General features: G+C 43.4%; 1 protein-coding gene across 1 annotated transcript; it reads left to right on the forward strand.

Annotated features, from left to right (window-relative positions):
- Positions 1-22,756: 22,756 nt before the first annotated feature.
- Positions 22,757-112,439, forward strand: LOC124719050. The gene is made up of 6 exons (XM_047244721.1): positions 22,757-22,872; positions 102,515-102,595; positions 105,594-105,828; positions 107,557-107,790; positions 108,730-109,418; positions 110,434-112,439. The coding sequence occupies exons 1-6, from the start codon at positions 22,789-22,791 to the stop codon at positions 111,262-111,264; spliced, it is 2,154 nt and encodes a 717-aa protein (XP_047100677.1). The 5' UTR covers positions 22,757-22,788; the 3' UTR covers positions 111,265-112,439.
- Positions 112,440-144,179: the final 31,740 nt, after the last annotated feature.

The following is a 144,179-nucleotide window of genomic DNA, read 5'->3' on the forward strand; positions in this document are numbered from 1 at the left end:
TTGATATTCATACAAGTGGCTCTCTTTTCTCCAAAGGTCTCTTTAATTTTCCTGTAGGCAGTATCTATCTTACCCCTAGTGAGATAAGCCTCTACATCATTACATTTGTCCTCTAGCCATCCCTGCTTAGGCATTTTGCGCTTCCTTTCGATCTCATTTTTGAGACGTTTGTATTCCCTTTTGTCTGCTTTATTTACTGCGTTTTTATATTTTCTCCTTTCATCAATTAAATTCAATATTTCTTCTGTTACCCAAGGATTTCTACTAGCCCTCGTCTTTTCACCTACTTGATCCTCTGCTGCCTTCACTACTTCATCCCTCAGAGCTACCCATTCTTCTTTTACTGTATTTCTTTCCCCCATTCCTGTCAATTGTTCCCTTATGCTCTCCCTGAAAATCTGTACAACCTCTGGTTCTTTCAGTTTATCCAGGTCCCATCTCCTTAAATTCCCACCTTTTGCAGCGCATACGAGGTGTGGCTAGAAAAAAACCGTACTAGTACTAGTGAAACAATAAAACGAATGCAATAAGGCTGAAAGTCGCGTGGCCTGTCACGTGACTCTCGCTCCGCCTTCTGCTCGAGTTTCATCTGCCTCCTGCACTCAGTCTGCCCGTGGCGTCTGTTTTAAGTAGTTGACGTTTTGTCTGTGCGTCGGAAAATGTTGAGTGTACAGAAAGAACAGCGTGTTAACATCAAATTTTGTTTCAAACTAGGAGAATCTGCAAGTGAAACGTTTGTAATGTTACAACAAGTGTACGGCGATGATTGTTTATCGCGAACACAAGTGTTTGAGTGGTTTAAACGATTTAAAGTTGGCCGCGAAGACACCAATGATGACACTCGCACTGGCAGACCATTGTCAGCAGAAACTGATGCGAACATTGAAAAATCGGTACACTTGTTCGACAAGATCGCCGTTTAACAATCAGAGCAGTGTCTGGGTTAACAGCAGTTGACAAGGAAAGTGTTAGGCAGATTCTTCATGAAAGTTTCAACATGAACAAAGTGTGTTCAAAAATGGTTCCAAAGTGTCTCACAATTGAACAGAAGGAACGCCGAAGAATGATTTGTTCTGACATCCTGGAAAACATTGAAAGTGATCCCACCTTCTTACAAAATGTTATTACTTGCGATGAATCGTGGTTTTTTACTTACGATCCCGAAACTAAACGCCAATCGATGCATTGGAAAACTCCTGGTTCTCCACGACAAAAAAAAGCACGAATGTCAAAATCGAAATTCAAGACAATGATGATTGTTTTTTTTTTTTTTTTTTTTTTGACATCAAAGGGATTGTGCACATTGATTGGGTACCAGAGGGACAAACAGTGAATCAGCATTACTACATTAGCGTCCTGGCTACCCTACGTGAGCGAGTACGGAGAAAACGGAACGATTTGTGGAGAAAAAAGTCATGGATCCTTCACCAAGACAATGCCCCAGCTCACAGTGCGTTGTCACTGAAGACGTTTTTGGCAAAACACAACATTCCCATCTTAGATCATCCACCCTACTCACCTGATTTGGCCCCCTGTGACTTTTTTCTTTTCCCTAAAGTCAAGTCAGCTTTGAAAGGAACTAGATTTGAGACTGTTGAAGCAGTAAAAGAAAAAGCGACGGAAGTAATGTATGGACTTACCGAAAATGATCTGCAGCATTGCTATGAACAGTGGAAAATTCGTATGGAGCGGTGTAGAGACCGAGGAGGAGAGTGCATTGAAGGAGATAACATGAAATTGTAAATAATTGTAAATAAATGTTTTTTCCAGCATCAGTCCGGTCTTTTTCTAGCCGCACCTCGTATAGTTACAGGAAAAACAGTGGAAAGCAAAACTTGAGAAAATTGGCAACACTTACAGAAACAAATGACACTGTACACACAATGTCTTTACGGTAAGCAGCCATCCATCTTCTCATACATTGTTGAACTTTTTTCTTATATGCACGTTCCATGCTTAATTTGTAAATTGTGGACAAAGACAGCTCACTCCTGAAAGAGAGAGATAGCACTCTTTTACATATGTAACACCGAATATTAGAGATAATACTTCCACTAAATTAATAAGCAAGTCGCAGAAGGCGAAAAAGAAAATTTGGACATGGCAAGACGCGAACGTGTTACTTACTGCACGCTTATAGTCTCGGTACGACGATAAACTTAACGGAAGCTTTGGCCTTCTGATGTATAAGGAACTTTGACCTCATGAACGCTTTAACCGCCAATACGTCATTACCTGACTTTCGATTACAGCAAATCGTACCAAGATGACTGGAATACTCTCTTTCAAATACTGAAGGTGGCAGGGGTCAAATACAGGGAGCGAAAGACTATTTACAATTTGTACAGAAACCAGATGGCAGTTACAAGAGTGGAGGGGCACGAAAGGGAAGCAGTGGTTGGGGAGGGAGTGAGACAGGGTTGCAGCCTATCCCTACGTTATTCTATCTGTATATTGAGCAAGAGTAAAGGAAACAAAAGAAAAATTTGGAGTAGGAATTAAGATTCATAGAGAAGAAATAAAAATTTTGAGGTTTGTCGACGACAAGGACTTGGAAGAGCAGTTGAATGGAATGGACAGTGTCTTGACAGGAGGATATAAGATGAACATCAACAAAAGCAAAACGAGGATAATGGGTTGGAGTGGAATTAAATGAGGTGATGCTGAGCGAATTACATTAGGAAATGAGACACTTAGAGTAGTAGATGAGTTTTGCTATTTGGGAAACAAAGTAACTGATGACTGTCGAAGTAGGGAGGATATAAAATGCAGACTGACTGTGGAAAGAAAACCGTGTCGCAAGAAGAGAAATTTGTTAACATCGAGTATAGATTTAAGTGTCAGAAAGTATTTTTCTGGAAGTGAAACATGGAGGATAAATAGTTTAGGCAAGAAGAGAATGGAAGCTTTCGAAATGTGGTACCACAGCAGAATGCTGAAGAATAGGTGGGTAGATCAGGTAGCTAATGAGGAGGCACTGAACAGAATTGGGGAGAAGAGGAATTTGTAGCACAACTTGCTTAGAAGAATCGATCGGTTGTCAGGACACGTTCTGAGGCGTCAAGAGACCACCAATGTACTATTGGAGGGCAGCGTGAAGGGTAAAAATCGTAGAGGATGACCGAGGCATGAATACACTAAACAGATTCAGGAGGATGTAGGTTGCAATAGTTACTCGGAGATGAGACTTGCATAGGATAGAGTAGCGTGGAGAGCTGCATCTCTGGACTGACGACGACGACAACAACAACAACAACAACCAAGAACACATGCTTTTATAAGTAATCAATTTATAATTGCCTTAAAATAGGCAAGTTACGATACGAAAACCAGCAGTTACGGAATTCAGTATTGTGTCCATATCATGATATCTCCCCACGTGTAACGCTAACGAAGCAAACATAAACATAGCCAAATCCTTGCAGACAAACAAAAATTACGCGAAGCGAAATGTAGTGTGAGGAGGACTATGCGAGAGGCGTTCAATGAATTCGAAAATAAAGTCCTATGTACTGACTTGGCAGAAAATCCTAAGATATTTTGGTCTTATGTCAACATCAGATAAGGAGCACCAACAATGACGTTTGTCTATATACACTAACGGGTTTAAAAAAAAAAGGGGGGGGGCATTACTTGTTGAACGATCCTCGTATTTCGCTCGAAGCAGCGGTTTTCGAGTTATTTAAGAAAAACGTAAAAAAGTGACTTTTGAAAGTGCCCCCCTGCCCCCCCCCCCTCCCCCCCTCTCAAGGGCGTGAGTATTAGGACGTCGTTCAGGACGCTGCCGCACTACCACTGCACAAAGATCTGCAGCTACACGAATGTTTTCGCCAGTTTTCCTTCGTTGACTGGACTGTTGGGAAAGGAATCGGTTGCGCAAGGTTACATCGACTGCACTACAACTGGGAGCATCCCTCTCTGTCTCTCTCTGTGCGTGCGCGCGCGACAGCCGCCCCTCACCATGCCCGGTATCGATCAGAGCGTCCATTCAGAGCAGAGGGTGTGTCCGCCACCCCCTGGCTGTGCGGCCGGCTTGCGTTCGCAGCAGACGCGTGCCGCAGGTCTGGTGTCTCGCAAGACTTGGTACGCACGTGACGTCATCCTGGCGTACCACGCAGCTATCGGAGACCGGAGCAACTGCGATCGTCTTCCAACCTCAGTTGATCCATTGTGGGTATGGGACACCAACCGGTTAAATAGTTACCAAGTAAAATCGCCAAACGGCCGTATACGGCTTTTTGGCGATTTTCCTTAGTAAAAAGCTATCGACATCTACATCTACATCCATACTCCGCAAGCCACCTGACGGTGTGTGGCGGAGGGTACCTTGATTACCTCTATCGGTTCTCCTTTCTATTCCAGTTTCGTATTGTTCGTGGAAAGAAAGATTGTCGGTATGCCTCTGTGTGGGCTATAATCTCTCTGATTTTATCCTTATGGTCTCTTCGCGAGATGTACGTAAGAGCGAGCAATATACTGCGTGACTCCTCGGTGAAGGTATGTTCTCGAAACTTCAACAAACGACCGTACCGAGCTACTGAGCGTCTCTCCTGCAGAGTCTTCCACTGGAGTTTATCTATCATCTCCGTAACGCTTTCGCGATTACTAAATAATCCTGTAACGTAGCGCGCTGCTCGCCGTTGGATTTTCTCTATCTCCTCCATCAACCCTATCTGGTACGGATCGCCGACCAGAGTGGCCGAGCAGTTCTAGGCGCTACAGGCTGGAACCGCGTGACCGCTACGGTCGCAGGTTCGAATCCTGCCTCGGCCATGAATGTGTGTGTGATGTCCTTAGGTTAGTTAGGTTTAAGTAGCTCAAGTTCTAGGGGACTGATGACCTCAGAAGTTAAGTCCCATAGTGCTCAGAGCCATTTGAACCATTTTGGTACGGATCCCACACCGGTGAGCAGTATTCAAGCAGTGGGCGAACAAGTGTACTGTAACCTACTGTCCGCAGCTCGTGGTCGTGCGGTAGCGTTCTCGCTTCCCGCGCCCGGGTTCCCGGGTTCGATTCCCGGCGGGGTCAGGGATTTTCTCTGCCTCGTGATGACTTGGTGTTGTGTGCTGTCCTTAGGTTAGTTAGGTTTAAGTAGTTCTAAGTTCTAGGGGACTGATGACCATAGATGTTAAGTCCCATAGTGCTCGGAGCCATTTGAATTTTTTTGTAACCTACTTCCTTTGTTTTCGGATTGCATTTCCTTAGGATTCTTCCAATCAATCTCAGTCTGGCATCTGCTTTACCGACGATCGACTTTATATGATCATTCCATTTTAAATCACTCCTAATGCGTACTCCCAGATAATTTATGGAATTAACTGCTTCCAGTTGCTGACCTGCTATACTGTAGCTAAATGATAAGGGATCTACCTTTCTGTGTATTCGCAGCACATTACACTTGTCTACATTGAGATTCAATTGCCATTCCCTGCACCATGCGTCAATTCGTTGCAGATCCTCCTGCATTTCAGTACAATTTTCCATTGTTACAACCTCTCGATATACTACAGCATAATCCGCAAAAAGCGTCAGTGGACTTCCGATATTATCCACAAGGTCATTTACGTATATTGCGAATAGCAACGGTCCTACGACACTCCCCTGCGGCACACCTGAAATCACTCTTACTTCGGAACACTTCTCTCCATTGAGAATGACATGCTGCGTTCTATTATCTAGGAACTCTTCAATCTAATCACACAATTGGTCTGATAGTCCATATGCTCTTACTTGGTTCATTAAACGACTGTGGAGAACTGTATCAAACGCCTTGCGGAAGTCAAGAAACACGGCATCTACCTGGGTTGAAAATGGCTCTGAGAACTGTGGGACTTAACTGCTGTGGTCATCAGTCCCCTAGAACTTATAACTACTTAAACCTAACTAACCTAAGGACATCACACACATCCATGCCCGAGGCAGGATTCGAACCTGCGACCGTAGCGGTCGCGTGGTTCCAGACTGTAGCGGCTAGAACCGCTCGGCCACCCTGGCCCGGCCCATCTACCTGGGAACCCGTGTCTATGGCCCTCTGAGTCTCATGGACGAATAGCGCGAGCTGGGTTTCATACGACCGTCTTTTACGAAACCCATGCTGATTCCTACAGAGCAGATTTCTAGTCTCCAGAAAAGTCATTATACTCGAACATAATACGTGTTCCAAATTTCTACAACTGATCGACGTTAGAGATATAGGTCTATAGTTCTGCACATCTGTTCGACGTCCCTTCTTGAAAACGGGGATGACCTGTGCCCTTCTCCAATCTTTTGGAACGCTACACTCTTCTAGAGACCTACAGTACACCGGTGCAAGAAGGGGGGTAAGTTCCTTCGTGTACTCTGTGTAAAATCGAACTGGTATCCCATCAGGTCCAGTAGCCTTTCCTCTTTTGAGCGATTTTGTTTTTCTATCCCTCTGTCATCTATTTCGATATCTACCATTTTGTGATCTGTGCGACAATCTAGAGAAGGGACTGCAGTGCAGTCTGCCTTTGTGAAACAGCTTTGGAAAAAGACATTTAGTATTTCAGCCTTTATACTGTCATCCTCTGTTTCAGTACCATTTTGGTCACAGAGTGTCTGGACATTTTGTTTTGATCCACATAAGACCAAAATATCACAGCATCTTCTTCCGGTCGCTTAAATTTCGCTTCTGTAGCGCGACATCTTCGTGGTGTAGCTATTTTAATGGCCAGTAGTGTATTTTGTACAGCTGTGGATCGCCAACAATGTCTCTTCTTCAGTCTCAGAGGTAAGTGCAGCAAATGCATTCCTAGTTGTGAATACTGCCAGCCTCCAACTGTAGAATGGAATGACGACATTGACAATTGGTGCCGGAGCAGGACTAGAACCTGGATTTCCCACTTGTGGAGAGTGGTCGCCTTAACCATTTCGGCTACCCGTGCACGCTTCACAGCCAGCTCCAGATTTCCATATATCGCTGTCCACGTGTCATTAACCTGCACTCGCACGTTTACTGCAATTCCCGTACAGCGTAGAAATTTAATCGAAAGTCACCAAGCTGGTATCGGCGGATAAGTGCGATGTTACAGTGACTGCGACTGTAAAAAGTACGGTCCGATGTTCTTTCTCGCACGACTGTCAAACGTGCACGGATAACCGAATGGTTAAGGCGATTGTTCGCGAAAAGTGGGAAATCCGGTCTCGAGTCCCGGACTGGGACTAATTTTCTGTGTCGTCACTCTATTCCACTGTTGGAGGCTGCCCGCATTCGCAACTGCATATGCATTTCCTGAATTTCGCAATGGCTGTAGTCGCTGGTGTACCCATTCCTTCAGGCATGCTTGCAGGTACATTGCACTGTACTCCTCCCAAACACAGGCGCTGCACTATCGCATAGAAGTAAGTGTTTCGAAAATATCGGGGATCTATCGACAGTCACACCCCAATTTTGGGGGAAAACTCTCTCAGTGATTTCATGTCTTCAAAAAAATTAATGAGATGTCTGCATAATATAACAATCAAATCTTTTCACTTACAAGTTCTCAGATTTATCTCAGTGGGGGGTACCTTTATTGCAAAGAATAGCTGGCACAATAAAATCACAGATTAAAATAAACAAATTTGTACATATTTTCAAAATTTCTGATTTTTTTTTTACCATATGGCTAGGGCCCCCCGTCAGGCAGACCGTTCGCCGGGTGCTGGTCTTTCAATTTGACACCACTTTGGCGACCTGCAGTCAATGAGGATGATAGGATAATTCCCTCATTATAGATGACAACTGCCAGTGCTTTTCGACAATTTTCTACTCTGGACTGCAGCTCGTTGTCTGTGTCAAAATGTCTTCATAGCCAGTGGTTCATTTGGGCAGAGATGAACCTCAGCAGTAGCCAATTATCGGCTGTATTGTAGGTGGTCAAACACTTCCCATCGAAAACGCTGCATGAGCATCTTCATTACCCCTGCAGCGTGCAGCCGAGAATTGTCATGTAGAACGAACTGCAAGACAGTTATGCTATGTGGATTGCATAGCTTCAGGCGAAATCCTTCGCCAGGCCCCTCATACTTGGCGGGAGACGCTAATTTCTAGCCATCTTTACGTTCTCACTGTGAGGTCAGAACTGAGAAGAGCGACATGATGCGATCGGTGGGCGTACTAGACACAGTGCCCAACGCATGTGTGCAAAGCTTCATCAGATTTTCACTGTATTTTCCATTTTGCAACCGATTGTTCCTTACTTTCCAAATAACCCTCATGTATAGATCACTTTCAGTTAATCTACTTGATTTCGCTGAGATAGAATATACAATAATACCTGAGGTCAATTATATTCACACAGAAATAGTATTTGTTGGAAGAATGGTAAACTAAGAAAAAGCTAGTGTGAAACTAAAAATGTGGAACCTTAATTACCCACAAAATGCTCAAAGATTCACAAATTTCAGTATAGAACACAGTTAAATTAAATATTAATCTTCACAAAGAAGACCGATGTATCGAAGCAGACAATTGATAGTGGTTATTTGAATAACACAGAAATTACAGTGGCAAACAATGTTTCACTGTTTCCTGCATTTCATGAGACAATTCTCACTAGTTTTGGGTCGAGAAATACGAATATGACAACGAAAAAGTTTTCTTAGCTCCAGTTTCTGTGATACATATTAGGTGGAGGCATTTCATACTAACGGATTAAGAGAAAAAGATACATTTTAATTACATACGCTAACAACATTGAAAGTGTATTTCATTTTTTTAAAATGGTAGTTACATTTTAAGAGTTCTAAATTTCTGAAAGAATAACTCGTAGATGGCTGGGTCTGAAGAGAATCATGTGGTGGCTGCATGAGATCGTCGCCTTTCAGCTTGCCACTTGCAAACGGATAGTAAGTGAGAACTCAATGAGTTTTTTCACTTGGGGGGCAAAATAACTGATGACAGCTCAAGTAAAGATGACTGGACTAGCAAGGAACAAGGTGCTGAAACAGAGAAAATTGTTAATAACTATCGTTAATCTAAGCTGAAAATGGTTCAAATGGCTCTGAGCACTAAGGGACTTAACGTCTGAGGTCATCAGTCGCCTAGAACTTAGAACTACTTAAACCTAGCTAACCGAAGGACATCACACACATCCATGCCCGATAGGGTTGCCATAATCCAAGGACGAAAATCAAGGACAAAACTCAGTGATTATAAAGATGTGGTTGAAACCTGGAATCTTGTGAAAGTATGCCGGATGAAGTGGCCGTGCGGTTATAGGCGCTGCAGTCTGGAACCGCGAGACCGCTACGGTCGCAGGTTCGAATCCTGCCTCGGGCATGGATGTGTGTGATATCCTTAGGTTAGTTAGGTTTAAGTAGTTCTAAGTTCTAGGGGACTAATGACCTCAGAAGTTGAGTCCCATAGTGCTCAGAGCCATTTGAACCATTTCTTGTGAAAGTATGTTGGTTCCACTTTGAATAGCATTATGCAGTACAAGAACTGGGCAACCTACCCCTACTATGGACCTGTTTGGTTTGTTTTCAAGTTTCTTGAATACATTGTTTTCCCCTTTTCTTTCAACACCTCCAAAGTTAGTGTTTGTATTATCGCCAACAAAAGCACAAACTTTGTCACCAAGGTTGAATTCTAAAATTATTTTCTACACACACTCAAGACACTGTACTGTAGGTTTCATTGTCACACTCATTCAAATTACTTTGAACACCTTGTGTAATGTCAAAGTCGGATGGATGAAGGTCGCAGTAGTCGTACGGAGGGTAAGAGGCTCGAACGGAACAGAGCTATCTGTAGTCCGGAAGTCTCCAGCGAACCATTCCTCGGACAGGAATGGCGTTGCTTTGAAGCCGCCTTGTGATCGAGATAAACGTCAGGGGAATCGTAAAATGAAAATGACTGTTTACAGACATTTGTGCAGACAGCGACGTTTAACGTTTCTCGGTGTTTCCTCCTTCACGGGAGCAGGGACGGGGGAAGAACACAATGCCGCACACAGGGAGACGTTAGGGAAGGTGACCGCCAGCTGGTGCCGTGTGTGTGTGTGTGTGTGTGTGTGTGTGTGTGTGTGTGTGTGTGTATGGAGAGGGGGGTGGCGAGGGGAGGGGGGTGTATTACTCGGACTGTTGTGGCTCTCCGCAGCTGCCCTGGAGCGTAGTAGACCTCCCCACTCCTCTCCGCTCCCCCCTCCCCCCGCTCACCAATAGAAACGGCTCTTAACGGCCACCCTGGGACGTTACAAACAAGTGTTCCATTGCCGTTTCTCGAGGCCAAACCGTCTGAGTTTTTCTATACTGTACAGGGTGGTCATAAAGTATCCGATCCATTTCAAAAAATGATGGATGGATTTACATATCGCATCACTGTAAAACATTTGCGTGATAACGTTGGCCCCGTCTTTTTTTTTCAGGCAATCAGAAAAAATGCTTACGATATAAGAACGTGTGGTTGTTGCTTGTTTTCCGGCCGTTGTGGCCGAGCTGTTCTAGGCGCTTCACTCCCGAACCGCGCTGCTGCTACGGGCGGAGGTTCGAATCCTGCCTCGGGCATGGATGTGTGTGATGTCCTTAGGTTAGTCAGGCCGGTATTACACTATCAAATTTCTTTGTCCAATATCTTTTTCAAAGATATTTGATGGTGTAATAGGGAACTTTGTCAAATGTCGTCCAATATTTGATCAAATCTAGGGCCTCACTGTAGATTTGATCAAAGAAGTCGCTTGTCTTCCGTTCACTGCAATGTGACATGTTACCACATGGAGCGCTAGCATTGCTGCATTCTGTCGTCTGTAGTGTTTTTATAAACATTGCGGGTAAATACAATTCGTGTGTGCCGACAACTACAAAATTAATACACATGTATTAAGTTGATGAGGCGGTTTACAAGGTGAGGCACGCTGAAGACAAAAATAGATTACGAAGGTTGGAGACCTGACCTAACCTAACCTAACCGAACCCTCTCCTGTAGCAAGGAATCGGAGTGTTATAGTGAGCCTGTCTTCTGAAGATGTAGCAGTTCTTAAGTGAATATTGTGCTTTGTGATATGAGGATACACTTTATTGAGCACATACAGAAACGTATGCTAATCCATTCTTAAGTAACTGATGTACGACTTGACGTCCTCCACTACCAGCTCACGTAACAAGTTTTGTTGAATGCTTTTATCTTGTCGTCGTAAAACCCGCGGCTTCATCCAGATTTGTTTCCTTTTTTTCCTACGCTTCTCTTCCGCATATGCACACAGTGTAATTGTGGTACATGCAACTGCTGCGGTTAATAACAAGTTGTTGTTGTCAGCCATCTTGAACTTTGACGAAAAATATGATGACAGTGTAATACCCCTTCTAGCGCTACGTCAAAGATCTTTGTCAAATGTATTTGACGGAATATTTGATCACATCTTTGATCAAATCTTTGAAAAAGTAATTTGATGGTGTAATACCGGCCCTAGGCTTAAGCAGTTCTACGTCTAGGGGACTGATGACCACAGACGTTAAGTCCCATAGTGCTCAGAGCCATTTGACTTTGTTGCTAGTTTGTGGCTGCGTGTCCGCAGCTCGTGGTCGTGCGGTAGCGTTTTCGCTTCCCACGCCCGGGTTCCCGGGTTCGATTCCCGCCGGGGTAAGGGATTTTCTCTGCCTTGTGATGACTCTGTGTTGTGTGATGTCCTTAGGTTAGTAAGGTTTAAGTTTTTCTAAGTTCTAGGGGACTGATGACCATAGATGTTAGTCCCATAGTGCTCAGAGCCATTTGAACCATTTTTGTGGCTGCGTGATTTTTCTTATGTGAAGATACAACAGGAGTTCACTAGGAAACTTCAAAGACGAGCATCGACAAGACCATATATTCGCTTACTTGTCAGTGAGTTCTAAATAGCTGGAAACGTTGCCGATGAACCACGCACAGGGAAATCTCATACACCACCGAGAGATGATGTTCAGCGTGACTGCATCGACGCGTCGATTAAACAAGTCAGACGTGCCAAAATCAACGCTTATAAAAGTACTACTTCGAGTTTGTTCTACAGTATTACTTTTATTGTGTTAACCAGTTTCCGGCTCACAAGGCCATCCTCAGACATTTACTGAATATTCTCATCAAAGAAATTACAATGTTTGTAAACAACATTGCAAGAGAAGTTAGGTGTCTAGATTGAAGCAGAAAGATACAATAAGTAACATCTTTGACAGTGTGGTGGTAATGCAATGTAAAAAGTAAAAAATTGAACAGTAAATAAATACGAGGGTTGGAACTGAACTGTAAATGAATACGAGGGTTGGAACTCAAATAGTGGCAACTATTTATACACAACCGAAACAAAAGAGTTACATGTTTGCGCCTGTTTCTGTCCTTCAAAGTAGTCACCAGTGTTGTGTAGGACCCGTTCCCAGCGATGTGGGAGGCGTGGTATACCGTTAGCAGAGCCTGTTCTGTTGATGGTGCGAATGGAGCGGTCTACTGCCTGTCAGATCTCTGGAACAGTTCTGAAGCGAACGCCGCGAAGTGGTTCCTTCATCTTCGGAATCAAATCAAAGTCACGAGGACTAAAGTCCGGGGAGTATGGTGGATGGTGCAGTACTTCCCAGTCCCATCGACCGAACAGAGCAGCCACAGCTTGCGCTGATGCGCCCGCGCATTGTCGTGCAAAATGATGGGTGGGTTGCGCAGAAAGTGTCGCCGCTTTTTCCGCACAGCTGGTCGCAGGTGATGATCCAAAAATGAACAGTAATACTGTGCATTGACGGTCTGCCGTGGAGGAACGTAATGCTTTAGGATAATACCATCACAGTCGTATACCATAAGTTTAGACCGCTCCATTCGCACCATCAACAGAACAGGCTCTGCTAACGGTATACTACGCCTCCCACATCGCTGGCAACGGGTTCTACACAACGCTGGTGACTACTTTGAAGGACAGTAACAGGTGCAAACATATAACTCTTTTGTATCGATTGTGAATAAATAGTTGCCACTATTTAAGTTCCAACCCTTGTGCAAACGGAGTAGACAGCAAAAACTTTAACACAAAATAGAAACGGCATGCCTAATGACAGTTTCTTGACAAGGCTACAAGAACAGTCGGAAGATTCAGTTAACATGATTATAAAAGTTTTTATACTTTACACTAAAGAACAAAGTGTACGACAATCGAGTACTCTACACATTAGACTGCAAAGATTACGCAAGTCAGCGAGGTGATGCTTACGATTCGATAGGATCTGCACACAACCGACGCCTTATACTTCACAATTTGTTTACTGATTAGTAGTAGCAGTAGAGGGTTGTTTGGGCGCCCGACGGCAAGGTCGTCAGCGCCCGCTCAGTAACAGATTGGGACGGGCGTCAAGAAAACACTCAGAACCGAAAACACAGGTAACAAGCTTGGAAAAATATGTGTCTATCCACACTGAAGCGTGGTACGAAGCATCCCGTCAGCAGTAAAACATGGACAATACAGGAAGAAAGTGGCAGAGGGAACTAAAACAATATAGCAGATGGAAGCGTCCTGGGACCTCTGCTGTTTCTGATCTATATAAATGGCCTGGGTGACAATCTGAGCAGTTCTCGTAGGTTGCTCGCAGATGATGCTGTAATTTGCCGTCTAGTAAGGTCATCCGAAGACCAGTATCAGTTGCAAAGCGATTTAGAAAAGATTGCTGTATGGTGTGGCAGGTGGCAGTTGACGCTAAATAACGAAAAGTGTGAGGTGATCCACACGAGTTCCAAAAGAAATCCGTTGGAATTCGATTACTCGATAAATAGTACAATTCTCAAGGCTGTCAATTCAACTAAGTACCTGGGTGTTAAAATTACGAACAACTTCAGTTGGAAAGACCACACAGATAATATTGTGGGGAAGGCGAGCCAAAGGTTACGTTTCATTGGCAGGACACTTAGAAGATGCAATAAGTACACTAAAGAGACAGCTTACACTACACTCGTTCGTCCTCTGTTAGAATATTGCTGCGCGGTGTGGGATCCTTACCAGGTGGGATTGACGGAGGACATCGAAAGGGTGCAAAAAAGGGCAGTTCGTTTTGTATTATCAAGTAATAGGGGAGAGAGTGTGCCAGATATGATACGCGAGTTGGGATGGAAGTCATTATAGCAAAGACGTTTTTCGTCGCGGCGAGATCTATTTACGAAATTTCAGTCACCAACTTTCTCTTCCGAATGCGAAAAGATTTTGTTGAGCCCAACCTACATAGGTAGGAATGATCACCAAAATAAAATAAGAGGAATCAGAGCTCGAACAGAGAGGTTTAGGTGTTCGTTTTTCCCGCGCGCTGTTCGGGAGTGTAATGGTAGAGAGATAGTATGATTGTGGTTCGATGAACCCTCTGCCAAGTACTTAAATGTGAATTGCAGAGCAATCATGTAAATGTAGATGTAGATGTAGAGGTAGATGGAAGTGGCTGGCTGACCGCTAGGAAAGAAGGGTGGAACCAGCCACTCTGCAATACGCTAAAACCTCCAGCCTAAAAGTTTAGGCCAGAGTCCAGACACATCACAAAACTTTAAAACCCTAGACACACACGTCTCATCATTACCTACAACACAGGGCAGATCCCCATCAACTTGTGCTTCTGCCCTTGCATCACGGTATAAAATGCAGTCTGTTAAAATGTGCCGGACAGAGATGTGCACACCACAAGCATCACAAATCGGGGGATCCTCCCGCCGTAATAGAAAACTGTGTGTGAGAGGACAGTGCCCCAACCGAAGACGCGTGAGGGTCACTTCTTCCCGCCTGAGCAACCGGCAGGAGGAACGCCACGGCCGGGTTGTTGACTTCACCAACTGCAGTTTATTGGCCGTCACCGTCAGCCATTCTTCCTCCCACAAGTCCATGCACTTCTTGTGGAGTGCAGAAATGACACACTGCAAGAGAATAGGACACTGGACCACATCCTGCTCTCTGCAGGCCTCCTAGGCAGCCCTATCGGCCTGTTCATTGCCCCATATTCCTACATGACCAGGCACCCAGCAGAAGGATACCTCCTTACCCCGCCGTTGGAGCAAGTACAGTTGGTCATATATCAGCTGGACCATCTCCTCAGTGGGGTACAGATTCTGTAATGATTGTAAGGCACTAACAGAATCGTAGCAGGTGAGAGATCGATTGCCCCGAACACGATTCATCTGCTCCAGTGCCTCCAGGATCGCGTGGAGCTCCGCTGCGAAAACGGTATATTCATTATGGAGGCGAATCCGCGTAACATGATCAGGGAACACTACAGAACAGCCAAGGAAATTCTCCTGTTGAGCCATCAGTGTAAACGACGGCAAAACCGTGATGCACATCTAAAATGTTAAAAAACAGAGACTGGAATGTAAAATCTGGTGCACTGTTGTTGTTGTGGTCTTCAGTCCTGAGACTGGTTTGATGCAGCTCTCCATGCTACTCTATCCTGTGCAAGTTTCTTCATCTCCCAGTACCTACTGCAACCTACATCCTTCTGAATCTGCCTAGTGTATTCATCTCTTGGTCTCCCTCTACGATTTTTACCCTCCAATGCTAAAATTGTGATCCCTTGGTGCCTCAAAACATGTCCTACCAACCCATCCCTTCTTCTAGTCAAGTTGTGCCACAAACTTCTCTTCTCCCCAATCCTATTCAATACCTCCTCGTTAGTTACGTGATCTACCCACCTTATCTTCAGCATTCTTCTGTAGCACCACATTTCGAAAGCTTCTATTCTCTTCTTGTCCAAACTAGTTATCGTCCATGTTTCACTTCCATACATGGCTACACTCCATACAAATACTTTCAGAAACGACTTCCTGACAATTAAATCTATACTCGATGTTAACAAATTTCTCTTCTTCAGAAACGATTTCCTTGGCATTGCCAGTCTACATTTTATATTCTCTCCACTTCGACCATCATCAGTTATTTTACTCCCTAAATAGCAAAACTCCTTTACTACTTTAAGTGTCTCATTTCCTAATCTAACTCGCTCAGCATCACCCGATTTAATTTGACTACATTCCATTATCCTCGTTTTGCTTTTGTTGATGTTCATCTTATATCCTCCTTTCAAGACACTGTCCATTCCGTTCAACTGCTCTTCCAAGTCCTTTGCTGTCTCTGACAGAACTACAATGTCATCGGCGAACCTCAAAGTTTTTGCTTCTTCTCCATGAATTTTAATACCTACTCCGAATTTTTCTTTTAGTTCCTTTACTGCTTGCTCAATATACAGTTTGAATAACATCGGGGAGAGGCTACAACCCTGTCTCACTCCTTTCCCAACCACTGCTTCCCTTTCATGCCCCTCGACTCTTATAACTGCCATCTGGTTTCTGTACAAATTGTAAATAGCCTTTCGCTCCCTGTATTTTATACCTGCCACCTTCAGAATTTGAAAGAGAGCATTCCAGTCAACATTGTCAAAAGCTTTCTCTAAGTCTACAAATGCTAGAAACGTAGGTTTGCCTTTTCTTAATCTTTCTTCTAAGATAAGTCGTAAGGTTAGTATTGCCTCACGTGTTCCAACATATCTACGTAATCCAAACTGATCTTCCCCGAGGTCCGCTTCTACTAGTTTTTCCATTCGTCTGTAAAGAATTCGCGTTAGTATTTTGCAGCTGTGACTTATTAAACTGATAGTTCGGTAATTTTCACATCTGTCAACACCTGCTTTCTTTGGGATTGGAATTATTATATTCTTCTTGAAGTCTGAGGGTATTTCGCCTGTCTCATACATCTTGTTCACCAGATGGTAGAGTTTGTCAGGACTGGCTCTCCCAAGGCCATCAGTAGTTCTAATGGAATATTGTCTACTCCCGGGGCCTTGTTTCGACTCAGGTCTTTCAGTGCTCTGTCAAACTCTTCACGCAGTATCTTATCTCCCATTTCGTTTTCATCTACATCCTCTTCCATTTCCATAATATTGTCCTCAAATACATCGCCCTTGTATAAACCCTCTATATACTCCTTCCACCTTTCTGCCTTCCCTTCTTTGCTTAGAACTGGGTTGCCATCTGAGCTCGTGATATTCATACAAGTCGTTCTCTTCTCTCCAAAGGTCTCTTTAATTTTCCTGCAGGCAGTATCTATCTTACCCCTAGTGAGATAAGCCTCTACATCCTTACATTTGTCCTCTAGCCATCCCTGCTTAGCCATTTTGCACTTCCTGTCGATCTCATTTTTGAGACGTTTGTATTCCTTTTTGCCTGCTTCATTTACTGAATTTTTATATTTTCTCCTTTCATCAATTAAATTCAATATTTCTTCTGTTACCCAAGGATTTCTATTAGCCCTCGCCTTTTTACCTACTTGATCATCTGCTGCCTTCACTACTTCATCTCTCAGAGCTGCCCATTTTTCTTCTACTGTATGTCTTTCCCCCATTCCTGTCAATTGTTCCCTTATGCTCTCCCTGAAACTCTCTACAACCTCTGGTTCTTTCAGTTTATCCAGGTCCCATCTCTTTTTTAAAATTAGTCAAATCTAAAATAAGTCTGGGTCTCCGGAGGAGCCAAGGTGGAAATGTGCTCCAACCGCGACGGAAAACGTGAAGACCAGCCATATCCATCCCAGAGAGGCAATCCTGTGCGCGAATCCCATAGGGCCGCGTCGCTCGTTGCGAGGAAGCTGAGCAACGGTATGGTATGCAGGTGTGTATGGTGTGGTGGTTAGTGGTTAACGTCCCGTCGACAACGAGGTCATTAGAGACGGAGCGCAAGCTCGGGTTAGGGAAGGATTGGGAAGGAAATCGGCCGTGCCCTTTCAAAGAAACCATCCCGGCATTTGCCTGAAACGATTTAGGGAAATCACGGAAAACCTAAATCAGGATGGCCGGAGACGGGATTGAACCGTCGTCCTCCCGAATGCGAGTCCAGTGTGCTAACCACTGCGCCACCTCGCTCGGTCTGTGTATGGTGTGGACAAAGTTTTATACGCCTGGCGCACCGTAAGTAGCCGTCGCCGCATTTGTTTACTGATGAAGTCACAGTAAACATCTGCGGAAAATTTAACGAAACGCAACTGTCTCATACGGAGTCGCGAGCCATCTCACGCTACCACGGAATGCCAAAGAGCAATTTGTGGAACCACAGTTCCAGCAAGAAGGCGCTGCTGACACTGTTGTGCTGCATCAGGGAGGAACACCCTCTCGTTCTGACCTCACAGTGAACAAGTACCTAAACTGCTAGATCCGTCAGTAGGTGGGTAGCAAGCTGTGGCTGGAGCGCTCACCTGACATCTCACCCTTGAGTTCTCACGTGAGTGTACATAAAGTGAAGATCGTACAAAATAAAGGTAAGGGACCGTCAGGAAAAAGCGTCGGCTATTTCACAAGAGAGACTATGCTTCTGAACGTACACTACTGGCCATTAAAATTGCTACACCACGAAGATGACGTGCTACAGACGCGAAATGTAACCGACAGGAAGAAGACGCTGTGACACGAAAATGATTAGCTTTTCAGAGCATTCACACAAGGTTGGCGCCGGTGGCGACACCTACAACGTGCTGACATGAGGAAAGTTTCCAACCGATTTCTCATACACAAACAAAAGTTGTCCGACGTTGCCTGGTGAAACGTTGTAGTGATGCCTTGTGTAAGGAGGAGAAATGCCTACCATCACGTTTCCGACTATGATAAAGGTCGGATTGTAGCCTATCGCGATTGCTGTTAATCGTATCGCGACATTGCTGCTCGCGTTGGTCGAGATCCAATGACTGTTAGCAGAATATGGAATCGGTGGGTTCAGGTGGGTAATACGGAACGCCGTGCTGGATCCCAACGGCCTCGTATCACTAGCAGTCGAGATGACTGGCATCTTATCCGCACGGCTGTAACGGATCGTGCAGCCACGTCTCGATCCCTGAGTCAACAATGGGGACGTTTGCGAGACAACAACCATCTGCACGAACAGTTCGACAACGTCTGCAGCAGCATGGACTATCAGCACGGCTGCGGTTACCCTTGACACTGCGTCACAGACAGGAGCGCCTGCGATGGTGTAGTCAACGACGAACCTGGGTGCACGAATGGCAAAACGTCATTTTTTCGGATGAATCCAGGTTCTGTTTACAGCATCATGATGGTCGCATCCGTGTTTGGAGACATCGCCGTGAACGCACATTGGAAGCGTGTATTCGTCATCGCCATACTGGCGTATCACCCGGCGTGATGGTATGGGGTGCCATTGGTTACACGTCTCGGTCACCTCTTGTTCGCTCTGACGGCACTTTGAACAGTGGACGTTACATTTCAGAAGTGTTACGACCCGTGGCTCTACCATTCATTCGATCCCTGCGATACCCTACTTTTCAGCAGGATAATGCACAACCGCATGTTGCAGGTCCTGTACTGTCCGTTCTGGATACAGAAAATGTTCGACTGCTGCCCTGCCCAGCGCTTTCTCCAGATCTCTCACCAATTGAAAACGTCTGGTCACAATACGCCAGTCACTACTCTTGATGAACTGTGGTATCGTGTTGAAGCTGCATGGGCAGCTGTACCTGTACACGCCATCCAAGCTCTGTTTGACTCAATGCCTAGGCGTATCAAGGCCGTTATTAAGGCCAGAGGTGGTTGTTCTGGGTACTGATTTCTCAGGATCTATGCACCCAAATTGCGTGAAAATGAAATCACATGTCAGTTCTAGTATAATATATTTGTCCAATGAATACCCGTTTCTCATCTGCATTTCTTCTTGGTGTAGCAATTTTAATGGCCAGTAGTGTATTTAGAACCGCGAGTAATGCTTCGAAATGGTCGGAAGCAGTGTCGAAGTGCGATGAAAATACATACAAACATTGACAATAATCTTACGAGCGTATTATGTAAATGCGTCCATTATTTTTGAGAAATGGGCCGTGACTTTATGACCGCCCTGGATTATAGACTCAGAATCACCTTGACGGCGCCATACGGCACTGAGTAACGGGTGCCCGTCTCGCTTTTTAAAATCAGTTTATTTTCTGCGAGTGTCTTCACACACGTCTCGCCTCTTCAGGACTTACTCAGTACTCGCCTCTTCTACTTTCTACTTAAGCGTGGAAACTGAATTAGTCATGGAATCCCATACAGTGACAGACTGCACATCTGATGCAACGGAGTCACCATCGTAATTTTAACCAGGTGTTACATGCAAGATATTTTGTTCGATCCATCTGCGCAATATTCATAGATAAATGTTAAACTAACCCATTTGAACAGTTCGACAGCAAAATACCGGGTAGTTCAAGAGCGATAGTAAGCATTTTAGGAAGTGATAGTCTAGAATAACTTCGCTACGTGTCACATGTGTGTAATTTTTATTAACTACAGAGATACATGTCAGTAGAACTAAATTTACATTTTGCGTGTCAATACTCCTGTTGCTGTCATTTACCGATTCTTACGCTATATGATCAAAAGTAACCGGACACCCACGAAAAAATACGTTTTTCATATTAAGTCCAGTGTGCTGCCACCTACTGCCAGGTACTCCATATCAGCGACCTCAGTAGTCATTAGGCATCGTGAGAGAGCAGAATGGGGCGCTCCGCAGAACTCACAGACTTAGAACGTGGTCAGGTGACTGGGTGTCACTTGCGTCATACGGCTGTACGCGGGATTTCCACAGTCCTAAACATCCCTAGGTCCACTGTTTCCGATGTGATACTGAAGTGGAAACGTGAAGGGACACGTACAGGACAAAAGCGTACAGGCCGACCTAGTCTGTTGACTGACGGAGACCGCCGACAGTTTGAAGAGGGTCATAACGTGTAATAGGCAGACGTCTATCCAGGTCATCAAACGGGAATTTTAAACTGCATCAGGATCCACTGCAAGTACTATGACAGTTAGGCGGGAGGTGAGAAAACTTGGATTTCGTGGTCGAGCGGCTGCTCATAAGCCACACATCACGCCTGTAAATGCCAAACGACGCCTCGATTGTTGTAAGAAGCGTAAACATTGGACGATTGAACAGTGGAAAGCTGGCCGGTGTGGCCGAGTGGTTCTAGGCGCAACAGTCTGGAGCCGCGCGACCGCTACGGTCGCAGGTTCGAATCCTGCCTCGGGCATGGATGTGTGTGATGTCTTTAGGTTAGTTAGGTTTAAGTAGTTCTAAGTTCTAGGTGTCTGATGTCCTCAGAAGTTAAGTCCCATAGCGCCATTTGAACTGTTTGAAAATTCGGTGGTGTTATGATGTGGTTGTGTTTTTGATGGAGGGGCTTGCAACCCTTGTTGTTTTGCGTGGCATTATCACAAGACAAGCTATACTGATATTTTAAGCACCCTCTTGCTTCTCACTTTTCAGGGATGGAGACTGCATCTTTCAGCACGATCGAGCACCATAATGGACGGCCCTGTAATACACTGGCCTTCGCAGAGTCCTGAGCTGAATCCTTTATAACACCTTTAGGATGTTTTGAAACGCCGACTTCGTGCCAGGCCTCACCGTCCGATATGGATACCTCTCCTCAGTGCAGAATGCACTGCCATTCTCCAAGAAACCTTCCAGCACGTGATTGAACGTATGCCTGCGAGAGTGGAAACTGCTATCAAGGCTAAGGGTGGGCCAACATCATACCGATGGAGAGCGCCACGAACTTGTCATTTTCATGCAATTTTGTCATATGATGACATGATGGAGACCGTGGCTGTTGTTTGAAGACAAATGTTGATGGTGTTAGGACAGCAACCAGCCACAAATTTACTTTCAGTTCCTTTATTTATTCAAAGGAAACCGTTACCGGTTTCGAATCGTTGTGATTCATCCTCAGACGGTTTACACGCTTTCTTTATGACGTTTGGTGTGTTTTTATAGATTAATTGTCCTAAAATATAAATAAAACATAATTATAAACACGCCGCACACATATGGTTGCGTTACAGATTTTCGTTCCATGTGACTTACGTGAAGCGTCGGTTTCGAGTGTTTGTTTTCATAACATTCGTCCAACCGATGTAAATGCATTCCCACTGCATCTTCGTTGTTCCACACGTAAATAGTACTCACTCTACACTTTAGATTTCTCGCTGAGATCATTTCAACCACGCACCACATGTTTTGATACATATAAAGAGCTTACAAACATATGAGTATCACAGATGCTATGATATATCGTAACATTTGACGTGTGCAACAACGAAGATGCAGTGGGAATGCATTTACATCGGTTGGACGAATGTTATGAAAACAAACACACGAAACCGACGTTTCACGTAAGTCACATGGAACGAAAATCTGTAACGCAACCATCTGTGCGTGGCGTGTTTATAATTATGTTTTATTTATATTTTAGGACAATTAATCCATAAAACACACCAAATGTCATAAAGAAAGCGTGTAAACCGTCTGAGGATGAATCACAACGATTCGAAACCGGTAACGGTTTCCTTTGAATAATTAAAGGAACTGAAAGTAAATTTGTGGCTGGTTGCTGTCCTAACACCAACAACATTTGTCATTTTCAGCCAGGTGTCCGGAACCTTTGATCACACACTGTATCTAGGAAACTGTTAGCAACAGGGCATGCCCCCCTACGAGGTTTTTTGCTAGAAATGGGCGCTCCTGTCGTATGCACGAGCTTTACTCCCGAGACCTCTTGCATCAGCGTTGTGGGGGTCCGGTCCCGGCGTGACGTCACAAGTGCGACGTGGAAGGCGGGCTACGCACAATAATACACACACCCCGGTCCGTCGTTGCATCAGCCAGCCCGCACTCGCCCGTCCACCGGCCAATGGCGCGCTGCCACGTCACGGGGACGCGCTCGGGGGTGGCTGGGAGCGCGCGGGAGCGGCGGCAGTCTAGCCTCGACTGCGGCCGAGAGCAGACGTCGCGCCCGAGAGTGCAGCCAGGTGGCCAGTCTACGCCGTACTATGAGCGACCGGCGCGTGGCTCTCGCCATGGCCCTGCTGCACCTGCTTCTAGCCAGCGCGCCCCCGTCGGCGGACGCCTCGCTGGTCAGTACTCGCGCTGGCCAGTCTCCCTCTCACGGACAGCACGGCGTGAGGCGCCCGCCCCGGCTCGAACTAGCACGGCGTAGCCGCTCTCTCGCTGGCAAAGTCACGCCACCTAAACACGGGCGCCGTCACTTTCGAGCCGGGCACGCTGCCAGCGGCGTGTGTTTATTTCCGCGTGTGGGCAACCGGCAGGCGCGACCGCGCTCACACACTGAGAGCTGACCTTGAGAAACTGCGGCGGCTACCGCTTCGCCCCCTTGCCTCACGCTGTGTTGTCTATGGGATGCGAGCCGCGCCGCTACGATAATAATACGGTCCTTGTTTACTCATTTCCACTCTACACCTGACTTGCTCCACAGCGTTCAGTTTCTATTGTTATGTTATGTTAACCGGGGAACTAGAAACGACGGAGAGACTCCGTCCCCGCCGCAGCCGCAGTGGTCCACAACCCCACGACGACTGCCTCAGTCCACCCCTCCCCCGCCCCACACCGAACCTAGGGTTTCCTCCAGAAACCTGCTGATTTTCTTTCACCTAAAAATAAAACTGTCCTGTCTGTGAACTCTCTAATATCCAAAGTTATTAGACGAATTTCCATGAGGGTTTCACAGGTTACTTGAGCGTAGGTTGGGCCAATATACAGGCTTTATTTGATCAAAAGCGGATTGAGGGGAAAAATGTAATACAGAAATTAAATGAAACAACAAGTTCACTGTTACCAGTCACCGTTTTATTTATTTCCACGACGCGTTTCGAAGGTTTAAACCTCCATCATCGGGTGGATTTACATTAGTAAGTATTACATTTGTGTGTGTGTCGTAACACAACACTCCATCATCGGGTGTCGTAACACAAGACACACACACAAATGTAATACTTACTAATGTAAATCCACCCGATGATGGAGGTTTAAACCTTCGAAACGCGTCGTGGAAATAAATAAAACGGTGACTGGTAACAGTGAACTTGTTGTTTCATTTAATGTCAGTAACAGTCACGGTAAAGCCTAACCTAAAAATGTTCTTATTTAAAGGTAATATAAAATGCTCAGCTTAGTAGCTCGCATGTTACCTCATTCAGGGCATGGTACACCAAAGAATCCGTTGTATGAAATAACACGCACGTTTCTTTTGTGCGTAGTGGACCCCCCAGGGAAAGTCTCACACCAGACGAGTGTAACCCATATGTTTGCGTGGTAGAGTAATGGTGGTGTACGCGTACCTGGAGAACTTGTTTGCGCAGCAATCGCCGACATAGTGTAGCTGAGGCGGAATAAGGGGAACCAGCCCGCATTCGCCGAGGCAGATCGAAGACCGCCTAAAAATCATCCACAGACTGGCCGGCTCTCCGGACCTCAACACAAATCCGCCGGGCGGATTCGTGCCGGGGACCAGGCGCTCCTTCCCGCCGCGAAAGCCGTGCTTTAGACCGCACGGTCAACCGGGCGGGCAGTTTTATTGTTGCTCCACATGGGTACAATCCGACGTACCTTTTAAAATCAAATGGTTCTGAGCACTATGGGACTTAACATGTAAGGTCATCAGTCCCCTAGAACTTAGAACTACTTAAACCTAACTAACCTAAGGACATCACACACATCCATGCCCGAGGCAGGATTCGAACCTGCGACCGTAGCAGTCTCGAGGTTCCGGACTGTAGCGCCTACGGGTTCGATTCCCGGCAGGGTCAGGGATTTTCTCTGCCTCGTGATGGCTGGGTGTTGTGTGCTGTCCTTAGGTTAGTTAGGTTTAAGTAGTTCTAAGTTCTAGGGGACTTATGACCACAGCAGTTGAGTCCCATAGTGCTCAGAGCCATTTGAACCATTTTTGTAGCGCCTAGAACCGCTCGGCCACCCCGGCCCGCTACGTTTTAAACAAATCTCTCTTTGTCTCTCCTTGCAGACATTCAACATTTCCTAAACGCGCATCTAATATGAAGCAGAAGCTAGATGACTCAGCAAAGCGTCGCAAAAGTTGAGAGAGTTCTGTCGGAATTCGTTAAAAAGTGGATGGCTTTCCTCCAGAGAGCTGCTGATTTTCTTTCACCTAAAAATAAAACTATGAAACTGTCCTGTCTGTGAACTGTCCAATGTCCAAAATTATTAGACGAATTTCCATGAGGGTTTCACAGGTTACTTGAGCGTAGGTTGGGCCAACATACAGGCTTTATTTCATCAAAAGCGGATTGAGGGGAAAAATGCAATACAAAATGCTCAACTTAGTAGCTCGCATGTTACCTCAGTCATGGCATGGTACCCCAAAGAACTATTAGATGGCGCTGTTAGTTTCCTTTACATCAGTGACAGAAGTGTTTTCCGAAGTTTATGCTTGCGATTACAAACTGACATTGAATTTATTTTGCTAGGGTATAGAAATTTATTGAATTCGCTTCCTGTGTTACAAGCTAGACGAAATTGCTTTGCTTGTTCGAATGGTTTCATTTATATTTGGCTTCCTTGTTAGGAAAAACGAATTTATTGAAAAAGTGGTGCTATAAGTGTTTCGTTTTTACCCACTGTGGTATGGAATCCTAGAAATCTGTGGTATGCTATGGCCCTTCTTTAACTTCCGTCGCGAAGCACGTCCGTATAGCTAGTTTCCGAAATAATTATCTAAAGCGCAAGTTACTACGAAAGGTTTAGAAAATTTCACCAGTTATTACCTACAATGTTGCTATTTAGTACATACTTCTTTCAGAATCTTTTGTATGAAATAACACGTACGTTTCTTTTGTGGGTAGTTATACAAAAGCGCACTACGACATGTCCCCCCGTCGGAGGTTCGAGTCCCCTCCGGGCGTGGGTGTGTGTGTTGTCCTTAGCGTAAGTTAGATTAAGTCGTGCGTAAGCCTAGGGACCGATGACCTCAGCAGTTTGGTCCCATAGTCCTTACCACATATTTCCACTACGACTGGGGCGCGTACAAAATAGTGGATATAATCGTTGCTTCGACCGAAACGTGCAGGAAGTAATGAAACAGGATGACATGACTGCGTTCTACGCAGCATCGAGGCTGCCTCAAACCGAAATCAGATCAAAGGGCTAATACAGCCAGTACTAGATTAGAAACGTCTTAACTCTACAGTCATAAGTAACCATTGAAATCTCGGACGAGGAACTCAGAACGTTCCTCCTATTATTCTGTGCACTTATCGTAATTACCGTTTCGCACACCTGCTGTCACCAATGCTTGCATAGCTTAAACTACTGTTGAGGAAAAGTCGTTTATACGAACCAGATACGCCGCGGCAGCATTCGAAAGATCGAAGGCCAGAACAATAAGTAGAGGAAATTGTCGGAATAATGGGGTCTTATTCGCTAAGAAATTAATTCCTAAAAGCAGTGAACGCGATTTCAGATAACCTGCGTCTTCATGTGCTGTCTTCTTGCATGTTTACATTCATCGCTTGGAATAGTAAGTCTATTCGACAGGCGTCAGTATGTCACCAGCGTTTCCACCACGTGGGCGAGTGTTTATACGTGCGTATTTCAGCACAAGACGGAAAGTGTTCACGACTATAAGACTTCGCGGAACAGATTTTCTGAAGCTATCAAACCAGCTACTCATCTGTTTACCAAGCATACTACCTGTATACTGATGCGAATACCTCACCTATATTTAATAGTCTCTTGCGTTTTTCTATGGTTACCTCACCGGTTTTCCTTACCTCTCATACCATGAAGACATACGAATTCTTGATATTTCGTGTTAGTCTCTACTATGCCAGTTTGATAATGGTATTGCCTCAATGTGTATTGTCCTTTCTCTCTACATAATAGCGACTATTATGTGTAAGGTCTGCTTTGATACTAATTACGCAGATATTGTCTGCCTTGGGTTATTGCGTCTGCTCGGTTTTCGCCCAGAGAAGTCAAGGTTTTTTACCTATGGTAATCTCGGCTTCAACGTATTAGAGAAAGGTTTTGAGGGGGAGCATAATACGCATGTGATTTTGCGCGCCGGCAGCTGTGACCGAGCGATTCTAGGCGCTTCAGTCCGGAACCGCTCTGCTGCTACGGTCGCAGGTTCGAATCCTGCCTCGGGCATGGATGTGTGTGATGTCCTTAGGTTAGTTAGGTTTAAGTAGTTCTACGTCTGGGGGACTGATGACCTTAAATATTAAGTCCCATAGTGCTTAGAGCCATTTGCACAATTTGATTTCACACATTTCCTTTGTCCTCTCAAAAAATTAGTGTTATTTGTTTGTTGTCAATGTATGTCTACTGTAGGCTCAAGTGAATATTGGAAAAGAATTTCTTTGTAAGGAGTAAAACGGCAAACAAATAGCTATCTCGATTAAGACAGCCACGTGCCATTCTGCAGAGGTAATATAATTGTCCTAACTGCATCTCACTTCCCTGACTGCTGACAGAGCAGTCACCATGACTGTTTCCATATATTTATTAGGACAGCTTCATGAAAGTTCGTAGAGTTTGTAACTACTTAGCGTGCTCTTCGGTAGCTCTGGCGGAAACTTGATATGACCTAAATCAGTATCTTCTCCTCACGCTGTACATTTAAATTCAGATATGCAGTGCTGTCGCACATACTTGATGACTGGCGTTACGACATGGCTACCATGGTACCTTGTTGACTGAATATGAAGGGCTTATTTCAATAGTGGTACAAGTCCATTTTTGTTCATTCTGAGATTCCTAAAGTTAAATGAGCGCTGAAAAATCTGCAGTTGAGATACCAGAAATATGGCTTCTTGCTAGAGATGAACCTTTCTTTCTGTTTGTTTGGATCATTAATTTCAGAAGCGTTATAGACAGAAAAGTGGAGGTAATGGACTTGTACCACTATTGAAATAAGCCCTTCATATATCACAAGATGCCAGACACCTTCTGTCAATATCAGTTAATACGTAAAACTTCGAACCTAAGCGAATGTATTCATTCAAACACCTGGCTGCTAGTTTAGCACTTTCACTGGCTGATATGACCACGCGACACACAGATTCAATCACACCCACACTTAGAAAACAAACACTACAATAAATCATATGAGAGATAAAATACGCTGCTGTAGTGATATTTACTGTCAATTAAGAGTAAGGTGTGAAAACTAGATTTATAGGAGAATTTCTCAAACATGTTTTCCGGAATGGTTACACAGAGAATAAGTGAACAGAATAGTTTTACTTACATGTGTTGGCAGATCAATGTAGCAAAAGTTGCGATCAATCGTAATAACGAAGTATTAGTGTGTGTCGCATATGGCGATCTAAATCCTAACAGTAGTTAGATTAATCGTAATACTAATACATAAACATAGTGAGAGTTAGTGGCATCTCTAAGTAATCTCAACTTGAACAGCTGGCAACCATACGAAAGTTGTCCGTTACTCTTCGAAACAAGACCTAGGACAGCCGCTTTGGCCGAGCGGTTCTAGGCGCTTCAGTCCGGAACCGAGCTGTTGCTACGGTCACAGGTTCGAATCCTGCCTCGGGCATGGATGTGTGTGATGATGCCCTTAGGTTAGTTAGGTTTAAGTAGTTCTAAGTCTAGGTGACTGATGACCTCAGATGTTAAGGCCGGTATTACACTATCAAATTTCTTTGTCCAATATCTTTGTCAAAGATATTTGATAGTGTAATAGGGGCTTTGTCAAATGTCGTCCAATATTTGATCAAATCTAGGGCCTCGCTGTATATTTGATCAAAGAAACCGCTTGTCTTCTGTTCACTGCAATGTGACATGTTACCACATGGAGCGCTAGCATCGCTGCAGCGTTCTGTCGTCTGTAGTGTTTTTATAACCATTGCCGGTAAATACAATTTGTGTGTGCCGACAACTACAAAATTAATAGAGATGTCTGAAGATGATGAGGCGCTTTACAACGTGAGGCACCCTGAATACAAAAATAGATTAAGAAGATTGGAGACCTAACCTAACATAACATAACCCTCTCCTGCAGCGAGGAATCGGAGTGTTAACAGTGAGCCTGTCTTCTGAAGATGTAGCAGTTCTTAAGTGAATATTGTGCTTTGTGATATGAGGACACACTTCACTGAGCACATACAGAAATGTATGCTCGTCCATTCTTAAGTAATTGATGTATGACTTGACTTGACGTCTTCCACTGTAAGCTCACGTAACAAGTTTTGTTGAATGCTTTTATCGTGTCGTCATAAAACCCACGGCTTCACCCAGATTAGATTAGTTTTTCGTTCCACAGATCCGTGCTGAGGAGATCCTCGTGGATGTGGAACATGTCAATTTTTTTTAAAAGCTGAAATAACAATACTAATAGTATGAATAAATACAATACATCATTTGTTTCTATTAAAACTTTCGCCAATGGAGTAGAAGGAGTTGGCCAGTAGTAAGTCTTTCAGGCTCCTTTTAAACTGATCTTTATTTCTAACTAAATTTTTTATGTTTCCTGGCAAATTATTGAAGATGAGTGTTCCTGAGTAGTGGACCCCTTTTTGAACTAAAGTAAGTGCTTTTAAGTCCTTGTGCTGATCATTTTTGTTCCTGGTATTGTATGTATGAACTGAGTTGTTTGTTGGAAAAAGAGATATATTATTGACGACAAATTTCATTAAGAAGTAAATATACTGAGAGGCAGTAGTTAGTATACCCAGTTCTTTGAAGAGGTTTCTGCAGGAGGTCCGTGAATTTACTCCACAAATAATACATATTACACGCTTTTGGACCTTGAAAACTTTTGTTTGACTTCAAGATTTACCCCAAAATATTATCCCATATGACATTATGGAATGAAAGTACGCAAGCTTTTTCATTTTTATGTTGCCTATGTCTGCTAACACTCGAATTGCAAATACAGATTTGTTAAGGCCTTTCTGCTGTTCTGTGGTGTGCTCCTCCCAACTGAATTTATTATCAAGTTGTAATCCCAGGACTTTTAAGACTGTCAACCTCGTATGTATGGTTCCATTTTTTCCCCCCACTTCTTTTCCGCATGTGCACACAATGCAATTGGAGTACGTAGAACTGCTGCGATTAATAACAAGTTGTTGTCAGCCATCTTGAACTTTGACGAAAAATTTGATGACAGTGTAATACCCCTTGTAGCGCTACGTCAAAGATCTTTTTGCCAGCCGAAGTGGCCGTGCGGTTAAAGGCGCTGCAGCCTGGAACCGCAAGACCGCTACGATCGCAGGTTCGAATCCTGCCTCGGGCATGGATGTTTGTGATGTCCTTAGGTTAGTTAGGTTTAACTAGTTCTAAGTTCTAGGGGACTAATGACCTCAGCAGTTGAGTCCCATAGTGCTTAGAGCCATTCGAACCATTCAAAGATCTTTGTCAAATATATTGGACGGAATATTGGATCACATCTTTGATCAAATCTTTGACAAAGAAATTTGATTGTGTAATACCGGCCTAAAGTCCCATAGTGCTTACGAGCCATTTGAACAAGACCCACCTTTAATTCTGTTTATCTGAGGCAGTTGCTATAATCTCATCTGTAGCTCACACAAATCGTTTTTCAAAAATAATTCTCGTAACATCGAGGTGTGGCAGAAAAGAAAGAAGATATTACTCGCTCTGTAAACTCTGAGGTAATAGACAACTCGGATTATATCATCCGATGGTTCTCACTGTGAGGGAAAATTTGGCCCTACGGAACTTGATGTGTAAATAAATAAATTAACAACGCAACTGACCTTCGGATTAACATATAACACTGTTGCTTACTTCTTAAAAGAATTACTTTCACTGTCTATATATTCGTCTCAGTACACCTTTTATTAGGATAACGATTCTTTTGTTACGTAATACAAAGATGGAGTCAGGTTTGAAGTCAGAGATTATTTATTCTCTCTCGTGATCAGACGCTCTGCTGTTTAGATACCGCTGATCTGCTGTAAGATGGCGGTGACAATCTTAATAATTATTAAAACAATGACCAAACTTGATGAAAAGATTTATGGCTACCTCGTCACGTCTATTAACGGCAGAACACACAAAAAGACATAAACTTTAACATTTTTGAGCTGGATATGTGAATGTATCCCACCGTTTTAGCAACTGATACACAGATCACGAATGCTCTTTAACAATGCCAGCATCTTAATTGCCTATTAAATATATAGCCGTCCGTTTGTTATTACACTCAAAACAAAAGGGTGGGAGCTTAGCTTCCACCCTTCTAAACGCAGTTTTGTGCGAAGTAGGTGCACGTTCAGTGTACAGAATGACTTCAGTCAAATTTCCACTCGTCAGTAACGCCAAACAACAAAGACCTCGCAGGTTCGAATCCTACCTCGGACATGGATGTGTGTGATGTCCTTAGGTTAGTTAGGTTTAAGTAGTTCTAAGTTCTAGGGGACTGATGACCTCAGATGGTAAGTCCCATAGTGCTCAGAGCCATTTGAACCATTTTGAACAACAAAGACCACACAATCTCTAGCGTCTATCACGAGAATTTGGCTAGTATTGTCCAAACTGTTCCGTATTTGCACACTACTAAAAAAATGGCTCGGAGCACTATGGGACTTAACTACTGTGGTCATCAGTCCCCTAGAACTCAGAACTACCTAAACCTAACTAACCTAAGGACATCACACACATCCATGCCCGAGGCAGGATTCGAACCTGCGACCGTAGCAGTCGCGCGGTTCCGGACTGCGCGCCTAGAACCGCTAGACCAACGCGGCCGGCTGCACACTACTAAAACACAAACTAACAAACTGTTCTCAAGAATTTTCCATAGTCACAACTCACGTATCTCCGTCCCTTCCTAGAACTACCCCTCGTCAGTTGTGTCATTTTCATTCGTCAAACTTTTAGAGAGATGTCGTTTTCTCTGCTAGTCCTAGACTTCCAGACATCACAGGTACATTGCGAACAATATTACGACTGAAAAATATAACATCTGTTTACATAACAAGTTCTCGTTAATTGTTAGTAAACGTGAATCGCAGCCGGCCAGTGTGACCGAGCGGTTCTAGGCGCTTCAGTCTGTGAATCGCAGCCGGCCAGTGTGACCGAGCGGTTCTAGGCGCTTCAGTCTGGAACCGCGCGACCGCTACAGTCGCAGGTTCGAATCCTGCCTCGAGCATGGATGTATGTGATGTCCTTAGGTTATTTAGTTTTAAGTAGTTCTAAGTCTACGGGACTGATGACCTTCGATGTTAAGTCCCATAATGCTTATGTAGGCTGTACGATAGCTAATCATAGAATAATCCGACATTGTTTACAAATAAAAACAAAAGTCGATGAAACAATTATTGTAAAACAATATTTTTGCAGGGAAACAGTTAACTCGACTGAAGAACTGAAATTGGGTTGTTTCTGACGTTAATCGCTACATAGGAAAAAAGCAGAACCGATAAGGCGTACAGTCTATAAATATTAACTGATGTGTTTGTGTATGTACCGGCCTAGGCAGGGTAATAAAAGAAGTATCCAGTGTTTGGAGAGGTCGTAAAATGGATCGAAACAGGACAGACATGTCCAGTAAACTTTGATTCGAATACGCTTATGTTAAGAGCGATGAGCATTCGTACATCTTCGGAAATTTGAAACCACCTGGAGGATGCAGTATATCTACATCTACATGGATACTCTGCAAATCACATTTAAGTGCCTGGCAGAGGGTTCATCAAACCACCTTCACAATTCTCTATTAATCCAATCTCGTATAGCGCGCGGAAAAAATGAACACCTGTATCTTTCCGTTCGAACTCTTGATTTCCCTTATTTTACTGTGGTGATAAACATCTTCAGAAACCCTTTCCTTGCCATTGCCAGTCTACATTTCATATCCTCTCTATTTCGACCATCATCAGTTATTTTGCTCCCAAAATAGCAAAACTCCTTTACTACTTTAAGTGTCCCATTTCCTAATCTAATTGCCTCAGCATTACCCGATTTAACTCGACTACATTCCATTATCCTCGTTTTGGTTTTGTTGATGTTCATCTTATATCCTCCTTTCAAGACACTGTCCATTGAGTTCAATTGCTCTTCCAAGTCCTTTGCTATCTCTGACAGAATTACAATGTCATCGGCGAACCTTAAAGTTTTTATTTCTTCTCCATGGATTTTAATACCTACTCCGAATTTTTCTTTTGTTTCCTTTACTGCTTGCTCAATGTACAAATTGAATAGCATCGGGAAGAGGCTACAACCCTCACTCCCTTCCGAACCACTGCTTCCCTTTCATGTCGCCGGCCGGTGTGGCCGTGCGGTTCTAAGCGCTTCAGTCTGGAACCACGTGACCGCTACGGTCGCAGGTTCGAATCCTGCCAAGGGCATGGATGTGTGTGATGTCCTTAGGTTAGTTAGGTTTAAGTGGTTCTAAGTTCTGGGGGACTGATCACCACAGATGTTATGTCCCATAGTGCTCAGAGCTATTTCAACCCTTTCATGTCCCTCGACTCTTATAACTGCCATCTGGTTTCTATAGCCGGCCTTGGTGGCCGAGCGGTTCTTGGCGCTACAGTCTGTACAAATTGTAAATAGCCTTTCGCTCCCTGTATTTTACCCCTGCCACCTTCAGAATTTGAAAGAGAGTATTCCAGTCAACATTATGTGACATATACTAACAAGGGAACCTCCCCATCGCACCCCCCTCAGATTTAGTTATAATTTGGCACAGTGGATAGGCCTTGAAAGACTGAACACAGATCGATCGAGAAAACAGGAAGAAGTTGTGTGGAACTATGAAAAAATAATCAAAATATACAAACTGAGTAGTCCATTTGCAAGATAGGCAATATCAAGGCAAATGTGGACAGAGGAGCGTCGTGGTCCCGTTGTTTGCGTGAGCAGCTGCGGAGCGAGAGGTCCTTGGTTCAAGCCTTCCCTCGAGTGAGAATTTTAATTTTTTATTTCCGGTTTACATGACAAACTCTTATGTTTTCATCACTTTTTTGGGAGTGACTATCACATCCACAAGAAAACCTAAATCGGGCAAGGTAGAAGAATCTTTTTACCTATTCGCGAAGTGTATAAGTTAGGTGGATCGACAACATATTCCTGTCATGTGACGCACATGCCGTCACCAGTGTCGTATAGAATATACCAGACGTGTTTTCCTGTGAAGGAATCGGTTGACCTATGACCTTGCGATCAAATGTTTTCGGTTCCCATTGAAGAGGCACGTCCTTTCGTCTACTAATCGCACAGTACCGCGGTGCGGTCGCAAAACACAGACACTAAACATATTACAGTGAATAGAGGCGTCAATGAACGAACGGACAGATCATAACTTTGCGAAAATAAAGAAAGTAAAATTTTCGCTCGAGGGAAGACTTGAACCCAGTACCTGCCGCTCCGCAGCTACTCACGCTACCCACGGGACCACGGCGCTCCTGAGTTTTCACTTTCCTTGATGTTGCCTATCTTGAGCATGGGCTATTCAGTTTGTATATTTTGCTTATTTTTTTATAGTTCCACACAACTTCTTCCTGTTTTCTCGATTGATCTGTGTTCAGTTTTTGAAGGCCTATCCACTGTGCCATCTTATAACTAAATGTGAGGGGGGTGCGATGGGGAGGTTCCCTTGTAAGTTAAAAAAAATTATAACTAGACGAATACTTTTTGGACTCACTGTAAATGTAGAACACTCCACCGTTTACCAATGACGTCACGCGCCGCTGCGTTGCGTTTTCATTTAGTGAGGGTCGGGTTGAAATCGATGTGTGGATTAGCTCGGTGAGGGATTGGCGGATGTGAAGATTGCGGTCGGTGAAAGTCGGTAACACGGACGCAGGCGGCGGCGGCCATTCAGCGGTCGCGCCGTTCGGCGTGGCCTTGGAGGGGACAGCCGCGCGCGCAGCACAGGCAGACACAGCTGCCATGACCTCGGCCGCGCAGCAGCTCGTGTGTGAGTCAGCATGGCCACGCCGCCCTTATCGATCACGAGGCTGTTCTGGGCGCGAAGCATGCAGTCGCGCCGCAAGGTAGCGGTCTCTCCTATCTCCCTGTACAGCGTACGTACTCGTCGCGGAAGCAAGTTCTCGTAGACAGTATAGTACGCAGTCGGCCGGAGAGGCGTGGGGAGAGCGGCAGCGGTGGGGGAAATCGCTCACAGCGCTGTAGGGGAAGTGCCATTCCAAGCTGAAGGCTATGCTCACATTTTTCGTAAATACCGGGTGATCAAAAAGTCAGTATAAATTTGAAAACTTAATAAACCACGGAATAATGTAGATAGAGAGGTAAAAATTGACACACATGCTTGGAATGACATGGGGTTTTATTACAACCAAAAAAAAAAAAAAATACAAAATTTCAAAAAATGTCGGACAGATGGCGCTGGACAGCAAAACGTCAGTATATTCTCGAATCAGAAACATACAAATTTACAGTAGCCATACACATCAATAAATATGTACATATACAGGGCTATTACAAATGATTGAAGCGATTTCATAAATTCACTGTAGCTCCATTCATTGACATATGGTCAGACACACTACAGATACGTAGAAAAACTCATAAAGTTTTGTTCGGCTGAAGCCGCACTTCAGGTTTCTGCCGCCAGAGCGCTCGAGTGCGCAGTGAGACAAAATGGCGACAGGAGCCGAGAAAGCGTATGTCGTGCTTGAAATGCACTCACATCAGTCAGTCATAACAGTGCAACGACACTTCAGGACGAAGTTCAACAAAGATCCACCAACTGCTAACTCCATTCGGCGATGGAATGCGCAGTTTAAAGCTTCTGGATGCCTCTGTAAGGGGAAATCAACGGGTCGGCCTGCAGTGAGCGAAGAAACGGTTGAACGCGTGCGGGCAAGTTTCACGCGTAGCCCGCGGAAAATTGGCTCATGCCACAACTGAAGACCGACAGCGCCGACTTCATCTTTCAACAGGATGGTGCTCCACCGCACTTCCACCATGATGTTCGGCATTTCTTAAACAGGAGATTGGAAAACCGATGGATCGGTCGTGGTGGAGATCATGATCAGCAATTCATGTCATGGCCTCCACGCTCTCCCAGCTTAACCCCATGCGATTTCTTTCTGTGGGGTTATGTGAAAGATTCAGTGTTTAAACCTCCTCTACCAAGAAACGTGCCAGCACTGCGAGCTCGCATCAACGCTTTCGAACTCATTGATGGGGACATGCTGCGCCGAGTGTGGGAGGAACTTGATTATCGGCTTGATGTCTGCCGAATCACTAAAGGGGCACATATCGAACATTTGTGAAGCCTAAAAACACTTTTTGAGTTTTTGTATGTGTGTGCAAAGCATTTTGAAAATATCTCAAATAATAAAGTTATTGTAGAGCTGTGAAATCGCTTCAATCATTTGTAATAACCCTGTATATACACAAATTGTATTTATATTACATGTGCCCAGTACTTTGCAACCTCCAAGGCGTTTGGAGTGGCTTGCAGGAGATCAATCTTCGTGCAGGATGTAGGGCACAAAAGGCACTGGAGCATGTGGCTTGTGGTTTGTTCTTGTCCACAATCACAGGACGTATCTTCTGTTGTGAAGCCCCATCTCTTCAGGTTGTCTCTGGATCGTCCAACTCCTGATCGTAATGTGTTTAAAGATTTCCACACCAGCCAGCTCCAGCCTTGCCTTCTCTGGTGAAATGGTGAGCTTCTCGGATGTTCTCAGTAAGCTCTTTCGCGATCTCTGTCGTTGCTGTGGTGGATTATGTCCGTGCAGTGGATGGACACTGTCATGTTCCACTTTCAGTCTCTCCTTGTTGGCAGCCACTGTTCTGCGTATCCATGGTGGCGCTATTCCAGCCAGGCAGTAGAGCTTATCAGTTGGGGCATGTCTTAAGCAACCTGTGATCAACCTGCAGGGTTCGTTGAGAGCAATGTCTACTTGTCTGGCATGAGATGACCTGTACCAGACTGGAGAAGCATATTCAGCAGTGCCATTGCAGAACAGCGAATAGTTTGTGTATGTGATCCCCACCGTGTCCCCGCTAGTTTGCGACTTAGGTTGTTTCGAGCGGAGATTTTCATTTTGAATGTCAGAGTTCTATCGAGAGTGACTCCCAAGTATTTATGTGCGTGATGATGCTAGAGTTGGATGCTTGACCATGCAATATGTAGCTCACGATTAGCTTCCCTGTTCCTTAAATGAAAGGCACACACTTGCCTCTTCGAAGGGTTTGGTCTGAGTTGGTTCCGATTGTAGTAGCTTGACAGTGTTCTAAGTGATGTTGTCAGGTTTCTTTCCACTCTTTCAAAGCATGAGCTCTGCGTAGCAAGGGCTAGATCATCTGCTTATAAGAATCTCCTTGTCCCTGGGGTCAATGGCTGGTCGTTGGTATAGATGTTGAAGAGAAGTGGAGCCAAGACGGTTTTCTGGGCTCTCCAGCGACTCCGTTGTCCTTGAAATTAAAAAAAAAAACCTGCGGTTTTGGAGGAGGGTGTTGAGTAGTCTAACGAGGTGGGCGTTGTTGATCATATTGTATAGTTTTGCATGGGGTAACCGATGATGGACAGTATCATACGCTGCTGTGAGATCCACGAAGACCACGCCCGTTACTTGACGGGTTTCAAAACCATCCTCTACAAACTGAGTGAGATTCAAAAGTTGCCCTGTGCAGCTTCTGTTTGGTCGAAATTCTGCTTGTTCGGGTATGAGAAGAGGGTCTATTACTGGTAGGAGTCTATTCAAAATCATAAGTTCGAACAGTTTATAAAGGTGACTCAAAAGGCTAACTGGTCTGAAATTCTTGGGACGATTTGCTTCCTTTCCAGGTTTCAGAAGAGCTATCACCCTGCTCTTTCGCCAGATCTTTGGTATTTGGCACTGGTTCATGAGGTTGTTGAAAAGCTGCAGGATCCACTTTCTTGTTTCTGGGCCGAAATTCTTGATTTGCTCCATACGGATGTCATCTAGACCGGATGCTTTACCAGTTTTTCTCTCCTTAATAGCCTTGTATAATTCAGATATCTCGAATGGGAGAGTCAGTGACTGCTCGTGACAATCGTGTATAAAAGGAGCTGTAATGAGAGAGAGAATCAGATGCGCCAGCAGTCGCAGCATGTTGACGTTACCTGAAAAGGCGCTTTTAGTGAATCTCTATTATCAGAATGGGGAATGTGCTAGTTCAGCCTTACGACCCTATCGCCATAGGAAGGGGATTCGAACGGGTAAAGGTCCGTTGACAAATGCAGCTGTGGCGAGAATGATTTTGAAGTTCGAAGCCACGGGTTGTTTAGCCGATAGACCCCGTAGTGGTCGACCGAGCACAAGGCGTAATGCTGCAGAGACAGTTCAGGAAGAAATGGAAACTGTAGCGGGTTCGTCTCTGCACGGGGAAGTCAGCGCTCGTGCAGTCGCACGTGGCACCGGCATTCCATACACTACTGTTTGGTTGGCACTGAGGCGTACCCTCCGATGCTATCCGTACAAAATCCATCGGCGTCATGAACTGTTACCTGGCGATTTAGTGAAGCGGAGGGCATTGCGGTGTGGGCGTTTCAAAAGATGGTGGAAGATTGGTTGAGTGACGTGTTGTGGAGCGACGAAGCTCATTTCACGCTCCGAGGGTCTGTCAACGCCCACAACTGCAGAATTTGGGCTACCGAAAATACTAGAACTGTCATGGAAACTCCATTGCAACACGAGAAAGTCACGGTATTGGTTGTATTTACCACATCTACCATTATCGGGCCTTTTTTCTTCGAGGAAATGCGTGATCCTGGTTTTGTAACTGCTACCGTGACGGGTGAGAGGTACGCCGATATGTTACAGAATCGCATCACCCCCAGCCTGGCTGATAAACACCTGCTGGAACGTACGATGTTTATGCAGGATGGCGCTCCACCCCATATTGCTAGACGCGTGAAAGGTCTCTTGCACGCGTCGTTTGGTGATGATCGTGTGCTCAGCCGCCACTTTCGTCATGCTTGGCCTCCCAGGTCCCCAGACCTCAGTCCGTGCGATTATTGGCTTTGGGGTTACCTGAAGTCGCAAGTGTATCGTGATCGACCGACATCTCTAGGGATGCTGAAAGACAACATCCGACGCCAAAGCCTCACCATTACTCCGGACATGCTTTACAGTGCTGTTCACAACATTATTGAGGAATGATGGTGGATATATTGAGCATTTCCTGTATAGAACATCATCTTTGCTTTGTCTTACTTTGTTATACTAATTATTGTTATTCTGATCAGATGAAGCGCTCTCTGTCGGACATTTTTTGAACTTTTGTATTTTTTGGTTCTAATAAAATCCCATGTCATTCGAAGCTTGTGTGTCAATTTGTACCTCTCTATCTACATTATTCGGTGATTTATTCAGTTTTCAAATTTATACTGACTTTTTGATCACTTCGTACAGGGTGACAGAGAAAAACAGGAAAATTTCCACAATCTAATCAAACTAGAAGTGGTGAAGGAAGGAAATTGCATTCATAGTTATTGAAACCTTACAGCTTTGCCATTTACGAAACATTGATGGGCTTTAGATGACGTCCTCCTGTACGAATACATTCGTGAAATCTGCTGTTGAGATTCGTCATTGACCGCTGCAACATTTCAGCTGGGGTACTGAGAATTGCATCCCGAATTCGCTGTTTTAACTAATCTAGGGTTCTTGGTCGAGTCGTGTAGACTTTGCTCTTGAGGTAGCCCCACAAGAAAAAATCGCAAACGGATAAATCTGGAGATCTAGGGGGGCAGGGAATGTTACCGAATCGTGAGATCACACGGTTGGCAAACAATTCTCGCAGACCATTGATTACCGAGCAGTGTGTGATGTCGCTCCGTCCAGTTGAAACCAGGCTTCTTGAACGTTTCGAAAGTTGTTCAAAATGGTTCAAAGCACTATGGGACTTAACGTCTGAGGTCATCAGTCCCCTAGACTTAGAACTGCTTAAACCTAACTAACCCAAGGGCATCACACACATCCATGCCCAAGGCACGATTCGAACCTGCGACCGTAGCGTTCGCGCGGTTCCAAACTTAAGGACATCGCACACATCCATGCCCGAGGCAGGATTCGAACCTGCGACCATAGCAGCAACGCGGTTACGGACTGAAGCTCCTAGAACCGCTCGGCCACAGCGGCCGGCTAGGAAAGTTGTTCAATGCAGGTGTGACGAAAGTTCGTAACATCTCCACGTAACGATCAGCACTGACAATTACTGTGTTTCCCTGTTCATTTGCGAAAAAGTACAGTCCGATAATCCCGTGTCATGAAACACCACACCATACTGTCACTCTACTGCCGTGGAAAGGGCGTTCATGAACGTCATTAGGATTTAAGCTTGCCCAGTAACAGTAGTCCTGTTTATTCATATAACCTGTGAGATAAAACTGTGCCTCATCTGACATCCACTACTTGTTTGGAAATCCATTGTTTATTTTTGTTATTTGTTGACAGAATCATTAGGATTTGTGTTTGCCCATTAACAGTAGTTCTCTTTATTCACATAACCTGTGAGATGAAAATGTGCTCCATCTGACAGTCACCACCTGTTTGGAAATTTATTGTTTATTTTTGTTACCATTTGTTGACAGAATCCTAATCGTAACCGGTAATCGTTGTCCGTCAATTATTGCGCCATCTGTAGTTTGTAGGGATGAAATTTTAAATCGAGATGATGAATTCTGCGAACACGCTCCCGGGACATTCCAACCACTGCTGCTTGCTAGCGAATTGAACACCGTGGGTTCCGTAAGACAGACTCGCGTACAACATCAATGAACGCTGGAAAACGCATACTTCTTGGTCGTCCTGTTAGTTTCTTCTTGAGGACAGATCCAGTCTCTTCAAAGTTATTGATCCAACATTTTACCACCTGTTTCGACGGAACGGCATTATGACGTCCTAAATTATAAAAACGTCGAAGCTCCCTCTGCGCTGCTACCAAACTATCAGCGGTTTTATAAAACATTTTTATTGCTAACGAACGCTGTCCGTTCCACCCATGGAGGTAGAATAAGGGGAGATGGCGCTACAGACTTACGCTGTACGTTGTTTTGAAGCCGCCATCTTGGATCCCCCAAAACATAGCTTATTTTATATAGTAAATGTTTCACTGTTTTAGTGAACAACACAGCATAAGGAACGCAACTTCGAACGTTTTTCTGGTCTTAAATGCGTATTCGATACAGTAATACGACACGAAAATATGACGCTTCTGGCCTCAGTACTGTAATTCCTTTTTGTTCATACACTTCGAAGAACAGAGAAGAGAAGTATGTGCTATGAAAAGCGTGCTTTCGTTATCCATTTGTTTGTGTCGATAATTGATAAAGCTAGAACTCCAAAAGCAGTGATTGATAGTTTAGAGGCACCGATTTGTATTCGTTGCATTTTAAAGTCAAATGCAAATTTTAAATGTTCAAGTTTGTAAGAAACTTACCTTATTTCCTTTCGTGCGCCATAGATGTATGCAGGGACGATGTAAACAAGCCAGCTGTAATGTCAGCAAAGTGAAAGATTCTTTAAATTACGAAGGAAAAGAACGGAATTTGTCAGGCCCATTGTAGTTAACACATCTGCTTTGTTTTTAAATTGTGCCTACCAAGTGACATTCATTGTGGCAAATAACAGCAATTTACAGGGTACTACAACACAGTGATAATCTAAATAGCCTGGACTTAGACACGGAACTTTGCTTTAACAAATATGTAACCCTTTAAGTACTTATAATTTTACCACCGTAACAGGTGTTCCACACATTTTACTGAAGATGTAATTAACTACATGTAGTTACAGTACTTTTATATTAAATTATCGCGTTTCAAAACAGTAGTCCCCTTTTGCAGGATATTTCTTGCCAGGACTTTTCAGTTACTTGGGAATAACCAAACACTGAAAACCAAGTGCATTGCTCACCTACAGAGAGCTCTTCGCGTTGGATTGATAGGAAAACCAAAGTCAAGTCACAGAAATAAAACCATACTGTAATACTTTACAGTGCATCAGAAATATATATAAGAAAATAGTGCTTAAATAAGTCCACTTAGGAATGAAATCAGAATGATTAGTACACCCGTATGCGACGGAAGCCGGCATTTTTTATCAAAACACTTCACGACTACACGGAGTCAAACCACCAGAAGCGAATGTTTTGGGGCAGCTAACATGGCGGATCTTCACTTGGGTCGGCTTCAAGTCTGTGACGTCATGACAACTTCTCTTATTTTTACCTACATGGTTCCACCGATCCATGATTACAGAAATGGCGGACTGTTTACTCGCTGTCACGAACCTGCAGTGCTGCCACCTGCCCACGGCTGCTACAACTCATTTCAAACATTCCAATTATTCTGTGTCACCCCTCCACGCCCACACTTGGACGCTGACCGTTCAAAAAGGTCATCTGTCACCTCTGCTTTCGTTAGTATCTGATACGAATTCCGTCGAAAATGCGGCGATTTGTTTTCGCCTGGCTTGTTAACCATTTCTAACTTTCCGAGAAGCGTCACGAGTGGTGAATTTTGACTAAAACCTACACATTTCTCTGATGCCATGTCAAAATTTGATTCTTTCGCCAAAACACAGCGGAGTATGACTGCCTCACCTCATTAACATGCTGTGCAGGCACAATTGCGAGAGAATTCTGAAACAGTAGTGTACTAAGTTTGTTAAGTGAGGAACTGGGGAAACGTAAAGTCAGTTGTTGTTGTTGTGGTCTTCAGTCCTGAGACTGGTTTGATGCAGCTCTCCATGCTACCCTATCCTGTGCAAGCTTTTTCATCTTCCAGTACCTACTGAAACCTACATTCTTCTGAATCTGCTTGGTGTATTCATCTCTTGGTCTCCCTCTACGATTTTTACCCTCCATGTTGCCCTCCAATACTAAATTGGTGATCCCTTGATGCCTCAGAACATGTCCTACCAACCGATCCCTTCTTCTGGTCAAGTTGTGCCACAAACTTCTCTTCTCCCCAATCCTATTCAATACTTCCTCATTAGTTATGTGATCTACCCATCTAATCTTCAGCATTCTTCTGTAGCACCACATTTCGAAAGCTTCCATTCTCTTTTGTCCAAACTATTTATCGTCCATGTTTCACTTCCATACATGGCTACACTCCATACGAATACTTTCAGAAATGACTTCCTGACACTTAAATCAATACTCGATGTTAACAAATTTCTCTTCTTCAGAAACGCTCTCCTTGCCATTGCCAGCCTACATTTTATATCCTCTCTACTTCGACCATCATCAGTTATTTTGCTCCCCAAATAGCAAAACTCCTTTACTACTTTAAGTGCCTCATTTCCTAATCTAATACCCTCAGCATCACCCGGCTTAAATAGACTACATTCCATTATCCTCGTTTTGCTTTTGTTGATGTTCATCTTATATCCTCCTTTCAAGACACTGTCCGTTCCATTCAACTGCTCTTCCAAGTCCTTTGCTGTCTCTGACAGAATTACAATGTCATCGGCGAACCTCAAAGTTTTTATTTCTTCTCCATGAATTTTAATACCTACTCCGAATTTTTCTTTTGTTTCCTTTACTGCTTGCTCAATATACAGATTGAACAACATCGGGGAGAGGCTACAACCCTGTCTTACTCCCTTCCCACCCACTGCTTCCCTTTCATGTCCCTCGACTCTTATAACTGCCATCTGGTTTCTGTACAAATTGTAAATAGCCTTTCGCTCCCTGTATTTTACCCCTGCCACCTTTAGAATTTGAAAGAGAATATTCCAGTCAACATTGTCAAAAGCTTTCTCTAAGTCTACAAATGCTAGAAACGTAGGTTTGCCTTTCCTTAATCTTTCTTCTAAGATATGTCGTAGGGTCAGTATTGCCTCACGTGTTCCAACATTTCTGCGGAATCAAAACTGATCTTCCCCGAGGTCGGCTTCTACTAGTTTTTCCATTTGTCTGTAAAGAATTCGTGTTAGTATTTTGCAGCTGTGACTTATTAAACAGATAGTTCGGTAATTTTCACATCTGTCAACACCTGCTTTCTTTGGGATTGGAATTATTATATTCTTCTTGAAGTCTGAGGGTATTTCGCCTGTCTCATACATCTTGCTCATCAGATGGTAGAGTTTTGTCAGGACTGGCTCTCCCAAGGCCGTCAGTAGTTCAAATGGAATGTTGTCTACTCCGGGGGCCTTGTTTCGACTCAGGTCTTTCAGTGCTCTGTCAAACTCTTCACGCAGTATCATATCTCCCATTTCATCTTCATCTTCATCTACATCCTCTTCCATTTCCATAATATTGTCCTCAAGTACATCGCCCTTGTATAGACCCTCTATATATTCCTTCCACCTTTCTGCTTTCCCTTCTTTGCTTAGAACTGGGTTTCCATCTGAGCTCTTGATATTCATGCAAGTCGTTCTCTTATCTCCAAAGGTCTCTTTAATTTTCCTGTAGGCAGTATCTATCTTACCCCTAGTGAGATAGGCCTCTACATCCTTACATTTGTCCTCTAGCCATCCCTGCCTATATATATATATATATATATATATATATATATATATCCTTATGAAAAAGCACATCCTCGATACAAAAAACTGTAATGCCTTCACATATGTTCTTCAAAAAGCCACAGCATTATTCGTTTCACCAGCTATCGAGGCCATTAAAATTTACATTCTTTCATCGAAAAAGTCTATAGTATATTTCACTCTGGCTTTCTCGCTGGCATGGCGCGATAGCAAATGCGTGTACATCAGATCAGTTTCCGATTGCTGATAGATAGATACCTCTAAAGAAAAATTCAATATGTTAGTTAAATTTATTGAATTTTTCTTTAGACTTGCGTAGAGGTATCTATCTATGTCAGTTGTTAGTTAAATTTCCAAAATGCTAACGAATTCTTTACAGACGAATGGGACTGATAGAAGCTGACCTCGGGAAAGGTCAATTTGGATTCTGTAGAAATGTAGGAACACGGGAGACAATACTGACCCTACGACATATCTTAGAAAATAGATTAAGGACAGGCAACCTACATTTCTCGCATTTGTAGACTTAGAAAAAGCTTTTGACAATGTTGACTGGAATACTCTCTTTCAATTTCTGGAGGTAGCAGGGGTAAAATACAGGGAGCGAAAGGCTATTTACAATTTGTACAGAAACCAGATGGCAGTTATAAGAGTCGAGGGGCATGAAAGGGAAGCAGCGGTTGGGAAGGGAGTGAGACAGGGTTGTAGCCTATACTGGATGTTATTCAATCTGTATATTGAGCAAGCAATAAAGGAAACAAAAGAAAAAATCGGAGTAGGAATTAAAATCCATGGAGAAAAAATAAAAACTTTGAGGTTCGCCGATGACATTGTAATTCTGTCAGAGACAGCAAAGAACCTGGAAGAGCAGCTGAAAGGAATGGACAGTGTCTTGAGACGAGGATATAAGATGAACATCGACAAAAGCAAAACGAGGATAATGGAATGTAGTCGAATTGAGTCGGGTGATGCTGAGGGAATTAGATTAGGAAATGAGACACTTAAAGTAGTAAAGGAGTTTTGCTATTTGGGGAGCAAAATAACTGATGATGGTCGAAGTAGAGAGGATATAAAATGTAGACTGGCAATGGCAAGGAAAGCGTTTCTGAAGAAGAGAAATTTGTTAACATCGAGTATAGATGTAGGTGTCAGCAAGTCTTTTCTGAAAGTGTTTGTATGGAGTGTAGCCATGTATGGAAGTGGAACGTGGACGATAAACAGTTTAGACAAAAAGAGAATAGAAGCTTTCGAAATGTGGTGATACGGAAGAATGCTGAAGATTAGATGGGTAGATCACATAACTAGTGAGGAGGTATTGAACAGAATTGGGGAGAAGAGAAATTTGTGGCACACTTGACCAGAATAAGGGGTCGGTTTGTCGGACATATTCTGAGGCATCAAGGGATCACCAATTTAGTATTGGAGGGAAATGTGGAGGGTAAAAATCGTAGAGGGAGACCAAGAGATTCAGGATGTAGGTTGCAGTAGGTACTGGGAGATGAAGCTTGCACAGGATAGAGTAGCATGGAGAGCTGCATCAAACCAGTCTCTGGACTGAAGGCCACAACAACAGTTTAATTTCATGCACAACAACATATAATGTACTTTACACCATACGCAAAATCATAGCGACCTCTATTATCCATTGCAGACTTCTCCGTATTTCGTGCAGTGTCTTACCTTCACGTAAATATCACAATAACTATGACCATTAACGAAATGATGGACACATCATCATGAACCTAACGTATAAATCTATAAGTGAAGCAAAACTGATTTTTTTTACCGAATAGCTGCTGTACAATCGTTTGAAAAATATTGCAGGAAGTGCCCCAGGATTCTGTTGTCTGTGACAGGCCGAAAGGTGGGAAACACTTACCGGCCTCCCCCTCCGGACAAACGAATGAACTCGCCCAGCGCTTTCGACGAAAACTGGTCAGTGCGCATCCGCGAGCATACTCACCGGTGTTATGACGTATATCCAGTGTTGCTTGGCGTGGAACTGTGTGGATCGATAACTTAGTGGGCGTCAGGCGGCCCAACCAATACTGGGGCGATCGGTGTGCTGTATGTACCGCGTGGTTCTAATTAAAATGCAGCTACTTGCGCAGGTCCGGTTAGGACTGTAATTGTACAGCAGCGAAACTTGGTATACAGGGTGTAAATTTTAAGTTGACAAACCAGAATAACTCGAAAAATAAGCTTCACACGAAAAAATGTGTAGAATCCAAAGTTGATTATTTTCGAGGGGTACATCTGCTGATGCTAAAATTAGCCCGCCACCCCAGCCCTATGGGGGTGGGGCGGGAGACAACTTTAAAATTTCAAATGGGAGCCCCCATTTTTTATTGCAGAATCAGATTCTACATAAAAAACTACGTACATTTTGTCTTAAACATTTGTTTTTATTCTTGGTAGTTGGTGTTGTAATTCAAGATAATCCATGTTCTCATTTTTGCGTGTAAAATTATAATGGATAAATAAAAAATACTTATTTACTTCGCAAATTTTGATTCGCTAAAACTAAAACTCTCTCTCCATAGGGCGGGGTTTGAGAGAGAGGAATTAGAGTTTTACAAATGTTGACTCGGATATTAATTTTTTCCTCAGATTCGGATAAGTTTTGTTTGTTTCGTGGTCTTGAGGCCACATAACTTTTAATTATCAAACATATTATCTGACTAGTTGACTAACTAACCAAACATCCTACTTACTAACGAGTGAACTCATTAACTCATAGAGTAAACAAAGTAAAAGACTGAGGTAGAGACTAAGCCACTCGCTAACTAAAGATGAACGTATTCCCGTTTAAGATTTGGTGGTCTTGAAAAGGAGCGATTGGTTTCATTTTATTGTTGATTATTTGCAAATACTTGCAAGTAAATGAATTTCGGGATGCTTGTTTTCAGTGAGTCCCCTGGCCTCTCACTTTCGGCCTGCTTGTTGTCCGTAAATCCCTTGCATCTCACCGTTTTATGAAATCAAATGTTCAAAGTGATGACTTCCAACTTCGATGCATTTATTGACTCATGCTGTAAATCCCTGCACACGTCTTGATAACATGTCCGGTGTAATTGCAGCGCATCTCTTATTCTTTGCATCATGTTTTCGCGAGTGATAGGCGTTTCCTGATAAACGATATCTTTTAGATAACCCCATGAGAAAAAATCTGGCGAGGTATGGTCAGGCGATCTTGCTGTCCAATTCACAGGACCTGGCCTGCCACCGAGCGAGGTGGCGCAGTGGTTAGACACTGGACTCGCATTCGTGAGGAAGACGGTTCAATCTCGCGTCCGGCCATCCTGATTTAGGTTTTCCGTGATTTCCCTAAATCACTCCAGGCAAATGCTGGGATGGTTCCTCTGAAAGGGCACGGCCGACTTCCTTCCCCATCCTTCCCTAATCCGATGAGACCAATGACCTCGCTGTCTGGTCTCCTTCCCCAAACAACCCCCAACCCCCCTGCCCAGCCGACCCAACGACCATGGTAAAGTCGATCTAGTACATCGCGCGCTACTAATGAATAATGCGCTGGACAACCATCATGTTGAGACCACATGTTTGGTCGAAGTTCGATGCTCAGGTCTTCAAGTAGACCGGGCAGTTTATTTTCAAGTATGTTTCGATATCTGTTGCCATTCAAATTACCGTTGATAAAATATGGACCGATCAGTTTATCGCCAATTATACCACACCAAACATTAACTGACCAGTGTGGGTTCTGTTCACTCCAGCAATGCACGTAATGGCGATTAACTTCGCCGTGGTTTGTGGATGTTGTCTCATCGGAGAAAAGTATTCTGGCAAAAAAGTTTTGGTTTGAAACTTCCTGGCAGATTAAAACTGTGTGCCCGACCGAGACTCGAACTCGGGACCTTTGCCTTCCGCGGGCAAGTGCTCTACCATCTGAGCTACCGAAGCACGACTCACGCCCGGTATTCACAGCTTTACTTCTGCCAGTACCTCGTCTCCTCCCTTCCAAACTTTACAGAAGCTCTTCTGCGAAGAGTAAAGCTTCTGTAAAGTTTGGAAGGTAGGAGACGAGGTACTGGCAGAAGTAAAGATGTGAATAGCGGGCGTGAGTCGTGCTTCGGTAGCTCAGATGGTAGAGCACTTGCCCGCGGAAGGCAAAGGTCCCGAGTTCGAGTCTCGGTCGGGCACACAGTTTTAATCTGCCAGGAAGTTTCATATCAGCCCACACTCCGCTGCAGAGTGAAAATCTCATTCAGGAAACAACCCGCAGGCTGTGGCTAAGCCATGTCTCCGCAATATCCTTTCTTTCAGGAGTGCTAGTTCTGCAAGGTTCGCAGAACAGCTTCTGTAAACTTTGGAAGGTAGGAGACGAGGTACTGGCAGAAGTAAAGCTGTGAGTACCGGGCGTGAGTCGTGCTTCGGTAGCTCAGATGGTAGAGCACTTGCCCGCGAAAGGCAAAGGTCCCGAGTTCGAGTCTCGGTCGAGCACACAGTTTTAATCTGCCAGGAAGTTTCATATCAGCGCACACTCCGCTGCAGAGTGAAAATCTCATTCTGGAAACATCCCCCAGGCTGTGGCTAAGCCATGTCTCCGCAATATCCTTTCTTTCGGGAGTGCTAGTTCTGCAAGGTTCGCAGAAGAGCTTCTGTAAAATTTGGAAGGTAGGAGACGAGGTACTGGCAGAAGTAAAGCTGTGAGTACCGGGTGTGAGTCGTGCTTCGGTAGCTCAGATGGTACAGCACTTGCCCGCGAAAGGCAAAGGTCCTGAGTTCGAGTCTCGGTCGAGCACACAGTTTTAATCTGCCAGGAAGTTTCATATCAGCGCACACTCCGCTGCAGAGTGAAAATCTCATTCTAAGTTTTGGTTTGTTTGCATACGTTGAACTGCCCAGTGACAAAACGAAAAAATGGTTGAAATGGCTCTGAGCACTACGGGATATAACATCTGAGGTCATCAGTCCCCTAGAACTTAGAACTATAAACCTAACCAACCTAAGGACATCACACACATTCATGCCCGAGGCAGGATTCGAACCTGCGGCCGTAGCAGTCGCGCTGTTCCGGACTGAAGCGCCTAGAACCGCCCGACCACAGCGGCCGGCCAGTGACAAAACGTTAACGGTTTTGGAAGTCATCGGCATGTATTTCCTGATGCATGGATACATGGTATGGATGAAATTTGTGGAGCTTCAGGATTTTCCAAACACTCATATGTGAAATTCCTTATTGCCTTGATATTTCTTTTGTGCTCACATGTGGATTATGAGCCACAGCAGCTAGGACTGCCACTTGATTGTTTTCTCCACAGACAGTAGCTGCACTTTCTCCATAAATGTACACCATCTCAATTGTTTCTTCCACATAAAGATAATTCATAATGACATGAGCCACCTATTAATAAAAAGAAATTGTTCAAATGGCTCTGAGCAATATGGGACTAACTTCTGAGAGGTCATCAGTCCCATAGAACTTGGAACTACTTAAACCTAACTAACCTAAGGACATCAAACACATCCATGCCCGAGGCAGGGTTCGAACCTGCGACCGTAGCGGAGGAGCGGTCCCAGACTGCAGTGCCTAGAACCGCTCGGCCACTCCGGTCGGCAGCACTTAGCAGCCCCATCACTCAAACACATCAGTAACAGCTTGCACTGTACGTGCTTGAGCATTGTCCTGCAAAATGATGGTCAGGTCCTGCAGAAAGTGTCATCACTTCTGTCTCTATGCTGTTCATTTTTGGAACACAACCTACGACCAGCTTAGAGACAGTTATACCTCGAAAATGGTCCCAGATAATGAACAAATATTATATTCCGTTAATATTTCTCTCGCATTATTAAGGCACTGCAAACTTCCCGGTATTGAAAAAAAAATCTAAGATGGCGGCTCTTAAATACCGCAAATTCACCTCAACCATTACTAGCTCTAAAACTGTTTCGAACGCAGTGCCCTTCGTACACAAGTTATTTGCCCGTGTGCGCTTCTAGGCGCTTCAGTCTGGAACCGCGTGACCGCTACGGTCGCAGATTCGAATTCTGCCTTGGCCATGGATGTGTGTGATGTCCTTAGGTTAGTTAGGTTTAAGTAGTTCTAAGTTCTAGAGGACTGATGACCTCAGATGTTAAGTCCCATAGTGCTCAGAGCCATTTGAACCATTTGTTTGCCAGTAAACAGCGGAAGTCCGAGAGCGAGCGGTCACCTCCACCAGCTCGCGCGCCTGCCACGACAGACTCTACATTACATCTACATCTACTTCATACTCCGCAATAGTGTGTGGCGGGGCGGAGTACTTTCGGTACCACTATCTAATCCCTCCAATCCTGTTCCACTCGCGAAAAACGCGTGGGAAGAATGATTATCGACAAGCCTCTGTATTGGCTCTAATTTCACAAATTTTCTCCTCGCAGTCAATATGCGAGATAAATGTGGGGCGAAGTAATATGTTGTCTGACTCCTGAAAATTACTGTCCCGAAATTTCTATAGTAAAACTATCCGTGATGCACAACACCTCTCTTGTGACGTCTGCCAGTGGAGTTTGTTTAGGATCTCCGTAACGCTCTCTCGCCAGCTAAACGATCCCGTGACGAAACGTGCCGCTCTTCGTTGGATCTCCTCTATCAGTCCTACCTGATAGGGATCCCAGATAGATGAACAATACTCAAGAATTGGGCGTAAAAGCGCCTTACAAGCCACTTCTTCCGTGGATGAGTTACATTTCCTTAAGATTCTTCTGATGAATCTGGTGTCTGCTTTTCCCACTACCTGTTTTATGTGGTCATTCCATTTAAAATCGCTCTGGACAGTTACACCTAGATATTTTACGGCAGACGCTGTCTCCAGCTGTTTGTTATCAATAGTGTAGCTGGTACAGTAGTGGATTTCTTTTCCTATGTATGAGCAATATGTCACATTTATTTACTTCCAAGTCGAACGGTCAGAGCCTGCACCATTCATCAATTCTCTGCAGATCGTTCCGCTAATTCTTACTATCTCCTGGCGTTGCTCAAAAATGGCTCTGAGCACTATGCGACTTAACTTGCGAGGTCATCAGTCGCCTAGAACTTAGAACTAATTGAACCTAACTAACCTACGGACATCACATTCCCGAGGCAGGTTCAAATGGCTCTGAGCACTATGCGACTTAACTTCTGAGGTCATCAGTCGCCTAGAACTTAGACCTAATTAAACCTAACTAACCTAAGGACATCACACACATCCATGCCCGAGGCAGGATTCGAACCTGCGACCGTAGCGGTCGCTCGGCTCCAGACTGTAGCGCCTAGAACCGCACGGCCACTCCGGTCGGCCTGGCATTGCTACTTTGATATAAACAACTGCATCATGTGCGAATAGCCTTAAAGAGCATCCGACGCTTTCCACTAGATCAAACTGTCGATTTAGTTCCGTTACGAACGACGTGTTGAGTTCTATCTGCAAGAAAGTCTTGAATCCAATCGCAGGTCTGCTCCGATACTCCGTAAGCTCATTTTTTTCATTAAACGACAATGCGGGACGGTGTCAAATGCCTTACTGAACTCAAGGAACACGGCATCGACCTGAGTGCCGTTGTCCACTGCGCTGTGGATCTCATTGTGGAACAGAGCGAGCTGAGGTTCCTAGGATCTCTGTTTGCGGAATCCGTGTTAATTTTTATAGAGGAGATGTTCATTTTCCAAGACCGTCATAATTTAAATATTTTCAACATTTCGCGGCCCTGTCAGCAACTATATAAATATTAATTTTAATTTTAAAAACCAACATCCTCACTTGCAAAGATTACATAGATTTACCTCGGTTTCAGTCGGGATAATCCAACCTTCTTCAGAATAAAAGTTTTTACAGTCTGACGATAATTTATGGATCTGTAGTTTTAGCTTGACGATGTTCACTATGGACAAACAGTAGTTACTTTTATTCTGAAGAAGATTGGGTTATCCCAACTGAAACCTAGGTAAAACTAGGTAAACTTTGCAACTGAGGCTGTTGATTTTTTAACATTAAAATTAACCGTCATAATTCTGAGCGTAAAACATGTTCCATAATTTTACGACAGATTGACGTCAACGGTATAGGTGTATAATTGTGTGGATCTGTCTTACGCCCTTCCTCAAAAACGGGAATGACCTGCGCTTTTTTCCAATCGTTACGTACCTTTCGTTCCTCAAGCGATCGACGATAAATTACTGCTAGGGGTAGCAAGCTCTTTCGCATAATCTTTATAGTAAGGCTCTGAGCACTATGGGACTTATCTGCTGAGGTCATCAGTCCCCTAGAACCTAGAACTACTTAAACCTAACTAACCTAAGGACATCACACACATCCATGCCCGAGGTAGAATTCGAACCTGCGACCGTAACGGTCGGGCGGCTCCAGACTGTAGCGCCTAGAACCGCTCGGCCACCCCGGCGGGCAATCTTTATAGAATCTTATAGGTATCTCATCTGGTCCTCAGGCCTTTCCACTACTAAGCGATTGTAGCTGCTTTTCAATTCCGCGATCGGTTATCTCAGTATCTGCCATTTCGACGTTCGTACAACGATTGAAATGAGGGAAAGTGTTACGATCCTCCGCGGTGAAACAATTTCGGAAGATCGAATTCAGTATTTCAGACTTCTGTCTGTTATCTTCCACTTCGGCGTGGTCGCCGAGAGAATGAATAGATGATTGTGAAAAATATGTTGCGGAAAGCAGGATTTCCGTCACTGGCCACTGCTGTCAGTCTTAGGAGCGGCAAATAGCGAGTAGTCGACGGTCGGGCATCAGAGAGCACTGCCGAAGACTGAACTTCAGAAAAATACATGTTGGGTTTGCATATACACTAATCTACGCAGCGCCACGCTATAATTGTAAATTCCTTCTTCAATATTGTATTGATATTGAGTTTTAGTTAGGGATTTAAGTGGCGCATTGATGCATTCGTTACTAGACAATATAGCGACGTTGATTTTGAATTTTGCTGGAAATGATTACTACAATTTTTTTTTTTTTTGGTCGTCAGTCTACTGACTGGTTTGATGCGGCCCGCCACGAATTCCTTTCCTGTGCTAACCTATTCATCTCAGAGTAGCACTTGCAACCTACGTCCTCAATTATTTGCTTGACGTATTCCAATCTCTGTCTTCCTGTACAGTTTTTGCCCTCTACAGCTCCCTCTAGTACCATGGGAGTCATTCCCTCATGTCTTAGCAGATGTCCTATCATCGTGTCCCTTCTCCTTATCAGTGTTTTCTACATATTCCTTTCCTCTCCGATTCTGCGTAGTACCTACTCATTCCTTACCTTATCAGTCTACCTAATTTTCAACATTCTTCTATAGCATCACATCTCAAATGCTGCGATTCTCTTCTGTTCCGGTTTTCCCACAGTTTCACTACCATACAATGCTGTATTCCAGACGTACATCCTCAGAAATTTCTTCCTCAAATTAAGGCCGGTAATTGATATTAGTAGACTTCTCTTGGCCAGAAATGCCTTTTTTGCCATAGCGAGTCTGCTTTTGATGTCCTCCTTGCTCCGTCCGTCATTGGTTATTTTACTGCCTACGTAGCAGAATTCCTTAACTTCATTGACTTCGTGACCATCAATCCTGATGTTAAGTTTCTCGCTGTTCTCATTTCTACTACTTCTCATTACCTTCGTCTTTCTCCGATTTACTCTCAAACCATACTGTGTTCTCATTAGACTGTTCATTCCGTTCAGCAGATCATTTAATTCTTCTTCACTTTCACTCAGGATAGCAATGTCATCAGCGACTACACTCATGCTCATAAATTAAGGATAATGCTGATACATAGTGAAACAAGCCTCTGGTGGGAGGTTTTCGGGTTTAAATCGCCTCGGGGTATGACCATGCCGAGCGGTCTCAGGCGCTGGAGTCATGGACTGTGCGGCTGGTCCCGGCGGAGGTTCGAGTTCTCCCTCGGGCATGGGTGTGTGTGTTTGTCCTAAGGATAATTTAGGTAAGCTTAGGGACTGATGACGTTAGCAGTTCAAAAAAATGGTTCAAATGGCTCTGAGCACTATGGGACTGAACATCTGTGGTCATCAGTCCCCTAGAACTTAGAACTACTTAAACCTAACTAACCTAAGAACATCACACACATCCATGCCCGAGGCAGGATTCGAACCTGCGACCGTAGCAGTCGCGCGGTTCCGGACTGAGCCCCTAGAACCGCGAGACCACCGCGGCCGGCTCGTTAGCAGTTAAGTCCCATAAAACTTCTCACACATTTGAACATTTTTGGTATGACCATGCGGTGCATTTGACCTGCGGTCGTCGCACGGTGGCGCTGGCAGCGGTCCACATTTGCATAGGTGTTTTGGTGCATGTCAGAGTACGGTGCAGCCAGTAAGTGTGCAGACGTTTTCAGACGTACTAATGGTGACTTTGAAAATTGCTCAAAGAACACATATTGATGATGTTATGAGGGCTAGAATACTAGGCCGACTGGGAGCTGGTCAAACACAGCAGGTCATAGCACGGGCCCTCCGTGTGCCATAAAGTGCGATCTCAAGATTATGGCAACAATTCCAGCAGACAGGAAACGTGCCCAGGCGCTGCAGTACGGGACGTCCACAGTGTAAAACAGCACAAGAAGACCGATATCTCACCATCAGTGCCCGCAGACGGCCACGGAGTACTGCAGGTAGCCTTGCTCGGGACCTTACGGCAGCCACTGCAACAGTTGTCTCCAGACACACAGTCTACAGACGACTGAAAAGACACGGTTTATTCGCCCTGAGACCTGCAAGGTGCATTCCATTGACCCCTGGTCACAGGAGAGCCCGTATAGCCTGGTGTCAAGAACACAGTACACGGTCATTGGTACAGTGGTCCCAGGTTACGTTCACGGACGAGTCCAGGTGTAGTCTGTACAGTGATTCTCGCCGGATAAAATTGGTGTACCGCTCGTGGGAAATGGACAAATATGAAAACACAGTACAGTCGTGAGCATGGTCAAAACTAAAAGTGGATCGGTGGCAACTGAGATCTACGTTCCGAGATGTATATTTTACGAGCATATGAAGTAGTTGGAAGACGTGAACAAGTCAGGGAGAAAAATATTAGGTCGTAAGTAAAATGTCATTCACTAGCGTAACCTTTGGTCGGAATTTTGTAATTACAGCTGTATTTTCACCGGAAATTTATTTATTTCCTTTGTCATATCGTTTTGTCCATATATGACGCAAAGTAGTTTGCAGATTAATGGTTTACATTATTATAACAGCTAAAGCTGCAAGGGTTTTGTTCGGAAGTTTTTAATTACATTTGCCTTTTCAAAAAAGGGGTCAAATGGCTCTGAGCACTATAGGACTTAACTTCTCAGGTCATCATCCCCTAGAACGTAGAACTACTTAAACCTAACTAACCTAAGGACATCACACACATCTATGCCCGAGGCAGGATTCGAACCTGACATGAGGAAAGTTCCCAACCGATTTCTCATACACAAACAGCATTTGACCAGCGTCGCCTGGTGAAACGTTGTTGTGATGCCTCGTGTAAGGAGGAGAAATGCGTACCATCACGATTGCGACTTTGATAAAGGTCGGATTGTAGCCTATCGCGATTGCGGTTTATCGTATTGCGACATAGCTGCTCGCGTTGGTCGAGATACAATGACTGTTAGCAGAATATGGAATCGGTGGGTTGAGGAGGGTAATACGGAACGCCGTGCTGGATCCCAACGGCCTCGTATCACTAGCAGTCGAGATGACAGGCATCTTATCCGCATGGCTGTAACGGATCGTGCAGCCACGTCTCGATCCCTGAGTCAACAGATGGGAACGTTTGCAAGACAACAACCATCTGCACGAACAGTTCGACTACGTTTACAGCAGCATGGACTATCAGCTCGGAGACCGTGGCTGCGGTTACTCTTGACGCTGCACCACGGACAGGAGCGCCTGCGATGGTGTAATCGACGACGAACCTGGGTGCACGAATGGCAAAAAGTCATTTTTTCGGATGAATCCAGGTATTGTTTACAGCATCATGATGGTCGCATCCGTGTTTGGTGACATCGCAGTGAACGCACATACTGACTTATCACGTGTTGGTATGGGGTGCCATTGGTTACACGTCTCGGTCAGCTCATGTTGGCATTGACGGCACTGTGAACAGTGGACGTTACATTTCAGACGTGTTACGACCCGTGGCTCTACCCTTCATTCGATCCCTGCGAAACCCTACATTTCAGCACGATAATGCACGACCGCATGTTGCAGGTCCTGTACGGGCCTTTCTGGATACAGAAAATGTTCGACTGCTGCCCTGGCCAGCACATTCTCCAGATTTCTCACCTATTGAAAACGCCTGGTCAACGGTGGCGGAACAACTGACTCATCACAATACGCCAGTCACTACTCTTGATGAACTGTGGTATCGTGTCGAAGCTGCATGGGCAGCTGTACCAGTACACGCCATCCGAGCTCAGTTTGAGTCAATGCCCAGGTGTATCAAGGCTGTTATTACGGCCAGAGGGGGTTGTTCTGGGTACTGATTTCTCAGGATCTATGCACCCAAATTGCGTGAAAACGTTATCACATGTCAGTTCTAGTATAATATATTTTAATGGCCAGTAGTGCACTATACTGTTGAGCGGCAGGCGGGAGAAGCGTCAACGCCGGCCTACTGCAGCTGTCCTTGAGCGGACATTCGGTCTAGAGGCAGGGCAGGGCAGAGAGGAAAACTCCGCTCTGTAATGTGCGTGCCGACCGCCGCCTCTGCAAACCACCGTGAGGTGCACGGCAGACGGTATGTCCTACAATACCAGTTCCAGGGTCACTTCCTGTTCCTTTCACGCGCGGAGCGCCGTGTGCTTGGGCCGTGGCGTGCCGGCACGGAACACAACAAGACGCACCGGTGCTGCCGCCGGCGGACGGCGGTCAAGGTCAAACAAGAGAGCGTTGGCGGGCGCCGTTGGCTGAGCGGGCTACGGCTGCAGCCACGCCTGCGCACGTGTTCACCACGTGCTCTCAGGAATAGTGCCAGCAGCTGGCTGCGCTACCGACACTACACTACCAGGGATGCGCTAAACTGCGATTTTCCGATATCAGTGATTTCTGTGAATGCTACTTTTCGGTAACTGCGATTTGTCGCAGTTAACGAATTCACAACTTGTATCGCTGCGCTATTTCTGCGATTTTTGCCACTCCTGCCATTTCTGAGACTTAGGCGATTTGTGTGGCTTCTGCGCTTTACGCGATTTCTACGATTTATTATCGTAGCTGTTACAAGAGCTGTCTCAATGCAACCCAGAAATATTTTCCCGCCGGTATAGGCGATTATTTGTGAGGGCCTAACGTAACATATCAGTAACCCAACTGACAAAAAGTTACCAACCAATCTTCCTCAGTTGTTACACGATATAGGAAAGATACGGTTGCCCAAAGACAAAATTTCTCTCAGTAAAACAATCAGTATTAAGTACTCTACGTGATCAAAAGTATCCGGACACCTGGCTGAAAATGACTTACAGGTTCGTGGCGCCCTCCATTGGTAATGCTGAAATTCAGTATCTTGTTGGTCCACCTGATGACAGCTTCCACTCACGCAGGCATACGAGGGTTTCTTGGGGAATGGCAGCCCATTCTACACGGAGTGCTGCATTGAGGAGAGGTATCGATGTAGGTCGGTGAGGCGTGGCACGAAGTCGGTGTTACAAAAAAATCCCAAAGGTGAAACTTCCTGGCAGATTAAAACTGTGTGCCGGACCGAGACTCGAACTCGGGACCTTTGCCTTTCGCGGGCAAGTGCTCTACCGTCTGAGCTACCGAAGCACGACTCACGCCCGGTCCTCACAGCTTTACTTCTGCCAGTACCTCGTCTCCTACCTTGCAAACTTTACAGAAGCTCTCCTGCGAACCTAGCAGAACTAGCACTCTTGAAAGAAAGGATATTGTGGAGACATGGCTTAGCCACAGCCTCGGGGATGTTTCCAGAATGAGATTTTCACTCTGCAGCGGAGTGTGCGCCGATATGAAACTTCCTGGCAGATTAAAACTGTGTGCCGGACCGAGACTCGAACTTTGCCTTTCGCGGGCAAGTGCTCTGCCACACGTCAGTCACTCGACACAGCGATTGTTCAAGATAACAGTGACAGCAGAACTGGAAAGTGGCCACAGCGTCTTTATACCGTCTTCGTCAGAAGTGAATGAATGAATGTAAGGGCATCGTTTATGCAAAGTGAGTAACCTCCCACCACTCAAGTGCTTTCAGTACCAAAAGTATTAGCAGTTGTATAATGCGAATTATATTGCTAGTAATTAGTAGCAATATAAAAGTTTAAAAATCCTCGTGATTTTCGAGACGCAGTTCCCATTTCTATAACTGGTTTCTCTATGTACGCATTCGTATCCAGAACAGATAATCATGAAGATTGAAAACGATTCTCGAAGAATTCGCAGTGTAAAAGAGCTACAACTGATAACATAAATGTGCAACATGAGTATTGGTACAGCGTGTCATTGAAGTCATGTCGGCTGTGATGACAGACTGGCCTGTAGCGTAGCCCATGGTCTAGGTTAGACTGTAAGTTTTCGTGTTTTAAGATTGATGACGTGCAAGTGGAAACAGTGGAAGGCACTGACCTTACAGTTGCAAGTTGACATTGGGAATAGTACTGATGCAGCATTTTGAAATACAGGGAAAAGTTTAACTGCGTATTGTACTGTCGGAAAAAAATGTCTTGTGAATACAGCTGTTAACCATTTAGTAAAAGTTGTATAGTGGACACCAGATTGCATGTTTTGTAGTTTATGTGCGATATATATGCATCAAAATACACATTGGAGACTTATCCGTTATCTGTTTTTGAAATTACCCTTCAGTTTTAGCGGATGAAGAGTGTGTTGAAATATGTCACGAAAATTCCAGGCTACGCTATACGTTTGTCTGTTAGCACAACCTTTTTTCGGTCTTCACGTTTGTCGGCTGCACCAATTCTCAACCGAGTATAAAATTTTTCTCAGAGCTGCAAATCAGCTTCTTGGTTCATTTCTTCGACCATAAGCATGTAATACATCCATATCGTGAGACACAAGGTTCTCAGAACGAATTACAGACGTAGGACAACAGTTCGCGTACGGTATCTAATGTTAATTGCGCTTTTTAGTTGCTACATGCGACTTCTCACTGAAGAGGAAGGAGTACAAAATTTGGCCAGCAGATGGCACGCGGCGTTGAAATGTTAACTGCACTATTTAGCTGCTACTTGCGACTTGTCACTGAAATCGCAGCTAGACAGCAGGGTCACAGGAAGAAGTACCAAATTCGGCCAACAGATGGCACACAGTGTTGAATGTTAAAGGCAACTTGCGAGTCCTAGTTGTGACTGAAATCGCAGCCAGAGTTGTTATTGTGATATCTGTGATTTATAAGAGACGCGAGTTCTTGCCCACCCTTACGACGAAGTGTCTGAAGCAGCGTTTCTGTGCACCGGCGCTCAACACTGCTGGCGCCTTTGGTACTGTTCTCCGCCGGTTAGCAAGTGTGCAGTGTTTCGGTAAAATCTAGTCTCAGAGTAGAGGGTGGAACTGGAATCCATCCTTAGCCGACTCGTCCACCAGCAGCTCCGCCAACACCGCCTCCTTCCCGCTACCCAGTGTGGCTTTCGACCGTCCTTCTCTGCCGATGACCACCTCACTCATCTCTCCGAACAGCTTCCGTCGATCCGCCATCTTGCTCTCCCTCGACCTTGAGCGTGCTTACGATCCTTTATTGGCATTCCGGTCTCCTCTTCAAGCTCCAAACCTTCGCCCTTCCTATCAACTACGTCTGTCTGATCGGGTCCTTTCTTTCCCAACGTCCTTCCTATCTCACTATCCATAACACAGATTCCTACACCTTCAACCGAGCGAGGTGGCGCAGTGGTTAGACACTGGACTCGCATTCGGGAGGACGACGGTTCAATCCCGCGTCCGGCCATCCTGTTTTAGGTTTTCCGTGATTTCCCTAAATCGCTCCAGGCAAATGCCGGGATGGTTCCTTTCAAAGGGCACGGCCGACTTCCTTCCCCGTCCTTCCCTAATCCGATGAGACCGATGACCTCGCTGTCTGGTCTCCTTCCCCCAACCAACCAACCAACCAATCCTACACCTTCTACCCCTCCGCCGGTGTGCCCCAAGGTTCCGTCCTCTTCCCTCTTCTGTACCTTTTGTATATGGCGGACATACCGCCGCCGTCACTCCCCGTCCACCTTCTACAGTTTGCCGATGACACCGCCTTCCTTGCCCTCGCCCCAACCCTACAACGCTGCCAACACCTTCTCCAATCCCATCTTGACCGGTTCACCACTTGGTGCAACCAGTGGTTGCTCAAGGTCAATCCTTCCAAGACCCAGGCTATCATTGTAGGCAAAACCACCCCGTCCTTCCGTCTCCTCGACTTCTCTATCACCATTTATGGTTGTCCTGTCACCCTCACCTCCACCTTCAAGTACCTTGGCGTCACCCTTGACCATCGCCTCTCCTGGACCCCCCATCTCCGGACGATCCAAGCCAAGGCACACTTCCGCCTCCACCTCCTCGAGCTCCTTTCTGGCCGCACATGGGGTCTGGACCTCTCCGCCATCCTCCACACCTATAAATCCCTCATCCGCCGTATCCTCTGCTACGCCCATCCTGCATGGATCTCCGCCCCTCCTACCGTTTACAAATCCCTTCAAATCCTAGAACGCCATGTGCTCCGCCTCGCCTATCGTTCCGTCTCCCCTCCCCCACGCGGATCCTATATGACCTTATTCCGTTCCCGCACCTGCTCCTTTTCCTCAAACGGATATGGATCCTCTACACCTCTTGTAAACTTGATCCCCTCACCCGCTTGTCTCTCCCATACTCTCCCACCCCCGTCCACTGCTGCTCCTGTATTCCCACGTCCCACCTGCTCTCCATCTCTCCACTCTCCATACCATCGCCCAAGGTCGCTTCCACCAACTACCCCCCGTGATGATGCCCTCATCCCCTCCATCTACCCCTCCTATCGACTTTGATCCTCCCCTTCCACACTCTGTGTTTCCTTAGGGTACCCTCTCTCCCTCCTTCCCTCATCCCCCTGGGCTTCCCCTACCCCTGTACTTTCTTTCTTCCCCTCCCATCTCCTCTGCCACTGGCAACTACACCCTCCCCTCTCCCTCCTCCCCCAACTTTTTCCCTTTTGGCAGGTCCCCGGACTTCCACACGTCAAGTGAACATTCGCACACTGGAGATCGTCCCCATCGGTTCTTTGTGTGTGTCATAATGTTACTGCTTTAGTGTTTTCACCGCCCACACTCCATCGTTCAAGTGTGTCGTTTCAGTCATCAATGTCAGTGTACAAGTGCTGAACGTTATTTTTTTATTATGCCCCACCTGTGAATGGCTCAATGTTTTTTTACTCAAGTGTCTACTGTTTTTTGTCCACCATTATGTTTTGTTTTTCTGTGTCTTCCTTGTGTCTACTTGTTCTATCTGTGGCCGAAGAGCGGCGTAATATTGCCGCTGCCGGCCCACCTTTTGTGTAAGGTATTGAAATAACAATAAAGAAAAAAACAGAAGATGGAAGCATTAGCGAGGCAGAGTTGTCACTGAACACAAGTCACAGGCTCGGGTAGCTTTACATCGGTACAAATAAATTTGATTTGTTTCCGTGCTAATTGGAGCGTGGTATTTCCGAGTGTCCTTTTGCGTGTTGACTTTAAACTGTGTTTGCTGCTTTTTTCGCGACGGTAATTTCTGACGACAGTGGCAATTTGGAGCTGGTGGGGCGAACTGTTGGTGGTGGACATTTGCAGTCCAGCGGTCGGACTTCAAATTGTCAGGGCCGTGAGCCGAGAAGCTGAAAACCGTCTGGCGGCTCAGAGCGAGGCTGGCTACAGTGACGTGGAAGCGTAGCGGAGCAGCCGTCCTCACACGGGACGAGACAGCTAACGTTGCGGACGCGGACAGGGAGCCCACGAGAAGACAGCGCCTTCGCGCAGGCTCACGGTAAGACCTGGCTGGAGTGATCTGCGCTCTCAGCTCTCCCCGGCGGCAGTTGTCGGCTTTATTTGGCTCGAGAACCACACAGTTTCCTTTCGAAAATGGGCGCGCGTGTAATTGTCGAAGAAGAACGGAGAAAATCGCGAAGAAGATTCTGGACTCGTCGACGACTTCAACAGCGAGTTGTTGCTAGAGGAACGCTACAGCGACCGGAGATCCGTGCTAGTAGAAGCTACCAGGTAGTCGTTAACTCAACTGCATTTTCATTCGATTTTCGGATTTAAACTGAATATACTGAGTCCGCTATAAAAATGTATACCTCTTTCTCCGGCTCTATCGAGATATCGGTATTGTCGTTTGATTTGAGTTAGAAGTGTGTTGTAGTGTGATCTTTGGCTCCACAGATGTTGGTACTTTCATCTGGCTGGCGTTATCTGCGCCGTCAGCTGTCCCCGGCGGCAGTTGTCGGCTTTATTTGGCTCTAAAACCACACAGTTTCCTTTCGAAAATGGGCGCGCGTGTAATTGTCGATGAAGAACGGAGAAAATCGCGAAGAAGATTCTGGACTCGTCGACGACTTCAACAGCGAGTTGTTGCTAGAGGAACGATACGTAGTGCTATACAGCGACCGGAGATTCGTGCTAGTAGAAGCTACCAGGTAGTCGTTAACTCAACTACATTTTCATTCGATTTTCGGTTTTAAACTGCATATTCTGAGTCCGCCGTAAAAATGGTTACACTCTTTGTCAGGCTTTATCGAAATATCGATATTGTCGTAGATCTGAGTTATGAGTGTGTTGTGGTATGGTCTTTGGCTCCACGGATGTTAGTACTTTCATCTCGGTATTGAGAATGGCTGGAGCACGTTTGACATTCGAGCAACGAAAATGTATTCCGAAGTGTTTGAAGCCATTTGGACTATTTTTCCACCATGACTGTCTCAAATATGTAAAAGTTTTTTTTTTTTTTTTTTTTAAAAATTACCGCTACCAGTAACAAACTTTGTCAACTATTGTATTACTTATTTATTTAGCGACATATTTCGAGGGAATACCTCATCTTCAGGCTAAATGCCATTACAAAAACAACTTTACAATACGGTCATACTTTATTACATAGTCTTTTCCTAAATGCTGTGGTCATGCTGTGGAAGAAGAGAAAACTTAGTAAGAGGCGATGTCACTTTGGAAGCTGAACTGATGTTTGCACGAAAATGTTTTGTAACGGTCACTCATTTTGTTCTTCTGGCGTGGCAGTCTCGTTGTGATTTGTTGCAGTGTATCCATTTCCGTGGGTCTTGGTCACCGTTCACAAATTGTCACTAACATAGCAGGAACTTGGAAACACGATCACCAACAGTTCTGTAGTGCATTGGACAAGATGGTGGACGAAAGACAGCTGGTTTCGATTTGACTATCGATTTGTCGATCTATGTGGTGTCGGATGTTTACATGTCTTCTGCACGTCTTGTTATCGTATTACAGATGGAACTGATGAAGAAATAGAAACTCTATTAAACAGATTCAATAATTTACACAACAACATCCAGTTCACAACAGAGCATGAGAAAGATAACAAAATTAATTTTCTAGACATGACAACAAGTAACACATACCAAACCCAAAATATCAATGTATACAGAAAACCAACAGACACAGTCATTGGTAAGTCTTCCACACATCCCAACTCACATAAACAAGCTGCTTTCAGATCCTTCTTAAACAGAGCACAGAAATTGCCACTTAATGCTGCCGACTATGAGACAGAAATGAACACTATCGAATACATAGCACATAACAATGCCTATCACGAACATGAAATAGACACACTATCACAACGCACAGCTAAAAATAACAACAAGCAATGTGACACAGCTTCCTCATACAATATCAAAAAACCCAATTATATAACGTTACCGTATTTAGGTGTCATATCAGACAATACAGCCAGGCTGCAAAAAAAAAAACAAACAGACATTAGGCTCACCTTTGGCACCAACAACAACTTAAATAAGAAACTGATACATGAAAGCTCATATCCCACAGAGAAACTTAACAAAGCAGGAATTTATAAAATTACATGCAGTCATTGCCACAAATATTACATTGGTCAAATGGGAAGAAATTATAAAGAACACATTGACCGTTTCAGACTTGGCCAACCGAATAAATCAACTATAGCGAAAAATATAAATGAAATGGGACACAGTGTTACAATAGACAACGTTCTCAAAGTATTACATAATTTAGAAAAGAGCTGGAAAATGGCCATCTTGGAAGAAATAGAAATATTCATCCATGGCCACATGGGGAATAACGAGATCCTGAATGAAATGACAGACTTAAAAAATTCACAGTTCTTTTCCAATTTCACTACAGTACTCCTAGAATAAAAAATACATAGAATAAATACCATGTGATCAAAAAGTCAGTATAAATTTGAAAACTGAATAAATCACAGAATAATGTAGATAGAGAGGTACAAATTGACACACATGCTTGGAATGACATGGGGTTTTATTAGAACCAAAAAATACAAAAGTTCAAAAAATGTCCGACAGATGGCGCTTCATCTGATCACAAATAGCAATAATTAGCATAACAAAGAAAGACAAAGCAAAGATGATGTTCTTTACAGGAAATGCTCAATATGACCACCATCATTCCTCAAAAATAGCTGTAGTCGAGCAATAATGTTGTGAGCAGCACTGTAAAGCATGTCCGGAGTTACGGTAAGGCATTGGCGTCGGAGGTTGTCTTTCAGCATCCCTAGAGATGTCAGTCGATCACGATACACTTGCGACTTCAGGTAACCCCAAAGCCAATAATCGCACAGACTGAGGTCTGGGGACCTGGGAGGCCAAGCGTGACGAAAGTGGCGGCTGAGCACACGATCATCACCAAACGACGCGCGCAAGAGGTCTTTCACGCATCTAGCAATATGGGATGGAGCGCAATCCTGCATAAACATCGTACGTTCCAGCAGGTGTATATCAGCCAGGCTGGGGATGATGCGATACTGTAACATATCGGAGTACCTCTCGCCCGTCACGGTAGCAGTTTTGCTGTCCAGCGCCATCTGTCGGACATTTTGTGAACTTTTTTTTGTTTTTTGTTTTTTTTTGTTCTAATAAAACCCCATGTCATTCCAAGCACGTGTGTCAATTTTTATCTCTCTATCTACATTATTCCGTGGTTTATTAAGTTTTCAAATTTATACTGACTTTTTGATCACCCGGTGCATAGAATAAAAAATACATAACTCTAGCTCCAGCAATAGCTTAGAAATATGTGAAATAAATAGTTTATATCATGATGCGTTCAACAATGTTGTAACAGGTGCTCAATTTGTAAAGTATTTCGTCAACCTACATCTGTAATACGATAACAAGACGTGCAGAAGACATGTAAACATCCGACACCACATGGATAGACAAATCGATAGTCAAATCGAAACCAGCTGTCTTTCGTCCACCATCTTGTCCACTGCACTACAGAACTGTTGGTGGTCGTGTTTCCAAGTTCCTGCTATGTTAGTGACAATTTGTGAACAGTGGCCAAGAGAGCCACGGAAATGGATACACTGCAACACATCACAACGAGACTGCCACGCCAGAAGAACAAAGTGAATGACCGTTACAAAACATTTTCGTGCAAACATCAGTCCAGCTTCCAAAGTGACATCGCCTCCTACTAAGTTATCTCTTCTCCCACGGGATGACCACAGCATTTACGGAAAGACTATGTAAGATCAGTATGACCTTATTGTAAAGTTGTTTTTGTAATGGCATTTAGCCTGAAGATGAGATATTCCCTCGAAACATGTCGCTAAATACAGGGCTATTACAAATGATTGAAGCGATTTCATAAATTCACTGTAGCTCCATTCATAGACGTATGGTCACGACACACTACAGATACGTAAAAAAACTCATAAAGTTTTGTTCGGCTGAAGCCGCACTTCAGGTTTCTGCCGCCAGAGCGCTCGAGAGCGCGGAGAGACAAAATGGCGACAGGAGCCGAGAAAGCGTATGTCGTGCTTGAAATGCACTCACATCAGTCAGTCATAACAGTGCAACGACACTTCAGGACGAAGTTCAACAAAGATCCACCAACTGCTAACTCCATTCGGCGATGGTATGCGCAGTTTAAAGCTTCTGGATGCCTCTGTAAGGGGAAATCAACGGGTCGGCCTGCAGTGAGCGAAGAAACGGTTGAAAGCGTGCGGGCAAGTTTCACGCGTAGCCCGCGGAAGTCGACGAATGAAGCAAGCAGGGAGCTAAACGTACCACAGCCGACGGTTTGAAAAATCTTACGGAAAAGGCTAAAGCGGAAGCCTTACCGTTTACAATTGCTACAAGCCCTGACACCCGATGACAAAGTCAGACGCTTTGAATTTTCGGCGCGGTTGCAACAGCTCATGGAAGAGGATGCGTTCAGTGCGAAACTTGTTTTCAGTGATGAAGCAACATTTTTTCTTAATGGTGAAGTGAACAGACGCAATGTGCGAATCTGGGCGGTAGAGAATCCTCACACATTCGTGCAGCAAATTCGCAATTCACCAAAAGTTAACGTGTTTTGTGCAATCTCACGGTTTAAAGTTTACGGCCCCTTTTTCTTCTGCGAAAAAAACGTTACAGGACACGTGTATCTGGACATGCTGGAAAATTGGCTCATGCCACAACTGGCCGACTTCATCTTTGAACAGGATGGTGCTCCACCGCACTTCCATCATGATGTTCGGCATTTCTTAAACAGGAGATCGATGGATCGGTCGTGGTGGAGATCACGATCAGCAATTCATGTCATGGCCTCCACGCTCTCCCGACTTAACCCCATGCGATTGCTTTCTGTGGGGTTATGTGAAAGATTCAGTGTTTAAACCTCCTCTACCAAGAAACGTGCCAGAACTGCGAGCTCGCATCAACGATGCTTTCGAACTCATTGATGGGGACTTGCTGCGCCGAGTGTGGGAGAAACTTGATTATCGGCTTGATGTCTGCCGAATCACTAAAGGGGCACATATCGAACATTTGTGAATGCCTAAAAAAACTTTTTGAGTTTTTGTATGTGTGTGCAAAGCATTGTGAAAATATCTCAAATAATAAAGTTATTGTAGAGCTGTGAAATCGCTTCAGTCATTTGTAATAACCCTGTAAATAAGCAATGCAACAGTTGACAAAGTTTGTGACTGGTAGCGGTAATTTAAAAAAACCTTTACATATTTATTGCGAAGTGGTTTTTCAAGTTTTATAATGCCGTTGAAGAGCAACGTCAGTGGAGGTGGGAGTTTGAAAAAGAACAGCCAACCCGCCAACCAAACGCATCGTTGACATGTTTGAATTGCACGGAACGATTTGTGATATTCACAAAGGAAGATCAGGAAGACGGTGTACAGCTGCGGGTCCTGACTCGTCAGCTCTCGTGTCGGAAAAGTTTCAGAAATCTGCTAATCAATGTGCACGTGAAGTGAACGCAGCATTTCATTCTCAATGGAGCGAAGTCTTCCGAGGTAAGAGTGATTTTAGGTGTGCCGCAGGGGAGTGTCGTAGGAATGTTGCCTTTCACAGTATATATAAATGACCTTGTTGATGACATCGGAAGTTCACTGAGGCTTTTTGCGGATGATGCTGTAGTATGTCTAGAGGTTGTAACAATGGAAAATTGTACTGAAATGCAGGAGGATCTGTAACGAATTGACGCATGGTGCAGGGAATGGCAATTGAATCTCAATGTAGACAAGTGTAGCGTGCTGCGAATACATAGCAAGAAAGATCCTTTATCATTTAGCTACAATATAGCTGGTCAGCAACTACAAGCAGTTAATTCGATAAATTATCTGGGAGCAGGCATTAGGAGTGGTCTAAAATGGACTGAGATTCATTGGAAGAATCCTAAGGAAATGCAATCCGAAAACAAAGGAAGTAGGTTACAGTACGCTTGTTCGCCCACAGCTTGAATACTGCTCAGCAGTGTGGGATCCGTACCTGATAGGGTTGGTAGAAGAGATAGAGAAGATCCAACGGAGAGCAGCGCGCTTCTTTACATGATCATTTAGTAATCGCGAAAGCGTTACGGAGGTGATAGATAAACTCCAGTGGAAGACTCTGCAAGAGAGACTCTCAGTAGCTCGGTACAGGCTTTTGTTGAAGTTTCGAGAACATACCTTCACCGAGGAGTCAAGCAGTATATTGCTCCCTGCTACGTATATCTCGTGAAGAGACCATGAGGATAAAATCAGAGAGATTAGAGCCCACACAGAGGCATACCGCCAATCCTTCTTTCCACGAACAATACTAGACTGGAATAGAAGGGAGAACCGATAGAGGTACTCAAGGTACCCTCGCCACACACCGTCAGGTGGCTTGCGGAGTATGGATGTAGATTTAGGAGTGGGGGTTAGCAGTAAAAGTGTACAAAGAATTCTGAAAGCTGCAAAGTGGAAATTTTACATTCCACGATTACTGCACGCGATTAATGATGACGATCCTGATCGCCGAATGCAATTTTGCGAATGATGTCAGCAAATGGAAACTGATGACGAACAATTTGTGACGAAGGTAGTGTGGACTGACAAGGCACAATTTAAACTTAATGGAACCACGAATCGGCATAACTTTATGTACTGGGTACCGGAAAATAAGCATGTTCATCTACATCTACATTTATACTCCGTAAGCCACCCAACGGTGTGTGGCGGAGGGCACTTTACGTGCCACTGTCATTACCTCCGTTTCCTGTTCCAGTCGCGTATGGTTCGCAGGAAGAACGACTGCCGGAAAGCCTCCGTGCGCGCTCGATTCTCTCTAATTTTACATTCGTGATCTCCTCGGGAGGTATAAGTAGGGGGAAGCAATATATTAGATACTCCATCCAGAAACACACCCTCTCGCAACCCGGACAGCAAGCTACACCCCAATGCAGAGCGCCTCTCTTGCAGAGTCTGCCACTTGAATTTGCTAAACATCTCCGTAACGCTATCACGCTTACCAAATAACCCTGTGGCGAAACGCGCCGCTCTTCTTTGGATCTTCTGTATCTCCTCTGTCAACCCGACCTGGTACGGATCCCACACTGATGAGCAATACTCAAGTATAGGTCGAACGAGTATTTTGTAAGCCACCTCATTTGTTGATGGACTACATTTTCTAAGGACTCTCCCAATGAATCTCAACCTGGCACCCGCCTTACCAACAACTAAGTTTATATAATCATTCCACTCCAAATCGTTCCGTACGCATACTCCCAGATATTTTACACAAGTAACTGCTACCAGTGTTTGTTCCGCTATCATATAATCGTACAATAAAGGATCCTTCTTTCTATGTATTCGCAATACATTTGTCTATGTTAAGGGTCAGTTGCCACTCCCTGCACCAAGTGCCTATCCGCTGCAGATCTTCCTGCATTTCGCTGCAACTTCTCTGTATACTACAGCATCATCCGCGAAAAGCCGCACGGAACTTCCGACACTATCTACTAGGTCATTTATACAGTATATATCGTGAAAAGCAAAGGACCCATAACACTCTCCCTGGCACGCCAGAGGTTACTTTAACGTCTGTAGACATCTCTCCATTGAGTACAACATGCTGTGTCCTGTTTGCAAAAAACTCTTCAATCCAGCCACACAGCTGGTCTGATATTCCGTAGGCTCTTACGTTGTTTATCAGGCGACAGTGCGGAACTGTATCGAACGCCTTCCGGATGTTAAGGAAAATGGCATCTACCTGGGAGCCTGTATCTAGTATCTTCTGGGTCTCATGAACAAATAAAGCGAATTGGGTCTCACACGATCGCTGTTCCCGGAAATCGTGTTGACTCCTACAGAGTAGATAATGGGTTTCCAGAAATGACATGATTTGCGAGAAAAAAAATTAAAACACTGATAATGGCACTTTAAAGCCGAAATCATGATCGTGTAAATGTAACACTGCAAATAAAAAACAGTCTAATGGCGGTACTGACTTTAAAGAAATAAATATTTGCCAACGTTGACATAGAAATATGGCAGTGCAATACCGGTGTTACCAGCGGTAGGAACAGTAACGAGTTACGTCTTGGGATGCTCCCGCTGCGGTAGGGCTGTGGGCTATTCTCGGTTGTGACGTCACGGATGAACAGCCGTTCAAACATCCTGTCACGCCGCGTGACTTGCAGTTTCTGTGCTCGTATCAAGAGGTGGGTTATCTGCGTGGCATTGCCAGAGCCTGCGCTGCCGACGTTGCTTCTCATCCATCACGACCCTCAGCTGTATCTGTAGCTTTAGACATGTGTTGTATCTGAAGGTTCTTAGCGACGTGTGAAAGGGCACGTAATGCAGTGGCAACGAGGCTGTGATCAGACGATGCTAGCAGAGGTCTCTTATAATAAATGTAATACGAGCTATTAGTGCTGGTAGCAGTAGGACGATGCTGAATATTATAAAAGGCCGTTATCTTGCGCCATCGTCTTGAAATATCGAAATAGGCGATCAATAACCAGTCCAGCTGCCCAAGAAAAAGTAAAATAAAGAATTAAAGAATAATAAATACCGTAACTTTTAAATGTGACAAAGTCAATATACAGGGTGAAAAGTATTTAAACCGACAAACTCTGGGAGGTTGTAGGGGACATCAAAACAAATATTTTTCCCTAGTGTCATTTTTTCCTATGAGGATCATTTAAACCGGTGGAGGCCATATTACTCTCTTCAGTCCTTAGAGGCCATAATACGATCTTCAGTTGTTAGAGGGCGTATTACACTCTTCAGGTGTAGGTAACTGCTGTCCACCAGTGTAGTAGTGCATTGTCTCTGTTTACTAATCGAGCGATACACAGCGGGTTTATCAACAAAAATATCCTAATCACCGTATCCCGCATCATACGACCTTTGCTGCTGAGTACCAACGTCTGCGTCAGACCGGCTCATTTGGCAGATTACCTGGACAGGGACGCAGTCGCACGGTAAGAACGCTGCAATTTGAGGAAGTTGTCCTGCAGCATGTGGAGCGGGATCCTTCAATCAGCACGAATCAGACGAATGTAAGAACAGTCCTTCGAGAGCAATTGTTACGTCCATTGCACTTACAGCGTGTCCACAACCTGGAACCAGTTGATTATCCCCCCAGAGCACAGTTTTTTCAGTGGTACCTGGAACAGTATGAAATGCATCCTACATTTCCATCCTCTGTGTTATTTACCGATGAATCAACGTTCAGGCGTGATGGAGTCTTCAACATGCACAGTTCGCATGTTTGGAGTGAGGATAACCCGCATGCCACAGTTACTATCGCTCATCAAGTGTCGTTCTTCGTTAGTGTGTGGGTCGGTGTTGTTGGGGAATGTTTAACTGGGCCGTATCTGCTAGGCCATTAAATGGCAGGCACTATTACAATTTTCTCGCCAGAGCATTGCCAGAATTGCTGGAAGACGTCCCGCTCCCTACAAGACAACGCATGTGGTTCCAACATGACGGGGCATCGGCACATTTCAGTCGTCGTGTGCGTCGATTCCTGGACCGACGGTTCCCAGAAACGTGGATTGGCAGAGGTGGTCCTGTACCGTGACCTGCTCGATCCCCACATATGTCCCCTCTAGACTTTTTTCTGTGGGGAGAGATGCGCAACCTTATTTACGCAACTCCTGTTGCATCAGCAGAGGATCTGGTTGCCCGGATAGTAGCAGGAGCAGGAACAATTCAGGACACTCCTGGGGTTTTTGCCCGTGTCAGACAGAACATGATCCGACGATGTAACCTTTGTTTACGTGTAAATGGAGGCATTTTTGAAAATCTATTGTAATTGAAATTGGGTTGTGTTAACGTGTTGTCTCTTGATCATAACAAAATGGAAAAGTGTTTGTTTGTTTAATTAATTTGCCGCCAGAGAAATCTTCATCTACCGGTTTAAATACTCCTCATAGGAAAAAATGACATTAGGGAAAAACATTTGTTTTGATGTCCCCTACAATCTCCCAGATTTTATCAGTTTAAATACATTTCACCCTGTATATTTTCCTTGTGGAGCCGGCCGGTGTGGCCGAACGGTTCAAGGCGCCTCAGTCAGGAACCGCACGACCGCTACGGCCGCAGGTTCGAATCCTGCCTCGGGCATGGATGTGTGTGATGTCCTTAGGTTAGTTAGGTTTAAGTAGTTCTAAGTTCTAGGGGACTGATGACCTCAGAAGTTCAGTCCCATAGTGCTCAGAGCCATTTTTTTTCCTTGTGGACTTGAGTCCGAACTCAGGACTGGTTTGATGCAGCTCCCCACGCTGCCACTGGATAACTACCGCAATCTACATTCACCTGTTCCCTGTGTCTGTGCGTTGTCCCACCACTACAATTTTTATTCCTGCCATTTCTTTCCAACACCAGGTTGTGAGATACACTATGTGATCAAAAGTATCCGGACACCTCCAAAAACACAGGTTTTTCATGTTAGGTGCATTGTGCTGCCATCTACTGCCAGGTACTCCATATCAGCAACCTCAGTAGTCATTAGACATCGTTGGAGAGCAGAATGGGGCGCTCTGCGGAACTCACGGGCTTCGAACGTGGTCACGTGATTGGGTGTCACTTGTATCATACGTTTGTACGCGATATATCCACACTCCTAAACATCCCTAGGTCCACTGCCCCCGATGTGATAGTGAAGTGGAAACGTGAAGGGACACGTACAGCACAGAAGCGTACACGCCGACCTCTTCTGTTGACTGACAGAGACCGCCGACTGTTGAAGAGGGTCGTAATGTGTAATAGGCAGACGTCTATCCAGACCATCAAACAGGAATTCCAAACTGCATCAGGATCCACTGCAACTACTATGACAGTTAGGAGGGACGTGAGAAAACTTGGATTTCATGGTCAAGCGGTTGCTTAAAAGCCACATATCACGGGGGTAAATGCCAAACGACGCCTCGCTTGGTGTAAGGAGCGTAAACATTTGACGATTGAACAGTGGGAAAATGTTATGTGGAGTGACGATTCACGGTACGCATTGTGGTGATCTGATGGCAGGGTGTGGGTATGGCGAATTCCAGGTTAACGTCATCTGCCAGCGTGTGTAGTGCCAACAGTAAAACTCGTTGGCGGTGGTGTTATGGTGTGGTGTTATGGTGTGGTCGTGTTTTTCATGGAGGGGGCTTGCGCCCCTTGTTGTTTTGCTTGCCACTATCACAGCCCAAGCCTACATTGATGTTTTAAGCACCTTCTTGCTTCCTACTGTTGAAGAGCAATTTGGAGATGGCGACTGCATCTTTCAACACGATCGAGCACCTGTTCATAACGCACGTCCTGTGGGTGAGTAGTTACACGACAATAACGTTCCTGTTATGGAGTGGCCTGCACAGAGTCGTGACCTGTATCTTATAGTACACCTTCGGGATGTTTTGGAACGCCGACTTCGTGCCAGGCCTCACCGACCGATATCGATACCTCTCCTCAGTGCAGCACTCCGTGAAGAATGGGCTGGCATTTCCCCAAGAAACCTTCCAGCTCCTGACTGAACGTATGCCTGCGAGAGTGGAAGCTGTCATCAAGCCTAAGGGTAAATTCCAGCATTACCGATGAAGGGTACCACGAACTTCTAAGTCATTATCAGTTAGGTGTCCGGATACTTTTGATCACATAGTCACGTGTTTTAGTCAGACTGGGCCAGTAACAATTTTTCTCGCAGTTAAGTTCCGTACCATGAACCGTGGACATCACCGTTGGTGGCGAGGCTTGCGTGCCTCAGTGATACAGATAGCCGTACCGTAGGTGCAACCACAACGGAGGGGTATCTGTTGAGAGGCCAGACAAACGTGTGGTTCTGAAGAGGGGCAGCAGCCTTTTCAGTAGTTGCAGGGGCAACAGTCTGGATGGTTGACTGATCTGGCCTTGTATAACTAAATTCCAGGGTTTAAATTTGCGCATAGAAATTCCACCCGAAAGGTACAAGAAGTCTGTCAAATTGACATTCATTGCAGGGAACTACATTTTTCTTATCAGCACTCAGAACACATTCGATTTTAACAGACACTTTAAGTATTTCATTGAAGAAATCACAACGTTCCTGAAGATTTTCCTGTGAATGATACTGTTGTTCGAAAGCAAATCGTCGTCTTTTTCGTTTATTTCTTGATCTGTGCCACTGACACCTTCCTCCATAGACCGACTAACAATTTCATCCAATTCGAGAAAGTTTAAAAACTTACACATCCATGCGAACGCATTTTGAGCTATAGGGTACCAAATGGTTCAAATGGCTCTAAGCACTATGGGACTTAACATGTAAGGTCATCAGTCCCCTAGACTTAGAACTACTTAAACCTAACTAACCTAAGGACATCACACACACCCATGCCCAAGGCAGGATTCGAACCTGCGACCGTAGCAGCAGCGCGGTTTTGGACTGCAGCGCCTTGAGCCACTCGGCCACAGCGGCCAGCTATATGGTACCGTACTGAAGAAAACAGGTACGTAGTACACGAGGCTCCAACACCTATCAAGAACACGTGTCAACAATAAACATAAGGCGATAACACAACCGACAACAAAACATCGTATGCTTGGCAATTCAAGAAGGGTACGGGGAGTATAGAAGCATTCCACCACAACTGGCCTTGGAGAACGAGTCCTAAAATTTTCGCGTGGCCTGAGAAGATCACACTTCGTGTGTTAAGGGTTTGGACAACACACACACTCGTGCCCGACGGAGGGCTCGAACCTCCGAACCGTAACAAGGCCACCTAGACCGCGCGGAGCGGTTTTTTTTTAAGATTTTTTTTTAATATAAAAGGGTGCAGTCAAGGGTGACACCGAGGTACATATGGTACTAGTTGTCCGTGTCTCGGACGGCTTTCAGCGAGTCGCAGACCACGGGAACTGGGAGAATGCCTGGTCGAACGCGTTCGCGTGCTTCCAACGGCCGCAACTGTCCCTGAAACGGACCGGAAGTCAGCGCAGCTGGCAGGGCGGAAGCCATGCCACGTGACTGTTGCCACGCTGGCAGTTCGGCGTCACGCACCGGCCTGCCGTTGCTCTTATCTCAGATAGCAGAGCTGCACTTATCCGACATGGGCGAGACGTTTGCAGCTGTAAAAATTCTTATCAGATGTAACAGGCGACCTGCAACCGGAGGTTGCAGACACAGACATCTACATCTCTACATCTACATTTATACTCCGCTACGGTCGCAGGTTCGAATCCTGCCTCGGGCATGGATGTGTGTGATGTCCTTAGGTTAGTTAGGTTTAAGTAGTTCTGTTCTAGGGGATTGATGACCACAGATGTTAAGTCCCATAGTGCTCAGAGCCATTTGAACCATTTCAGCTCCGCAAGCCACCCAACGGCGTGTGGCGGAGGGCCCTTTACGTGCCACTGTCATTACCTCCCTTTCCTGTTCCAGTCGCGTATGGTTCGCGGGAAGAACGACTGCCGGAAAGCCTCCGTGCGCGCTCGATTCTCTCTAATTTTACATCCGTGATCTCCTCGGGAGGTATAAGTAGGGGGAAGCAATATATTAGATACTTCATCCAGAAACACACCCTCTCGCAACCCGGACAGCAAGCTACACCGCTATGCAGAGCGCTCTCTTGCAGAGTCTGCCACTTGAATTTGCTAAACATCTCCGTAACGCTATCACGCTTACCAAATAATGCTGTGGCGAAACGCGCCGCTCTTCTTTGGATCTTCTCTATCTCCTCTGTCAACCCGACCTGGTACAGATCCCACACTGATGAGCAATACTCAAGTATAGGTCGAACGAGTATTTTGTAAGCCACCTCATTTGTTGATGGACTACATTTTCTAAGGACTCTCCCAATGAATCTCAACCTGGCACCCGCCTTACCAACAATTAATTTTATATGATCATTCCACTTTAAATCGTTCCGCACGCATACTCCCAGATATTTTACAGAAGTAACTGCTACCAGTGTTTGTTTCGTTATCATATAATCATACAATAAAGGATCCTGCTTTCTATGTATTCGCAATACATTACATTTGTCTATGTTAAGGGTCAGTTGCCACTCCCTGCACCAAGTGCCTATCCGCTGCAGGTCTTCCTGCATTTCGCTGAAATTTTCTAATGCTGCAACTTCTCTGTATACTACAGCATCATCCGCGAAAAGCCTCATGGAGCTTCCGACACTATCTACTAGGTCATTTATATATATTGTGAAAAGCATTGGTCCCATAACACTCCCAGAGGTGACTTTAACGTCTGTAGACGTCTCTCCATTGAGAGCAACATGCTGTGATCTGTTGGCTAAAAACTCTTCAATCCAGCTGCACACCTAGTCTGATATTCCGTAGGCTCTTACTTTGTTTATTAGGCGACAGTGCGGAATTGTATCGAACGCCTTCAGGAAGTCAAGGAAAATGTCATCTACCTCGGAGCCTGTATCTAATATTTTCTAGGTCTCATGAACAAATAAAGTGAGTTGGGTCTCACACGATCACTGTTTCCGGAATCCATGTTGATTGCTACAGAGTAGATGCTGGGTTTCCAGAAATGACATGATATGCGAGCAAAAAACATGTTCTAAAATTCTACAACAGATCGACGTCAGAGATATAGGTCTATAGTTTTGCGCATCTGCTCGACGACCCTTCTTGAAGACTGGGACTACCTGTGCTCTTTTCCAGTCATTTGGAACCTTCCGTTCCTCTAGAGACTTGCGGTACACGGCTGTTAGAAGGGGGCAAGTTCTTTCGCGTGCTCAGTGTAGAATCGAATTGGTATCCCGTCAGGTCCAGTGGACTTTCCTCTGTTGAGTGATTTCAGTTGCTTTTCTATTCCTTGGACACTTATTTCGATGTCAACCATTTTTTCGTTTGTGTGAGGATTTAGAGAAGGAACTGCAGCGCGGTCTTCCTCTGTGAAACAGCTTTGGAAAAAGGTGTTTAGTATTTCAGCTTTACGCGTGTCATCCTCTGTTTCAATGCCATCATCATCATCCCAGAGTGTCTGGATATGCTGTTTCGACTGCGTCCCTACGGAGTATCGTCTCAGTTGTGCGACTGGGTTCGTGATTTCCCGTGAGACAGGTCACAGTTCGTAGTAATAGACGGAAAATCATCGAATAAAACAGAAGTAATATCCGGTGTTCCCCAAGGAAGTGTTATAGGCCCTCTATTGTTCCTGATCTATATTGACAACATAGGAGACAATCTGAGTAGCCGTCTTAGATTGTTTGCAGATGATGCTGTCATTTACCGTCTTTTAAAATTATCAGATGAACAAAACGACTTGCAAAATGATTTAGATAGGATATCTTCATGGTGTGAAAAGTGGCAATTGACTCCGAATAAAGAAAACTGTGAAGTTATTCACATGAGTACTAAAAGAAATGAGCTAAATTTCGATTACGCGATAAGTCACACAAATATGAGGGCTGTAAATTCAACTAAATACTTAGGGATTACAATTACAAATAACCTAAATTGGAACGATCACATAGATAATATTGTGGGTAGAGCAAACCAAAGACTGCGATTCATTGACAGAACACTTTGAAGGTGCAACAGGTCTACCAAAGAGACTGCTTACACCACGCTCGTCCGCCCTATTCTAGAGTATTGCTGTGCGGTGTGGGATCTGCATCAGGTGGGACTGACGGATGACACCGAAAAAGTACAAAGAAGGGCACCTCGTTTTGTATTATCGCGAAATAGCACAGATAGTGTCACAAACATGGTACGTGAATTAGAGTGGCAATCATTAAAACAAAGGCGTTTTTCGTTGCGACGGGATCTTCTCATGAAATTTCAATCACCAGTTTTCTCCTCCGATTGCGAAAACATTCTGTTGGCACCCACCTACATAGGAAGAAATGATCATCACGATAAAATAAGAGAAATCAGGGCTCCCACAGAAAAATTGAAGTGCTCGTTTTTCCCGCGTGCCGTTCGAGAGTGCAACGGTAGAGACAGCATGAAGGTGGTTCATTGAACCCTCTGCCAGGCACTTTGTTGTGAATAGGAGAGTAACCACGTAGCTGTAGATATAGATGTAGAAAGTGTACAAGTATATGGCGTTTGTATCTTCTGAAATCTATGTATGGACCAGAGTAGTGCACTGAGCGGGAAGAAAAGTGGCGAAAGGAAATTTGACTATCGTGCTCAGTTAGTTTTAAAAGTAAAGGAAGGCTTCGGTCTCGTCATCCATTGTGGAATCTTAAAGGATGTTAAAGCAACGGCTTTAATATCTATGCATGCTGGAGACACAGATAGCAGACTAATGCCACGACGGAGCAGCATAAGATGCCCTGCATATCGTCAGAGCCACGCGAATCTGAATTCGCGCGCAAGATCCGATCGTTTCTTAACCGAATTAGAACCACACTGACAGTGTGCCGATTCTCTGCACGAGTGGAACAAAATAGCTTCTCCGAGTTGTTCTGGCGCTGGAAAGCAGACTATTCAGCACGTAGTTGCTTTCCGTCGCTATCCGACACAGCTCTGGTGATGAGGGGGGATTAATAGATTACCTTCGTGGCCTAGACATTAGTTAGTAATCTAAGGTAATTTTCAGCATTAATTTTTAGTCAAGTAATCATATGCTAAATAAATAAAACTAATTAAATAAAAGGAATATGATTTTTAAACAGAGATTACAAGCTTTCCTATGTGAGCAGCAACTGGTGCAACACCCCCCCCCCCCCCCCCGCACGTTTAGTGGTAACATGGGCCAGTGCACAGGCCGTTAAAACAGAAAGAAGGTGTACTGGACTGTGAAAAAAAGCAAAATAGAAGCAGTGAACGGTATTAGAACAAGGTGCGCAATATGGAACAGGCATAAAGAAAAATGGCGTTATGGTTAAGTGGTTACGTTCTTGGAATTCCACGCGGACGAGTCGTGTTCAAATTTCCCTATCGGTAAATTTTATTTTATTTTTTTTCCACTGTTAGCGTAATTCTGATTTGTGTCTGTATCATGGTGTAACGTACGTTAGTAAAACACAATTACACTATTAGCAGGCGAAAGGAAGTGGCTTTCGAATAGGAACCCAAATCTTTGATGGTAAGCCGACAAGTAAACCGAATCCTCCACCGGAAACCACGTCTGATGTGTCATACATGGCATTAGTGACAGTGCGTGGTGTCATATGACAGGAATCTCTTATCGACGCACCTACCTACTGGCCATTAAAATTGCTACACCAAGAAGAAATGCAGATGATAAACGGGTATTCATAGGGCAAATATATTATACTAGAACTGACATGTGATTACACTTTCACGCAATTTGGGTGCATAGATCCTGAGAAATCAGTACCCAGAACAACCACCTCTGGCCGTAATAACGGCCTTGATACGCCTGGGCATTGAGTCAAACAGAGCTTGGATGGCGTGTACAGGTACAGCTGCCCATGCAGCTTCAACACGATACCACAGTTCACCAAGAGTAGTGACTGGCGTACTGTGACGAGCCAGTTGCTCGGCCACCATTGACCAGACGTTTTCAATTGGTGAGAGATCTGGAGAATGTGCTGGCCAGGGCAGCAGTCGAACATTTTCTGTATCCAAAAAGGCCCGTACAGGACCTGCAACATGCGGTCGTGCATTATCCTGCTGAAATGTAGGGTTTTGCAGGGATCGAATGAAGGGCAGAGCCACGGGTCGTAACACATCTGAAATGTAACGTCCACTGTTCAAAGTGCCGTCAATGCCAACAAGAGGTGACCGACACGTGTAACCAATGGCACTCCATACCATCATGTCGGGTGATACGCCAGTATAGCGATGACGAATACACGCTTCCAATGTGCGTTCATCGCGATGTCGCCAAACCCGGATGTGACCATCATGATGCTGTAAACAGAACCTCGATTCATCCCAAAAAATGACGTTTTGCCATTCGTGCACCCAGGTCCGTCGTCGAGTACACCATCGCAGGCGGTCCTGTCTGTGATGCAGCGTCAAGGGTAACCGCAGTCGTGGTCTCCGAGCTGATAGTCCGTGCTGCTGCAAACGTCGTCGAAGTGTTCGTGCAGATGGTTGTTGTCTTGCAATCGTCCCCATCTGTTGAATCAGGGATCGAGACGCGGCTGCACGATCCGTTACAACGGTGCGGATAAGATGCCTGTCGTCTCGACTGCTAGTGATACGAGGCCATTGGGATCCAGCACGGTGTTCCGTATTACCCTCCTGAACCCACCGATTCCATATTCTGCTAACAGTCATTGGATCTCGACCAACGCGACCAGCAATATCGCGATACGATATACCGCATCGTGATACGCTACAATCCGACCTTTATCAAAGTCGGAAACGTGATAGTACGTATTTGTCCTCCTTACACGAAGCATCACAACAACGTTTCACCAGGCAACGCCGGTCAACTGCTGTTTGTGTATGAGAAATCGGTTGGTTCAAATGGCTCTGAGCACTATGGGACTTAACTACTGAGGTCATCAGTCCCCTAGAATTTAGAACTACTTAAACCTAACTAACCTAAGGACATCACACACATCCATGCCCGAGGCAGGATTCGAACCTGCGACCGTAGCGGTCACGCGGTTCCAAACTGACGCGCTTAGAACCGCAGCCGGCCGAAGTGGCCGTGCGGTTAAAGGCGCTGCAGTCTGGAACCGCAAGACTGCTACGGTCGCAGGTTCGAATCCTGCCTCGGGCATGGATGTTTGTGATGTCCTTAGGTTAGTTAGGTTGAACTAGTTCTAAGTTCTAGGGGACTAATGACCTCAGCAGTTGAGTCCCATAGTGCTCAGAGCCAATAGCCCAATAGCTTAGAACCGCACGGTCACACCGGCCGGCGAAATCGGTTGGAAACTTTCCTTATGTCAGCACGTTGTAGGTGTCGCCACCGGCGCCAACCTTGTGTGAATGCTCTGAAACGCTAATCATTTGCATATCACAGCATCTTCCTCCTGTCGGTTAAATTTTGCGTCTGTAGCACGTCATCTTCGTGGAGTAGCAATTTTAACGGCCAGCAGTGTAATTTCTACGACTGGTAAGCGAGTGAGATTTGCCTGCTTGCCCGATGTAGTTCTTCGTACGAATGTTATCGCTTCTAAGGAAATCATGTAAACATAATACTTTGTCACATAAGCTGCAACAAATGAACGCAACAGTTTCACAATCACACAGTTTCTCTTATACTGTCTAAACACTATGTTTTTATCGTTTTTGCAGTTGCGTTCCGTTTTGGACGTTTTGACTCTTGAATTCCATTGTTGTAACATAGTTCTCACTAGTTCATTTGTTGCTTTCATTTCTGACACGTCCATGTGATATCTCGCCTGCTCTCACTATTCATCACATTTATTTGCGACGGTAACGTATTCATACCACGACTCATAATCTATAACCAATGTATAGTACACTGAAGAGCCAAATAAACTGGTACACCTCCCTAATATCGTCTAAGGCCCCCGAGAAAACGCAGAAGCGCCGCAACACGATGTGGCATGGACTAGACTAACGTCTGGAATAATGCTGGAGGGAATTGACACAACCATCGGTAATTTCCAAGAATGATTGCCTATCGAAGGCGCGGGGTCAAAACGACACATATCGAACGTGCGATTGTAAATCGATCATGCGAGTCTCGTAGCGGGCGGTAAGAGTTATGTTGACGGTGGTCACTACAGCAACGACAAAAGAAGAGCGTTAAAAAATACTTGCATTTACAAAGGACACGACTTACCTTATTCGTCGTCGGTGTTATCGTCACGTGAAAGTCCATGTGAAGCGTGCGCTACAGGGACAATTCCCTTGTTCCCATGGCCTGGGTAAACTCTGCCAATATCACGCAAGAATATCGGCAGAGTGTCACATGCGTTGACTTTTCCCTGCAAACGCAAGTTGTGAAAGTAGAGGTACTGAAACAAGTACAGTTCGTCTCGTTGTCCTGGATGCCCTTCCCTTTTAATGGAAGACTTCACAGATTTACATGTTGTGGTCTTCAGCCCTGAGACTGGTTTGATGCAGCTCTCCATGCTACTCTATCCTGTGCAAGCTGCATCATCTCCCACTACGTACTGCTTAGTGTATTCATCTCTTGGTCTCCCTCTGCGATTTTTACCCTCCACGATGCCCTCCAATACTAAATTGGTGACCCCTTGATGCCTCAGAACATGTCCTACCAACCGATCCCTTCTTCTAGTCAAGTTGTGCCACAAACTCCTCTTCTCCCAAATTCTATTCATTACCTCCTCATTAGTTATGTGATCTACCCATCTAATCTTCAGCATTCTTCTGTAGCACCACATTTCGAAAGCTTCCATTCTCTTCTTGTCCAAACTATTTCCATAGCCGCTCGATATTCTGTGTGTGGGCACTGGAGTCATCCGAAGGCACAGGGTGGTTCACGAATTCGTGGTCGAATCCTTCAGCTTTCATAGTCTTGTACGACTGAAACCTGTCTTTAATGACTTTAGTACCAGGGAGTATGAAGTGCTTTATCAGACCCGGAGAAAAGAGCAAGTAAATGAAACACGGGAAACAGATAAAAATGACGATCACAAGTAATTGATCATAGCGCCCGCCACGAGACTCGTATGATCGATTTAGAATCGCAAGTTCGATATATGTCGTTTGGATCCCGCGACTTCGATAGGGCAATCATTATTGGAAATTACCCCACCATCCTTCAGGGCTGTCCATAAATCCGCAAGAGTACGAGGAAATCTCTTCTGAACATTACGTTGCAAGGCATCCCACATATGCTCAATAATGTTCATGTGTGGGGAGTTTGGTAGCCATCGAAGGTGTTTAAACTCACAAGAGTGTTCCTGGAGCCATTCTGGACGTGTGGGGTGTCGTTCTGGAGGAATTGCCCGAGTACGTCAGAATGCATAACGGACATGAATGAATGAAGGTGATCAGACAGGATGCTTACGTAGGTGTCACCTGTCAGAGTCGTATCTAGACGTATCAGGGGTCCCATATCACTCCAACTGCCCACGTCCCACATCATTACAGAGTCTCATTATCACACTAGCGGAATATGGTCTAGCTAACTGGCACTCTGTTTCTCTCGCACCTCAAGTTAATGACGTCACATTGTTTCGTAGAATGATATAATTTTGCAGGCACATTGAGTGGTATACACCGACTCAGAAAATGTCATGGGATAGTGGGATGTCGCAGGTGCATTGTATGCGCACACTTCCACTATGCAGTGTGTTGCGAATAGTAGGCCTATTAACAGTAAAAAAGTGATAATTTAAAACATCGTGCTTGATGCTGACATTTGCATGAAAAGCGAAAATGTACTAAACGTTTTCATATCTCATCGAGAAAGATTATTTTTTATATAATCTTCATAAGCCGTAAATTCACACTAATTAACATTTTGTCCTTTGTGGGCACCACGGAAGAGACGAAAACAATTGATTTACCTTCGATCTTCCATCGCTGCTCGGCAATTAGCTCCGCGAACATAAATTTCAAAAGGATTGGTGGCAATATTGAAGAATGGGATACAGCTCATCAGATTTGACCAGTGACGTCATAGATAACTCATACACAAACAGTTGAAAGCATAAATAAATGTTCAGAAAAAAAAGAAGAATGTTTGCCTATGGAAGCCGCGGGAACCAAACGATAGATATCGAACGTGCGAATCTAAATCGATCACGCGACTATGTATGTTTATAGTGGTCACTAAAGCTACGATAAAACAAGAGTCACTAAAATTACAAACGAAACGACTTACCTCACCCGACGTGACGTTGTCGTCATGAGAAGCTCCATTTGATGTGTATGTTACAGGAAGCATTCCCTTTTTGCCGTAACCTGAGTAGACTCTGCCAATGACACGCAAAAATATCAATAGTGTCACATTCGTCAACTTTTCCTTGCAACCTCAAGTTATGGAAATACAGATACTGAAACAAGTTGAGTTGGTCTCTTTCTCTTGGAGGCCCTTCCCTTTTATTGGAAGATTTCACTCATTTCCGCCGGCCGCTGTGGCCGAGCGGTTCTGCGCGCTTCAGTCCGGAACGGCGCTGCTGCTATAGTCGCAGGTTCGAATCCTGCCTCGGGCATGGGTGTATGGTATGTCCTACGGTTAGTTAGGTTTAAGTAGTTCTAAGTCTAGGGGACTGATGACCTCAGATGTTAAGTCCCATAGTCGTGAGCCATTTGAACCACTGATTTCCACAGCCACTCGATGTTCTGCGTGTGCACACTGGGGTCATCGGAAGACACGAACTCTGCAGACTGGTTGACGAACTCGTGGTTGAATCCTTGTGCTGTCAGTGTCTTGTAGGACTGAAAGCCGTCTGTAATTGCTTTGTTACCGGGCAGTATAAAGCGCTTTATCAAACCGACTAAAGTTACCTTGTCTCTGGAGAACACTCTTATCACAAAGCACTTCCGGGACTGTCGTAGAATACCCAAGTATGTTTGATTTCATTCTTTAAAGGTCGTCCTTTCTGGTTTTTCCTTCTTGCTATGTACGATTCGTCCACTTTATTTCGGTCTGAGGCACCTTGTCACGGTCAGCGCGGCTCTCACCGCCGGAGGTTCGAGTCCTCCCTCGGGCATGGATGTGTGTGTTGTCCTTATCGTAAGTTAGTTCAAGTTAGATTAAATAGTGCGTAAGCTTAGGGACCGATGACCTTAGCAGTTTGGTCCCATAAGATTTTAACCACAAATATGCAACTTTATTTGGTCCACCGATTGGTACAATGTCATTCATCACTATTACATAACAAACTTCTTTGCAAAACCCGAAATAGTCGCACACGGTATTGGTAGATAAATCAATTTCCGGTGCTGTTGTTTGCAGGGTGCTGACCCTAATTCAGCAACATACAAGAATTATGATGGTATGTTTCGATAATTTGAAATAGTCGCACCATATATTCTTCTTGACAGTCATTCGTTTACCACGGTTTCCGCAATGAAATTGTAAAGCTATTTCACTATCAGTACTCTTCTTACGAACTTTTACAGGCTTCGTTCGCCCCACCGTACACCGTCCCTCCTTTCGTCGTCCGGTATTAGCCCATATTTCCGACAAAAATTCAAACAATTTTCTAAATCGCGTAAACATGGAATTAGATTCTTCCACGTGAGGCTATCGGCTGAAGAAACGTCTACAATACCAGACATCCCACTCACTACCGATATAAATCCTTTAGGTTTCCCTAGAAACTCACAAATGATTTATCATAACGTCCGGCATCATAGTCGCGTGATCGATCTAAAATCGCACGTTCGAAACCTGTCGTTTGGAGCCCGCAGTTTCGATAGGCAAACATTCTTGGAAATGACCAAGAACTGTAGGACAGGAAACAGAGATCGTAGACATAAATCACATAAAGCCATACTTGTAGTTATAGAGCATATATAACATAGAACGCTCATTTCCGTATCTCTGCCGTGTTAAAGGCTTGAAACCAACAACAAAGTCACGTGACTCGGTGTTAGAAAGCAGAGTTCCGGTCATTACGCGTTGTGGTTAGTGGAGCTGACACAGTTTCTCTCATATCTAGCTAAACTCAAGTGTTGATTTTGACAATTCGTCGAACTGTACTACAACAGTTACACATGTAGGAGTGCGGTTAACCTAGTTTCTCCGAAAGTCCTGGTAATAAATGAGCATCGTTGTTACTTGGGGGTCAATTTGAAATGTACTGATGGTTCTTTTTAATAAGCAACAGAATGACTGTTCTTTAGTGAATACTTTCTTTTTTGTTTCGCTGCGAATTATTGTAGTTCACCGCTTCGGGAGTCGAACACAAAATAAGAATTTCGCACGATTCCGCAAGAAAAAGTGTGAAACGTTTTAATATGATTTAGTAAGAAAGGAAATTCGTTTATGCGCATAATGTCAGGTATTTACACAAGATAAGCGCATATTTCTGGTTTTTGCCTAATCCAGTCCAAATACCGAAAAGATATCAAGATAGAAAGCATAATATATTATAAACTGTTGATTATGTTTGTGTAGTGAGCTAGAGATTAACGATATGTCGTCTCAAAATATTAGTCATTCATCAATTTTACATCCAAGGGCCAACGCCCATCCTAACTTTCAACTTGTGGAAATACTTCTGCAAGGATTTTCAAATAGTTCCCTTTTACAATTGAGATTTTCATCTGTTTGTGAAGTGTGTAGTGTCAAAAGAAGACTTCTGTAGGCTTATATGAAGGTCATTAACTATGTTGCTATTACAAAGCACAAAATTTGATCTGTAACAAAATTACACTGTAGATTGAGAACCCTCAGGGATGTGGGATGAGTGAAGACCTACAGTAACAATAAGCAAATTGTAGACATTCTGTATTAGCATTAATGTACCCATCTCTGTACTACATAGTTATATTCATACTTGCAGCAGCTAATTAATTACAGTAAAAAGAATGCTGCCACTCTGAAAACAACTGCTACATCCATAGTTATACTAAATACTTGCTGTTTGCCTCCCATTGATAGCTCAGTACTAACTTAATTACATTCGAATTTTGTTAGCTAAATAGTTACTTGTGTCGGCAAAAACTGAGTCTTGCTTGCAGTGCATTACTATTTAACATATAGCTTTACAACTTAAATCTGTGCCTACCAAGTAACTAGCAGAACTTTTTAATTACCGAATCTAGATCTTCATGTAATATAGAGTGGGTAATTTAAGTATAGTTTTCTTTTGAAATAGTAGAAATTTCCAATTTCTTGCTCTATGTTAGAGGGAAGCTTGCTGAATAATATACCTTTGCAGAAGGATTCATTACTGCTCTCGGAACACTATGCACGAATGCGAAGCACACATGAAAATTATTTTGATTGCCTTGTATTGTGTTAAGTACATCACAGCTCAGCTGAAAATTGTTTTTGTTGTAACAAGAAAAACTATAATGGAGTACAGGTATTGTGGGGCAAGAATTCCAAGAGCCTAAAAAAGCATTCTGCACAGTGTGTGGTTATCTGCCTTACACACCAATCTTGCTGCTCACTTCTGGTGAACAGATACTGTTTACTACACATGGCCAAACACTATATCTACTTAAAATGCCCTGCTGTGCAGAGGACTGAATTACAGCAGAGTGAAAATAAGCCAACACCAATGCCCAACACAACCCCCCCCCCCACCCCCCCAAAAAAAATCATCATTTACATGGACAACAATGTACACCCTAACACTTCATACAGACATCAGTCAAGCATGTTGTCTTAATATTATTGTAAATTTCGTTACAGATGAAGTGCTCTCTCGGAGGAATAAGGTAAACAGCCTTTTTTTAAACAGGATCATTATCAGTGTCATAATTTTTTTAGGATCAGCAACAGGCTATATTATGTGGTTAAGGTTGCAGCTTTTTCTGGTAAAGTTCAGGGGTAGTACATTTCTAATGTGAGTACATTTTCACTTTCTGACCTCGTGCCAAAAACCTGCACCGAATTCTAAAATCAGGAATAAAAATAAAAGTACTGATGGTAATAATACAACCACTTAATTTACGACAGAAAAACAGCGCTAGTGCAGAATTTGTATCCTTGTACTGTGGAAATTTATTACTGTATCGCTTAACACAGATCTTTTAGAGTGAACTTTATTTAATCCAATTTTTGCTGCAGTGGAAGAAGAAAAAAATGTAGTCCAGTCTTCTTAAAAATTAAGATGATAACACAGTTTTAAGGCATATAAATTTGGAAACTGATATTCTGAATTACACATTGGAACAAATATAAAGTGTTAATTTCTCACTTGTTAGCGACAGAGTTTTAAAAAAAGATACAGAGAACGTTCATGTAAACAAAAAATAGGCAACTTGATCTCTGCAGCTGCCACCACATGTTATGTAATTCTATTTTCAAAAAATCATAAAATCACTGATTAGTAAACAAAGCTATTTTTGTGTGAACACTTCTAATCAGAGCATGGTGTAGTTTCTTCCTACGGACTCTCTGTTATATCCTAGCCAGGAATGCCACCCGAGCCCGCTGCCAAAAGGTTGGCAACATCAAAGTCCGGACGCCGTCCGCATAAGCAGCGCCAGCGAGACAGGAAATCGCCGCAAGTCTGCGCGCGCCACCGCTGGCTTCTGGTTTCTTAAGCGCTGGAGTCGCGAGCGCTAGGACAGTTTTGTATTCGCCGCTCAGTTGTATACTCGCCACCGAATTGTGTACTTGCTAGTCAGTTGTGTGTTCATCGCAGCAGAGTTGTTGTTGGTCGTCAGCTGACGCTGACCTAGCCGCTCCGACTGGAACTAGACAGATTTCTGTAGACACGGAGTTCACTACGGTGTTTTCTGTATCATCGTTAATAAAGATAAGTACCGACTTTCATTTAATCAGAGTGTTTGGGTTTTCATCTTTCTGTTCACTGTTCCAGCGGACTGGTCGGCCCGCTATTAAAAGTGTGGCGGTGACTTCGTAAGCCGTTTCTACAGCGAATTGTTTGTCCCTACGAACGCCGCCACAAAACTCTCATTTCATCATGTAGATTTATTTTGCTATACTCAAAGATTATAGCTCTTTTGCAGTTGAAGAATGTGATTATCAAGGGGGTACTGTATCAAACATGTTTATTCAGCTAAGGAAAACATTAGTCCTCAGGTCCTGCAAAGCTGAGGTAACTAATTTCTGAAAAGGGTTTTACAAATTAAAAATGCGCATTTGTTCAATACTTTCTGGCCCATTTTACACACGTATTCATGATAATCGGACATGAGAGATAAGCCAACTCTGTTTTTTCTGTTCAAGATACCAGTACTAGAAATTTTAGAAAACGATGAAATTGGCCCCAGGTGGCACTCTAGTTTTATTTATTCTGTTTCCGAGCCAAATACGAGGGGCGTTTGAAAAGTCCGTGCAAAACTAAAAACTACTTACGTGTTTGGGGTCAACCTTTTTTATTTTTGGACATAGTCTCCTTTTACACTTATACATTTCGTCCAACGCTGTTCTAATTTTTTGATCCCATCCGTATAGTAGGAATTGTCAAAGTCTGCAAAATAGCTATTAGTTGCTGCAATCACCTCCTTGTTTGAATAAAATCTTTATCCCACGAGCCATTTCTTCAGATTGGAGGGTCAAGTCTGGGGAATAGGGGAGATGTGAAACGGGCTGGAATCCTATTTCCATTAATTTTGCGACCACAACTGCTGAGGTCAAGTCTGGAGAATAGGGGAGATGTGAAACGAGCTGGAATCCTATTTCCATTAATTTTGCGACCAGAACTACTGAGGTGTGTGCTGGTGCATTGTCGTGATGGAGAAGGACTTTTTTGCGGTCCAATCGCCGGCGTTTTTCTTGCAGCTCCGTTTTCAGACGGTCCAGTAACGATGAATAATATGCACCTGTAATAGTTTTACCCTATTCCAGGTAGTCTGATGAGAATTATCCCTTGCGAATCACAAAAGACAGTCGGCATAACCTTTCCGGCCGAGGGAATGGTCTTCGCCTTTTTTGGTGCAGATTCTCCCTTGGTTACTCATTGTTTTAGGTTGTTGTTTGGTCTCAGGAGTATAGTAATGTATCCATGCTTCATCCACAGTGACGGAACGACGCTTAAAGTCCTGCGGATTCTTCCTGAACAGCTGCAAACCATCCTTGCAACACTTCACGCGATTCCGTGTTTGGTTAAGTGGAACCCATTTTGCGGATAGATTTCTCATGTTCAAATGTTTATACAAAATATTATGTACCCGTTCATTCGAGATGGCCACAGCACTAGCAATCTCACGCACCTTAACTCTTACAAACTCTTATAATCGAAGGTGCAGAGTCACCGTAATGTTTATCAAGCTTCTCTTTAGTCTCCTGAGGCGTTTTGCCTTTCATAAAGTAATGTTTAATCACCGTACAAAATTCTTTTTCATCCATTTTTTGACAATCACTCGACTTCCTTGATTCACACGAATGCCAAACACAAAGAAATATGCCAATATGGCTGAAACTTCGCATGCGTTCTTTCCAAAGATGCTAAACATGACCTCGATGCGCGCCGGTGGTCCAATCTCCCAGACTTTGCACGGACTTTTCAAACGCCCCCCGTACAAAGTCTAAGAATAGATAATAGGTTTGTTTATAAATAAATAAATCTTCTGCTACCAGTCACGATTTTTCTTTATTTTAGTATTCGCACGACGCGTTTCGAGAAATAATTCCCATTTTCAAGTGCGTTTTTTGTCTGTATTAAGCCATTCTTTTGATGTTGTTAGTGTGTGTGACTCTGCTTCATTTTGTTGACTTTTACTGTAATACATACGAAAGACGCGATTCTTTAGTTGGGTATCAATACTTTTTGTGAGGTTAGTGGCTAACTTTTAGAAGAATTTGTACTTACAGTTTTCTAATGGTCCAATTGTGTAGAGTCTCACACACACACACACACACACTTAACATCACACACAACTTGTTGTACACATTACACATCGGAAATATCTTCTATAAACAAAACAGTTACAAAGATCTTCTTACAGGTAGTCCACAGAGATAACATTAAAGGTCTTCCACAGATTATGATATGCTTTTGTACAGAGGTTATTTATCTTAACAATTTGGCTTATAAATTACTTATATTGATTGTACAATTGTGCTTATTTCTATGTTTTACTATTTTTATTTAAGTATATTATCGAAACATGTGAAGAATTTCACTGATTCACTTTCAAGTTTTTCATTTAATGTTTTATCTTCATATTTTCTGTAATGTGAATATACCTCCAGTTCTTCAAGCAAATCCATTTTATGTCCTTCATTTAGTCGGTGGAATACTTTGACATTTTGCTCTAATCTTCCAAATGGGTGTCCTGTATTATGTAAAGAAGAAAAAGAGAAAAACAAATGTATATCTAGCATTCCATACATAGGCAATGTATCACAAAAGACTGCAAATATTTTCAAAAATCACAGAGTAAAAATTGGGTTTTCTACATCTAATAAACTACAGCAAAAACTAATACCTAATATAAAATGTAATCATGATCTATATTCAGACTCTAGAATATACCAGGTAACATGCCAGGAATGCTCCAAGTTCTACATAGGACAAACAGGCCGAAATATCAACACGAGGTACACAGAGCACATTAGAGCATACACACACAACAAACACACTACATCAGCTATAGCAACATACATACATAATACAGGACACCCATTTGGAAAAATAGAGCAAAATGTCAAAGTACTCCACCGACTAAATAAAGGACATAAAATGGATTTGCTTGAAGAACTGGAGGTATATTCACATTACAGAAAATATGAAGATAAAATATTAAATGAAAAACTTGAAAGTGAATCAGTGAAATTCTTCACATGTTTCGATAATATACTTAAATAAAAATAGTAAAACATAGAAATAAGCACAATTGTACAATCAATATAAGTAATTTATAAGCCAAATTGTTAAGATAAATAACCTCTGTACAAAAGCATATCATAATCTGTGGAAGACCTTTAATGTTATCTCTGTGGACTACCTGTAAGAAGATCTTTGTAACTGTTTTGTTTATAGAAGATATTTCCGATGTGTAATGTGTACAACAAGTTGTGTGTGATGTTAAGTGTGTGTGTGTGTGTGAGAGAGACTCTACACAATTGGACCATTAGAAAACTGTAAGTACAAATTCTTCTAAATGTTAGCCACTAACCTCATAAAAAGAATTGATACCCAACTAAAGAATCGCGTCTTTCGGATGTATTGCAGTAAAAGTCAACAAAATGAAGCAGACTCACACACACTAACAACATCAAAAGAAATGGCTTAATACAGACAAAAAACGCACTTGAAAATGGGAATTATTTCTCGAAACGCGTCGTGCGAATACTAAAATAAAGAAAAATCGTGACTGGTAGCAGGAGATTGATTTATTTATAAACAAACCTATTGTTTCTACAGTCGCAGGCTTTCAAAAACCATTTATAATGGATCAAATCACAAAGTCTAAGAAACTAGATTAGGTATGTAATCACAGTCGTTATTTATTACAACGGCAGAGCAATTAGCACTAGTAGGTGTATCAATCTGAATGTGTACCAAAAATCTCTTGGGAGCAGCTTCAGACTGCTGGACTGATGTTCTGCCCCTCCATGACTTATCACAGCCTTAAAAAAAAACACTTCCAGCAGGCCTTGAGTGAGCTTATACGCCAGTACGAAAGTGCTTCGTGGTGCAGATCTGCCTCTGGCAGCGCCATAAACAACTAAAGATGAATGTTGACTGTTAATTGTACCGATAAAATCTGTTCTTGTTGAGTGAGCCACTTAAGATTACCCAGGAGGTTTTTTCAACGTAAACTGGCAGTCTTTTATTTGCTTTACATACCAGTGTGGTGTCACCGCCGGACACCACACTTGCTAGGTGGTAGCCTTTAAATCGGCCGCGGTCCGTTAGTATACGTCGGACCCGCGTGTCGCCACTGTCAGTGATTGCAGACCGAGCGCCGCCACACGGCAGGTCTAGAGAGACTTACTAGCACTCGCCCCGTTGTACAGCAGAGTTTGCCAGAGATGGATCACTGACAATTACGCTCTCATTTGCCGAGACGATAGTTATCATAGCCTTCAGCTACGTCATTTGCTACGACCTAGCAAGGCGCCATAGCATTTGATTTTGAGATTATAACATGTACCATCAAGAGCGATGTACACCAATTGTGGATTAAAGTTAAGTATTATATCAACCACGTACTTTATTTGCTACTATTAATTCCCTTAACTGTTCCAGACCTCGCGCCAGTCAGTGTGTAATTAAACGCGTGCATTTCGGCCTCCTCTAGCAACACAGTGTTGGCTCTTCGGCCAACACTTCAACCAGCATCATTAAGTGGCAAAAGTCATAAAATATAAATTATTATTTTGCGTCAAAACCGAACCTTCTGATTATAAATGTATTTAATTTCTTGTAAAAGCATTGCGAAACATTGACACGTTTTGTTGATGAATCGTCAGAAAAGTAATGTAGCCTGCCAAACTGATATTTTGCGTTCCACTCGTGTGGAAACGGCCTCCTCTAGCAACACAGTGTTGGCTCTTCGGCCAACACTTCAACCAGCATCATTAAGTGGCAAAAGTCATAAAATATAAATTATTATTTTGCGTTAAAACCGAACCTTCTGATTATAAATGTATTTAATTTCTTGTAAAAGCATTGCGAAACATTGACACGTTTTGTTGATGAATCGTCAGAAAAGTAATGTAGCCTGCCAAACTGATATTTTGCGTTCCACTCGTGTGGAAACGGCGGACTAAAAGACTCACAGTGCAACGAAGGGGACTACTAAAGAACGGGGTACAACCCGCCGGCTTTCACCAATGGCGTCAAAATTTGCCAGAGATGATTTATTACACAGATTTAACAGTAAGGCTTCATAAACAAAGGAATGCAGGAGAGAGAAAACAGATAATAGACAAATATCACGTACATTAATATTTTGAACATAACAAACCAGCGTTGTGGGTAAAGTCTTCTCAGGTATTGTTGAAAGGAAAGTGCGAGTATTAGTTGAGGACCAATTGGATGAAAATCAGTGTAGGTTTAGGCCTCTTAGAGGTTGTCAGGGCCAGATCTTTAGCTTACGGCAAATAATGGAGAAGTGTTATGAGTGGAACAGGGAATTGTATATATGCTTTATAGATCTAGAAAAGGCATATGACCGGGTTCCTAGGAGGAAGTTATTGTCTGTTCTACAAGATTATGGAATAGGAGGCAAACTTTTGCAAGCAATTAAAGGTCTTTACATGGATAGTCAGGCAGCAGTTAGAGTTGACGGTAAACTGAGTTCATGGTTCAGAGTAGTTTCAGGGGTAAGACAAGGCTGCAACCTGTCTCCAGTGTTGATCATATTATTTATGGATCATATGTTGAAAACATAACTGGCTGGGTGAGATTAAGATATGTGAACACAAAATAAGCAGTCTCGCATATGCGGATGACTTAGTTGTGATGGCAGATTCGATTGAAAGTTTGCAAAGTAATATTTCAGAGCTAGATCAGAAATGTAAGGACTATGGTATGAAGATTAGCATCTCCAAAACGAAAGTAATGTCAGTGGGAAAGAAATATTTACGGATTGAGTGCCAGATAGGAGGAACAAAGTTAGAACAGGTGGACGGTTTCAAGTACTTAGGATGCATATTCTCACAGGATGGCAACATAGTGAAAGAACTGGAAGCGAGGTGTAGCAAAGCTAATGCAGTGAGCGCTCAGCTACGATCTACTCTCTTCTGCAAGAAGGAAGTCAGTGCCAAGACTAAGTTATCTGTGCACCGTTCAATCTTTCGACCAACTTTGTTGTATGGGAGCGAAAGCTGGGTGGACTCAGGTTACCTTATCAATAAGGTTGAGGTTACGGATATGAAAGTAGCTAGGATGATTCCAGGTACTAGTAGATGGGAACAATGGCAGGAGGGTGTCCACAATGAGGAAATCAAAGAAAAACTGGGAATGAACTCTATAGATGTAGCAGTCAGGGCGAACAGGCTTAGATGGTGGGGTCATGTTACACGCATGGGAGAAGCAAGGTTACCAAAGAGACTCATGGATTCAGCAGTAGAGGGTAGGAGGAGTCGGGGCAGACCGAGGAGAAGGTACCTGGATTCGGTTAAGAATGATTTTGAAGTAATCGGTTTAACTTCAGAAGAGCACCAATGTTAGCACTGAATAGGGGATCATGGAGGAACTGTATAAGGGGGGCTATGCTCCAGACTGAACGCTGAAAGGCATAATCAGTCTTAAATGATGATGATGATGATAACGTTATGAATGTCGCTTGTTTGAGTCCTAGTACTTGTGTAAAAAAATAAAGAAAAAAGGGATAGAAGTAACGTTAGCATGGAATACCTCAGTTGACATATATATATGAGCTGTATCTCGAACTTCAGTCGATCTGTATAGGCCGGCCGTTGTGGACGAGCGGTTCTAGGCGCTTCAGTCTGGAACCGCGCTGCTGCTACGGTCGCAGGTTCGAATCCTGCCTCGGGTATGGATATGTGTGATGGATGTCCTTAGTGCTTAGAGCCATTTGAACCATTTTGATCTGTATAGGTCAGCTGCAGTACGGGATGCGAATGTAACGTAAGTCGATTTCTTCGTTTTCGTTAGCAATAGTGTCCTATTCTTCACTTGATCTATATAGGTAAGTGATAGCAGTGCTACATATGTCTATTTTTTCGTCTAGATAGCACCGGAAGACTAAACTTATCTTACGCAAACTTCTCCGCCAAAAATCCAAAACTCGCCTTGAAAGATGTTAAGAAAAATCTCATACCCACATACGCAAGAAACACAACATCACAAAAAAACACACATACATACAAGTATATAACCCCAGAAGTTCACATCAACGAAATGAGGTAAAATAATTTAAAAACTATCCACAGAAGAAAATAAAGAATGATGGATCAACCCTAAAAAATCCAAATCATTATTTTAACCATCCCGACAAATTCACGCTTTTTCTTAATTATCAGTTACCTCCCGCCCCCCCCCCCCCCCAATCCCAACCTGAAATTAACTAACAAATTTTGGAGGACACCTTTGCCCAACACGTTTAAGGAAACACTTAAATGAGCCATATGTATCGGGTAATCTACGCCTCCATGAATATTCGTCTCAATGGCTCTGTAAACTCGAAATGCGTCTTTTCCCCCTCCCTACAACATATTTTATGGCTGATCAATAGCCTGCTATACTATTAGTACAGTCCCCAGTTCATAAAGATCTGAATCCATTGTTATGATTGACGACAAGATGGTGAAAACCCCTATTCCCCAAATCCGTATATGAAGAAAAACATCGTAAATAATTACAGATCCCTCTGCAACATGATTTTCAATTAATTTCATCAAAACTTTCCTCGTTCGATTTGGAACTACTTCAAAAACTACATCATCATATTGTGGGCCTGAAATTACAGCCCACCAAATCCATAATCCCATAGTAGGTTCCTCTCTGTTGTACTTGGTTTTGCCAAAATGAGACTCATCGATTTCGACTATACCACGCAGCCCCCCCCCCCCCCGCCCCCCTCCCCAAAGGCCGCCTATGCTTTATATATTCCCCACAAACTTCCCTACGAAACGAATACCAGTCTAAAACTGTACACTCACTCACACGGCATTCATGCACACACAATCACACAGGATACTTCAACCACTAACAGTATGTAATTTTTATTACATCCCTCAAGGCCAGCTTCGATTTCTCAAACCATGTTCCTCGTCTAATTGAGCGCCATAGTCGATTCTTGCTACATCTCCATATTAATAAGTCGTGGGTACGGCGAACAGACAAATTTATCATAGATCAGACATTTGCAAAAATCGAATGGTTACCATCATATCTACGCACAAAGCCTGTTTTAAGTCTTCCATATTTATGGGAACAGATAAATTCATACCTGCAAACGAAAATCAAAAACAAAAAATTATTGTAAATGAAAACCTATTCTCCCAAATTATCTCAAACTCACTAAGAATGAAATTATTTACGCCAATTGAAACGAAAAAATGTTATGCAATGTCTGGTGCTGTCTTATAAAAACACACTCATTTATTTCAGTTTACAATGATGGCGCTTATCCACAGCAGATAACCGATTTATTATCTATGGCTCTAAAGTAAAGACCTGAATATCTATGAGTAACCTATGACGTCATTGGACAAAGCCGACGGGTTGTATCCCGTTCTTCAGTTGACCCCCAATAAATACAAGTATTCACTCAAGAACTGTAATTTTGTTGCTTGTAAACGGAACTGTCGGTACGTTTCACCTGGTCACATGTATAAACAATAACCATCGCATTAATGTTAGGAATTTCGGAGGAATCTGGTTAACTGCACTACTACATAGCGTTATTTTCTTGTTAAAACCAATGCTTGATTCCAGCTCAAATGAAAAAAAAACTGGAAGTGACAACTCCACTTCACACAATTCGTAATAACAAAGTCGGCGTCCTGCACCGAGTCATGTGACTTTGATGTTTCAGCGTAATGACGTCGCGTGCAGTCTATGTTATCTATGGTCCATGCTTGTAATCATCATCAAACTATGCATCCATAAAATGGTGGCTAAATGCACAATCGGAGCTTTAGCTTACTCTACTAATAAACCAGAACTAAAAACTTATCTCTGCTATTATCTGCGTCGCCGCAGAGAGGGAAACATTTGAAAATCCACAGAGTACAAAGTGCAAATCGCTATCGCTGCCTTACCAGAAGTGGCAGAGGACAGCGTACTTAAAATACATCGTAAGGAAAATGTCTTTCCTACGCCGGAGGCGGCAAAATGAAACTAAAATATTACAACCGATAAACTTTTTTCCCTTACATCATTTTGTGAGGGACGTTAGGGAGATTTAGCTTCGAAAAGGTTTGAAATTGTAAGATGCAAGTCGCTAAGTACATTCATTCTCAAGTACTGGATGAAGATGGTCTGCGTATTTGCGCGCGTTGGGTTACGCCGCTGGTGTTAAAGCTGTAACGTGAGAATATACCTTTTAATGAGTCCGCCTGCTTAGCTGGGTGGTAACGTGCTCGCCTACCATGAATGTAGGCACAGGCTGGATACCCAGCTGGGAATGTAGGCACGGGTTGGATACCCAGCTGGGTCGGCGATTTTCTCCGCTCGAGGAGTGGATGTTGTGTTGTGTTGTCCTCTCCATCATTTCATCGTCATCACCGGTGCGCAAGTCGCCTAATGTGGCGTCGAATGAAATAAAACTGGCGCCTTGGCGGCCGAAGTTCCCCGAATAGGGGCCTCCCGGCCAACGATGCCATACGCTTATTTCCATGTACCTCTTAACGAACACTAAAAACATTTAAATTGGAATCATAGTTATACAGGGTGATTCAAAAAGAATACCACAACTTTAAAAAAGTGTATTTAATGAAAGAAACATAATATAACCTTCTGTTATACATCATTACAAAGAGTATTTAAAAAGGTTTTTTTTTTCACTCAAAAACAAGTTCAGAGATGTTCAATATGGCCCCCTCCAGACACACGAGCAATATCAACCCGATACTCCAACTCGTTCCACACTCTCTGTAGCATATCAGGCGTAACAGTTTGGATAGCTGCTGTTATTTCTCGTTTCAAATCATCAATGGTGGCTGGGAGAGGTGGCCGAAACACCATATCCTTAAAATACCTCCATAAGAAAAAATCGCAGGGGGTAAGATCAGGGCTTCTTGGAGGCCAGTGATGAAGTGCTCTGTCACGGGCTGCCTGGCGGCCGATCCATCGCCTCGGGTAGTTGACGTTCAGGTTTCATAACTAACCTTTTTCGTAGGACTCTCCATACAGTTGATTGTGGAATTTGCAGCTCTCTGCTAGCTCTGCGAGTCGATTTTCCTGGGCTGCGAACAAATGCTTGCTGGATGCGTGCTACATTTTCATCACTCGTTCTCGGCCGTCCAGAACTTTTCCCTTTGCACAAACACCCATTCTCTGTAAACTGTTTATACCAACGTTTAATACACCACCTATCAGGAGGTTTAACACCATACTTCGTTCGAAATGCACACTGAACAACTGTCGTCGATTCACTTCTGCCGTACTCAATAACACAAAAAGCTTTCTGTTGATCGGTCGCCATCTTAGCATCAACTGACGCTGACGCCTAGTCAACAGCGCCTCAAGCGAACAAATGTACAACTAAATGAAACTTTATAGCTCCCTTAATTCGCCGACAGATAGTGCTTAGCTCTGCCTTTTGTCGTTGCAGAGTTTTAAATTCCTAAAGTTGTGGTATTATTTTTGAGTCACCCTGTATATGAAATAGCTGATAGTCAAAATGGTTCAAATGGCTCTGAGCACTATGGGGCTTAACATCTGAGGTCATCAGTCCCCTAGACTTAGAACTACTTAAACCTAACTAACCCAAGGACAATACACACATACAAGCTCGAGGCTGTACTCGAACCTGCGACCGTAGCAGCAGTGCGGTTCCGGACTGAAGCGCATAGAACCGCTCGGTCACAACGGCCGGCGATAATCAAGATTTTGTTGACCCTGGAAGCCGGTAAGATAGGCAACCTGCAATTGAAAACGTGTGCCGTGAACGGGATTAACTGCTTATATACCAGTATGTGTAACCAGAGGCAGAAATTACGCAGGAGAAATGCTCAGTATTTAAGTGTAGTTGCGTAGGACCAAAAATTGTTTTCATTAATGTTAACATTAACCATGTTTACATGTACTGTAAGCTGACTTGTTCCACATCATTTCGATAAAAGAATCGTCCAAATGATCTACGGAACATGTAACTATTTTCTGTATGGTTCACTACGTTGTCACTGTTTGGAACGTATCACAGTAGTGTGGAGGAACTTGAGACGAGCAATTTGATACGGGACACTTGTGGTCTGTCAAGTGGAGAAACTATATCAAATTGACCTTCAAAACCTGCCTGAGCTACAGCGCACGGGCGTTGCGCGAGATTTTCAGTACCACCTGTTTCTCTTCGCGCAAACTATCAGTTCAAATGGCTCTAAGCACTATGGAACTTAACATCTGAAGTCATCAGTGCCCTAGACTTAGAACTATTTAAACCTAACTAACCTAAAGACATCACACACATCCATGCCCGAGGCAGGATTCGAACCTGCGACCGTAGCAGCAGCGTGGTTCCAGAGTGTAGCGCCTCGAAGCGCTCGGGCAGAGCGGCCGGCAAACTGTCAGTCATACAAGAAAAATGAATAGGGCCTTATTTGTATTTAACTTTGTACTGAGATATACTTTTGCTGTACGCCGCGGTTTTCGAGTCATTGAAGAAATACGTATAATAGTGACATTAAACGTGTTCTATCACGAAAACCATTCGGAATGTGGCGTATATCCGTATGAAGTTTATTGCTTCAAATATTCCGCAATGTCGACAGTTACTTCTTTTATCAGAGGACATGTAAGAGGAGAAAGAAGTTCGACAGTGAAGCAAGTAGCCTACGGGAAATAATGTAGCATATATTAACGAAACGTTGAAATTGTGCACATCTGCACGGGAAGCGTGTCAGCGCAGTTCTGAGACAGAACGGATTTCGCTAGCGCCCGCAGTAGAGCGGGCGCACAAGACACACACACTACACAGGCAGGCAAGACAAGCTGCGACTTGACGGGACCCCCACCTCACAGCGAATTTCGAGGAAAGGTCCTGACAGAGTGCCTCCCACCGCGGCCACGCTATGGTTCCCCCCCTCCTCGCGATGCTATTGGCTGGCCCTGACGTCAAGGAGCTATTTTCAGCCGTGCCGGATGTCTGATAAAAGAGCGAGATTGTTCGCGCACGAGGCAGAGAGAGGTGGTGTTTCGTTGCGAGTGGATGTATTTTCGACTGCTGTCAACGTACTCACGAGTGACCGTGCACGACAGCTGCGTCCAATTGCGATCAGTGTTCCACCTGCCTGCGTTGTTCCGAACACCACACAGCCGCACCAGAGCAGCAGTAACACCGTAGCCGACCGACACCGCACTGTCACAGACAGGGAAGGTAAGTTCGCCGCTAGACACTTATGACTCTTGTCCTTAACCTTGGATGGTATAACAAGTTACCTGCCAGCAGTAAATAGAAGAAATAGCTCACCGCGGGGAAGAAAACCACCGTAGCGTGTATTATTCGAGTTATGTCGAATGTCAGATTCAAAGTGGACAGACATGTGACATGTTTTAGGGGATTGCGCAACATTGCGCAATACTTGCAAAATTCTGCAAGTCACGTGGATGTTGCCGTAATTAAGCCTTACGCATTACTAGTTCACGTAATTGAAATAAGAGGACGGGAATTACCGAGAATTTGTCTTCTGATGGAAATCGGCTTAACATGAGTGGCAATGTTCTGTTCTGACGCAGGTCGTCTCACCGTACTCCGCTATTTCGGCAGTTCTCTAAACACAGTTCTTTCGCCGTATACTCCACGTTGTTTATTTTAATATGCTGTATTTCATTAGTGATGGCAAATCGTGTAATTTTGAATTTCAAAGACGAAAGTGTAGTGGAAGGCGCGTTTGTTACTGGAAGCGACAAGTTTTACCTTTACCGACGAACGTACGTATGCGATTTATAGCTTGGAGCATTTGCGTTTCTATTTGTACTTATCTTGATTGAGTTTTCAACAAGAAATGACCGCGCGTCGTAAGTGTTAATTCATTCTCTTCTGTATCGAAGTGTAATGCTGATGCCACCGTTGTGGTATTTGTAAACCGAACGTCACGGTGTTTGATAGCTGCAGTTCAGGTTTACACCGGCTGTGCGTTTTGCGTCTTAGAACATTGCGAGAGCGAAGAATTCTTTTCCTTTCTGTGAAAGACAGAATAGAAAGACGGCGGCCGGCATAGAATGGGTCGGAATTTCTAGATCAGAGCGCAGCGCGCTGCCGTTACGTAACGCGCAATCGCCTGGGCGCAGCCGGTGATAACGCGTGTTTCTACTTCAAAGCACAGGGCGGCTTCCTTCAAACATTCTGTGTTGTAGTTGCTGCCGTGTAGTGGAAGAATCGTCCAGGGAGCTGAAATTTCACTTTTGATTCCTGTAACGGCCGGGTAAGCGAGTGTTCACAGCCAAGCAGACAATAACTAACTTCGAGTATAAGGTATCTTGTAGTCGGAGGGGACAGGATTAAATGACGATAGGCGCAAATTGAGTCATCTGAGAGTGGTCAGCCGCTGCGACACTTCTGCTCCACAAGTTTATATTCTGCTCCACTGCAGACTCGTTGCTGTAGTCCGTATTTTCCCTGTAATAAGACTGTAAAACTGCTTACGGAGCATCCAGACGGTGTGCAGTGGATCATCTCTTCCCCGTAGATTTTTGAGCAAGATAATGTGACACAGCTACTAGCGAATCACGTCATACTTCATTTGCATCATTCTTCATAATACGTGTAGTACAAATCGGGGTAAAAGCAGCGCAGTGCACCACTCTTTTCGTTTCTCTTATTTGCTTCACAATACTCGTCGGAAACTTGTCCATTATCATAAATTTATCTCTGTAGTTTAACGTTATATAACGAAAAGTTCGTGAAATAAGCACCGAATGGAGTCACTGGGCGATGTTACAGAGCAACCTTCTATTACAAACTTTATTTCACATTCGCATTCGTCGGCTTCCCAACTCATCACAAAATTATCATCTTAGGGCATAACATAAAGCTTGGGCAATGGGACATATCAATCTTATCACTACAGCTATGGTTTCAGTGGAGGTCCACTATCGCACTGTTGCCCACATTCGAATAGTTTCTCCACTTCGTCCCCAGTAATGTATAGAGCAATGCTGTGACAATCTAAGACGTACCCTTGACTTTAGGGTCTTATATGAGGTGATTGTTTTCAGATGTAAAGCAAATCATTAAGTAATATTGATGTGAATGACTGTGTGTTCATTTTTGACGATCTGAAGTTTTTCTTTGATACTTAGTGGCAAGTGTTTGATTTTGCAGGTACGATGTCTCTGTCTGAGGTGTTAAAGCATTCCACCAACATGGGCGTCTTTTTTCTGTTACAGGTTGAGAAAGACTCAACTATCCCTTTAAAAAAGCAAGCGCAAGTCGCCACCATTCGTTGTGCACATCCTGACAGACTAAAGGTAAGTAAAGCAACTCATTTCTGATTTGCTACCTAGCTGGTGAAATTAATTTGTTTTCTTCACTTGCCTATCAGTATTTCTATTTATGTTGTTTTAACAGTTTTTTTCTTTCTGCAGTAGAAGGGATAAATTTTCTGTTCTGGATTTTTCAGTTAACTTCCTTGTTAATTGTCCTAAGGAGTAAGTACTGTGTAGTTGAAACTGTATCGATAAAAGTGAACATTGTACTACCACTAATTTCTTAAACGAGGTTCTGTTCATACAAAAGCAAAAAAAAAACTTTATTTTCCTCAGACCTGTCCACAAAAAGATCTTCCGTGCATTTGTACATTTTTTTGCTGATGTAATATACTTGCATTAGAGAGCATGATTTTTTTCCACTGGACTGTGTTGGTTACTGAGTAACGCATTGTGATGTTTTGAACCCACCTTCACTTCCCATCCTCTTGTTGTACTTCTTGTCTCTGAGCAGAAGTGTTTTGTCAGAGGTTGGTAAAACTATGTCAGTGGCCCGATCACATTTTCAAAGTTATCTTTAAAATACCAGATTTGTGTTGCTCCTGTATTAGTGAGTGTGTGTGTGTGTGTGTGTGTGTGTGTGTGAGAGAGAGAGAGAGAGAGAGAGAGAGAGAGAGAGAGAGAGAGGCAAGCAGGAGCACACTTGATGAAATTAGGTTGCACATCGTGTTTTATGTGCAGCTTTTGCAGTGACCAACATCGCCCATGTGAAATAAATCATACTGCGATGGTAGTACATTGTAAGATGCAACTGCAAATTGTTGCCCAAATATATATGTGGTAGTGACCAGGCTGCTAGATATTATTGTTCCTAAGGGCGGGGTAGGCGTGGTGCGGCGGTCGCACGGTTCGGCTCGCCTCCGGAGGCCGCGCCAGCCGGGTGTCCGCCCGCCTGCGCCTACCCCCGACAGCACTGTTTGTGTTTGTCTCCTCTCGTGTTGCTAACATTGCTGGCTTCTTTTTTAAAGGTGCCTATATTTGGGCAGCAGCAGTACGCACCCTACAAAGTCAACTCCTAGAAAGTTGTGGTGCTCGAGACGAGACTCGAGTCTTAAGCATTCACGTCACCTCGGTTAACCCATTCTTTCCCAATGTGGTCCAATCTTAGCACACCTGTGGACTATCTGGTAACATTTTTTGAACTTTCTAATCTTTTATATTAATTTTTTGACGGGAGGAGGGGGGCAGTCAGGGGAGAGACGACCTGGTATTGCGACGACACTGTCCAGAGCTTTGAACAGTGATGGTTGGGTTAGGAGAGAGAGTGAGTGAGTGAATGAGTTGAGTGTGTGAGTGAGCGAGTCAGTGAGAGAGTCGCAAAAGCTCTGGAGAGAAGCGTGCTTCACCAGAATCTCTCGCCTGTCTGCTGCTGCCTTCTCGCCATAATGATCATCTCGAGTTAAGTTCAACCTCTCTGCAGAATAACCGGGCATAGCCAGTTTCATTGGCTATCTCGTGTTAGTAGATAATGCAGACTCCCTCCACTTCAATAGTACTTTATTCTGTGGCAGTACTTGAACACAGTTGTAGGCAGCAGACCCTTGGCCTCTGTTATTTATGAGTGCTGCTGCAATTGCACTGTACAGTCTGCCATATTTTGTGCTGACATTTGGAACAAACTGTAACTTTCAGTAATTCTTGAGAACAATCACATTAGTGAAGAAAGTATGTAGGGAATGCAAACAGGCTGAACTGACTGATCATTTTATTTAATGTGGAACACTGCATTATTCAGCTTCACCGTTTTGTTTAAAAATAGTGAAATTGTGGTCATAGTTGACTTAATTTGGAAATTATGTTTCTGTTAAAGAAATGCAGGTGAAGCATAGTTTAAAGCAGTGTGTGAGAAATGAACTGGAAATGAACTTGTTTTCAGATTTTTCATTAATTACTAAAATTATCATTACAAATATTAGTTGATTGCAGTTTGATGATAGTGTTAGGATGGCGTTGAATAGAGTAGAGGTTTCATTACTCATACTGGGTGTGGTGTGGCAACAGAAGAGAACTAACAGATGTTGTCAATAACATTTTGTTCTACCATAATTGGGATATTTCACATCATCTGCCACTGGCATACTGATTTTACAAATCGTGGTCTCCTCTTCACTTTTCTCGTACTGCTGGGAGGGGGGTGGTTTTGTGGGAGGAGACAGTGAGGTCATTGGATTAGGGAAGGATGGGGAAGCAAGTCAGCCGTGCCCTTTCAAAGCAACCATCCCAGCATTTGCCTGGAATGATTTAGGGATAGCATGGAAAAACTTAAATCAGAATGTTCGGACACAGTATTGAACTGTCGTCCTCCCGAATGTGAGTCCATTGTGCTATCAACTGCTGGAATGTTTGATGGAATTCCCGAAATGATGATGTTGACAGAAATACATGGGTAGAATTATTCTGAAGTAAAACTGAATTAGGAACGTGAAGTGTAAATACTACTACTACTACTACTACCATTTGGAAAGTACATAAAGCTTCATTTCCAGTTCAGAGAATGCTACTTTCTATTGTTAGTTGTTGATTTAATGACATCTCACGCTACACTACATTTTCACACATACAGCACACACTTGGCCTGTCTCAGAATTTCTGCTGTCAACACTACCACTGAACTTTTACTTCCGCCTGTTCCTTCTCCTAAATAGTGCTATGTAAAGCTATACATGAACAAAGTGGTCAAAATCACAACAGTGTACGTTTCCAGGAGGTGGAAAGTTGTTTCATATTACTGAGCATGGATGTGGCCAGCAAATTACTTTCAGGTTTTGCACCAGGAACTCAATTGTAGATGTGCTATTATGAAAGCACCCCCCCCTCCCCCCCAACACAAAAAACAAACAAACACAGACAGACAGAGAGAGAGAGAGAGAGAGAGAGAGAGAGAGAGAGAGAGAGAGAGAGAGAGAGAGAGAGAGAGAGATTGTTACCCTCTTGTTTTTTCAGAATACTCATTTTGTGCTTTTCTTTTTATTTCTAATAGCAATCGTCTGCAAGATGTCACCCGCTCAAGCCAGCACCTGCGTGGTCCTCGCCGCCTGCCCTCAACGGAGAGAAGCCACCCCTCGGCAGGAGGAATGGGCTTCCCAGTGGGGTAGGAACCCACCGTGCCTCGAAGCGGGCTCAGCCGTCACCTTTGCCGCGACCCGTGGACACCGTACCCACTCTCACGCCCTCGCCACCCTCGTCGGCGAGCTGGGCGGCTTCGCCGGAGACTCGTGAGTATAGAATTGTTATGTTCTCTCTCACAGGCGACAAAGATTCTCCTTTTCTCTGCTAGATTCACACCTCTCTGTTTCTCCCATCTTATTCACTTCCATAAGCGGCCTCTTCCCCTTCTTTACTGCCTACTATTTGCTGGTTTCAGCAGAGATTTATCCACAGGGGAGGGGGAGAAACTGAAATTGCTGTTTTCGATATTTCAGTTGGGGTCAATTTCGTGATGTGCAATGCCACAAGAGCTAATTATTAGAGGTGACACAAAAAACTTACCTGTCCTAGACAACTGATGGCCATCCACTCACTTTTAGAATGCATGAAAATCCTGTGGTGAATAAAAGCTCTGCACTTATACCAGGAGTGCAAGGGCCCCCCTCGCCCCTTTTGCAGACAACTGTGCTACCACACCTTCCCCTCACCCATTCACATTCACCGCCATCATTTCTGCTAACCACTTCCATCACCATTGCCATGCCACATTGACTACCTACCTTCCACATCTTTTTCTTCCCCTCGGCCGCCCTTCAGTCCCTACCAACCCTCCCTTTCCTACATTCACTACCATGCATCCCCTTACCACCCCCCCCAACCACTACCATCCCTCCCTACCCCTCTCCCTCACACAATCACTACCCTCCCTCCCTTCCCCTCTCCCCAACCCCTCCCACAGTCATTACCATCTCTCCCTTCCCCTCTCCCCCCCTCCCACAATCACTACTATCCCTCCCTTCCCCTCTCTCCCATCCCTCCCACAATCGCTACCATCCCCCCTTCCCCTCACCCTCCCACAGTCATCACCATACTTCCCCTCCCCTCTCCATCACTGCTTCCACATTAATTACCATCCCTCCCCCATTCCTCTCCCCTTTCACATTCACTCACATTCATTCTCGTCCCTGGTCCACTCCAGTCTCCTCCCTTCACACCTTCCACACTCATTCCTGTTGCCTCCCCTCATCTATCCAAAGTTCACACTCGTCCCTGTCCTGTATTCAACTCACTCACTCCACTCAAGATGACGACTCATCCCAGTCAGCAATAGGTTGTATATTTGAAGTGTTCTGCAGAACAACATTCCCTGAACTCCTTTGTCACATTTCGTGTTAATGTGCATATTGACCATTTGAAGTCTCCATTGTAGATGAGTAATTGTCTTTCTTTATTCCATTGTATGAGATACATTAAGTTGAGTTCATGAGTTGTGCATTCTCAATAGATTTAAGTGACTAGGGCATAAAGGAGCCTATTAACTAAGTTCTGTGAGTGACGTGGGGCAACTTTATTTGTTGTAGGCATACTATAAGGCTGCTCCAAATAACAAAAGGAGAAACCTATTTGCTGCATTGGATGTTTTAAAAAATGCTGAATTAATCCTGTTCCAACACAGTATCTGTGTACTGTTGAACCTCTGAAACAGAGATAAATTTAATGTTACTAATACACAATCAAAAAATTTGCTACTGCTGAACATATTTTATCAGGTAGTGACAGTGAACGAGCAATTAGATTACAGTTAGTTGAAGGTGAAAATTCGGACATTGTTAGGTGTGAATTTCGTCATTACACTTTTGGTGTAAATGTTTTTCTGGTTGGAATTCAGATAAAAAAGTAAAATATACAGTATGCAGAATTACTTCTCTGACTTAGTGGTTCTCAAGTTTAGAACAAACACCAGGTTCTCAAGTCTTTGGAGTCGGTTGTAATTTACGGTGTCCTCTCTCCCACAGTGACATCGCCGATGTCAGCGTCCATGTTCTTCGCAAGCTCCGCAGTCGCTCCTCAAATGGGAGAGTACGTGGGTACTCCAGAGGATTCGGAAGTGATCTCTTGCTGGGGCGAGCAGCCTCCAGACCTCGTGACGGCAGCCAGTTGCATGGAAAGCTTCATGGACCTGAAGCAGTACTGCAACACATCAGCCTTCACAGAACAACCAGAGGGTGAACTCAACACCCCAATCATAGGTGAGACTCACACATACTATATCCCAAGCTCTTTTAGAATTCTAAGATGTAGATCAATGTTAACGAAAAATGGAACAGCAAAAGAAGAGAGAAAAAGAATATGAAGGTTAAGAGTTTGTCTCCAAAAGGTCTACGGAAACTGGGCTCTAACTCTGATCAGACAGGTACAGGGAAAGGAACAGATTATGACATTCATTTAAGGAAAAATATCACACGAGGTGATTTAGGGAACTACAAAAATCTATATCACAGTGAGCAGTTGCTATTTAAATCCTATTCCTCCCAGACCGAAGTATTGTGTCTTATACAGTTTACCAGTTTGTTGCCTATAGAATTTCACTACAGAGGTAGCTGCTATGAACATAAAGCAGCTTAAAGTGAGCCTGAACAAATGAAGGTAAAACCATTATTATTGTGAGAGGGAGATTGGTAAATAAATTTATAGTGACCTGAGAAGAAAACAATGATGAACTGTGTCTGTATTGACACCCTGTGGTCGTAGGTTACCAGTGCTGAGGTAATGTGTGCTCTTTCGGGCAGATCTATCTGTGAAAACTGGTGACACATTAGAGACAACTCGTGTCGTGCCCGGTGTGGACAATGGCCAATGCGAGGAAAGGTCTTTCTGTGACTTTGCGTGTCTATCGACTACTTTTTGCGCCAGTCGTGGCGTCCGGCTGGCGTCCTGTCGGTGTAGTCAGTTGTCGGCCTCTTGATACAGGCAGTAGCAGCACACATTGCATGTTTATGTGCGCTGCTAAATGCGATATATGTTGGGATATCCTTCGAAAAAAATCACTATTTTTATCATACCATTTGTAAAAGTTCTAATTCTCACACTTGTCATGTATGAAGTATGTATGGTGCACAGCAAAATACTAATCAATTATTTTACATAAGATATGGTAGTATGGAATTAATTACTATATTCTTTTTCAGACCTTACCAAGGAACCAAACTTCGACATACCGTCTAGGACGGTCCCTGGAAATGACTCTGTCGACTACTCGTGGAGACTAAATGATACTATGGGATTAAATGATAACTACAGCATTGAGGGGTGGAAGGAGACAGAGGAGTCAGATGCCCCTGCAGAAGAAATGGATATAATGATTAGTGACAACAACAATAATAATAATAATGATGATGACAACAATAACATTAATGTGGGAAGAGACTACACAGCCAGTGAATATAACCAACTCGATCCTGCCCGTTACTCTCACGATGTGACATTCGGCAATGCTGCTATGCCATTATTCACGAAGTCGGAACTCGCAGGCACAGAGACGTACACTACTACCACTACTGCGATGACAGGTGACGAAGTGTTTCTCGTGGTCGACCGCGAAGAAGTGGTTCCGCCAGTTGCCGAAGAAGTGATAGTGAAGAACGAAGGGTGGCCGCAGCAGACGGGCCACATCATCGAGTCCGAGCCGAGTCCCGTACCGGACGACCCTGCCGGACCGAGACACTCCGCACCGGCTCGCCGGCGGCGCGGACTCAAAGTCGAGTTGCCGGTGCCGAGTGTCTCTGCGGTTGCTCTGCAGGTCACTCCGGGCACTGCTTCGGGAGACCTGTTCCAGTCGGTGCCGCAGGACTTCGATCTCATGAAGTTCCTCCTGGAGGTGAGCAAGCATACTCTTCTAGCAAATTCTTCTTGTCTACCGTGTAACTGTTGATATCAGTTGCTGGACACAAATGTGGTGTGCACGGGCAGAGGCACGCGTGTGGCGTACTGTACTGGAGAGAGGCCGAGAAACATGGAGCTGGTGTCACCTTCGTGTTTTCTGCCTTCCCCACTCCATTTGTTTGCGTTATCCTCTTCTGCTCATTCTCTACTAAAATGGTACTACACTCTGTGCATTTTATTTGTTTGTGTAATACTTAGTGCATTTCTTTCCTGTCATCCACGGTAAGGGTGCCCGTACCCGGGGCTAAAGGGGGCTGCGCCCTCTCCCCCCTACTTCTCAAGGAAAGAAATAAAATGTATAGTCGGGTGTTTTTGTTTTAAAAATGATTTAAAAGTCTGTATTCCACAGGTTTTCGATGCGCTTGGAACTGGAACTTTATTATGGCTACTTACGAGTTACCTTTTGTCTTCGTACTGTCTGGTTTGCCCTCCCATCCCACCAACTATTGGATGGGTACTCTTGCTCCATAGAGTACACATACTGGCTCTGTCGCTATAACATTAATCACCCTAATTAAAAAATTATGCCAAATGTTTACTGTGCATCATGAAATTTTTGCAACTGACTGAACTGTCAGACAGCAGCATAGTTCTTAACAGTATCTTAAGTGAACCTACTGCCGGCTTTCTCTTTGCACACCACTCTGTCTGCAGTTCAGTGTTTCCTTCACTGGAGTCTGTTATGTCCCTTCCCTTAACCTCATGTTGCGTGCAATACTGCTGTTCACTTGCTAAGATGGAAATGGCGATAACTGTAGCAGTTTACTGACACTGTGGGGCACATGCTTGTTTCTTCATTTCTGTACTTGCTGGAAATTGCTATTTAATTGTACATTCAGGATAAAGTATAAATTTTCTCAGATGATTGCACAACTTAAATTGTGTGGAGATTAGTGATAATTTCTCACATTTCTGCTCTTGATATTGACCCAATTCGATTATTGTTACAGGACGGAATGCCCGAGGAAGTGCCGGATCCGTTGGCAGCCCTGTGCAGGGACGGGTGGGTGCCCAACTCGAGCTCAGCTCGTGTTGCGCCCGCCGGCAAGAAAACTGCCCCTTCAGACGTAAAGGACGACTTACCCGACGTAAAGGACGACTTACCCCTCAGTGCCGACAAACGACGGGATGACAGGACAGTGGAGACCGACCGGCAGCACGACACGGGCAATTTGCGGGACACGGACCGGCAGCGGGAGAAGCTGCAGCTGGTCATCCGTAAGACCGACAGCCCGGACGGCCACGAAAGTCCATCGTACGCCGTTGTCCAGAGGCCACAGAGGGCGGCTTCGAGGCGAGTCCTCGAGGCTATCAAAGAAGAGCTGCAAGACGACTACGAAGAAGAAGAATACTTGCCGGACGACAGCGAGTATGGAGACGAGCTCGAACGGGAGTCGGGCGATGGTCGGCGGACGACCGGGAGGAAGCGGCGGGCGCCCCGCGGGACTCGCCGGGAGAAGACGCGGCACGAGCCTCCCAGGCAGAGGAGGCGGACGGTCTCGACTTCGTCGGCTGACGACGTCCCGATCTGTCGCCGGTACCGGGAACTGAGAGACAAGAACAACGAAGCGTCACGGAGGTCTCGCGAAAACCGCAAGATGCGTGAAGCCGAGATGCAGGAGCAACGTGAGAGGTTGGAGAGGGAGAATGCCCGGCTGAAGGTCCGTGCGGAGGAGCTGGAGAGGCTGGTGGACGCCCTGCGTAAGGCGCTTGTCGCGGCAGTGTCGACGTCTGCCAGCAGGCGGAGCACCGCGGAGGCGGAGACGCGGACCGAGGACTGAGCTGCGCCTGTCCGCCTGCAGGTGGGCAGAGGGCAGAATGAGGTGTATTTCTAAAGGGCCCCGGGCAGGGTGCCATTTGTATCGTCCGCTGATGGAGTTTGTGTCGGTGGGGTCGCAGGAGAATCGGATCGGTGAAGGCGTTTCGGAACGGGTGGGCAGTGAGAACTGTTTGGGAGGAATTAATGGACTGTTTCCGGGTATATGCCACCGACGTTTCAGTACCGGTGGTTACCATCTGGCTGACAGTCATACACGTGGATCTGATGATTGGGACTCTGTGTTCTGAGGAAAACTGGGATTAGTTTGTGTAGTCTCTGTGTGTTGTAACATTCACTGGTATACGAGCGGCGAGAGATACTTAAGTATTGCTGTATGCATAGCGAGTAAAACTGTCATCATTAACTTGATTTTGTAACATCTGATATTGTAAGTAATTTAAGAGCAGGAATAAGTGAGTTGTCAATTGTAAGTAGTGCACAGTATGTAAGTTGCAATAAGTGAAGGTGATTTACACTGCAGGATGAAGGTAAACATGTATCAGTACAAATTTTGTGTATTGTTGAAAAGACTGACTAGAGGAACACAGTTCTTTTGGGATTAAAGGAACAACAAGCACTTGGAAAGTTTTGGGGGAAAGTTTTTGGCTCTTCAGCATTTTTGTTGGTATTCTTATTTTCTTCCTGTAGTTGATGTGATTGACTCAGGAGCTGTGTGAAGTGTAAGGGAGACAGCATTACTTGTGCATTATTAACATCACATTACTGAATTTCCCAAATACGGTTTTAGCATTGTTTCTAATGTGTAAGATTCCATGTGTTGGAAATAATATAAATGAGTAGCCATAATAGGCACAATGTAAAGTGTCCCATTGATACCTTACCAATTTTTAAGTTACTTTTCTTGCCAGGCAAGTATTTGTAGTGGCTTGGTATTGTAAATACTGATGATGTACATTGTCTTCTAACTTTTGAGAAAGATCACTGTCTGACAGTGTTTAGCAATCAAGACCTTTTTATTTACATGGTACAATGCATGTACAATCTTCTTTATGTCTATTAGCATTTTTAATCACTGGTTTTATTCTGTGCAATCTTTGAACAAATGCATGATTTTATTAGTAATCAGACTGGTCAATGTGGTTAAAAGTGCAAAATAAAAGTTTTATAACAACTTCACTCCATTGTATTTCATCCAACTAACCCACAATCAATTTACAACTTCCTTGCTATGGTCTAGAACAGTTCAGTTTATTGTATTGCCACAGAATGTTGCAGACGTGTTGAAAGATTAAACATTTTGTCAAACAGAGAAGTTAATATGGCAGTTTTGCGTCTGGGCACAGTTAGAATCTCAGGCAACCAAAGTAATTGTTTGTGACAGGCATAAAATTTTGCTAAATAATTCACATGTCTCCGGAATATACGGCTGTGCACACTCTGGCTTAGGTCTTGCCTCAGGAAATGAATGTAGCATACTGTGTTAGGCTGTGGAAGTAATTAACGTAGGAGTGTCAGTGTCTGGATGGGGAGTAATTTTAATTCACATTTCACTGGGTTTAATTGTGAGGCTTTTCTGGTTGTTTATTTTATGTGGATGACCTAAAATTTAATTTGAATCAGAAGCAGAAATGGTTTGTGTTTGTATGAGATATTTTGTGCCACAAGAAGGAAAGGAGCATCGACAAAGGACTGTAGTAAATGATGAAAAAGACAGTGGTTTTACTCAATGCCCTTGCTTTAAATTTTTACGCTACAGGTGTTAATGAGCTGCTTTTAGAAAATGACTAACCGAAGCATATTCTGGCAGATTGTGAATGGATAGAACAAGACGTGTAAGTGAGACATCCCTAGAACAAATGTCAATGGTTCATCACTGTAGTATATGATATGTAGTTCATCTCATTTTTCAAACTTTCATCTCTTTATGCACGCATTTAAAAAAGGCTTGAAACTTGCAACTGAACAATTTGCAGACCTGGTAAAAGGACAAAAACACAGTCGTCACATGCTCAAAAACAAGAGTACATCAGAGATTCTCAGCTGTAATTAAACTTTTGTAGCTTGAGTAGATTTAGTAACTGTGAAATTTTAAACGGGGAGTGTTATCTGACAGCAATTAAATGCTTTGTCATTGGGTACAGTTCTGTTGCTCTTTTTAATGTGGGTGCCTCCATGACTGAATTAATTGCTACTGTATGTCCTGTTCTAAAGATAATAGGATTTACCAACAAGCAGAAAGTGATGCTTACAACTATAGAACTCAATGTCTTGTTCACATATTAGTTTATCAAAATTCATGAACAGTCTCTCGGATCCAATGACTGCAACGGCAACATGTAGTCAGTATTGACTATGAGCTTACATGTCACTGCTGTACTCCTACAGTCTGTGTTAAAAGAACAGTAGAATCATAAAAATGACAATTTAACTGCTGTCCAGATTAGCTAAATTAATAGTTTCGACACTGCAGTTTTACAGTATCATGGTTACAAAAGTTTAATTTTAGCTCATTCATGACTACAGCAATATTGGCATATCTGTACCTAGGAGATAATACATTACAACATCATATTACATCAAAGGTGAGTTATAATATTTAGTTGTAAAAAAAGTCACTAAATTTGTGTGATTATTAGTTTTGTGATGGCAGTATTTCATAAATACAGTATCACTTGACAGTTATTACCCTTTATCTATATCATGTAATGGCTGTGAAGTAACCTAACTTCTGTTTCTGTGTCAGTAAACATACCATCTCTCTCAAAATCTTCAGCAACTGACACTTAAGAGCGAATAATTTGATGTCGCTTAATGATGTGAATGTAACATTTTGCATATAATTTATATTCCTTTATAAATAAAGTTATCTTACATGAATAATTTTCATTTTCTTTTGCAAGTAAAATGTGTTACACAAAGTGTTGAACCTTGTAAGATTTGTGCATTTAAGTTACGTAACACAGTTGTTGCTGAACAGTTCCCTTTTTTTGAACATGTTATCAGAAAATCAATTTCAGAAATCCGTTAAGTGATATCTTTCTTTGAGCAAAACTTTTTGGTGCTTTTGACTATCGTAGTGAATAAGTTAGAAAGAGCAAACAGCTTGAGGAATGTCAATATTATTTTATGTGGGATTTGTAATACAACCTACCCGAGGAATGATTCTGGTCGCTACAGGAGATTCAGTGGTCGTCACTGCCAGCACGTCTACTGGAAAGAGAGCAGTTTATCTCAGAACTTTGAGTTGATTTGGCAGTGATGCAACAAGAGTTAGCAGTATTGCATGCTGCAGTCTGCAGTAGTAATGCAGCATTACAGCTGAGCTTCCCAAATCGGTGGAACATCCAGGACATATTGCAAGTCTGATTTGAGATTACTCGGGTCTAGCAGTCTCCAAGTGCTTCAGTTCTTTGGAGACTGGGGAAAAAGCATTCAGACAACTTGAGAGGTTCTGAAGCAGTCTGACAGTACAGCGTATAATGTGCAAGCTGAGAATGTGAAGGTAAGTTCCATCTTATAGCTTGGTTGTAGTCGTATGATAGGAGAATGTCAGAAGTGGTTCAGACCTCTTTGGGAAGCGATTAGCAGACGGGCAGTACTTTTAAACTGAGCAAAAGACTCTGTGATGTCACCTGTGGCTTAGGCCATTCGGGGAAGGATCTTGGGAAAGAAGATCGCGTGGTAATGGTACAGATAACAATTTGAACTGGAAGCTTGATTAAAAAATAGCTGAGGATAACATCAGACACATTGCTGAGAATGCCTCTCTCACTAGACTGAACATCAAGATGACCTACCAGTGGGACAATAAGCCCAAGATAAAGCATTTGGTGGGATGCGTTAATGTAGACTAGGGCTGTCTGTAAAATACCAATAAACATCAGTGATACTTTTTCCTCTGATTTTTATTGATATCAAAATGACAATATTGAGTGCCAATATTCTAATTTCATTTTTTTTTTACACAATTTTCAGTAAATATTTGCAGTTGTTCTTTTGAAATTGCAGGAAAACATAATTTTACTTTCGCTCTGTGCAGGATTCTTACTACTTTTTGAGCTTTTGTCATGTCCAATATTTCACTTCGACTGTGTGGAGCAAGTATATGTGACTCAAAAGAAGAAGAGCTCTTGGTTGTATTTGCAGGGGGGGGGGGGGGGGGGGAGGGGAGGGGGGTCGGTGGTGATGTAAATGGTGGAAAAATAGCACACCAGTGGTGTTAAAAACAATTTTTAATGCAACTGGAGTGCTCTTTCTTCACATCTTCATTCTTCAAAAACAGTTGTTGAAAATGATGAACAAAAATCTAAATGAAAAGACTGGTCTTCACAGTGGACCTAGACACATGATGAGGAATACTGACGCAATCAGTGCTCGATACCGACAAAAATGGCAACTTTTAATTTCACCGTATTATTTTGAGACTACAACTGCCAGGGTGCTTGCATTGGCAGAAATGAAAAAAATAGGGAAGTCAACAAGAAGTATTCCGAACAAATTTGATGTATGATGAAACGACGACGGACCCATCGGGCACCTTTTACTGTGCCATTTACATCCAGTTACCATCGTTAGCAAAGTGGTTATCACCAAACTTGAATGGGCATTGATTTCCTTTCAAATTTGCTGTACAGAGTACGTAATAATAAATCAGTACTGAAGTATACAGCTCTAAAACTGGCAGTTTTTACAATGTGCAGCTACTATTATTATAGGCAGGTATGTTGATATTTTTTCTGTCAATATATCAATACTTTTTCAATACACTGAGGGGTGGTAACGATGTTTTTTTAAATATTGATATATCGGATCCCTGATATTTTTAAAAATAATAACGTTCCTAATGTAGACCGTAGAGCATGAAGAATGAGTCATGGGAGGGTGGCTATCATGTCGCCCCTCAATTGATCGCATTGTACATGACGCAGTTTGCATTCGAGAGGGGTTACTTACAGGATTGATTGCCAGATCCATCCAGTCCAGGCATAGTAGTAGCTGTGATATCCCAGTGTGTTCATTAGACCTTTCAAGGTAAATTCACACAAAAGACAGAGCTGCAGAACAAATAAAATTGTACTTGAAACTACTAATAGTACAAGAAAACACTTCACTTTGGACAAAACCAAAGATATTAAAAAACATGTATTTAGTGTAGCGGTCGCACAACTCTTTTGTTCGAGAGCCAATACTGGCATTGTGCGGTGGCATCACAGGCCACATACAGTGGCGGTCGAAATAATAGAGCCACCTCTATTGACGAGATTAAGAACTAGGATATCTATTAGTTCGCGAAATCGCCACGAGTGCCGTGTTGTCAGTCCCTTGTAGACAACATCAGGGAAGACGTTGCTGCTATCTTTAGTCGTCCGAAAGGAAGCGTTTGAGCTAGACGTGTGAAAAGAGGCATAAAGGTAAGAATCTTATGGGTCAAAATAATAGAGCCGCTTTACACATGTGCCTTTAAATTGATTTTTATGCAGTTGTTTTGTATGTAAATTGACGTGTGGTTTTGTTTACATTCGTCTAGATGGGCAGAGCAAAGCATACCAGTGAAGATGAGCGTATAGTAATGTTCCGGATGTTCAAAAGTGGGATGTCCATGAATAAAATAGCCAATGTCTTGCACGTTTCGCGAAAACAAGTCCAGAACGCCATGAGACGGTCAAAACAAACAAAGCCGCAGGTGGAGAACAGGGGGCGACCTCGTGTAACTACTCCTCGCGTAGACAGACTCATCACTAGGGAAGTGAAGAAAGACCCATTTTTGTCAACACCACGACTGAAAGCCATTTTGTTTAGCGACGAACATGATGTTCAACCATCAACCTCAACGATTCAAAGACGACTGAGATCTGCAAAATTGAATGGGCGCATTGCAAGAAAGAAGCCACATGTTTCACAAGCTAATGTTCGGAAAAGGTTAGCCTTTGCCCGGAGAAATGAACAAAAACCTAATACTTGGTGGAGGAACATCCTTTGGTCCGATGAATCCAAGTTTAATAGGTTTGCCTCAGACGGAAAAGTCTATGTGCGCCGCCCACCAAACCAGGAATTTAATCCCAAGTACACTTTAAAAACTGTGAAATACGGTGGCGCAAGTGTTATGGTATGGGGATGTTTTTCGTGGTACGGCATTGGTCCAATACACCGTATCAACGGCATAATGAACGCAGAAATGTACAAAGACATCTTGGCAAATGTGATGCTGCCTTATGCTGAAGAGGAAATGCCGCTGAAATGGAAATTTCAGCACGATAACGATCCAAAGCATACTGCAAGGATCATAAGGCAGTTTGTTCAAGAGCACAATATCGAAGTATTAGAGTGGCCACCTCAGTCCCCTGACGCATCACCCATTGAGAACTTATGGGAGATCTTAGACAAGAGAATTGACCGCTCAAAAGCTACATCTTCAGAAAAACTGTGGGAAGAAATCCAGAGAGCCTGGTATGCGATCAGTAGTGACGAATGCAGGCGTTTAGTAGACTCTATGGGTAAGAGGTGCAGGGCAATCCTCAAAAATAAGGGTTACCCCACGAAGTACTAATGCAGTCCTATGCAAAAAAGACTGTTCCTGTACGTTTCATAAGACTGAGATCAAGTACAATATATTTGTTTCAATTGGCTCTATTTTTTTGACCCTGTGGTCTGGTATTCTTTTGAATATTATTGATTATTACTGATTAGTTTGTGTTGTGTTATCGATATAACTGACTATAGTACAATGTGACTCGGTTGTAATGGTTTCCATCATAGTTCAAACATGTCTAGTAATAAATGTGCACTTTATTCCAAACCTTTGCCAGGTGGCTCTATTATTTTGACCGCCACTGTATGTACCGATCTTATTATCAGTTGGCAAGGTACATGTCACTACACTTGGAACACTTTCTGTCTACTGTTCTGTGTTTCAGATAGCCGCCATCTTCAGCAACCCCAAGACTGCGAGACTGTAATTGCCTGATGAAGTACTGTTGTCTGTGTGAATGGAGATTAACTGATTAATATTAGCAATTTTATTTGTATTTAAATACATTCTACAGTCTGAGACACAATCAAAAACGTTTACTAAATGTTTTTAGTGTCAGTTTTCTTCTACCCATTACATTATATTATAACAATCTTAATTTAATGTCATATTACTTGCGAAAAATATGCACCACATTTAGAGGTGACCATCTATAATGCATATTCACTAAATCTGTGTCACCCCCCTTTAAAATTAATAACTAATCCATGCCACTCCCCTTTGAAATTAATGACTGATTGGAATGAGACACGCACACCTGTGTGTAGTCAGTCTTGGAAGCATACGTAGCAGAAGAAATTCATGACTGTATAGCCACACTATTGATGACAATCTGCTGGAAACAGTATCTACCACATAATATCTAGGAGTAAGTATCCACGGTGGCCTTAAATGGATTGACCACATAAGACAAATAGTGAGAAAAGCAGATGTCAGATTCTGATTCATAGGAAGAATCTTACGGAAATGTAACTCATCCACGAAGGAAGTGGCTTGTCAGGTTCTTGTTCAACCAATTCTTGAGTATTGTTCATCTATTTGGGGTCCCTACCGAGTAAGACTGATAGAGAGAGAAAGATCCAACATAGAGTGACATGGTTCATCACAGGATCCCGTAGTCAGTGTGAAAGGATTATGGAGATGTTCAACAAATTCCACTGGCAGACATTAAAAGAGAGGCATTGTGCAATAAAGAGCTATACTTTTGAAATTTCAAAACAGCACTTCCCAGCAAGAATCAGACAAAATATTAGTTTTCCTCACATGTTGTTGTTGTTTTGGTCTTCAGTCCTGAGACTGGTTTGATGCAGCTCTCCATGCTACTCTATCCTGTGCAAGCTTCTTCATCTCCCAGTACCTACTGCAACCTACATCCTTCTGAATCTGCTTAGTATATTCATCTCTTGGTCTCCCACTATGACTTTTACCCTTCCACACTTCCCTCCAGTACTAAATTGGTGATCCCTTGATGCCTCAGAACATGTCCTACCAACCGATCCCTTCTTCTAGTCAAGTTGTGCCACAAACTCCTCTTCTCCCCAATTCTATTCAATACCTCCTCATTACTTGTGTGATCTACCCCTCTAATCTTGAGCATTCTTCTGTAGCACCACATTTCGAAAGCTTCTATTCTCTTCTTGTCTATCGCCCATGTTTCACTTCCATACATGGCTACACTCCATACAAATACTTTCAGAGACGACTTCCTGACACTTAAATCAATACTCAATGTAAACAAATTTCTCTTCTTCAGAAACGCTTTCCTTACATTGCCAGTCTACATTTTATATCCTCTCTGCTTCAACCATCATCAGTTATTTTGCTCCCCAAATAGCAAAACTCCTTTATTACTATAAGTGTCTCATTTCCTAATCTAATTCCCTCAGCATCACCCGACTTAATTTGACTACATTCCATTATCCTCATTTTGCTTTTGTTGATTTTGGTCTTATACCCTCCTTTCAAGACACTGTCCATTCCGTTCAACTGCTCTTCCAAGTCCTTTGCTGTCTCTGACAAAATTACAATGTCATCGACAAACCTCAAAGTTTTTATTTCTTCTCCATGGATTTTAATACCTACTCCGAATTTTTCTTTTGTTTCCTTAACTGCTTGCTCAATATACAGATTGCATAACATCGGGGAGAGGCTACAACCCTGTCTCACTCCCTTCCCAACCGCTGCTTCCTTTTCATGTCCCTCGACTCTTTATAACTGCCATCTGCTTTCTCTACAAATTGTAAATAGCCTTTCGCTCCCTGTATTTTACCCTTGCCACCTTCAGAATTTGAAAGAGAGTATTCCAGTCAACATTGTCAAAAGCTTTCTCTAAGTCTACAAATGCTAGAAATGTAGTTTTGCCTTTCCTTAATCTTTCTTCTAAGATAAGTCGTAGGGTCAGTATTGCCTCACGTGTTCCAACGTTTCTACGGAATCCAAACTGATCTTCCCTGAGGTCAGCTTCTACCAGTTTTTCCATTCGTCTGTAAAGAATTCGCGTTAGTATTTTGCAGCTGTGACTTATTAAACTGATAGTTCGATAATTTTTACATCTGTCAACACCTGCTTTCTTTGGGATTGGAATTATTATATTCTTCTTGAAGTCTGAGGGAATTTCGCCTGTCTAATACATCTTGTTCACCAGATGGTAGAGTTTTGTCACGACTGGCTCTCCCAAGGCTGTCGATGTTCTAATGGAATGTTATCTCCTGCCAGGGCCTTGTTTCGACTTAGGTCTTTCAGTGCTCTGTAAAACTCTTCACGCAGTATCATGTCTCCCATTTCATCTTCATCTACATCCTCTTCCATTTCCATAATATAGTCCTCAAGAACATCGCCCCTGTATAGACCCTCTATATATTCCTTCCACCTTTCTGGTTTCCCTTCTTTGCTTAGAACTGGGTTTCCATCTGAGGTCTTGATATTCATGCAAGTGGTTCTCCTTTCTCCAAAGGTCTCTTTAATTTTCCTGTAGGCAGTATCTATCTTACCCCTAGTGAGATAAGCCTCTTCATCCTTACATTTTTCCTCTAGCCATCCCTGCTTAGCCATTTTGCACTTCCTGTCGATCTCATTTTTGAGACGTGTGTATTCCTTTTTGCCTGCTTCATTTACTGCGTTTTTATATTTTCTCCTCTCATCAATTAAATTCAATATTTCTTCTGTTACCCAAGGGTTTCTACTAGCCCTCGTCTTTTTACCTATTTCATCCTCGGCTGCCTTCACTATTCCATCCCTCAAAGCTACCCATTCTTCTTCTACTGTATTTCTTTCCCCCATTCCTGTGAATTGTTCCCTTATGCTCTCCCTGAAACTCTGTACAACCTCTGGTTCTTTCAGTTTATCCAGGTCCCACCTCCTTAAATTCCCACCTTTTTGCAGTTTCTTCAGTTTTAATCTACAGTTCATAACTAATAGATTGTAGTCAGAGTCCACATATGCCCCTGGAAATGTCTTACAATTTAAAATCTGGTTCCTAAATCTCTGTCTTACCATTAAATAATCTATCTGAAACCTTGTAGTACCTCCAGGGTTCTTCCATGTATACAACCTTCTTTCATGATTCTAGAACCAAGTGTTAGCTATGATTAAGTTATGCTCTGTGCAAAATTCTACAAGGCAGCTTCCTCTTTCATTTCTTAGCCCTAAGCCATATTCACCTACTAGGTTTCCTTCTCTTCCTTTTCCTACTGTTGAATTGCAGTCACCCATGGCTATTAAATTTTCGCCTCCCTTCATTACCTGAATAATTTATTTTATCTCATCATACATTTCATCAATTTCTTCATCATCTGCAGATCTAGTTGGCATATAAACTTGTACTACTGTAGTAGGCGTGGGCTTCGTGTCTATCTTGGCCACAATAATGGGTTCACTATGCTGTTTGTAGTAGCTTACCCGCACTCCTATTTTTTTTATTCATTATTAAACCTACTCCTGCATTTATCCCTATTTGATTTTGTATTTATAACCCTGTATTCACCTGACCAAAAGTCTTGTTCCTCCTGCCACTGAACTTCACTAATTCCCACTATATCTAACTTTAACCTATCCATTTCCCTTTTTAAATTTTCTAACGTAACTGCCCGATTAAGGGATCTGACATTCCATGCTCCGATCCATAGAACGCCAGTTTTCTTTCTCCTGATAACGACGTGCTCTTGAGTAGTGTCCACCCAGAGATCCAAATGGGGGACTATTTTACCTCCGGAATATTTTACCCAAGAAAATGCCATCATCATTTAATCATACAGTAAAGCTGCATGCCCTCGGGAAATATTACGGCTTTAGTTTCCCCATGCTTTCAGCCATTCGCAGTACCACAACAGCAAGGCTGTTTTGGTTAGCATTACAAGGCCAGTTCAGTCAATCATCCAGAATGTTGCCCCTGCAACTACTGAAAAGGCTGCTGCCCCTCTTCAGGAACCACATGTTTGTCTGGCCTCTCAACAGATACCCCTCCGTTGTGGTTGTACCTACGGTACGGCTATCTGTATCGTTGAGGTACGCAGGCCTCCCCACCAATGGCAAGGTCCATGGTCCCACATATGCCTCGTGTAATGACCACGCTCATCCCATGCACTGTTTGTGTGTGGAACAGGGTTGGAGAGCTCAGTTAATGGTACAAAATGTACCCTCCGCCACACACCATTAGGTGACTTGCACAGTATAATATAGATGTAGATGAAGACACACAGTAATAACCTTTCTCTCCTCTTCTAGCCCCACAGTTTCCACACTACAACATTAGCTAAAAGTAAGTACATCTTAAAATGTACTCCCCCAGTAAATATTGTTTTTGTTGTTACTGAGCAGGAAAATGCCAATCTTAAGAAGCCCTTAATGTTAGTCTACATTTCTCGATTCGCTGTTAGCTGTTAGATGCATATCATTATAAAATGCATCTGAGAACCACAGGCTGCACGAACACTTGAGGTCACAGTCTGACGGCCACTGATTTAGTGCTTTCCAAAAAATATTATGTTCGACAGCTTTTTGAATGCCATTCCACAATAGTGGATCATGAAACACACAAGCTTGTAGTGCTGACAGGTCACAGGCCACTGGCAGGAAGTGTCTCAAGTTTGATAAAGCAGCTAGACACAGTTTGGACACCTAGAAGTGTTGATGTCCAGGTTCGGATTATCTCCCACAGGGAAATTCGCTACACGGATAGAAGACATAGTGCAACACAGCTGCTGACAATTGATTGGTTCTTAGGCCCAGTGATTTAATTGTACAAAGACTTATCTGACTTGAGATGGTCAAATGTTAATGGTAAAATTTACTGTCCAGTTGGATACAGATTATAGTACAAGGTGTACAACTTTGCTTCTGCCGTTTGCCGATAGGTGGCAACAATGGTAAGTAGCGGATAGGTGACAACAATGGTAAGTAGCGGTCGAAAGAAACTGATCGCAGACATCGGTCAGTTAGCTTGGCCCTCAGTCAACATAACCTCATTAAACATTAGTCTATTTGTGTCTGCATCATAAAGTTGTTCTTGATTGAAAATGTCAGTTTACGAGCCTAATTCTCGTCATTTGCGGGAGGTGTTACTGTTTTGTTTCAGTATGAAGAACGCAGCGTCTGAGTCTCATGCTCTCAAGTACATATGGTAAGGACGCTATTAGTGACAGAACGTGTCATGAGTAGTTACAGCACTTCAAGGATGGTGATTTTAACATCGAAGACCGGCATAGTGGTGGAAGAGAGAATGTTTTCAAAGATGCAGAATTGGAGACATTGCTGAGTGAAACTGAAGAAGAATTTGCACGATTAGTGGGAGTGATACAGGAAGCCATTTCAAAACGTCTCCAGGCAATGGGCATGATTCAGAAAGAAGGAACTTGGGTCCCACATGCGCTGAAACTAAGAGACATTGAATGGCGTTTGTGTGTTTGTGAACAGTTGCTTCAGAGGCAAAAACGGATGGGATTTCTGCATCGCATTGTGACCGGGGACGAAAAATGCGTTCATTACAATAACCCTAAATGCAAAAAAATCATGGGGATATCCTGGCCATGCTTCCACATTGATGGCCAAACCGAATATTCACGGCTCCAAGATCATGCTCTACATTTGGTGGGACAAGATCGACGTCATGTACTATGAGGTGTTAAAACCAAGTGAAACAATCACAGGTGCTCGTTATCGAATGCAATTAATGTGTTTGAGCAGAGCATTAAAAGACAAATGGCTACAACACAGCGAGAGGCATGATAAAGTGATTTTGCAGCACGACAATGCTCGACCCCACATTGCAAACGAGTTCAAAAGGTACTTGGAAACATTAAAATGGGAAGTCCTACCACACCCGCCGTATTCTCCAGACATTGTTCCCTCTATCACCTGTTTAGATCGATGGCGCATGGCCTGGCTGACCAACACTTCTGATCCCATGAAGAAGTTACAAATTGGATCGATTCAAAAGATGAACAATTTTTTCAACGCGGGATTTGTACACTGCCTGGAAGATGGGAGAATGTAGTGGCCAGCAATGGAAAATATTTTGAATGATACATGTGTAACCAATTTGTTTCATTAAAGCCTCAAATGTTGGGGAAAAAACAGCAGAAGCAAAGTTGTAGAAACAAACAAAACTAGTAATCCAAATACAATATGGCCCACGGAAAATAGTACTGACAGAAACATTGACACTTTCAAATCACTGGCCAACAAGTCCGATGACCACTTCTTGATAGTGGCTGCAAACATTGTACCCAGTAATACACATTATTATTTAGCGTATGGCTAATACAGACATATCATGAAATTAAATTACATATACACTCCTGGAAATGGAAAAAAGAACACATTGACACCGGTGTGTCAGACCCACCATACTTGCTCCGGACACTGCGAGAGGGCTGTACAAGCAATGATCACACGCACGGCACAGCGGACACACCAGGAACCGCGGTGTTGGCCGTCGAATGGCGCTAGCTGCGCAGCATTTGTGCACCGCCGCCGTCAGTGTCAGCCAGTTTGCCGTGGCATACGGAGCTCCATCGCAGTCTTTAACACTGGTAGCATGCCGCGATAGCGTGGACGTGAACCGTATGTGCAGTTGACGGACTTTGAGCGAGGGCGTATAGTGGGCATGCGGGAGGCCGGGTGGACGTACCGCCGAATTGCTCAACACGTGGGGCGTGAGGTCTCCACAGTACATCGATGTTGTCGCCAGTGGTCGGCGGAAGGTGCACGTGCCCGTCGACCTGGGACCGGACCGCAGCGACGCACGGATGCACGCCAAGACCGTAGGATCCTACGCAGTGCCGTAGGGGACCGCACCGCCACTTCCCAGCAAATTAGGGACACTGTTGCTCCTGGGGTATCGGCGAGGACCATTCGCAACCGTCTCCATGAAGCTGGGCTACGGTCCCGCACACCGTTAAGCCGTCTTCCGCTCACGCCCCAACATCGTGCAGCCCGCCTCCAGTGGTGTCGCGACAGGCGTGAATGGAGGGACGAATGGAGACGTGTCGTCTTCAGCGATGAGAGTCGCTTCTGCCTTGGTGCCAATGATGGTCGTATGCGTGTTTGGCGCCGTGCAGGTGAGCGCCACAATCAGGACTGCATACGACCGTGGCACACAGGGGCAACACCCGGCATCATGGTGTGGGGAGCGATCTCCTACACTGGCCGTACACCACTGGTGATCGTCGAGGGGACACTGAATAGTGCACGGTACATCCAAACCGTCATCGAACCCATCGTTCTACCATTCCTAGACCGGCAAGGGAACTTGCTGTTGCAACAGGGCAATGCACGTCCGCATGTATCCTGTGCCACCCAACGTGCTCTAGAAGGTGTAAGTCAACTACCCTAGCCAGTAAGATCTCCGGATCTGTCCCCCATTGAGCATGTTTGGGACTGGATGAAGCGTCGTCTCACGCAGTCTGCACGTCCAGCACGAACGCTGGTCCAACTGAGGCGCCAGGTGGAAATGGCATGGCAAGCCGTTCCACAGGACTACATCCAGCATCTCTACGATCGTCTCCATGGGAGAATAGCAGCCTGCATTGCTGCGAAAGGTGGATATACACTGTACTAGTGCCGACATTGTGCATGCTCTGTTGCCTGTGTCTATGTGCCTGTGGTTCTGTCAGTGTGATCATGTGATGTATCTGACCCCAGGAATGTGTCAATAAAGTTTCCCCTTCCTGGGACAATGAATTCACAGTGTTCTTATTTCAATTTCCAGGAGTGTACATATGAACATATTGACACACAAGAAACTTAAGTTTGTTTTTACAACTGAATATCCAGTCCTTCAATCCAGCGCACTGCATCTGGAGTTGCTAACAGGAAGTCCTCTTTGGCGCCGTGATAGGCTCGAATCCTGCATTCACTGACAATGTGGCGAACAGTCTGGTATGGAGCCCCGCAGTCACAGGCTGGATCAGGCAGCTTCTTCCACATAAAGAGAGCATCCCTGCATCTGCCATGACCAGTACGGATTCTGTTGAGAGTAGTACAGGTCTTGCGTGGTAGGTCGAATCCACTTGGAAGTTTAGTGCCTGAGAAGATGTTATGCAGGTGCACATCTGTCACTGCTTCCCACCGACCTTTCCATTCTTCAAGAGGTTTGAAATCCTCAGCAACCATGTCAGCAGCATTGCACAGAGCTGGATGGCGTGATTTCAGTCTCTTACGATTTAAAAGCGGCAGATCGCTATGCACGGGTAAGTTAGAATTCCTGGAGATATTGTGGAGTTCTCTCATAAGGGCAGTACATCTGTGTAGATCAGGAGGCATTATACCGGTTAACAGTGGAAGCCAATAAACTGGAGTAGATCTGATTGCACCAGATATTATGCGCATTGTCGTATTCAGCTGGGTATCAACAAGCCTTGAATGATGACTGTTCGTCCAAACAGGTGCACAGTACTCAGCACTTGAGTACACCAAGCCCAGAGCTGAAGATTGCAGGGTGGTTGCTGTAGATTCCCAGGTAGTTCCGCATAGCGTATGGAGGATGTTGTTTCGAGTCCTCAACTTTTGAGCTAAGTTGAGAAGGTGTTGTTTGAAGCATAGTGCACGATCCAGGATGACACCAAGATATTTTGGTTCCAATTATGACAAAGAATTCTGCCTCTGAAACTTACTTCCAGTTTTACATTCGCCAACCGGTAATTTGGATGGAAGCAACACACTGCTGTTTTACTCACGCTGGGTTGAAGTCTCCAGATTTTGAAGTAATTATCTAATGCAGACAGGTCATTGGCTAGAATCTCTTCTGTTATCTCCATTTCCTGGTGTTTTACGGCTAGAGCCAGGTCATCGGCATAGCAGTATTTTCTGGACGAAGTGTCAGGTAGATCAGATAGATATAGATTGAACAGTAAGGGTGAGAGAACTGATCCTTGAGGCAATCCGTTGTTCAGCTTCCTCTCCTTACTTATGTTGCTTCCAGTGATTACCTGGAACTTCCGATCGCTTAGCATGCTGTTAATCAGTCGAGCCATTGTTCTGCAGGGTATGATGCAGAGGAATTTGTAGATAAGGCCTTCCCTCCACACAGTGTCGAAGGCGGCAGATCAACAAATGCCACAGATGTTTTCTGCTTCATTTAGTATCCTGACTCTATGAAGGATGTGAGAGACAATACTTGGTCGCAGCAACTACGTCCTAGTCTGAAGCCTGCCTGATCAACTGGAATGTTCTCTACGATAGCGCTTCTTATTCTGTTACATATTAGCCTTTCAAAAAGCTTGTAGCAGCAGCTAAGTAGGGCAATGGGACGATAGCTTTCTACCTTGTTGCTGGGTTTGCCAGATATTATCTTCGCCTTTTTAAACTCCAATGGAAGTTGACCAGTCAGCAGGATGTCAGTGAAGAATTCTGCCAGCCATTTCTTAGCTTTTCCTCCCATATGGATCAGGAATTCTGGATGGATACCATTGAATCCAGGCGCCTTAAGAGGTTTGAGGTCCTTCAGTCCAGAGTCAATGTCTGAAACTGTGAAGGGATAGGTATACTCAGATGAGAGAGATGCCTTCTTTTTCAGGTCATGAAGCTGTCGTCTGATATGCCTTGTATGTTTCTTGTCAGGAGGTACTCTTGAGGTAGTAATGATGTGGGAAGCAATTTGGTCTGGTGTTACTTCGGAATTTTTTCTGCATGCTGGCGCACTCCCTCCCAGTTTTCTCAGAAGACTCCAAGCTTTCCTGCTCGAATGGGTAAAGTCCATATTTTCGACTGTTCCTGCCCATTTCTGCCTCCGAGACATGTCCAAATAGTTCTGTAGCTATCTCTGGGTCACCACTTTGCTGGAAGTGTTGGTACAATGTTTCACTTTCATCATTCCATCCTGGAACATATTCTTTTCGATATCCTCTTGGCATACACTTTTTAGCTGTTGCTTTTACTGCACCAATGAAGCATTGATAGTTATTATGTGATGGAGGTATCCATCGAATGGTCTTATCCAGTTCCGTTGAAAACTTCATCCAGTCACCTTTCTGGAAATTCCATCCAGCATGCGGAGTTGATCGTATGACAGGAACCGTGCAGCCAATTTGTATTATTACAGGTCTGTGTTGGCTGTGAAGAAAGGCATCTATCACTTTCCTTGTGGTGTTGATGGGAAAGCCAGTTTCGTTGCAGCTAACAAAGCATAAGTCAGGATTTGAATCCTTGTCCCAAGCAGCTGACCTGAAAGTGCCTTGATCTTTGGCGTCAAACACTAGATGAAGATTATTCTCTTCGACCCATTCTGCAAGCATGCTCCCATTTTCATCATTTTGAGAGTACTTCCAAAGTTCGTGGTAACTATTGAAGTCTCCTACGTAAATTGCAGGATGTTCTATTGTGTGTAGGACAAAATCGGGCCATGTTGTTTTGGGTGGTTTGTAACCATTTGTAATAGTAATGCTGTGCAATTGTATGACAACTGTATGTATATCTGACTCCACACTTACAGAAATCAGTGAAGCTTCGTTTATGCTGTTACGGACATATGTAGCAATTCCATACACCTCGTGGTAAGTTACACCAAGTGCAGAATATCCATGAATTCGACCTCAGCTTCAGAATATTTCTTCGCTGGAAACATGAGTTTCCTCAATGGCGACGACATCGATATTGTTGTCCAGCAAAAATTTTTACAGGTAGTCACACTTTGCCCTGCTAATGCTTTCGATATTCAGTTGAAGGAGTCTGATAGTTGGTCCAATGATCCTTGTTAATCAGCTCTGGAAAGAACTGTTTCTGCTGTTTAGTTGATATGTCATTGCCAGGAGATCCTATGGATAGTCTGGCTGCCTGTAATCACTGTTACTCAATTAGCGCCACCCAGGAGGCACATGTAGGGTATTTAAAGGTTAAACCTACGGACGTGAGCAACGGTAATACACATTTAAATACAGACGAGTTAGATTTATTTGTGTAGACACTGCATCCTTCACTGAAAGAAGCAGTTTCAAAAATACAATGGCTAAGGAGACAACAGAATTCATCAGATCATTAAAAAGTAGTAATTGAATGGGTTATGACTGTTTTTGAAGCACAACCTTAAAATGTTGTGCCAACTTGATAGGATTATCCTTAAGCTATTTCTGTAATGAATCAATAACTCTGAATATACGAATATTTGTTGACAGATTTAAACACCCATGTACAAAACTGGAGAGACACAAGCCACATCTAATTACAGACATGTATCAGTCCTTCCAATCTGTTCAAAACTGTTTGAACAATCTGCCTACAATATAATACTGACTCATTTAACTGAGTAGAAATCATTAAATGTCTCTCGTTGTGGTTTTTGTAAAGAATTCTCAACACAGAAAGTAAGACCACAAAAACGAAGTGCTTGGAGAGCTAAGCAGGAAAATTATCTTGTTGATATATTCTGTGACTGTGCTAAAGCTTTTGACCGTGTTTCTACTTAGGGAACAAGTGCTGCGGCACTGACAGCATCTTGTATGGGTAGAGCCTTATCTCTGTGACGGAAGGCAGGGGTCTCACTAATAGACTGTGTCTCATGCATGGAAGTAACCTTAGACTGAGGGGAATATAACAGGTCGATTGGCTGGCACAGTGGTGGGAACTGGGTCCTCTCTCATTTCTGACCTATGTAAATATCTTCTAATGACTTCAAAGAACAGTTCAAAAACTGTAATGTTCACTGATGACACGAGCATACTAATAAAGTGTCCGAACTCTAACATGGCAGAACAGCTCAGGTGATAGCTGAACAGGGCTTCACAGCAACCAGTTTGAGTCTTAATTTCATGAAAAGTTATTTTTTGCTTTAAGTCAGCACAATCAAGGTGTACAAGTTGTGTGTGTGTGTGTGTGTGCGTGTGTGTGTGTGTGTGTGTGTGTGTGTGTGCATGTGTATGTGCACATGTGCCCAGATACATGTAAATACTCCAACTCGAAAAAGGATTCATCTGAAAGCTAGCAAATTTTGACTCTTATTTATGCGCTCGTCACGACTGGCTACCTCAACTGTTTGGTGAGTTGTTACCTTTGCTACTAAATTATTTACACGAAGGTTAATATTATGAAGTTTTAAAGATCAATAATTACTTTTTAGCACTACAAGTAGGAACTGAAGGTTGAACACTGAATGAAGCACACTGCAGAAAATTCATACTTGGTTTAAAAAATGAAAAGCTGTGCAATAAATTGGACATTGGGTCTCGGAGGTGTTGGTAATGTGAATTAAGAAGTCAGCAGTTACATATTATACAGCAATATTTATTGTGCAAAATGTTTTCAAGAGTGGAATTTCTTTTTTTACAAGATACAGGAATCTATACGTTATATTTACAATTTTAACTACTGATGTTATGATTTACAGAACAGTTAATAAGTTGAACACTTACAGAAGACTGTTCTCTTTACATTCATTTTGTATGAAAGGCCACAAAGCAATTTGCATCTTTTTATGCAAAGATGAACATCACATTTTGAACAGATTATTTTTAATTTCCCTTGGCATGATGTGTTTTTGCATCTACCTCCATCTTTGCGTTGATCTAGCACTGGGAGATGGTTAATACCATCGTATTGTACATTTGATTGAGGTCGTCTCTCTACTCTGGATCTTTTCTGTTGAGTCTCTTTTCCAGCTTCTTCACTGCTTGGCCTACCTCTTCTTCTCTTTGTGTTTGTACCTGCTCCCACAAGACTTTCAGCTACACTCATTCGAAAATGCAGTAAGTCAAGTACTTTGTTGTCTTGAATTTTTTTCACTGAACAGTGTTTTCGATATTCTAACCAGCTGTTGACCAAAGCAAAACCAACAGCATGAGGCAGCATTCCTAGAGTCAATTTTTTGGATGTAATAAAGATTCTGTACAGTCCAATTGGCCGTACAAACAAGTCTACTTCACCCATTGATTCATTGTACAATTTAACAACTTCAGGGTGCCTGATTTTTACGTATGATCTTGAGGTTTTGTCCCATTGTTCAACAGTGTCTTCTTTACCTATTCCAACAAAATTTGAACCCAATACCACAGTTATGTTATCAAGCAACTATGTGGCGACTATATTATTGTCTCTACTGACAACCTGGTCAGAAAATCCTCTCTCCTTCTTTCTGATATCTTTGTCATTTATCAACATAGGAGAAAAGAAACCTGTTTACACGAACTGTTCCAGCAGCAAAAATTTTTCTGTGTTTTAGTACTTGAAGAAGATGATAAGAAGAGAAGTAATTGTCAAAATATAGCTTGTGTCCTTCACTTTTTATTCTGTCACACAAATGGAGAACAGACACACCTAAACCGAATAGTTTCTTGTTCTGTTCATCAAGCTCAGTCGCACTACCCTGATATATTAGGAAGTCATAAGCAACACCAGATCTTCCAGCCAAAACAAATATTTTAATTCCCCAAGGAAACGCCTTACACACCGAAAGCTGACCTTTGAATGGAACCATCTGTTGATCAATACACAAAGATTCTTCAAGGGAGAGTTCTAAACATCTTCTTCTGATGGCATTGTACAAAGGTTGAACTTCATACAATTTGTCACTTGAGTTTGCAGGGCATTCCAAATTGTTGACAATATGCAGAGCATTTCTGGATTGGACTCTAAGAATAAACCTATTCCGACAAACTTGTCCCAGTCAAGTCTCACTCGAGGAAATTTCAAGTTTCCTATCGCTATATATGGGCCAATGAGTGCTTTTATTTCATCTGGGTTAGTTGGTTTGAAATTTGTATAACAAGACTGTAATGCATATATATTTGTGTTTCTCGAAAACATTTCCCATTCTTGTTCAGTTACAGACGAATGGAAAAACTGGTAGAAGCCGACCTCGGGGAAGATCAGTTTGCATTCCGTAGAAATGTTGGAACACGTGAGGCAATACTGACCCTATGACTTATCTTAGAAGAAAGATTAAGGAAAGGCAAACCTAAGTTTCTAGCATTTGTAGACTTAGAGAAAGCTTTTGACAATGTTGACTGGAATACTCTCTTTCAAATTCTGAAGGTGGCAGGGGTCAAATACAGGGAGCGAAAGGCTATTTACAATTTGTACAGAAACCACATGGCAGTTATAAGAGTTGAGGGGCACGAAAGGGAGGAGTGGTTGGGAAGGGAGTGAGACAGGGTTGTAGCCTCTCCCCGATGTTATTGAATCTGTATATTGAGCAAGCAGTAAAGGAAACAAAAGAAAAGTTCGGAGTAATTATTAAAATCAACGGAGAAGAAATAAAAACTTTGAGGTTCGCCGATGACATTGTAATTCTGTCAGAGACAGTAAAGGACCTGGAAGAGCAGCTGAATCGAATGGACAGTGTCTCGAAAGGAGGATATAAGATGAACATAAACAAAAGCAAAATGAGGATAATGGAATGTAGTCGAATTAAGTCGGGCGATGCTGAGGGAATTAGATTAGGAAATGAGACGCTTAAAGTAGTAAATGAGTTTTGGTATTTGGGGAGCAAAATAACTGATGATGGTCGAAGTAGAGAGGATATAAAATGTAGACTGGCAATGGCAAGGAAAGCATTTCTGAAGAAGAGATATTTGTTAACATCTAGTATAGATTTAAGTGTCAGGAAGTTTTTTCTGAAAGTATTTGTATGGAGTGTAGCCATGTATGGAAGTGAAACATGGACGATAAATAGTTTAGACAAAACGAGAATAGAAGCTTTCGAAGTGTGGTGCTACAGAAGAATGCTGAAGATTAGATGGGTAGATCACATACCTAATGAGGAGGTATTGAATAGAATTGGGGAGAAGGGATCGGTTGGTAGGACATTTTCTGAGGCATCAAGGGATCACCAATTTAGTATTGGAGGGTAGTGTAGAGGGTAAAAATCGTATTGGGAGACCAAGAGATGAATACACTAAGCAGATTCAGAAGGATATTGGTTGCAGTAGGTACTGAGAGATGAAGAAGCTTGCACAGGATAGAGTAGCATGGAGAGCTGCATCAAACCAGTCTCATGACTGACGACCACAACAACCTGCTAGCTTATGCCTTCAGTTTCCCACTAGCTTATCCCTTCAGTATACAGACAGATTTTCCCCAGAAACCTCACTGCAATCAGTTTTGGGTTTTAACCATATTTTTGTACCTATTATAATGGGAACTCCATTGCCTTTTTATGGGTGCTTCCAAGTCTGGCACTTTGTTGTGAATACTTCAGCAGTTAAGCCCTAGGATTTTAATACTCTCACCTGTGGGAAACATACCTTTTGATCTCACATTCACACATTCATACTTCCACATTTCCTATAGCTTCATTATGTGGACCAGCCAGAGAGTTGTATAATATGAAAAACCATTTTGTGATCACCACAAACAGTAGCTACTCAGTTTAACAGCCTCCTATGTGCAGTGCACACTGACCATGAAGGGGGCCCTAGAGTCCTCAATCCTACAGTGCAAGTTGCAGCAGAAATTGTCACAGAGTGTCTGGTTTGAACCCTCCACTTGACTTCGAAGCGCAGAGGTTACGGCTACTTCTGGGGACAGTGCTGCAGATTGTTAGCCTTGAGCTCTGTCGAAACTCTGTGAGCAAAGCTGCCCTTCTCAGACTTTTCAACCGGTAGCTGAAGCGATCTGAGTACGACATCAAAGACCACATGACTGGCCTCGCTCGCTCCAGCATGTGCCGCAGTCTGCACTCGGTTGCACCCCACCCCGTTCCCACGATGGCTGTCAGAACAGCCTCTTCAAGTTGTCGAATGAGAGCGGGTGGGAGGGGGAAGCAGGCTCCACCTCGTTGAGTGCAACATGGACAGTAGTGGGGACAGTGGCTGTGCAAAGGGATGCTTCGCTGTCTTTCTCATCTCTCATTGCCATTTTCCCAAAAGGTACCGTTATTTGTTATGAGTTCTCCCAGGTCTCTGTCTCCCTGTCAAAACATCATCTGCAGTCGAGTGGAGAAGTGGTGATAGGTCCTGCTGTGCTTCCCGTAGAGGAGATAGTATTCACAGGAGTCACGACACGGTACGGGATAGACCCATCTTCGGGTGCCTTGTCGAGGATCACCAATTTGTGTACATGGTGAGAATGGGAACTGACTTAGCCGGGGCGAGAAAATAGCTTCGGCAAGAAGATGAAGGGACATTGGAAGAAGGAGAAAGGAAATATGTCAGCTAAATAAATTCAGTTTCTCTCCTTAGCTAAAGATAATGATAAAAAAGCTTAATTGGGAAATCAGCAAAATTTTTAAAAGCATTAGAATTTTTAAAAATGCCAGAATTTTTGAAAGCTACGACTTAACTGCTGTATTATTATGAATGAAATATTACAAATTATCCAGAGAATTAAATGACGTAATAAAGATCAAAACAATGTTCATACCTAGTCAACGGATCCTTAATTCAGTTGACTTAGTGAACAAGTTAAAAGACATGCAAGTCCTCCCTCGTGCCAAACTGATATCTTTTGATGTTAGCAACTTATCCACTAATATATCTCTTAAGGAGTGCCTACATATTCACAGAGAATTACTAGATACATCAGGAGTTAACTTACTTGTCATAGATGACATAAGGTCAGCTACAGGAACTCGTCTAACATAAATTATATTTCCATTTCAATGATAGGATATGCAAACAGTTGGATAGTCTAGCCATGAGATGCCCCCCTATCACACAACTTCAAACATTACACAAGCAACTAAATTCTAGACACAACAGTACAAAGTACTGGTGGTAACTCCATAAATTACTTAGATCTAACAGTAGGCATCAGTAATTGTATTCATACTTTCAAGATTTTAATGAAATCTGCCACCACAGAAATAGTTCTCAACACTCTGTGACCCATAAGTACGCTGTCTTTCATTCTGTGATACATCATCTAATATTCCTACTCATGAGTGAAGAAAACTTCCAAATGGAATTAAATGCAGTCAAACAAATAACATCAAACAATGGTTATCCTCCTGCCTTAGTGGACTCCTTAATGCATAAAAAGCAGAAACAACAGTGTATGCTCTTCTTTACGCTGTCCTTGACCCCCCCCCCCCCCACCTCTAGAATGCAATAAATGGTACACAATTCCATACTTAGGAAAAGTCTCACTGGATGAAACCAGAAATCTTAAAGCCAACAATGTGCACAATACTGTTGGATACTTTTTGCCCAATGGTAAAGACAGCACTCCAGCTTTGGAAAAGAGTGGGATATATAAAATTACTTGTAACTGTAATAAATTCTATAGAGGTCAACAGGTCAGTCTGGCAGGGCAATATGTACCAGCTTGAACAAATACCAAAGAAGTTGGAAACTTACAAAAGGAGACCCTACTTCTCCAGAACACCTGCTTAATGAAGGCCATAGTTACAAGGTGAAACATGAAGTATTACATCACATCCATAAAGGACGGAAGATGAACTGCCTTGAAACAATGGAAATTAATAAACACTTGTCCATCAAACTGAGCTTAGTACTGAATGGCTAGACACAGTTCCCCTACTTGCCACCTATAACTGCAGATACTACTCATAGTCCCATTCAGACCATGTTGTGAAGTACCCCTTTTACTCATATGCTCCATTTCCTTTATCACTTACAATAATTTCTCCACTGCATTAAAATATTTTTACTTTGTATAATCACAGCTGCTTCAGACACCAGCTTATTACCACTACTGTATCTTATTTGTTTGTAATTTAGGATCTATTAAAGACAAGATTATTTTGTTCAGCCACGTCTTTGGAATACGTCACCAAAGTTCATTGTTCAATTATGACAGCTGTTGTAATTTGTCTGTAGTTCTCTAGTAAATGTGTCACATAATTTATCTGTTAAATAATCTTGCAACGCACTTACACTGAAATAATCCAGCTAGTTTTATTCCTAATTCTAACATTACTATTATTCATCTCTGGAAATGGAGATACTCTATACATGCACTAGTTTAAAATCTTTGATTCAACAAAATTTCACTGCACCACATACATGGTACAACAGCTAAAAACTGGGACATGTAACAAATAATACATGTTGCAGAGTATTACACCAGTGCTGTGTGTGTTTCATTCATAATGTATAAAACATTCTATCACGAACTGACAATGGTCAAGCAATGCAATTAACTGTTGTACATAATCCTAAAGATGACAAAACTGGTGGAATAATACATGTGTACACAGAGCACTTTCTAAATATGACATAAAATAATATAACTTACAACTAGTATGGCCTTAGTGATATTTATTACTCTTAATAAAACGCAGAATCACAATACAAGACACAAAAATAATTTTCCTGTAGGCTTTGATTCTTTGTCACATACTCTAGTTAAAAAGACAGTAACAACCTTCCTTCTAATACACAGCAAGAAACTGGAAACTTCAACCAGTTGAGAAGAAAATTACGTGTCTTCCTCGTTAGACACTCTTAAAAATTGTCCGATTACCTAGGTTCAAGGACCGAAAAATCTTTTTAGCTATGTGATATGTAACAGTGAGCCACATGGCAGTCACCAGCACATGGGAAACAAACCTGTGTGTCTACTGCCAGAGCTAATATTTTCCTTGAAGAGACCAATGTAATTGAGTTTACGCATACTGATCAGTTTACCACAGGTGAAATGAACCCCAGACTGGTCACTTTTCCACACACAGTTCTGGCAACGCACACGTAGTTACCGCATCCTGCGGACTATAAGATGCACTTTTTTCTTTGAAAAATTGCCTCCAAAATTCAGGTGCATCTTATAATTGAAATTAATATAAAAATGTCCAGTGTTTGATTTCAAATTCCTACCAGTCTTGAAAACAGCCATATATTTGATGCTACGAGAAACATATCTCCATCTGGCAAGACTGGATCCAATTGGCAGCAGCAGTGCACCGATGTGATGAACATGAGTTGCGGAAATTCACAAGCTTGCTAATACTGTCTCCCTCCCACCCTGCCATCACAAACCCAGAACACTGTCTGGCCTATGATGCCTCATTACAGTCTACGGTGCCAGCAAACTTAAACTGAAGGTGATTTGTGTAATTGGTAACAGTAGGGGAAAGGGTCGTACCTTGGGACGATTTTCACATTTTTATTTTTTGATGCTATACATTTTCACAAGAAATGCAAAAATTAACACCATCACAGGCAGCAATTGTAAGTAATGTTGAATGAACAGCAGTTTAGGCTAGCTCCAATAATTACGTCATTATTCACTAATGAAGACTTCTGTGATACGTGTCCCAAGGTACAACCTATGGTTTCAGCTTGCAGCAGTGGTGGTTCTACCTATGGACGGGATAATATTTTTCAATTTCTTACTTTTATGAATGAGAAAATCTTATTGAAATTAGGTAGTACATGTTTTTTTACTACGTCTAAATATAAAAGTAATTTTACCTTAAAACAAGAGGTTGTGGGGATAAAATACTGAACAAATGAAACCCACGACATACCACTGAAACCAGTAGTTCCTTCACTATACAGGGTGTTACAAAAAGGTACGGCCAAACTTTCAGGAAACATTCCTCACACACAAATAAAGAAAAGATGTTATGTGGACATTTGTCCGGAAACGCTTAATTTCCATGTTAGCACTCATTTTAGTTTCGTCAGTATGTACTGTACTTCCTTGATTCACTGCCAGTTGGCCCATTTGAAGGAAGGTAATGTTGACTTCGGTGCTTGTGTTGACATGCGACTCATTGCTCTACAGTACTAGCATCAAGCACATCAGCATGTAGCATCAACAGGTTAGTGTGCATCACAAACGTGGTTTTGCAGTCAGTGCAATGTTTACAAATGCGGAGTTGGCAGATGCCCATTTGATGTATGGATTAGCACGGGGCAATAGCCGTGGCGTGGTAAGTTTGTATCGAGACAGATTTCCAGAACGAAGGTATCCCGACAGGAAGACGTTCGAAGCAATTGATCGGTGTCTTAGGGAGCACGGAACATTCCAGCCTATGACTCGCGACTGGGGAAAACCCAGAACGACGAGGACACCTACAATGGACGAGGCAATTCTTCATGCAGTTGACGATAACCCTAATGTCAGCGTCAGAGAAGTTGCTGCTGTACACGGTAACATTGACCACGTCACTGTATGGAGAGTGCTACGGGAGAACCAATTGTTTCTGTACCATGTACAGCATGTGCAGGCACTATCAGCAGCTGATTGGCCTCCACGGGTACACTTCTGCGAATGGTTCATCCGACAGTGTGTCAATCCTCATTTCAGTGCAAATGTTCTCTTTACGGATGAGGCTTCATTCCAACGTGATCAAATTGTAAATTTTCACAATCAACATGTGTGGGCTGGAGAGAATCCACACGCAATTGTGCAATCGCGTCATCAACACAGATTTTCTGTGAACGTTTGGGCAGGCATTGTTGGTGATGTCTTGATTGGGCCCCATGTTCTTCCACCTATGCTCAATGGAGCACGTTATCATGATTTCATACGGGATACTCTACCTGTGCTGCTAGAACATGTGCCTTTACAAGTACGACACAACATGTGGTTCATGCACGATGGAGCTCCTGCACATTTCAGTCGAAGTGTTCGTACGCTTCTCAACAACAGATTCGGTGACCGATGGATTGGTAGAGGCAGACCAATTCCGTGGCCTCCACGCTCTCCTGACCTCAACCCTCTTGACTTTCATTTATGGGGGCATTTGAAAGCTCTTGTCTACGCAACCCCGGTACCAAATGTAGAGACTCTTCATGCTCATATTGTGGACGGCTGTGATACAATACGCCATTCTCCAGGGCTGCATCAGCGCATCAGGGATTCCATGCGCTGAGGGATGGATGCGTGTATCCTCGCTAACGGAGGACATTTTGAAATTTCCTGTAACAAAGTGTTTGAAGTCACGCTGGTACGTTCTGTTGCTGTGTGTTTCCATTCCATGATTAATGTGATTTGAAGAGAAGTAATAAAATGAGCTCTAACATGGAAAGTAAGCGTTTCCGGACACATGTCCACGTAACATATTTTCTTTCTTTGTGTGTGAGAAATGTTTCCTGAAAGTTTGGCCGTACCTTTTTGTAACACTCTGTATTACTGCACTCAACAGTGCTGATGTCCTCAACATTAGGGAATAGAAAATGAGTCCTTTGCTTCCTTAAGAACTTCACAGTTATATCTTGTTCAGTATTTTCTAAAACTAATCCAGCATAGCAAATGTGAGCTTTGCCAATGTCAAATTTGACTAAGACCCTTGAGAACAAGAAAGTGTTCCTTTTTCGAATGGAAAGAAGCTGTTTCATGGAACTGAGGAAGAAGCTTCACTTCTCAAAGTCATGGCTTTCTTTCCACAAGGGTGTGCTGAAATGTACAGCCTTCAATTTTTTTTATGTGAGCTGTCTTAAAGCTTTTTAAGGATACAGAGTACTTTTCCAGCTCAATATTATGCGAAAATTAACACCTATTTCTTTCAGTCACTGTTTATAATGTATATGTTTTACAGATTTTTCGTTATATCAGGTAATGCAGCACACTTTCTAAATGAATTAGAAGTATTTTAAATATTAGGGTTATTAAAAAAATTACAAAGAAATTGATGCAATTTTTTTCCGAAATGCTTCCTCAAATTGAGGCATCATTTAATCCAATGTTATACATTTGAAGGAGACCAAATTTTTACCAGATATGAATGACATGATGGCTGAGGTACCAGACCTATTTAATTCCACCCATTATGTATATTACAAGGATAAAACATATCATTCTTACATTTTAATTTTTATAATTTTTTTCCTAATAAAAATGCTATTTTTTTCTATAATTTAGTTGATTCTGCAATAAAGCTTAGATCTACTACGCAAGTATGGACTATTGCAAGTTACAGAAAAAAATTAGAGTAATGCTTTATACACTTTAAGAAATATTTGTACATAAATTCTGAAAAATACAACTTGTGGGAAATTGTGAATGAAGATATGAGTCCAATTAAACTGTGCCTCAGAACATTCCTGAAGCATAGTCTTCATCCTGCAGCATTTCTTCATCTTCAAGCTTCCTTTTGGCATTCCTTTTAGCACTTCTTGCTTCTTTGGTAACTTGAAGAGTGAATCTTTCAGCTTCATGCACCCATTGTCTGTCACATGTGCAATTTATCTTCCATATTAGAGCCATATTTTATGCCTAAATTTCTCAGGACTTCCAACCTTTCTACCACTCCATCATTGAAACATATCACTGCATCTAGTACACCAACTTTTAATGTATTTAGTCCTACAGAAACATTCTTGGGTAATCTTTCCCATATGCAATGGTTGAAACTTTGATTTGTATTCGAGTGCCCCCATGAAGAGATTTACTAAGCAAAACAGGGTCACTCAGGTCTGTAAAAATTGGTTTTATTCCATTCATAACAGACTCAGGAAGAGAATGCTTATGATGGTATATTTAACCACTTCGTTTTGGTAACCACACCAAGAATCTGCTCCTTTAGGCAAAGTCCGTGAACAGGGTGGTCATCTGTGGACAACTTATGAAAGTAGATGGCCCATACAGCTTTTCTCATTGCTGTAACATCATTCAGAGGTGCAGTGCAGTTTCTGTCAATCTGCCTCGACCAGACAGAGATTTTCCATCAGATAGCAACTTTCCTTTCAGCATGCTCTCTTAATTTTCTAGGCTACATTCAGCCATACTCCAATATAGAAATAATTTGTTGAAAGAGTCGCTAATGAAGTATATGGTGTGTGTGTGTGTGTGTGTGTGTGTGTGTGTGAGAGAGAGAGAGAGAGAGAGAGAGAGAGAGAGAGAGAGAGAGAGAGAGAGAGGAGTGGAGAGGAGAGGAGCGGATAGGGTCATGTTGTTAATGCAAGTTTGCCTTCAGACACTCATCTACAGATTAAATAGTGCATTTACTTGGCATTTTCTTCACACTATGCCCAAAAGTATTGGTTTTTTTTCCAATGGATAAGGGTAATTTGTTGAAGAGTTGGGTACCCGTTTTTTTCACCCTGTCATGACCTCTGTTCAGTCTTTGCCTCACCATTTAAATGTTGCCTTGCTTTGTGTGTCGTGGTTCATCATGATGGTCATCTCTTCTTCTTTTTGTTTTGGCAATATCAGGACTTCATTACTCTGTAGGTCAGCTTAGTTTATTCTGATCTTCATTCCTGCCCAGTGTTCTTTTATTCCCATAACTTTGCAATCTTCTTTGCTCTTAAAATTTATAGAAAGCATTCTGTAATTGAAGCAAAGCAGCGGTCAGTATAAAAGGCTAAAAATGAAATACAAAACAGTCTTGGCCGCATTTCAAGATCTGAAAATGCGATCCAGACTGTTTTTATTTATTTTTAGCTTCTTTGCTCTTCTGTCCACGATGATTCTGTCCTGGAACCCTACAACAGTCCAAATTTTTTACTTGTAAGTCATCCCATTGCAAATCTCTATTTCCTATAATCCCTGTTCTTCCAGATCCCTTTATTTCTCTTGGCTCTCCAGTGTATTTGGTTCCATTGTTCACCTAAACTGTATTACTTGATGTGTCAACCTACATTGCTCAATTATACACAGTGATTTTTTCCACCGTGTACAGACTCTAGAGACTGGTCGATGAGAGGATACAGAACAAAATAGGTCTAATGAACTTATGTCCGGAAATGCATGGTTTGCATGCTAGAGACCATTTATTGAATCATATATTGTTACAGAAATTGCGGTCTAATATGCACTGTACTATGCAGCCGCAGTTACTGTATGTGCTGAAAACTGTTTCCGTGTGCCTCAATGCATGCATGTACGTACCGTAGCATGTTCTGTCTCACACGCTCACATAAGCTAGGCCATATCCGAACAGTGTCAAAGGCAGCATGAATACAATGCTCCAATGTCCCCACATCTGGAATCAGCTCTACATGCTCAATACTTATGAGATGGTCACATAATCAGAAATCAGATGGGTTGAGATCTCGTGAATGAGCAGGCCATGCAACTGGACCCCCTTGTCCAATCCACTGACCAGGAAAAAACACAATTGAGATGCATCCAGACGTTAATGGTGAAGAGAGCTAGAGCACCATCATGTAGCAGCCACATAACCCTTCGAATCATCAGCGGCACTTCTGCCAGCAGGGAAGGTAAAGTCACCCGCAAGAAACGCCAATAGTTCCAGCCTGTTAGGCGACGTAGCAACTGGTCACTAAGTACAATTGCCAATTATGCCAGCCCACACATTCTGACTGCACCAATGCTGATCATCTGCTGACAACATACCATGGGGCTTCCACATACTATCCCACAGCTGACTGTTATGAAAGTTGAAGATACCCCTTCACATAAAGATGACCTCATCTGTGAGTAGGATGAATGACACAAATCCTGGAATCATGGCTGCCTGGTGAAGAAACCAGTGACAAAGTGCTCCTGATGTGGAAAGTCTGTCGCTAGCACGCCCTGCACATGCTGTAAGTGATAAATGTAAATGTCATGTGACTAGGGCCTCCCGCCGGGTAGACCGTTCGCCGGGTGCAAGTCTTTCGATTTGACTCCACATCGGCGACTTGTGCCTCGATCGGGATGAAATGGTGATGATTAGGAGAACACAACACCCAGTTCCTGAGTGGAGAAAATCTCCGACCCAGCCGGGAATCTAACCCGGGCCCTTAGGATTGACGTTCTGTCATGCTGACCACTCAGCTACCGGTGACTGATGCTATAAGTGATAAAGATAGTAACAACTGTCATGGAGAATGCTCCTCATAGTTGTCTGGCTTACTATGTACTGGCAGGCCAACTGCCTTGTACAGACACAGTGGTCGCCTTCCACAGTATTAAGTCTGGTGTACATTTCAGGTACATCCTTCATGATTTCCTGCTTCCTGAAATGACAGTCTCAGACAAATGGAACATACTGCAAAATATTAACCTCTGATACTGTAAAGTAATGATAACAATCTCACTAAAAGTCAGTGACTCTCAAAGCAGTAATAAATGTAGTAGGCATTTAAACAGACTGAGAACAATGTAGAATATTTTTGTGCACAATTTTCTTAGTTTCTTAACTCACTGTATCACTGGAGAAGTGTCTACTGTTAATTAATATGTGGCAAAATAAATACTATTTTCTACCACAGTCACTATACTACGTACCACAAAATGAATTTTGTAATTAGAAAGGTAATGCTGAACATACAACGTGGGAAAATGTCAATGACAGATGTAAATAAAGTATTATACTACTTTAAAAATCATGAGGTGTAAATTTATTATACTACTTTAAAAATTGTGGTATGTGTAATCTTTCAATAAATTACTATGTATATACTAAATACATGTCTTTTAAAAAATAATTTACTTACCCTTTTTTAACTCAAATTTTGATGAAGTGTCTGCTAAGGAAAGACAGAAGATTCCACTTAAAGGGTTGTATGTTTGATTTGTACATTTCTGGGGGGTAGTTCACTTAATATTTGGAGCTGAACATTCCACTTCCTCGGTGTATGAGTGAAATTTAGTGGTGTGAGAGAACGTAAATACACTGTTTCACATTAAATATGCTATAGTGAGATATAAAACAAAAAAAAAGTTTATGAACATTTTCTTATCTAACATGCTCTCTCTCTCTCTCTCTCTCTCTCTCTCTCTCTCTCTCTCTCTCTCTCTCTCCCTCTCTCTCTCTCTCTCCCTCCATAAGTCAGAGAGAGAGAGAGATAGAGAGAAGCTGGTTGAGGGGGTTACTGAATTTGAAGTATGAAATTTATTTAGGAAATGAATATGCAAATAACTGTGCTTTTTATGATAAGTTTTAGATGTAAATTTTAAAACATCTGCTAAGAAAAAAACAGAAGATTTACTTTCTTTAAGGTTTGTGTGTATGTTTGAGTTGTCCACATTTTGGGAGCTGTTCAGTTAATGTTTATCAGATGGACACACTGTGTATTTTGTGGTATTTAGAGGTTATGCACAATATGAAGTAAAATATATCACATAAATTTTGATGTAGTGAGGTATAAAACAAATATTTATGA

This window comes from Schistocerca piceifrons, chromosome 10 (genome assembly GCF_021461385.2).
Source record: "Schistocerca piceifrons isolate TAMUIC-IGC-003096 chromosome 10, iqSchPice1.1, whole genome shotgun sequence".
In the NCBI taxonomy this organism is placed as follows: Eukaryota; Metazoa; Arthropoda; class Insecta; order Orthoptera; family Acrididae; genus Schistocerca; species Schistocerca piceifrons.

What these genes read in the sequence shown, in the direction of transcription:
- LOC124719050 (XM_047244721.1), top strand. Translation starts at nt 22,789, where the DNA reads ATGAGCGACCGGCGCGTGGCTCTCGCCATGGCCCTGCTGCACCTGCTT. An exon ending in CGTCGGCGGACGCCTCGCTG is followed by an intron (nt 22,873 to 102,514) that starts GTCAGTACTCGC and finishes TTTCTGTTACAG; the next exon opens with GTTGAGAAAGACTCAACTAT. An exon ending in ACTCAACACCCCAATCATAG is followed by an intron (nt 107,791 to 108,729) that starts GTGAGACTCACA and finishes ATTCTTTTTCAG; the next exon opens with ACCTTACCAAGGAACCAAAC.